This window comes from Carcharhinus amblyrhynchos, chromosome 13 (genome assembly GCF_965287045.1).
Source record: "Carcharhinus amblyrhynchos chromosome 13, sCarAmb.v2.hapA, whole genome shotgun sequence".
Classification (NCBI taxonomy): Eukaryota; Metazoa; Chordata; class Chondrichthyes; order Carcharhiniformes; family Carcharhinidae; genus Carcharhinus; species Carcharhinus amblyrhynchos.
The window spans coordinates 51,023,084-51,167,262 of NC_137336.1; the positions used below are offsets into that span (position 1 = coordinate 51,023,084).

Sequence of the window (144,179 nt, forward strand, 5' to 3'; positions counted from 1 at the left end):
TTTTGATATTTCCTGTCTTGTAGCTTTTGGCCAACATCATCATTGCAGTATAAAGCATACACACATCTACAAGCCATGCTAGACTCACCATAACCAATTCAAGTGAGATCAAACTCACTGTGAAATCCTTGAACTTTCACTGCTACTCAAAAGAAATTGTCCACATATGTAGGGTAAATGTTCTAGGGTGGGTATTTAGCCCATTTCATTCAAGGACAATTTAGTAGGGTCTGAAACTGGTACATTTGAATGAAAATATCAACATTAAAGCACAATCTATTGCAAGCCTCAATGGGCAGAATATCCCCAGCCCTTGTGGGAGAGTGGGGAAGGAAAATTGCATTAAAAGCATCATCAGCTTTCCGACATCCTCCTTCCTCGTTCTTCTCAGAAGCGGACTACATAGCAATGATGACAATCCGCCCAGTGGGAATGCAATCGAGTTAATTAAGGAGCCACTTCATGGCAATTATTGCAGCAACACAGCAATTTTGCTGGTATTCATGCCTTCTTCTGTCCCCCAACTCCTGCTCAGTCCACACCCTGGCGAATGAAAGGTGTTCGTTGTGCAGCAGGAGGTTAAGGCGGCATTACATATTGGCTTCCTAATTCCTAAAAATGAGTCTGGAATTCCTGAAGACGGATAACTCTGGTTGTCATGCCCTAATAAGGTCTCAGATGCTCCTCTGACAGTGATGGCAACTACCAATGCTCCTTCAGTTCCTGCATTCTTCTTGATTAGAGACTCGGGGCTGCTGATCTCCTTGCAATGGATCACGCTATTTGAAGCTCTTACCTCCAAAACCCAAACATCAGCACTAATTGTGCAGTAAATGTGAACCTACAGATTGGCTGCCTCCTGTAAAGTTCAGCTGCAAGGCACACTGTCACCTCATGAAAGTTCATAACTGAGAGATTACCCTGCTGTTAGGCCTCTGATGTTTGTGGCAAAATTCAGTCCAATATCACTGATTAGATACTTAAAAAGGGGGATCCACTTTCCCACTAAAGCAAACTTTCTTCTTCACATTTCATATAAAAAGCGTTTAATATTTATTTCCTTTCACTAATTTTGCTTCGATCCATTTTCTGTGATGGTATTGATCTTTTGGTTTGTTATATTCCTACAGCACCTTATCTGACTGGTAATTATTTATGTGCGAATCATGTAGTGTCAGCAGATCTTTCAGCATTCTACCCATTCACTGGAACCAAGTCCACTCCAGTTGTCACACACATGCAATTTCACTAGACTTGGGCTGGATATTGAACAGGAGTGAGGACCCTAACCCAGTAGTGCTGAATCAAATTGTACTGTTCTTACCACACCCGGCTGTACTGCTGAGTTTAGAACTGCACTTTACTATCAGATGAACTTGTAATTGAACTAGTATTGTACATTTATGTACCACCTTAAGTAATTGTTTCTCAGTCAGAGGGCAGAATCTTGTTGTGACATTGGGGGATTCTCCTGCCAGCTGGAGAGCTGACAAAAGACCTGCGGTGCTTCTTTTTGGGAAGGCCTACCAAGCCACATGCCAATTAAACAGTGATGAGATCATTGGCTGGCCTTCCCCTGAAACCAAAACTCTTGGCATGGAAGTCACTCCTAGTGAGAGTTGCTGACCAATCAGAAGCAGGCAGTCCTTGTGCTCTGCAGCCCTGCTGAAGGGCAGTGGATCTGCCAGGATACCCCGGAATGCTAGGATTGTGAAGGCTGCAGGCGACATATAAGTAATGGGTAGCAGTTGCAAAGGGTTTTCATGGTGGGGGGGGGGGGGGGGGGGGGTGGTGTCAAGGGAGAGGGAAAGAAAGGGAGGGGTGGCACTCGAAGGTACCCCTCCCTCCCCACACACCTTTCCCATGTCCAGCCTCTTGATCAGGCACTGATGACAAGTGACCTGCTAAGGTTCACTTGTCGTGCTTGTCATGTGGAGACAGACCTGCTTGCCAATGCCAACGGTAACCAGATGATGCCTTTATGTGAAATGTGAAATCACAGTTTAAAAGTAAGCTGTTCAGCCTAACTAGTGTACGTTCGTGTTATGCTCCACATAAGCAGTAATCCTAATCCTACATGTCATTCCTATTCTTTAATCATTTTCACTCCCTTTATTTTCAATTTGACTAACTAAAATGTTGATAAGTTATCTACTTCAGTTTATAACTCCGTTTGTGCATTTCACAGCCGCATAATGCTGTGTAATAAAAGCAAAATTTTCATACTCGCTCTCTTAAATCCCTTACATTTAATCATATCTATGTCAGTTCATTCTAGTCCCATTAATCAGTGGAAACCTTATGTTTCTATCTAGTCTATCCCTTTCCTTGTAATAATTTTAACACCTCTATCAAATTGCTCCTTAATCCCTTCTGATCTAACAAAAACAATATCAGGTTTTTCCTCAAGTCTCACTTCATATTTGTATTTCCACATATCAGGCAGCATCCTATAGCAATGCCATTGTACTCTAGTTAGTCATCACTTTTTCGATGATACTCCAGCTCTTACTACTATTTTAAATGGATTTGTTATTTCATTACTTTCAGTCTACAAAGCTTCTTGGTTAAAAAAGAATCCCAGTTTTATTGCAAACCTTTTCTGATTTAAACAAAATCATGACAGCTGACATATTTCAGATTTGATACCAACCATGGTTGTTGCATTCCAGAAATGGAGCTTGTCACTTCTTTGAATACACATTGTTACCAGCGATGTTTCATTTGCAAAGGTTGTGTTAAAAATCTTCTGTTATGCAAATCCAAGACTGTTGCAACCTACTCTGTAGTGAACCTTTGGCATAGTGGTAATATTCCGACTCCCAAGCCAAAAGGTGCCATGAGTGGAGGCCTAGGCTATGTTGTACATTCTGAGTGGGTATCCATCAGCGTATTTGCATCTGATTCGTGGGAGTCCATAAAATTATCTGCTTTAAGGGACTAACCACCCCAATGGCTGTAATAAAGATGGTTATGGGTTTGGAGGAGGCATTCACATCACAGTCTATCAAATTATTTATTAACATGTGAATCTTTTCACTACAATATACTCTTAGATTCCAGACATGGGTGGCATGGTGGCACTGTGGTTAGCACTGCTCCTTCATAGTACCAGGGACCCAGGTTCAATTCTGGCTTCAGGTGACTGTCTATGTGGAGTTTGCACATTCTCCTGCGTCTGCACGGGTTTCCTCCGGGTGCTCCGGTTTCCTTCACACTCCAAAAATATGTGGGTAAGGTTGACTGGCTATGCTAAATTGCCCCTTAGTATCAGGAGGATTAGCAGGGTAAATATGTGGAGATACAGGGATAGGGTCTGAATGAGATTGTTGTTGGTGCAGGCTCAGTGAGCCGAAAGGTCTCCTCCTGCACTGTAGAGATTCTATGATTGTCACAAAGTCCACCTACCAATCCCAGTATTAGAGTTGTAGTAAGTACAATTTCAGGCGACATGGGGAAGCCCTTTTTACAGGTGGATTGAAATGGCTGCCTAATAGGGTAGTAGAAAAATTCAATTGTTGCTTTCAAAAGAGAATGGGATAAATACTTGAAGGTGAAAAATAATTACAGGACTATTGGAAAAGTGCTGGTAAGTGAGACAAACTTCAAAACAGCTGGCACAGACTTAATGGAAAGAATGGCCCCATACCCTGCTGTACTATTCATGTGCTCAGCTATGTAGGCTGCAGATAATCTTTAGGTCAGGATGCCACATTTGCTTGCAAAATTGATCAACAGGAAAAGACTAGCTTCCAAAAATCCTACCCCAAAGGGAATGGAGCTTAAGTGCTAACATTTCCAATGGAAATTTTTTTATAAAATTGAATCCAGGATAAATGACTAAAAGAAATCTGGGACAAACTTTAAAAAGAAAGGAACATGTGCAACATAAAGTATCTTGAGAACCTGTATCTTGAGAACCTGCTATTGTTTGATCATAGAATGGCAGAGTTGGTTGCCTTTTGTTGGACAATGGTTTACAGGGTGGGAAATTTAAAAGGAGAATCAAAAATAAAGGCTGATCAGGGGCACTGTTTCTGACTACAAACTCCAATTCTGTGTTTATTACATTGGATTTCTTAATTTTAATCTGTGTTTTATGGACAAATTTCCATAATTCTATTTACATTTAGGATCATTGGTTTATTGAGACTGAATAAATCACATTATATTTTATTATATAAAATTCAGAGAATTATTACTGGCAGCTAGGGATCAAATTTCACAATTCCTTTCATTTTTCCATGAAACCATCAACCTTAAGTATAATATACTGATGCAACTTCTATTTTTGAAAAGCTTCTATATAAATCATGCATCTTCGCTGCTTGCGACTGAAAAGCTATTCAAAAGCAAATCTTGAAAGAAAAGTCTTGCATTTGTATAGCACCTTTCACAACTTCAGGGCATTTCAAAGCCCTTTAGAGTCAATTTGAAATATGGTAAATGTTCTAGAAAACCAATTTTGCATTACCAGGCTCCACAGAGGGATAAATATTGGTCAGAATTATGGGGAAAACTGCCAAGCTCTTCTTTGTAACAGTGTCACAGATTCATTCACATCCATCCTCTCTATACTGCATCCTTTAGTTTTCCATGTCTGTTATGAAAACAACGCAATAAGCACACTTAGGGCCTTTATTTACATTATGCTTTATTTAGTTAAAGTGAAACAGCATGGGCAAAGTCTTGTGATACTGAAATGTGTCACCAGGCACTAAAGTAGGTCCATGAAGGACACAGGATCACTGTGCAGAGCCTTCCAAGTAAATGCTTATGTTTCATGCAACATTTTACAGCTGCATGATTTCTGAGTATCAACCAAATCATTGTGTGACTGACAGGCAATAGTAGATTTTTGTTTTTTATTCACCTGACCTTGATTCAATTTTGCTATTTTCATAACTTTTGTTATCTTTGGTTTTAAATGAATTGGGCTGAACCACACTTACCTGAGCATTAATTTTTTTTAACATTCATTCATGGGATATGGGCATCACTGACTGGTCAACATTTATTGCCCATCCCTAGTTGCCCTTGAGAAGATGGTTGTGAATTGCCTTCATGAATTGCTGCATGTGGCATCGTTTTAACAGAGAGTGGAGACTGAACAGCAACTGTTAAACTTGGGTTGTACCAAAATTACGGCCCCAGTCAGTCACTTATCATATATTAATAGGATAATAGAATACAGAAGGAATTCATTAAGCCCACCCATCATAACTGTTTGGAAATATTCATTAGATGCTAAAGTTCAATTTGAACTTTGCACTCTGGAGCCACCTGATCATATAAGATTATGAATGAGTACAGATTTGCAGCAGTAATAATTGCTGTTCCCAACTTAATCCACCCTGATCAGCATCCAAACTGATCTCCAAAATTGGTTCTTAGATTAGTCAATGAAAATTAACTGTAACATGTATGAAAAGTAACCTAAAGGCAGAAGAATACTTAAAAGAAGGGTGCACAGTAGTCAAAAGGGGCAGTTCAGTGGTTAGCACTGCTATCTCACAGTGCCAGGTATTTGGGTTCAATTCCAGCCTCGGGTGACTGTGTGGAGTTTGCACATTCTCCCCGTGTCTGCGTGGGTTTCCTCTGGGTGCTCTGGTTTCCTCCCACAGTCCAAAGTTGTGTGGGTTAGGTGGATTAGCCACGTTAAATTGTCCTTTAGTGTCAGGGGAACTAGTGGGATAAATACATGGGGCTACAGGAATAAGACCTGGGTGGAATTGTTGTCAGTACTGACTCCATTGGCTTTATGGTCTGGTTCTGCACTGTAGGAATTCTATGATTCAATGAAAAAAGGACATCTTGCTTTGATCTTAATTTCAACTTTTCACATTGGGAAACTGGAAATATTTCTTGCCACATCGTCCGCTTGACATTTTCTTGATGGCTGTGGAAAGTACAAGACTTTGGATCATTTTGCATGTACAATGTCATTAGACTTTTTGCAACAGAGTGGGTAGTGCACTTTTCAACATAGATCATCAAGTCTCAGTCATGGGGAGACAGTGGGGGAACAGAAATGTCCAGGAAAGACTTAAGTCAATGGGCTACTGGAGGATGGTGGAGAGAATTGTGAACTTGCATTTTATGTTCATATAAGGGAACTGATATATATATATTACTTTTCCATTGTAATTTTACTGCAATATATGAAATTTGCAATCATTAGTGTGGAGTTTCCACACTGAATAAAACTATGACCAATATCAATGCTTTTTTTTATTTAAACACAAAGCCCTGTCAAGCTCTAAGTGCCCTTCCCGGGCGGGCGGGCGGTTAGAACCCTTGCGTTTAAAATCCGCGCGTGCCCCCACGTGCGGATTTCCCGTTTGTGACGTGAGATGAATATGCAAAGGAGTCTTGCCGGGGGTGGGCGAGAACGAGGGGAAGCCTTGAAACTGCCGAACCGGAAGAGAAAGCCGGCGCATTCTGGTCGGACCCAAGGGCGAATGGGGTGGCGTTGGGGGAGGGGCCTGAAAACCGTCGAACAGGAAGAAGCTCGCGACTCTGTCAGTGCGTTCAGTCTGTTGGTGTAGGCAGGCGGGCGGAGAGTGAAGAGTGAGAGAACCGCCGGGGGGGTGGGAGGGAAAGGGAGGGGGCAAAAAAAAGACAAGTTTTTAAATCCCCTTCCGTAATTTTTTTAACGGAAGAGGGGGGAGGAATTCCATAGAGAAACATAATTATATAATGTAATAGTCGACATGTGAGAGGGAAACCGGTCGGAGAGGACGGGAGATACAAAAAAAAGCTGCTGGTTTTGAAACAGTTAATTAGATTTTCTGAGGCAAAAAAGTGGTGCCGAAAGGGCGGTGATTCGACATTTCCCCCCTGTTTTGTACTATTATATATGTGTGTATATATAAGGGGGAAAGAAACTAAAGGAGGGTTTGGGGGGTGGGTGGGAGGGGGGTTGAATTGTGCGGCCGTCACTCTCTCGCTCGATGGGGGATTACGGGTTCGGTTTATTAGTTCAGACCAATAATACCAACAGTAAGGTGGCTTTTCCAGTCAGATATCACCACCAACAACAGAACGCTGCCACCGGCTCGGCTTGGCTCTTCCCTGCCTCGGCTCCGCAGACCATGCAGGATGAGCTGCTGCTGTCAGAGAAATCCAAGCAGCAGCAGCAGCAACATCAGCTTTCTCCCAGACTCGAGCAAGCTGCCCCCGAGCTCGTCCTCCTCTCCGACTCGCCCAAATCCGAGGAGGACAACCTGAGCAGCAGCAAGGAGAAGCTGAGGATGGAGTCGCCCATCCTGCCGGCTTTCGATTACCACGAACCGCCTCCTCCGCCGCCGCCGCCTTCCTCCTCCTCCTCTTCCTCCTCCTGCTCTTCTTCCTCCTCCTCCAACAACAACAACTCGGGGCTCGGCGGAGCCGGCCCGGCCGGCACAGCGTCTCTCGCCTCCTCCTCATCCTCCTCCTCCACTGCCGCCACCGCATCCTCCCTTACCGGTTTCAGCAACTGGTCAGCAGCGATGACTCCTCCTACCGTCGGCGAGGACAATTTCTTTCACCAGGGGCTCCCCTCCGCCAACGGTGCCATGCTCTTCCAGAATTTCCCTCACCACGTCAGCCCCGGCTTCGGGGGCAGCTTCTCGCCCCAGATGGCCCTCTCTCAACAGCAGCAGCAGCAGCACCACCATCCCCACCCTCACCACCACCCTCACCACCCTCCTCCTCCACCACCGCCGCCTCACCATCATCACCAGCAGCAGCCGCCACCACCGCCGCCGCAGCAGCAGCAGCAGCAGAGGAGATCCCCGGCCAGCCCGCATCCAGCCCCGTTTCCGCACCGAAACGCTTTCAACCAGCTGCCTCACTTGGCCAACAGCATCGGCAAGCCGCCCTCTCCGTGGAACAGCTACCAAAGCCCGTCGCCTTCGTCGTCCTCTTCGTCCTCCTGGAGCTCCGGCGGCGGCGGGGTCGGCGTCTGGGGTGGATCCCAAGGCAGAGATCACCGCCGAGGGATGACCGGCGGGATGGCAGGCCTCAACTCCATCTCCCCTATGAAGAAACCTTTCCCCGGCAGCCACATCCCGGCGCATAAGTACTCGAGATCCAGCTCTGCTTTCCCACCAAAGTCGTGGATGGAAGACAGTATGCTGAGGAATGACAACATTTTACCATTTCAGGTGAGCAATTATTGGAGCCTATCGCTTGTTTGGATTAAGCTGCACTTTTTTGAAAGCGTCGAGGTGGAGATGTCAAATATTCTCTCCAATTCGACAACTTGTCGACAATGGCCTGTACTGTACACGTAAATACAGAGGACTACCGTCATATATGTCACGAATTCCTAACGTCTTGCTTATTTTAATTTATAAACTAGTAAAAATGCTTTTCTCGACATTAATCAAGTGACCATACTTTGAATCTCCTGTATTCTTACCAATCTTTTATTTTCCCGAATCCAAATTGTAACTTTCAATGAGACTTGGAAATTGAAATCAAATCGAGAGCCCTGATTTGTCTTTATCAACTCAGTACGGAGCACGACCCTGTTCGAAGAGTTTAATTATTTTGAAATGTTTCCTTTTTACAAAAAGTCCAGTTCAATTTAACTTCTTGAAATCCTTAATTTTTCTATAGTAATGAACATAAGTTATGTCCAGAGAAATCAATTTCAAGCATTCGCAAAAGATGTGGATATCAGTGACGTAAGGGAAGTATTGATTCACTGTCCTCTGTAGCTGATTAGTTCAAAATATGAGGTACTTCAAATTTTCTGGAGGCTTTTTTGCAAAAATTCTTTTATTTGTCAATAGACAAAAAGGTTTAACACTTGCACAGTTTTTCACAATCTTGTATTATTTTAATTTGGGGAAAATACTTTGCATTAGCATTTGTAGTCATGTAGATTCTAATTGAGTGATGCAATTCAAAATCTAAAATAGTTCTACCCGAGACCAATAAATTCAGCAATGTGTGTGAAGGCATGATTGAACTAATCAGCTAACAGTGTGTACATTTGCACTTGAGCATGCAGGATGATTCTTTAAGTTTTACAAATATAATTTCAGTAACTACTTGCAATTTTGCTAAAATATATTCCACATAAGGTATAACAAGAAGTAGTCTTGTACTTGTAATGCCAGAAAATATCTTTTTTAAACTTTTTCAACTGGTTGTGAAATTTAGTTTTGAAGGCAAATGGAATATCCTGTAGCAATTTTTCTTTGGTGTAGCAAAATTGATGACACTTGTTTGCTTTCAGGAGATAATTAGTAGACCTTGCTGACTTTTTATTTTGGCTTGTAGGGAGCAAAATATAAAGAACACTTGAAGAGCAGCTCATTAAAACGATCATACACTGCTTGGCCTTTGCAGTTGCAGGGGAGTTTTAAACTTCCCAGCAATAATAAAAACACAGAGGATAGGAGCAGGAGGTGTCGGTCTTTCGGGTCGAACCAAGCAAACAAACTTAATTTACATTCGGACAAAGAAAAAGGGGGTGGCTCCCCAAAAGGAGGGGGAATGGCCCAAACAGAAACAAAAAGTACAAAGGAAACTTAAGACACGTCAAATCAAAATGTGATTGTCGGGGTCTATAAGGCACCTCAGCCCCTGCGGTGGCCAACGGGCACGGAAGGCCTCGACTGTGCCTGTGGACACCGTGTGCTCCCTCTCCAAGGACACCTGGCCGCGAACGTAGCCGCGGTAGAGGGGCAGACAGTCGGGATGGTTGGCCCTGTCGATCGCCCGCTGCCTGGACCTGTTGATGGTGCGTGTTGCCAGGCCCAGGAGGAGGCTATTTGGTCCTTCAAGCCTGCCCCACCATTCATCACAATCATGGCTGATCGATCAACTCAAAAGACTCAGTCCTGCTCTCTCTCCGCCCCCCCCCCAAATGAGTATGGTTGATCTATACCTTCAATACATAGTAACAATGTTCCCTGCCATCCATTGGTCAGAATTAACAGTGTAAGGACCTGATGACATGGTAAGCTACTATGAAATAATACACTCTTAACCAGAAATGGAGTTAGTTTTGGAACAGTAACTGCAGATTGATCTTTTGCCTGTTGCTTAATTTGCTTCAAAATTTTGTCTGAATTTTTAGTCTTTATCGGCAAAAGTAAAAAATATGCATTATTATAAATTCTTTACTCTTTTTCCCGAATGCACTTAACACTTGGGGTATTTTTGTTGCTTCCATTGCTGGCATGTTGGCATATTTGATGTAAAGAAATGGGGCCGTATGTATTTACTAGAAGCACTTCCAATGTAGATTTTTTTTTTCAAAAATGCTGACCCCTTCTAAGAGATGCTGGCTGACTTTCCTACTTTTACTTGTTATTTCGGAACTCCACTGCAGGAGTCATCTTTGTATGTTACTGTGAGCAATTTCATAGGCAATATTATTTCACTTTTGCCTTTGCATTCTGAAGGTTGATTGAGAATTTTCCACAATGGGAAACTTCAAGTATTGAGCTAGTATTCAACTTTCCTGGCTCAGGTGGCTTTCCCTGCTAGCGCTCACAATGAAAAAGGCTGCCTTTTTTGTTTCTTTGCATAGAAGCACCAACCTGTCTGGTTTAAATGTCAGAATACAAATGGTTGTACTGTGAATAACAGGAAGCTTCTTTTAAAACAGAATCAGAGTTTAGTTCCTCTCCTGAAGGCATTGGCTCTTGCAGAGATCCAGTATTTTGTCCAGTTGAGTCGTTGTGTTGAGTCACCAGGCTGTTCATGGAAGTTATCACAGATGGAAGCTCAATATTTAAAAATGATACTGATAATAATTAAAGTTTATTTAAAGAATATACTTAGATCATCCCCTGAGAGGAGAGCATTAATTCCAGGTGTTTTTTTTTGTTGGTCTAATTGAAATCTGTCACCTTAACACAGACCAGGAATTGAGTCCAGTATCTTCTAGTTTGTATGAATTGTGGTAAGATTTTCTTCTGATCCATATTTTGTGGCAGGAAGAAATTTACAGAGAGCACATTTCACTCTTTGCACACTCCTTTTTTAAGTGCCGAAGATGATGTTGGTAAACAGGAAAGCACTAGCATAACAGGGTTAAATGTGCTGCAGTAAACATATTGTACTTGCTTGCTTAAACCTTTTTTTTTGGCGTGATGGAATGGGAAGAGAAGAATAGAATCAACCTGTCCAGTTGGGCAAGTGATTTTCAGGGTCAGTTTGAATTAAGAGCCCATTTTCTGGTCATTTGCAGGAACAAAAACAAGCAACAAAATTGAATTGGGGATTGAGTCTTCTGACACTCTACTTAAACATTTGTCTTTCTCTTAAGTGACTTGGATATTGTGTTGAACACTGCCTAAAATTTGATCAGAGTCAAGCAATGAGTCATTTTCTATTGATGGTTTGCAACAGTTTTACTGTAACATTCAAGCTGAATGTAAGATTCTGGATAGATGGAGCATCAAATGCAGTATTTACACTGGTTATCTACTAACTTTGGGCAACAGAGAACCCTGAGGGGTATTCACTAATGGATCCAAGAAAATGGTTTAATTGCAAGAAGTGTGTGTTTTCAATGTATGTCAGCATAGCCTTGTTGCCTAATGAATCTGTAATATGTAGACATTAGTGAAGTATATTTTCAAGGCTACCCTAGGAAATAAATGTCCATCAGGCATTTAGAACCAATAAGGGACAGCTTGCAATCTTCAAGGATATGAATCGAACTTGTGGAAACACAATTGTATGTGAGTAGTAGAAAGCAAGTTTTTTTTTCAGATAATAAAAGATGTAACGTATGAACTTGGCAATAATAGGCCAGTTAACCCAGTTACTGTGGTAGTTTTACATGGGTGAAAATTTTACAAAATGTTGTTTCTGCTCAGAGACCACAAGGTTTTTCTATGATTCAGTTATTTTCCTTGATTCAATTGAACCTTAAATCACTGGAATTGTTTTTTTGAGATCAGAATTATTCAATGAATATCTCTGGCCTACATTTCAAAAGATGTGATAAAGTTCCATCTGTGTGCTTTAAGGAACATTGAAACACTCAATTCATGTTAAGTTTAACTTTGATTGAAAATTGGCTCAGAATAAAAGCAAGAAGTGATAATAAATTAAAAGTTTTGTCAAGTGCAGTAACTGAGTTCTATTCTAGCTTCCTTGATACCCTGCTATCCTTTTAGGATATGGAGGAGAATACTTGTGATATAATACTTGCTGATTACATGACCACAGAGCTTAGTGCAAAAAGTGAGAGCTTAATAGCACTTAAAGTAATATGGACTCAAACAGAATGGCAATGTATTCTAATGTACTTATAAATGTATATGGTAAATGGAAACAGTACATAAGGAATGGCTAATAGATTGGAGAAGTAGACTTGAATGAGTGGCATTGTGATCCTCTGAAGTAAAAGTGAAGATATTAATAAACCTATTCAAGATGAGGCTTCAGTTGCATGCAACATGATTCCACTAACTCAGTAAAAGTTTCTTTGTTATGTTAAAGCATATTGGGTATCCAGCCAAATAGTGGGTTCTGGTGTGAAAAGTCTTAATTCCATGTGCTGCATTCAGTATAGCCATGAAGCTTTCAATACTACGTTTTGCAGAAAGTTCTAACAATTACAGACTGACAGTGCCCCAAATGGATTTTTCTTAATGTAAGTTATAGGATAAAATTATCCTAATTTTCAGTTCTTCCTTCATCCTATTGCCTGTTTTTATGCTGTAAAAATTGAGTGCATAATTCTAAAAGTAATTCTGATTTGGTTTCTGGAAAGCTGTGGTCACTAAGACTGAAATATTTTAATGGGATTTTTCCCTCCCATACTAAAGTCTTGAGTATGAGGAAAAAGACCAGGGCGTTGCAGAGAGTGGTGACGGTTATCCAGGTAGAAGTTATGTACACGAAAGCATAAATTCACTTGAGGGCATGGTGAATTCATTGTTAGAGGAATTGCTACAACTTGAGCAGCTTGGAAGCTAATTATTCCTGTAGGATCCATAGAAAGAAGAGGGAGTTGCAATATTAAGTACAGAATGAAATTATTTTAGTAAGGTCAATCTGTTGTGCAGACTATGTGGGTAAAGTTAGGAACAGTAAAGAATGCAACACTCCTTTTAAAGGCTGTTTTACAGATTCTGTTGATTATAGAATTCCTGCAGTGCAGAAGGAGGCTATTCAGTTCGAGTCTGCACTAACAATAATCCCATCTAGGCCCTGTCCCATAACCCACATACTTATCCTGCTAAACCCTCTAACCATGAACACCTAGGGGCAATTTAGCATGGCCAATGCATCCAACCTGCACATCTTTGGACTATGGGAGAAAACCAGGGCACCTAGAGAAAGCCCAAGCAGACACAGGGAGAATGTGCAAACTCTACACAGTGACCTAAGCCAGGAATTGAACCCAGGTCCCTGGTGCTGTGAGGCAGCAGTGCTAACCATTGCTACCATGGCGCCCTGTAATGGAAGGTCTATAAATATGGAAATTGAGGAAATATAGCCAAAAAGTGTTGGCGGCAACGCGAGATTTTACTTTTCAAATAAACTGGAAAAAGCAGAACAGCTTGGGTAATGATATCAAGTTCTTCCACAGTCAGTTTTGTAACTGACAAGGGAACGTTTCCACACTGGATTTATGAGGAGAATAAACAGAATTAGTTAACTCTGGCAGTAAGCTAGCATCTTACAAATAGTAACCATAAATGATTGAATCTGATATTAAATTTGTGAGGGAAGATAGTCACAAACCAAGGTTTTGAATTTAGGCTTCAATAGGATGAAAATTAACTGTGTTAACCTCTGAATTATTTATCAACATTGAGAATTATTCAGATGTATTTGTGGTACAAAATCTGTTGTGGCTGTGTATTACAGTTCACAGGCAGAATTGCAGTGGCAACATGCACTTGCCTTCATGTTACAGTCTGGTGCTATGGATAATGATGGCTGAGGTTCTGACATTCTTTCCATCACATGGTGGGCCAGGGATCTTTTGCATTCTTAATGCTATTGATATGTGTTTGAAGGATTTGCAGGTTGATACTGAGTCTGTTTGCCCACACCTTCCTTGGCCATCACCTCCTGGAGTGGGATTTTTAAATATTTTTCAGTGCATGGACATTGTCAACTGGGCCAGCTTTTATTGCCCTTTTAGCAGGTGGTGGTGAGCCACAGCCTTGAACTACTTCAGGCCATGTGGTGTAGGTGCACAGAGTTCCTTTAGGAAGGGAGTTCCAGAATTTCGGTTCAGTGATACTGAAGGAATGATATAGTTTCAAATCTGGATGGTGTGTGGCTTAGAGGGAGGTTCGCAAGTGATGGTGTTCTCATGCTTCTGCTGAAGAAGTCTTGGTGAGTTGCTGCTGTGCATCTAATAGATGGTGCATACCACAAGCTGCTTTTTTCTGGATGGCATCAAGCTGTTTGACTGAGCTGCACTCATCCAAGCAAGTGCAGTGTGTTCCATCACACTCTTGATTTTATGCCTGTGGATGGTGGTAAGGAGTTGATGTGAATTACTGGACAATCTGAGCCATTCTTGAAATTGCAATATTTACATGGCTGCTCCACAGTTTCTGGACCATGGTAATCCCCTGGATGTTGATTGTGGTTGATCTAATAATGGCGATGCTCTTGAATCTCATGGAGAAATCTTGTTGGAGATGGTCAGTGTTTGCCAAAGCCTGGGTATAGTCCAAAATTTGCTGCATTTTGATATGTACTGCTTCTGTATCTGAAGTCATGAATGATGATTAACGTGCAATCAGCAGAGAACGTCCCCTGTTTTGATCTTGTCATGTACATTACCACTATCTTCTTATGGTAGAAGGCATCCTCAATATGAAGGTGGGGCTTGTCTCTACAAGGACTGCGTAGTGATCACTCAATAGCAGATACATCTGTTATGGGTCAACTGAGGAGGATGAGATCAATTAGGTTTGTTCCTCGTTATCCTCCCCACCTACCACAGACCCAATATAGCCACAATGTTGTTTGGGACCTGCCAAGCTTAATCAGTAGTAAGGCTATTGAGCCACTCTTGGTGATGGACTTTGTCCACCAACAGTGCATTCTGTGCCCTTGCTAACCCCTTTTTCTTGTAATGGTGCTCTGTATTGGAGTACTGATTCAGCATCTCATGGATGGTACGTTGTAATTAGTGGGAGATTTCCTTGCCTCTGACCTGATGCCATGAGATTTCATAACAGCTGGAGTTAATGTTGGGGACTCGTAGAGCAATTGGACAAGTCCTCACCACCACCACCACTAATGGGTCTGTCCTGCCAGTATGATAGCTCATAACCAAGAATGATATTGGAATCTGGATGTCTACTGTGATGCTGCTGTTTCCAGGTGGTCCATTTGGTATAATTTCTTTTTGGCTCTTCTGTAGCAGTTTGAAACAACTGTGTGGTTAGCTTGGCCATTTCAGAGGACAACTAAGAATCAGCTGCATAGCTGTGGGTTTGGAGTTTCAAATACACCAGACCAGGTAAGGACAGCAAATTTGCCTTTTGAAAGGAGATAATTGAACTAGATGGGTTTTTGACAAATGATCCTGTGGTCACCAGTACTGAGACCATTAATTCCAGAATTAATTGCATTTAATTTTCCCCAGTTTTCCACAGTTGCCATGATGTAATTTGAACTTGTGCCCCCAGGGCAATGAGCCGGGGCCTCTAGATTCATAATCCAGTGACATTACTATGCCATCGTCTATGCCATTATCTCTCTGGAGCTTCTGACTCAAGAAGCAGAATATCTACTGTGATTCGATACCTCCCAATAAAATCTGCATAAAACACAAATGTTTAGGGAAGGGAACATCTCCAACATTTTAGACAAGAGTACCAAGCTAAAAGAAAGGACTTAAATTTGGGCAAGGAGAAATGGATGGGGAACTATATAAAAAGCAAAAGAGGAGAAAGAATAGGAGCTTAAAGAGAATGAGGTAAACGTTCCTGCTCCTATTCCTTTTGTTCTTATGTTTGCAAGGGAACGTAAAGTTAACTGACATTTCTAAGAATGGTAAAGGAGAATGTGTGCCTATTAAGGATGGATGCAAGATAATGAGACACAACTGACTCTTTCATCTGTTTTCAGTGATGGTAGATAGTATATCAGTTGTATGAGGAACTCTATGAATAGGCCAACAGGAGGAACTTAGACATAATACAATTTTTAATATAGCAGTTGAGAAAATCATGGTACTAAAATAGCCAAATTTCCAGGACCTGATTCTTCACCATAGAGCAGTACTAGAAATGGGTGAGAAGCCCTTATCTTGCATATTTGCCTTTTGTATAGCACCTTTGTTGCCTTTGGGATTGGAAAATTGCAAATGTTCTTCATTATTTAGGAGGGGGGAGAGAAATCAGTCATTTACACACTTGTCATGTTCCTGTAACTTCTCATAACTTAAAAACCAGGAGGTGGCACAGTGCTAGGGACTCGGGTTCAATTCTCACCTTCAGACTGTTTAGTTTGCACGTTCTCCTCATTTCTGCATGGGTTTCCTCTGGGTGCTCTGATTTCCTCCCATAGTCCAAAGATGTGTGGGTTAGGTTGATTGGCCATTCTAAATTTCCCCTTAGTGTCAGGGGATTAGCAGGGTAAGTACGAGGAGTTTGTCTTTTTAGACTTTTGGATGGCGTTCAGTTAGATTCTGAATAAATATTCTTAGCAGCAATGAGTGCTGGGAATTGGAGGTAAACTATGACCTACTTTGGTATTGGTTGGGAGGAAGGAGGTAGAGAGTTGGGATAAAGGATTCATTCTGTGGCTGATGAAACATTGAATTCCCCAGCAATCTGTTTTGGGGCCACAGTTTGTCCTTGTGTAAACTAGCATTAATTATTTGAAGAAGTAGAGTTCTAAATCTAAATTGCAGGTGTATTAAGATTCCATTCTGCATTCAATTTTTTTCAATACCAAACCTTTGGAAATATTGGCCTTGAAGTGCAGATTGACTAGAATCTGACGAGGCATAATGGTTAATATATGCAGGCAGGTTGCAGAAACTTTCTTTGTATTTCCTTGAGTATGAGATTGATCGGAATGATCTAATCAAGGTATTTAAATTCAGTAAGCTATTTAAGGGTATCCTCAAACTATTTCCTCTTGTGGGAGAATTCATAACATGAAGGCATAATCTTAACATCAGCTGTAGGTTATTTAGAAGTAAAGTCAGGAAATTTTTTATTTTAAAATTTTTAGTGAACGTCTAAACTCCCCAAAAGGCTATGGATGTTGTTGAATTTTAAGGTCAAAAATCAGATTTTTTAGCTTAAGGATTATGGACCAAAGGCAAGTAAATAGAATTTGGATACAGATCAGTCTAATTCAGTGCCAAAGTAAGCACAAGGGCTGAATGACCTGTTTCTGTTCCTATGTCTCACTCCAAAATAAGACAGGCACGGTGGCAGAGTGGTTAGCACTGCTGCTTCTGAGCGCCAATTGGGTGGCGTTTACATGTTCGCCCCTTGTCTGTGTGGGGTTCCCCCAGGTGCTGTAGTTTCTCCCCTCAGTTGGATTAGCTATGGTAAATGCATGGAGATAGGGGTAGGACAGGGGAAAAGGCCTGGGAAAGATATTGCATCAGTCAGGGTGGAGTCAATGGGCTGAATGGCAGCCTCCTGTGCTTCAGGGATTCAATGAATATTTAATTTTGTTGCATCTGGGTTAGTTATTCACTTTACTCATTGAGACCAATAGTTTGTCAATGAGAAGCTGAAAATAGGCATCTCTTCAACCTTCAGTTCCGCATTTCATGAAGTTGGAAGCATTGGTGGTCCTGCATTGGTCATCTACAGTGAAATATTTATGATCAATCTATGAATCATAAAGCTGGATTTTAAGAGGAATGTGACAAATTAGTGTTGTCTGAAGTTGCAGTGATTTGTATTGAAGTAGGCAAGTAATCTTCACTAAACTGTGCAACGTGGATAATTTAACCATTGCTAAGCACAAATTCTATTGAATCCCTACAGTGCAGAAAAAGTACATTTGGCTCATGGAGTCTGCACTGACTCTCCAAAAGAGCATCGAATCCAGACATCCCCTCCACCCTAATCCCATAATCTGTGCATTTACCATGGCTAATCCACCTAACTTGCACATCTTTGGACACTAAATGGCAATTTAGCATAGCCAATCCACCAAACCTGTGCATCTTTGGACTGTGGGAGAAAACCAATGCACCTGGAGGACCACTTGGACATGGAGAATGTACTAACTGCACAAGGCTGGAATTGAATCTGGGTCCCTGATGTTGAGGCAGCTGTGCACACAGTAAAACACCGTGTTAAGCATATTTGGGCTTTTACATAATTTCTCAAGTTTATACAAAGAACAACCCAGCACGGGAAACAGGCCCTTTGGCCCAACGAGCCCACGCTGCCGCATCCTCCTACACCTACCCTGCCCTGCGTGTCTGCTCTGTTATGTCCTGTTCTGTTAAGTCCTCAACTTGTTGGACTGTTTATTGTCCATTGAAGTATTTAGTTGATGCATCAACCATCAAATCACATCAAATATGCATGAATCTGGTATGCAAGAACGGGATGAATAAGTAGTGTTGAGAGATTGCAGGAGCATGGCAGATTTGAGAGCAGTAAAGAGGGGTAGGGGTTGAGTGCAGGAAGTGTTCAAACTCCAGATTTTTTAAACACCACCTTTTCAGAGGCTTTTTTTTTTGCAGTAGAAACCTGGCTTTAAAGTCTGTCCATTAGGTCATTCCCACCAATAGAAAAAAAACAAGGCTTTAAAGGGATCTCAGCTTTTAGTATTCAGTTCAGGTTTCATGGCAGCCGTTACTGCTGCTCCAGAGCGTATGGCACCAAATTACCATCTCATTACCTCAGTAGGGATCACAACTCAGTTTGGGAAGCCCTAATGTAAAGTATGAAATTGATGTCTTAAAAATAGAACAAGAGGAAGCAGAATGTAGTCTGAAAATTAGCAAATCAGAATTAAAGTAGTGATGAAACATATGAACGTGAACAGAAGTATTCATTTTAGAATCAAAGATTCTAAAATTTCGCAGTGGAGGCATGGTAGGGGAGCCATCACCCATAATACTGTAGCACCTTTTATGACTTGTAGACATCTGATTCGGTCATTTGAAATATTTTCCAACTGTGGCCACTGTTGCAGAAAACAATTTGAGGTTATTTTTAAGCATGATAGTGAATGTTGGGTTTTTCCAATAATAGACGATCATATAGAGATGAAAGGCAGATACCTGCAATATTCTGTTCAGTACAAGAATTGATTTAAAATGAAGTTTCTTGAATAGAGATTTTATGATGTCCTGTTCCAAATTTGGGCCAATATGGATTGACTTTTAACTGAAACTTCTGGACAAAGTGAGAGCTACACCTGCAGGGGTGGTATGGGGTGGCACAGTGGGTTAGCACTATTGCCTCGCAGTGCCAGGGACCTGGGTTTGATTCCCAGCTTGGGTCATTGTGTGGAGTTTGCACATTCTCCCTATGTCTGCATGGGTTTCTTCCATAGTGTGAAAGACATGCTGGTTACGTACATTGACCTGAACAGGCACCGGAGTGTGGTGACTAGGGGAATTTCGCAGTAATTACATTGTGGTGTTAATGTAAGCTTACCTGTAACTAATGAATATAACTTTAAAAAAACTGCATATTTCAGTGCAACACACAGCATTGTAGATGCACCTGACCCTGCCCTTGCCTTGGTTGAGATTCTTTTAGAAAGCAGGAGTGGGAACTCTTGAGTGAGAAGCTTTTTCCTGGCTCATCCACGCATCCAAATCTAGGAATGCTGAACTTAATTGTAATAATCCACTGACCTTATCATGCATCATGGCTTGAGGCTCAAATTTCCCTGGCCTTGCATGGTCAAGCTCTGTAAACCAGCATATCATTCCATAAAATTATGATGAGAGAAATCTTGCACAGTTTAGTTGCATTTGAGTGTGGAATTTCCGAATGGAGCGACTGGCTGTTATATAAATTAAAAAATGGTTTTGATTTAATAGGGCTACAAGTGGGGGTGTTATTGGGACAGAATGATAGTTATCTCAGATGACTGAAGTTGGGACAAGACATCTGCTTGCATTCTCAAAAACTGAGCGAAATGTATTGTCAAAGGATTGAAAGTGATGCATCATCAACCTGTGCAATAAAGATTTAGGATAAATAAGGAAATTGTAAACTGGTAGTTTGACTTGCCTCAGTAATTGGCTTCCTGAGTCACGATGCACTAAATATTCGCTAATTTCATTTTGTATTAGATAATACGGTCAGTGAACAGTTAATTTTTAAAGAGCAGGTGCTTCCAAGCATCTGAATTTTTGAAATAAATTATTGCAATAGGAACCACATATGCTTTATTTATATATGTGGATTTCTGTAGGTCATAAAAGGTGACTTGTTTCATGCATTAAGATAAATGTATAGCCAGATGGTTGAGACTGACAGAAGAGTGGATAGTTTTCTGTTTGGCACATCGCTGGGGATATTTCTGTTCTCCATTTAATTGTAAATGGTTTGGATATAGACACAAAAGTAATAATGAATTTGCCCACACTGAAATTAGCAGTTCAAACTGAAGGAGAAAGGATTGTTGCAAGAAAGGATTAGTGCAGTGAGAAGATAGTAACAGATGCACTTCTGTACCTCAAAGTATGAAAGTTTTTCTTAATTGGGGGAGAACGGTGGAGGGATCAGTCAAAGGAAGTCTCCTAAATTTTAACTTTCTGGAAATAGTGATAGTTATTTGGATCTTTGAAGCTGGAAGTGCAGGTGGAAAATAATAAGTGACTGCATTTTGTACATGTGGGCATTGATTTTAATTGTGGTGGTGTTTTTGTTTAAGATTCAGCATCCACAGTATTTCATTCTTAAATGATAGCCTAAACAATGTTGGATAAACTCAGCAAGTCTGGCAGCATCTGTGGAGAGAAACTAATGTTTTGGATCTAAATGATCCTTCTACAAAACTGACAGAGTATTGCATGTAGGTCTGTGTACTTCAATATACAAATAATATCAAAACCATAGGAAAATTGCAACAAAGGTTCACGAGAGCTACGCCAGATATGAGGTTCTAATTATGAAGCTCAAATTGAGGCTCTTTCTTTGAACTTTGAGGACTTGAAAGGCTTTGGCGAATAGATTTTTTTTTCTGGTAGCTGAATTAATTATACGTGATTATAGATTCTCTGGAAGAAAAAAAGGGGAAAGTTAGAGTTTGTTTCCAGCAGATCCATTGATTATGGAGTGCTTTACCATGGTTGCCATTGAGACACTTTGATCTAATTTTGAAGGAACTTGGATAAGTATATTTGAAAAGAAAAATGTAGAGAACACTTGAAGAAAGGAATGAAAGTAGATTGGGCCAGTCACAAAAATGATGGCCTTAATGATGTCATAATATTTGTGATCCTCTGCTAATAGTGCAGCAAAAAAATGGTTGATCAGACTTTATGGGTCAGTTAGATCTGTCGATCAAAACAAATGCATTGAGAGCAACCTAATAATCTGTAGAGACCAGTGTTACAGTGGAAAAAACACTTCACAGACATAATATGATGAGTTTTGAAATATACCTTAATGTATTTGACTAATCATGTTTTTTTTCTTGCTCAGCAAGTTATCGTATGATTACTTTATAGGCTGAGTAATGAATTCTATAGCTGGACATGTTGTCATTTGCACCATCTAACGTCATTTCAACTTGAATTGTTCTCCAGTTTTTTTAATTGCATGTGTTAGCCTTAATTCAGTTGTAAAAGCACTCTTGCCACTGAGTCAGAAGGGCATGGGTTCAAGTGCCATTCTAGAGAGACTTGAGCACAAAATTTAGGCTGCCAATCTATTGCAGTTCTGAGGGACAGCTGCACTGAGTCAGGATCTTGGTTTCAGGTGGTGTTAAAAGATACTGCGGTGCTATGTTTTAGAACATAAAGTAAGAAATAAAACCAGTTGACCATTCAGCCGGTTTTACATGTACTCTGAAGAAAAGTAGGGAGTTCCGCCCAGTGTACTGGCCAACATTTATTCCTTAAGCAACATCTCAAAAAAACTTGCTGCTTGGGGATCTGCTATGCATACAACTGTGTGCAGATTTCTGTACAGTAGTCATTACATTTCGAGTGCATGTTTGCTGCAGTGTGCTATGGGACGTCCTAATATTGAGGCACTACAGAAATGCAAGTTCTTCAGAATTGATCGAAGTTCCATGAAATTTGAATATTCCAGTCCCTGTTAATTACTATACAGTTCTGTGCTGTTATCTCTGAACAATGGAATAAGGTCAACTCAGTATCTTTCTGTATAATAGCCTTATTACCAAAGGTTGAGCAGCTTGGGCTTAACTGTTGTAGTTCGGAGGAATAAAAGATTATCTTTTTGAAACGTGTAATATTATGAGGCAGTTTGACAGTAGATGCTGAAAGGATGTTTGCCACTCATGAGTGAATCTGGAACTAAGGAGAAGAGTTTCAAATTAAGGTGGAGATGAGAAGGAATTTTTTCTGTGGGTTGTTAATGTTTGGAATTCTCTACCCCAGAGTGCAGTGGAGGCTGGATCATTCATGGTTGAATTTGATCGTATTTGAATGGTGGAGCAGTGTTAAGGAACCAAATGGCCTAATCCTGTTCCTATTTCTTGCGTGACTATTACGATGATCCAGGGCAAGAGAGATTTGGTAGGATGGTTCCCCCTTTCTCCATCTCTCAATTACAGAAACCTTGTTTAACATCCCACCATGTTGTAATTGTTGAGAACAAATGATAGGTTTTGTCACAAGTTTAAAAAGACTGACGTTCTCGCATGCATGCAGGGAAGTTCAAAAATTCACACTCGTACTTCTCCTGCGATGAATTCTTGAGACATTGCACATGTAACTAATTTTGTGGTCCACTGAGGCGTGAGTTTGAAAATTTCGTTAGATATTCACTCTGCTTTTTGCTTGCAGGAGCAGGTCTCCTTTGTTCCAATTGAGGTCCCCTGTCCTGAAAATCTGGTTCACTTCAAACAATGAGGTGAAGGCCAGCAAGTTCTCTGCATGTTGAAGGGCCTGTTTCCATGCTGTAAACCTCTGACTCTGACTCTGACTCTGTTAATGTTTCTGAGGCAGGATCCTGATCTTTCACTGATCAGGAGCTCTCCTCTGACTGTTTGAAAAATGTGCCGTATTAAATATCCTTAATAAGAATCTTAGTTTCTGTCAGATGATCAGAGTATCCTTTTTTCCCGTTGGCTGAGTTGTCAACCATTGTGAGAACATTGGGCAAAATTTGATCTCCATTGTTTGACAATCATACAGCATTATGAAAGAATAGGCTTCTTCACAGGAATTCCACTTCAAACCTGAAAGTACAAGAAGTATTGTGAATAAGTATCTTTAATTATTTGGATGGGAGCAGTTAACGATATGAAAGGTTTGTTGCATTTTAATCATTTCTCAATCAGGTGTCCCAAAGTTTATATTTAGAAATTTGTATTTTAATGTCTCATCCACATATGAAGATTAGCCGAACCTAAACTGCATTGGTGAGCAATGTCACATGATACTTGCGTCCATAAACTGATTGAAAGCAGACTGAAGCGGTGACTAGATTGAAATTATCTACCTCTTTATGTAAATAGTAATTTTCCACTTTCAGGTAAATGCCAGTGTTTAACTATGGAAATTGTTCAACTGGAGCACAGCTGGCTCTGGAGTACAAGCCTTCGCTACTGCTGGGATGTTCTTGGGTCCTGGCGCCTTCAAGTGTATTCAGTATACTGTATCATTTCTTGATCATGTGGAATTAATTGAATTTGCTCAAAACTGGCTTCAGTAATGGGAGATTTCTGGATCAACCACTCAGCAACTGGTTCAAGATTGATTGTAACCATCTTGTCATGCGCTTATGCAGGGTTCTGGTGGGTTTAGGTGAGTTCAGGTGTTTCTCCTATGTTGGTGCAAACCTGATGGATCAAAGGGCCTATTCTGCACTGAATGACTCTATGATTCCACTAAGCATGGGTGTGTTAGCAGAGCATATTCCTGTTCAATTGCCTATCACTGATAATGACTGTGGCAGAACTCTAGAGCTTTGATTAGATTTATTGTGGAATTTCTTGCCTTGGTCAGGCGCATGTTAGTCTTGTTTAGTATCACATTTGCTGTGTTGTAACCTCAACTGGTTGAAACCATAGTTCTTTAGGTACATCCAGTACCCCTAAAACATTTTCTATAATCCTCATTGAATCGGGGTTGGCTGCCTGGCTTGGTGATGGTAGTTATCTGGGCCATGAGGTTAGATTGTGTTTGAATGTCATTCTTTTTCTGTTGATCGTTCACGTTCCCTCATAGGTACCCAATTTTGAGCTCCCAGGTCTGTAAATCTATCCTATTTTAACATGGTGATAGTATAACATGTTACAACAGATGGTGTCTCAGTTTGAAATCGGGACTTAGTCTCCATAAAGACTGGTGTGGAGATGATTCATACCAGCACCATCATGGACTGATCCATTTTGCTCAAGGATGAAGTTGCGGATGGAATCAAATTACTCTTTGGTTCCCCTCTTGGCTTACCACGAGCCCAAGCTAGCAGTTATGTCCTTTAGGACTTGATGTGGAGATGCTGGTGTTGGACTGGAGTAAACATAGCAAGAAGTCTGTCAGTACCAGGTTAACATCCAACAGGTTTAGTTGGTAATGAACACCACTAGCTTTCAGAGCGCTGCTCAAGAAGCACTGGAAGGAGCAGTGCTCTGAAAGCTAGTAGCATTTGTTACCAAATAAACCTGTTGGACTTTAACCTGGTGTTGTGTGACTTCTGTCTTTAGGACTTGACCAGCTCAGTCACTGGTGGTACCGCTTGAACATCTTTTTATAATGGATATGTAGCTGTCTCTCCCAGAATATTTTTACAAGCATATTTATGCACAGTGGTTGATTTCCTATAATGAATATTAATATTAATGGCATACATTTTACCAGAACATTGTGTACTGAGGTTTTATCTTTTCTTATGTTTTAAAGTAATAAACTCTAACCCAAGCCTGTGTTTATTTAGCAATTAATCAGTGGATTTAGAAAGTAGTTTGGCTTGGAGCCTGAAACTGACAATCGGTAGCTTTTTTAATACACAATCAAGTTTGTTTAATATGAGAGGCCTGAGCTTGGTTGATTCTTAACTGCCCTCTGAAGTAACCTAGTAAGCCATTATGTTCTATCAAACTTTTTGTGGGGAAACTGATAGGCTGTCAGTGTTGGCCTTGCCAGTAACCCACATCCTGGAAATCAATTTTCTTAAATGTGAATGATTCAGTTCTGTGGAGAAATTGGTTCTCAAAGCAGAGCCTTGATTCATTCTGTCAGAAGTGGTGTTTCTTTCAGCAAGATAAATAGCACATGGAATGCAAAAAGCCACAGTAGTTAAGTAGGTGCTTTTCTGGTGAAAGGGCAGTGTAAGAATACACGTGCAGAATCATGTGGAATTCAGAAGTTCCTGTTAGTGATTGTGTTTCTCAATAGTGTGAGCTGTTGAAACCCCCGCAGGCTGATCAAATAGAAATTGCAGAACCAGCAAGACTTTGCCCTTAAAACTGTTTAGTCTCGCTGTAAAACCCTTTAAAATGGTTGATTGTATTGAATGAGGTTTAACTTGGTTTTTAATGATGCAGTAACTTCATAAGCACAACTGAAAAACAAACTCCTCAGGCCTCAAGTGTTTATATTTATGACATGTCAAAGTTTGCTTGATATTTCACCTTGCCTTAATCCCTTGATTCCTAATCATTTAATTAAAATTTTCAATGCAATGAAAGTAAAGGATGATCAGTGCATTTTTTACTACTTGGTTTGGTATCTGCATCCTTGTGTGATTGGCTACTTATCCTGCTTGGTGATGACATTGATGCCTTCCCATGACTTGGCACCAGATTCAAACTCTTTTGGAAAGAGAAGTCATGCCACAGGTCACTAGATACTTGTGGACAGCTTGCTTCAAGATCATCACTTTGCTGTTAATTACAAAATCTGTACATGTATACATAGTAATTTTTGACAGTAATTGAGTTACCAACTTTGCTTGGTGGTTGGAGTATTGTTTTGCAAGCTTCTAAACTTATTTGAAATTGATTTTGTTTTGGAAATTGATTTGAGTTGTGAAACAGATTATGAATTGTTAAATGTGTAAAATAACTCTAGGGTTGTGTTTGCTAGTTATACTGTTGACCTCTTCACATTTGAGCCACTTGAATATTGTTTCATTAATAATCACATTTATTGGAACATTATTTCAAGTGTACAGAGCACATCTGAATTTTAGCCAGACCCTGGTTCTGGACTCCCTGCTATCGGGAACATTCTTCCTGTTGCGTTCTATCAGATCCTCCTTGTTCTTGAGGTCCAGTGAATATATAATCCCAACCAACTCAAGATCTCCTCATACATCAGTTCTGGCGTCCCAGGAATCAGTTTGGTAACTTTGCACTCCATTGCAAGAACATCCTTCCACAGATAAGGAGCCTAAACTGCCTATAGTATTCCAGGTGTTGTCTAACCAAGGCCTTGTATAACTGTAGCAAGTCGTGTAATATGAATGCTTTTTTTAACCTTCGGCTTAATGCTGGAGTCTGTCCCTTTTGTATCCAAGGTCATTGAAGAGCTCAGTAATGGAAATATGTAATATTTTTGGAAACTTTGAGGCTTGCATTGTCCACATTAAAACATTCATTATACTCCCCTCCACTTAACATCCTGTTCCTGTTCTTGATGGTTGTAGAGTTATCCATTAAGGCAACAATCCTTCCCTTTTCGCACAGAGGGTGGTGAGTGTCTGGAACAAGAAATTAGTAGAGGCGGGTACAATTTTGTCTTTTAAAAGCATTTCGATAGTTACATGGATAAGATGGGTATAGAGGGATATGGACCAAATGTGGACAATTAGGATTAGCTTAGGGGGTTTTAAAAAAAAAGCACTATGGACAAGTTGGGCCAAAGGACCTGTTTCTATGCTGTAAACCTCTGACTCTTTGATTAGTGAAAACTCTAGTGAAGAGGAGCCCATTAAACCACTGTTTCCATTCTGGTAATACTTTTTAATAAATGCAAGATATTTATATGCTTGTAGAACACTATAATGAATTAATATCTTGTGAAACCACATTAGTGCCTCTGTTCACCATTGAGACTGTTTATTATCAAACAGGTGCATAATGAAAGCAGTAGCACTAACTAGCTGGTCTCAAATTTGTCTCTGTATAAATGACTGCCTGAGTCTTTAATTGGTACTAACAACAAACTGGCCACATTCCTTTGCTTAAATAATCAATAATAATTGCAGCTGCTTGCTGAGAACAGTATTAAAAGTTAATACCATATGCACTTTGCAATTCTGCTGGTGATACTTGAAATTCTATTCGTACCATGAATATGTAGTTCATGGCAAAATAATACGAGTTCAGGAGTTCCCTGCAGTTGGCTTTAATGAATCATATTGTCGTGAACTTCCCTGAAACCTTTGACAGAGTCTGGTACTGCTTTCCTTTGTTGCATGGTCCCTGACCAAAGCTGTGTTCTCCAATTATGTATCATTGCAACTCTGTTTCGTCCTCTTGGCCTTTTTAGAGTATGGACTTTCCAAGGTTCTGTCTACTTGCACTATTGCAGTACTACTTTGTATCAATGTTCATGTATCACCAAACTTTAACCCTTCTCACTAATGAGTCATGATATTCATTTAGATTTTGCACATTGTACTTGCAATCTCAGTCCTACTGAACTGCAATGGCTGAATCATTGCGTCCATATCTCCTCCCTGTCCTTCAGTAGGACTATGTTTTTAAAAAAACCTCAATCTCAAATCTAATGTCTGCCTTTTCTTTAAGGGCCTTTGGAGTGCTGCTTCATCTATCTATGATCTTTGCCTTAGTATGTTCTCTAACTTTTTGAATAGAGTTCCTACATCTCCAAAGTTTTCTCCAGTAAATTTGATTTTTTTATATTCATCCCAACTTCCATGTTGTAGAGTTTAATTTCTCTCTGCTTAAAATAATACAAAGTTCACTGTCTCAATTTTCTTTTGATTCTTCTGGAGTTGTTGCCCCGAGGTACCTTGTCAGTGTCATACCTTTCTCCCTTTATTTGGCTCTGCATTGAAGTCAATATAATTTCAATATCTTTGCCTAATTCTTCCTTTGAATTACAGCTCTGGAGCTCCTTGCTGCCCTCCATCCATCCCACCATCTACACTCTTTACACTTGCCATTTACATTAAAATGGTGATGATTCAGTTATGTCAGTTATCAATCATTCCTGCCAGTAGAATATATCTTCTACATGGTGAGTGGTTGTTGCAGCAGATTGACTCCAAAATTATCTTGTCCATTTGTTTAATTCTTTCACAATGTCACTGGCTAGGCCAACATTTATTGACTTTTTTTAATTTTGCTTTTATTCTTTCATGGCGTGAGTGTTACTGGTAAGCCAGCACTTGTTGCACACCCCTAATTGCCCTTGAAATGAGTGGTTTGCTGGGCCATTTCAGAGGGCAGCTAAGAATCGACCATATTTGCATGCAGACCAGATAAGGAGGACAGACACCCTTCTCTAAAGCACCTTAGGATGGATTTTTGTAACGGTTGATAATTCCATGATCGCTATTACTGAGCTGAGCTTTAATTCTAAATTACACCAGCTATTATGGTGGGAATTGAACCCATGTCCCCTGGCATTAGCCTGGGCCTCTGAATTACCTGTCCAATGACATTACCACTATACCACTGTTTCTCCCACTGTATTACCCTTGAAGGTGCTGGTGAGCTGCTTCCCAGAAGTGCTGTAGTCCATGTGGTGTGGGTACACCTGCTGTGCTGTTAAGAGAATTCCAGATTTTGATCCAGCAACAAAATCAGGTTGTGTGGCCTGGAGGAGAATTTGCATGTGGTTTTAGCATGCATTTGCTGTCTATGTCCTCTTGGCTAATAGAGGTCGCTGATTTGGAAGCTGCTGTCGAAAAACCCTATATTACAGCACTGTCTTTTGTTAATGGTGCACACTGCTGCCACTGGTGGTGAAGGAGGGAGTAAATAAAAGTGGTGGAAAGGATGCCAAGCAAACATAATGCTTTGTCCTGGATGGTGTCACCCTCCTTGGGGGTTGTTGGAATGAAGTACTCTATAGCATTAATTTGTGAGAAGAACCTCTAGGTTTCAACTCAATGGCATTTTGCTGTATAAATTTGCTGATTTTATTTTCCTTAACACAGTTAACTCTACAAAGATGCTTTAGCACTTCAGTCTTCTGAATGTCTTTTAGGACTGTCCTTGCTTGTGATCTTTGATTTGGAATAGTTTTCCGTTCTATCTCATATCATCTGAAATCTGCAAATTGGTAAAGAATGGACGGTTTGCATTGTATAAATTTGTAATGTTCTACACAGTGTATGCTGTGTAGTGATTTGTAAGTGGATATCTAGTACATTTCCTCACTAAACATTTAGTAATATTGTAGTTTGGACTTTTAAGGCTGTAGTCAAGTTGATTTCAAAATACCATTTTCAATTTAGTTTGTTTTGTTGTAATGATGGTCAAGAAATAATTTTTAATTCTGTTTATACATAATACAGGATCCTCCCTTCAGCGGAATGACAATACTTGAAAATACTGCAACAAATGTCAATCTATCAAAATTATTTGTATCATAAATTTCATTGGATTCGTCATACAAATCCAAATGTAATAACAAATTATTGAAAAATAAACTTCAGTGTCATCCTTTCTTGAAAGTAACCACTGGTAACTTTTTTTATTGTTTGCCATAATTTAACTTCAGTAATGAAGTACTCAGCAAACAAAAGATAAATTCTGTTCCTTTTCCAGGATCGAACTAGATTATATGACACTTTAAACATGCATTCACTGGAGAGTTCACTGATCGACATCATGAGAGCTGAACAGGACCCACTAAAAGGTAAATGCAAGCCTCAAGAAGAATATTGTAAAGTTTTTACAGTAGGCATTCAATTAAGGTTCTGTGGTTACAGAATGGCTATCTTCCATAAACTATTAACCGAAACCAGAATAGTACAGTTTTAGGTTAAGCATAACGATTCTAAAGTTTAGGAAAAAAATTGAAGATTTGGTTAAATGTCCATCTGTGATGAAACTTAGTGTTTCTGCCTTTCCTTGGTTTTGCCATGCACTATTTCTAGCCGGAGAGCAGATGACTGATGGTTTAGGATTTCTACTGATGAAATTGACAATAGCAATCTGGAGTAACTTTTTTTTCTATTTTTCTTTTCCTGGTTGCCAGCCCCTGCCCCAATGATTTGGTGGACAGTACTTGTCACCTGCTTGTGGTGACACAGCTGAATAAATTCAATGTTTGTGTGACTGCAACAACACCACCTCAATGATCATCAGCAACACTGGTGCCCCACAAGGCTGTGTTCTCAGCCACCTACGCTTCTTAAGCACCAATGATTGAGAGGCCACATTCCCCTCCAACTCGATTTTCAAGTTTGCTGACACCACCACCACAGTGGATCTCCAAACAATGACAAGACAGTACAGGAATGAGGTAGAGACCAAAAGGGAAAATGCAGGAAAATATCAGCAGATCTGGCAGCATCTGTAAGAAGAGAAAAGAGCTGACATTTCGAGTCCAGATGACCCTATGTTAAAGCTAAAAGGCGTAGAAACTGGGAGGTATTTATACTGCAGGATGAGGGAATGAAAAATGAGTCGTAGCCACAAACCAGAGGAAAAGACTGCTAATGGCTGCCCACAGAGAATAAAGGGTGCGAATGGCCAAACGGCAGAGAAGCTAAAATGAGAGTGTAAGCTGTGACAGATCAAGATGTGTAGGGAGGAAGGAGAGATGGATGGGACAGAGGTAAAATTTAGAAAAGGGAGATAAAGTAGAGGAAAGTGTTTGGGGCGGGGGGTGGTGGAGAGAAAATAAAATGTCAAGAGCTGTAAAATTTATAAATAGAATGAAACCAAAGGAGTCAAGCTGGGGTAGAGCAAGTCATCTGAAGTTGTTAAATTCAATATTGGGGTATGAAGGCTGTAAAGTGTCTAGTTGGAAGATGAGATGCTGTACTCCAATTGGAGTTGAGCTTCACTGGAACGTTGCTGCAGGCCAAGGACAGACGTGGGCATGGGAGCAGAATTGTGGCAAGTAACCAGAAGGTCAGGGTCCTGATTGCGCACAGACCAAAGGTGCTTAGCAAAGTGAACAACCAGTCTATGCTTGGCCTCTCTGATATAGAGGAGACCACATTGGGAGCAGTGAATGCAATACACAAAATGAAAGAGATGCAAGTGTATCGCTGCTTACCCTGGAATGAATACTTCAGACCTTGTGATTGCATGAAGGTGCTGTGAGTGACAGGAGAGGTGTTGGGTATAATGGAGGAGTGGACTACGTTATCTGAGAGGGAACAGTCTCTGCAGAATGCTGACAGAGGGCGTGAGGGGAAGATGTGTTTGGTGATGGCATCACGCTGGAGTTGGCAAAAATGACAGAGGATTATGCTTTGCGTGCAGAGACTGATGGGATGAAATGTGAGAAGGGGCACTCTATCCTTGTTCTGAGAGGGAGGGGTGGGGCTGAGGGTCATGGTGCAGCAGATGGCCTGCATGCTGTTGAGGGCCCTGTCAACGACTAGTTGGGAATCTATGGTTGAGGAAAAATGAGCACATATTATAAGCACCACTTTGGAAGTAGCATCATTTGAAACAAATGACACAGAAGTGAACAAGCTGAGAGGTTTAGAGTCCTTACAGAATGTCAGGTGTGAAATGCTGTAGTCCAGATAGCTGTGGAAGTCAGTGGGCTAATCTGGTGAACTGCTGCAGTGACAATAATCTCTTCCTCAGTGTTAACGAAACAAAGGAGATTGTCATTGACTTCAGGAAAGGTAGAGGAGAACATGCCCCATTACATTGGGAATGAAGTAGAAAGGGTCAAGTTTTTAGGTGCCCAGTTCACTGACAACCTGTCCTGCCCCCGCCCCCCCATGCTGACACTATAGTTAAGAAACCCACCAATGCCTCTGCTTTCTCAGAAGACTAAGGAAATTTGGCATGTCAGCTCCAACTTTTACAGACGCACCATCAAACACTTTCTGGTTGTATCACAGTTTGATATGGCTCCTGCTCTGCCCAAGACCACAAGGAACTACAAAAGGTTGTGAATGTGGCCCAATCCATCATGCATGCATACCAGCCTCCCATCCATTGACTCTGTCCATACTTCCTGCTGCCTCGGCAAAGCAGCCAGCATAATTAAGGGCCCCACGCACCCAGGATATTCTCTCTTCCACCACCTTCTGACGAGAAAAAGATATGTAAGTCTGAGGTCACATACCAACTGACTCACGAACAGCTGCTTCCCTGCTGCCGTCAGACTTTTGAATGGACTTGCCTTGCATGAAGTTGATCTTTCTCTACACTCTAGTATAATTGTAACACCACATTCTTCACACTCCTTTCCTTCTCTGAATGGTATGCTTTGTCTGTATAGTGCAAGAAACAATTTTCACTCTGCTAATACATGTGGCAACAATAAATGAAATCAAAATCAAATAATTGTTTAATGAGATAATTGGCATGTTTTAATTTGAGTACAATGCTAATTCGGTTATGGTGTATAACAATGACTTGGATTTTTAGATGGGTTGAATGGTATATGTGCATCTTCAAAATATTGGGGATTGAGAGGAATTAAATATAGTCATGTCAGTATAGAAGCAGTGCAAGATTTGTGGAAATGGCATTCTAATTTGCTGCCTGGGAGCAAGACTAATGTGGTAGATCAACTGCTCGTTTACTTCTGTTGAAACGAATACAGGTTAAAAATACACTGTTTTATAACAAGTCGCTAATTTGCAAATTCAATTTTGTCTGACAAGCTGATAAAATAACTCTCAGTGCAGATTTGTATTGTGAACTTAAATATTCCTGATTATTATATTGCCTCCTAACCTACATATCATGAGGCACTAAGTTAGCATGGCCAATCCATCTGACCCTACATATCTTTTGGATTGTGCAAGGCAACAAGGGCACCCAGAGGAATTGCACGCAGACATAGTCACTCAAGGCTGGAATTGAGCCGGGGTTTGTGGTGCTGACTATTGTGCCACTGTGCCTGTTAGTACTTTGGCCATACCTTACATAACTTGCATAAAAAGCAAAAAAAAAGTAAAAAAGAGAATTATTTAATACCTCAGCCATGTCCTCTAATTTCCATGTATAAATTCCCTTTATTGGTCCTGTTCTTCCTTTGAGTATTTTTATATGCCAATAGAAGACTTTGTTCCTCCTTTGTCAGTTTTTTCTCATCCCTCTTCACATCTATCAAGTGCTTTTCACCTCCCATGTGAACCCTCTGTTTTCCCCTTGGTTCTCAACTGTATTTTCTACCTAACACCTATCAAAGGCACACCTTTTTTCTGCCTTGCCTTTATTTTCATCTCCTTTTTCATCCAGAGTTTTGGATTTGTTTGCCCTAATTTCCCCTTTTAGGAATATATGTTAACTGCGTCTGGATCATTTCCATTTCAAAGGTAGCCCACTGTTCAGCTATAGTTTTGCAGTGAAAACTTTCATTCCAGTCTAACTGGTACAGCTCTATGCTCACCCCATTTAAGTCGGCCCTCTTTCAGTTACTTCTACTCTGAATTACCGATTATTCTTTTCTATCATCATCTTAAACCTTGCAATACAATGATCACTGTCTGAAATGTTTCCCCACTGACATCCTTCTCACTAGTTGGCTGATATAGATTACACTGAGTAATGTAATTGCATCCTTTTTTGTTTCTTTGCTCAAGCCAAATTGATTCTGTCCTTGAGTTCTCTGAAACCTTTTCTTTCTCCAGCACTGTAATGCTCTCCTTAGCCACCTGTCCTCCTCTCTCCTTTTTTCTATCTTTACTGAACATCATGTATCCAGGAATATTAAGCACCAGCCATGCCTTTCCTTGAGTCAACTTTGTTACCACCACAACATATTTCAACAATGCAATCTGCATCTGTAACTTCTCAGACTTCCTATACTTTGTGCGTTCACATATTAGCCTAGACCTGAAGTTTTTGCATCTGATTTTGCGTTGGTGAGCATCAAGTAGTTTACTCCAGCTATAATTCAAGTGATCCACTATGAAGCTTTTATCAAACAAAGTTTATTTGAGGACACAGTTGGAATATGAGTTGGCATAATTTTTTACCAATTGCAAGACTTATTCATGATATAGTACAACTCTTAATAACTACCTATCTCTATTGTTCCAATTTAAAAGCAACCCCATAGGCATATACCTGTCTTCAGAATTAGTTAGCATTGAACAAGTATATTCATGTTACTAGATTTCCAGCTTTTAACACCTATAGACAGAAATCCAAACAGCCATTTTTCAAAGGATATATCCTTAAGGTTGCAAAACAGAAGTAAACCTAGTTTCTAACAGCTAGTCTTCAGACTTCAGAAAAAGGGATAACTCTCTGCAGCTTTCAAAACAGTATCTGAAAAACTAAGCTGGAATTCTGAAAATATAGCTGTCTCCAGTCATATAATCTGACCTGTCAATTATCTCAATCAAGCTCTACTCTGCAATCCCAAGGGAATTGTAGAACAACAAGAACACTGCATAAAACAAACGCGATGTCAGTCATGCTGTTTCAGCATCAATAGAGGATATTGGCTGCAGAGAAAATGGCTCCAATAAATGCCAGGGACTGCTAGAAATATTCTGCAGAGAAGCAGGATTAAAATACATTTGTTAAAGGCACAGTATCGTCACAATTAGTGCTTCTTCTACCTCCCAATATTTTATGTCCTGCTATTCTATTTCCTCTTGATTTCCCCGCCATTGCCGAGTTTAATGTAAAGCCCTCCCAACAGCACTAACAATGTCCCACAAGGAACTCCTTCCCAGTGTGCAACTCAAGTGCAACCCACCCACCTTGCAATGCCTTGAGATTCACAGTAAAACATATGGAAGAAAAATACATGATAGAGCAGTTTTACCAGGATTTAACTATTAATGGGATGAAAAAGACATCATTTTAAATGAACTAATAGCAAATTGTTTAGCTTGACATCTCCCTGGATTCCTAGCCTCCTCAATTCCAACTGGCTCAAATTGGCAGCTGTATAGATCTTGTTTTGCTTGCTTATCTCTGTTGTGGATTTTGTTTTTGAATTACTGTGAAACTATAGATATCCGTTCTCTTCAAATTTTATATTCCCTATGCTCTTCACTACAATTCTAGTCTTTTGTGCAAGGAATTTCGCAAACCTTTAAGATCCACCATGAGATTAAACAAAAGATTGAGCTCTGGTGCCAGCATTCTTTGGCATTTCCTTTTCTTTGCTGTCACATGCCTTCAGTTCATCTACAAAATGTACCTACATTATTTAGTGTAAAGCTGTTCAACCTTGCCCAACAAATCAAGATAAGTGTGCCAAGTCTTCATCAGAGTTGTCACACCCGCATTCGGTGCAGAGGAACATTCAGCAGTGAATGGATGGGCTCTATCACCCGTTAGATTTATTTCAAACTCAATAAGACTAATTTTATGCTCAGGATATTGCCAAATAGCCATCAATCAACATTGACAATGTGATGCTGAAGGTTTTTAATAGCATCACATACCTAGGCACCAATCTGTTACTTGATGCTGAAATCAACTTGCCTGTAGCAAAAACTGTAGCAACTAAAGTTTGTTTATTAGTCACAAGTAGGCTTACATTCATATTGCAATGAAGTTGCGGTGAAAATCCCCTAGTCGCCACAGTTTGGCGCCTGTTTGGATACATGATTTATCATGACCAATTCGCCTAACCTGCACATTTTTGGGTTGGGGAGGGGGGAAACCAGAGCATCCAGATTAAACCCATGCAGACAAGGGGAGAATGTGCAAACTCCACACAGACGTGATCCAAGCTGGGAATCGAGCCCAGGTCCCTGGCGCTGAGGCAGCAGTGCTAGCCACCGTGCTGCCCTGTTATGACAAAGCTGAGCAAGTGTGTATAGAACAACAGCAACCTGATCAACGTACCAGATTGCAAGCTTGCTGCAGTGAGGGTGACTTGATGTTCAACGTTGTTGCCATTCATGCGATTTGTAATATTCTGCACATGCAACTTATCAAGGTTTTTAGTGGCTATTGCTTTAATTTGCTTCATTATTTTACTTTAGTATGTGAGACAAGTCTGCAAGATGGCTGGTAAAGTTGCATTAAGAGATAAGGACTGCCCACCCTAAGAGAAATTAGAAGCGCTATGACACGAGTTCACTTGGGCTTCCACTTATGACAATGTACTCCATCAAAAAGATATAAATAGAAGGTAAAGGCTAATGGCCCAAAGTACTCTGGCTCTTAAGTGCTACAAAGATTACCTGCATGAGATACAGCATGTTAGGAAACATGGAATGATTGAGGGTGTGGATTGAGGACTAAACCAAAGGAACATGTGTTAACAGGTTGGGTTTAATTACCTGAAACAACAAGGTGAGAGTTCTACCATCGAAACTTGCACTGCAAACAATGGTTGGTTTAATAGATTCAAAGGATGCCATAGCCTACACAACATCAGAATAAATGGTTCAGCTACTAGTGCAGGCAATATATAGTGCCCAGTAATTTCCTTGCCAAGTTGAAAGCTGTCATTGAGTGAGGCTATTGTAGCTCAGCAAATCTTAAGTGAATCAGATGGACCTTTTCCCTCTTTCAAAGAGATGTCTCCTGCACCAGAATTCAAGTCAGTGCAAGATTGGTTGACTTTGTTATTGGGTGACAATGCAGACAGTGACTTCAGGATTCTTTGCTTGTGTTGGCCACCAAAGTCTAAAGTGCAATCAAGGATTAGAGCAAGGGACATCTTGCAATAATTTTGGAGGTCAAATAAGGAAGTTTGGATGCCAATAAATGTGGTTAGTTGCTTTCAGTGCATTTTTATCTATCTGTTCAGGAATATTGTGCTCAGCAAAACATTCCTTGTGAAGCTTTTAGTCCTTTTGGACAATGTTCCAAAACATCCTTTGATCCTCAACAGCTTTTCCAAAGAAGTCTAAAGATGTCACATCTTTGATCCAACCTATGGATCAAGGTGGTTTTGCCAGATTTGAGGCTTGCTATCTACTTAGCACTTACTTTGCATGGCTCACCAGGGAGGAAATCTGACCATGCGCAATCAACAGCATTGCAAATGCTTCAGAAGAGGTGAATTAGCTGGACGTGAATAGTGCAAGGTCTGCCCTGAAGTCATTCGTGACTTCAGGTTTCAGTGAGCCAATTGAAACTATTCAGCTAGTTATAATGATGGTGGCCAACAAGGTAGGATTTATTTTGAAGTGGACTGAGAACATTGAGATGATGCTAGAATCCTGAAGAACTGACCAACAGGGAGGTATTGCTTTAGGAGTGCATCTTTAACCAGAGTAAGCCAGGTGAAGAATTGTCATGGGCAACAGTTGTCAGAAGCTTTCAACCTCATTGAAAGAGAATTGAAAATTTTCAAAGATAATGATTTTTAGAGAAGTTTGAACACCAGCAGAGAAATAGGAGGTCAGTCTCTGCTTCAGGGAATTGTACCAAGAGAAGCAAAAACACAAGGCGTCACAATTCAATCGGCTGTTCAAGATGTGTAGGTGCCAAAAAGTCAGAACAAACCACCTTCCCCCCCCCCCCCCCCCCCACCTTCCCAATAACTTGTTGTCATCTTCACAGTGAGTAATTGTTTTTTTTAGTGCACTTTATAAGCCAATGTTTGGATTGAATATTAAGGCTGCAAACCTTGGGTTAGACATACAACTCCTGATGCATGTAAAGAGAAAAATCTGCTTTAAGTAGTGCTTTCCATGAATCTAACTAAAACTGTATATTCCTGTACTTGCCACATGTTGGAAGAGTGCAGCTCCAAAACACGAGGCATGGGGGGTAGTTTAGAACGGAGTTGAGGAGTAACTTCTTCACTCAAAGGGTGGTGAATCTCTGGAATTCTCTGCCCGTTGAAGTGGTGGAGGCTACCTCGCTAAATATATTTAAGTCACAGGTAGATGGGTTTTTGACAGACAAGGGAATTAAGGGTTATGGGGAGAGGGCGGGAAAATGGAACTGATCCACTTCAGATCAGCCATGATCTTATTGACTGGCAGGCAGGCTCGAAGGGCTAGATACTACTCCTGCTCCTATTTCTTATGTTCTTAACCTGCTTGGTATCTCATTCACAATGAAAAAACACTTACTCACTCCATCACCAGCACAGTGGCAGTGGTGTACCATCTACAAGATGCGCTGCAAAGATTTGCTATCTTCCAAGACCCCTACCACCAGAAGGCAAGGGCAGCAGAGGATGAGAACACCACGAGCAGCCTTTCAAAGCCATACACCATCCTGACTTAAAACTATATCACTGCTCCTTCACTGTTACTGGGCCAAAATCTTGAAACTCCCTTCCTAACAATACTGTAAGTGTACTTTCACAACATGAAGTAGTTGAAGAATGTGGCTCACCACCTTCTTGAGGGCAGTTAAAGGTGGGCAAGAAATGCTGGCTTCTCCAGTGATGACCATATCCCAAGAACAAAGAAAACAAGTAGTGAGCCTATAGCCTTGAGATTATCACAAGGAGGTGGTGAGAGGTTTTATGAAAATTTATACAAAAATGTTGATAGAACAGGAAGTGCTTTAGCACAAGTTGATATTGAAGCAGACCCTTATTGGGGTGGGATAGTATTGGAAAAATACAAATGCAGGGAATATGATTAGAATAAACTTGCAAAGCAAGGGCACCCATGAGTCAAGTGAACTCCTGATTGTGGAATTTCATGACATTGTATTTGTAATGAATAGGCTTATTATTGCATGTTCGTTCTTTAATGTGGTAGCATAAGCCATCACATTGAAGAAAAATTTACCCATCGTTCAACTCTAGCTGCTGTTTATTACATCTGCTACTGCCATGCTGGAAAATGCATGTATATGGATGCCAGGTGAAGCCAGAATCTGCTGTAATATTCCCAGTGGACAAATGCAGCTTCTTGGCTGGGTTCATGAATTGAGAATAGGCTCTTGGAATATGCACAAGGATTGGACTGTATACCAATATGAGCCAGCACCTTCAGAAAAGGCAGAAAAAAATCAGCAGGGCCAAGTACCAGGAGGAAGAATATTTTGAGTAGACAATACTTTACTGTTAAAAGGAAAGGAAAAGAAGAAATAGGCCACTCTACCATTGAAACGTTCACTGTCCTTTATATGAATAGATCATTGATTTGAGGCCAGTATTATGCCAGCATCCATTGTTGAATTAACCTGGATTGCTTTGAAACAACTAATGAATGTTCTATTCAGAGATTTGCTTCAGTGAGTTGAATCAGTTAGGTTTTTTACACTTGACTTGAAGTGGTCCCATGATATGATTTCAAATGTACAACTTCTGGAGGGAATAATTAACCATTTTTCTGCTGTCTTACTTGGTTTATTAAACTTGGTATGGATTGACCAAAATTGAACTGTATTTTTATTTGCTTTTCTTCTACAATTTTTGATTAACAGCATTTAATGCATCATGTGAACTAAGAACATGCATGTTGCTGAATACTCCATTAAGCATAATGGGTTATTTTCCTTGGGAGTTGATGTATAAATTTGAGGTGGAAAGAATGGACTGAGCCTAGAGAAGTAAATAGTGCTGAACAGCTTTGCACATACCTATTCTGAAAATTTTAGACTCAATTTACTTTCGTCCCCTTTTCCAAAATTGCTGATTCCATCAGTAGAATATGATGCCACAAACTGTAGTCATTTTCTGGTGTACTTTGCCCAAATGGCTATGGGGAAGTTGTGAACCATGTAGGCTAGTTGGGGTCATCACAACAAAGTTGTATTCTGTTACCATGTCACTACGCATATGCTGTTTCAGCAGGTGAGACTGGATAAGTCATCACAGATTCTGACTCCCAAAATGTGGCCAGTCATACCACCTTGATTGCTACCCTAAATTGTCAGCAATTACATCTGGAATCATTCTGCAGAGATTGTGCCTCTGAAATATTGACATGTCAACATTTTGACATATGATAATGCTTTTAGCCAGCTGTTTTTGGTAGGTGTTCTATATTGAGAATATTGTTTAGCATCCAAAATGTATGAGACATTGTATTTTAATATAGAGAGTTAAGTAGTGGGAATTTGTTCCTGTGTCAATTTGAAAACAGTGTATACGTTTTAAGTTTATTAAAGAATAAAACCACAAGGTTCTGTGGTTTAAATAAAATTTTGTTTTGCTATGAGTCAAGCAAAGCAAATATAATACTGCCTAGGATAATCTCAAGCACTCAAACTCAGTATCAATACCAGTTAAACATGAATTAACAGGCAAATTGTGGTTGATTATAAACTGTAAATTATACATTGCATAGCAGGTACAACTAAGACCAGTCTTATGAATTCACTCGGCAATCCACTGAGTGTTTCTATAGTAAGTTTGCATTGCAAAATCCTTCAAAGTTATGTCTTCCTCATGATGGATTTCAGCTCCTCCTCTTCCTGCTGTTGCCTGATTTCCCCAGGTGACAGCAGTGCACAACCAACTTGAATTTCATGGATACAGTCTTTGGAAGTGGCACATACCTGCAGAAGCTCCTTTAACTTGATCTGAGTAACATAGATTCAACAGTGTTATCTTCATGTAATAGAAAAAACTGCAGAAATGATCTTCGCTTATTCTCAGCTTCTGGATCTAGCCTCTGACTTCAGCTTACCTGTTCTGCACCAGTGGACTTTTCTACTTCTATTGAGCTTGGATGGCTGTGGTCTTTTATAGCTTTCATCCAGTCTTAATCTCCCCAGAAATTTTGGTTTTCAATCTGTTTCAGTCTTAGTTTTTTTGCTTTCCCTTTTCAGTTTTCCCTTTTCCATTAAGATCTGTCTCAAAACTACAAACCCTGACCACAGATTCCATCATAAAGACAAAAAGCACTGGAGCCTGAAAGGGTAACTTTTTTTTTGTTCTGTTCCTTTTGCAACTCCTTGTGTAATGTGCCTGCATGCAGCAAGATTTTATAACAACATTTTAGTCTTGGGCAGATATGTGAGAAGTATATTGTGCTAAGCAAAAGCCATCCCCCTGTCCTCTGCTTTCAATGACATTACCCCACCATCACCTAGGTCATCATTACCAGCCTCTCATACATAGCAACTAGACAGGACCAGAGGAAGGGCATCCTGTGACAGATGGCATACATCCTGATTCTGCAGAAACTTTATACTCTCTACAAGGCACAAGTCGTGAGTGTGATGGAAACATTCCACTTGCTTTGCAGCTCCAGCAATATTCAAGCTTCATACCATCTATGATTTTAAAACCTGCCATCTTAAAATTTATTTTTCCAACCTTAGCATATCATAGCTGCAGTGTATATCACCTAAATGACGTACTGCAACAAACTGCCATGCCTTCTTTGACAGCATCTTCCCAAACTAATCCTCCTACCACCTAGATGAAGGAGTGGACAGAAGATGTATTGGAGCACCAGCTCTAACCCTTCCCTGCCCAAACACACCATGCTGACCTGAATGCATATTGCTAGGTCAGAATCCTGGAACACTCTTCCAACATACCCTTTAATTGTCCTTTTTAAGCTTTTTTTTGCACAAGGCAACTCAAGAGGCTAACTTGGGCACAGTCTGCATGGGAACTTTTGGGTTGCTGTGTAGTTTCAAGTTAATAATAATGTAGCAGTATCTTCATTGCACCAAATTAAGCAGGGGGCTCACCATCACCACCTTGGGGGCTATAGCCAGCAGCATCCAGATCCTGTGAATGGAAAATAATACTATTTCTTACCTGAAAGAACATGACAGTTGCTTGTGCAAAGCATTCTTAGCCCAGTTTTTATAAAAAAAAAAGCTATAAAGCTAGACATCTAAATTCAGCACATTCAATACAAACATACTGTATAGCAACATGCTACATAACATGAATAGCAATATATGATCCAAATAGTTCTGTGGCATATCAAGTGCTTAATTCGAGGGTGAAACTGATCACAGCTTCCCAAAAAATGGTCCTTGCAGATTTTAAATGGCGAACAGTTGTGCTAGTAAAACTCCAAGGATTGCACTACCAGTTAAGAACAAAATCCCTATCCAAAATCTTAGATATTGGATTGGTGTGGTATTTTTGCTGGAAAGGGTGACCCAAAACTAGCTTGTCAGTTCATGGTTTCCTATAACTTTGTTTTATTTTTATATAGGTCGTTTAAACTACGCACATCCTGGATCGGACAATCCTCTTCCTATTAATGGTAAGTACTTGTCATAAATACCCAAAATTATTTCTTAATGCTGAAATTGGGAACTCTCCTATTGAAGAATTGCAGGTCCAATCAGCATTGTATCACTGTGGTGCTACACACTAGAATTTCTAATGGGGTCTTCTAAATAGTGAATATCACAATTTAGTAGACTTATTTTCTAAGAATTACTCTGAATGCAACCCTTCATTTTCTGTAGACATTAATTTAAGGTCTTTGCTGTTAAAACAACCAATGATTATTTTTACTTATGAAACATCTATCTTTATAGTGTAAAGTAAAATTTTGTAACCTTAAGGACTCTCTGCAGTGAGCATCTGAAAAATTAGAAGCAAACAGCGTCTTTATTATAAACAGTAAGTTTGACAGTCTTGTATCACTGCGAAACAACAGATATACTTCAGGTGTAGCTTATATAGTGTAGAAGCATCTATATACACGAAAGCTTGAATAAGTAAATTAGTATAAAATAATAGGTTTTTAAAAGTTGACTCATTGGTATTTGAACTCTAACTCATTTTAAACGTACTAAGAGCAGAATGATTAAATAACTATTTCTAGATTCTGGCCTATTTGACCCTTTCTCATTCTGCAATGGAATCATAACATATAGGACAGGAGCCATTTTAGTTCACCTTTTATAAGAGCCATCCAATTAGTCCCATTCCTTTGACTTGACTTTTCCTTGTATCTTCACAAATATTTCTCCAAGTATATATCCAATCCTAACATTTCAGATTGTACCATATAACCCTTAAGCCACTGGAAGCAATTTTTTCTTCATCATTCTATGAACCCTTCATGAGTTGAACAGCTATCAATGTTTTTCCCCTCCCTTGTAAGAGGGTTATGCCCAGCTTCTCTACCCTGTCCAGGTAACTGATTTTTTTTTCCTTTATTGGCTGCAAGAGGATATTAACTAAAACCATGAAATGCATGGTAGAGCAAATTAGTTTGAGCAAGGATATAAATCAATCCCTTGGTTCATAAGATTTTATAAAACATTCATGATGCATTCATTTTGTTTAACTAATCTCTTTAGTAGCTTGTTGTTTAATGCCAACTATCGTTACTATAAATATGTATAGTGTGTAATAGAATCCATGTTTTAAATTTCCTGCAGCAGGATAGCCAAATATTTCTAAAATTCAAAGTACCCTATTTGTAGCTGGTAAGATTTTCAGTGATATAAATTGACAAAACACCGTGTTCCTGACAGTTGAAGCTATTTTATAATGTTTGTTGTCACTGTCATAAATGGCTTTTTGAAGGCAAGGTGGTAAAATTCTCAGTAAACTGTGTAGGCAAAGTGCGGACTGAGGATCTGCGGAGGGAGTATGAGAAGCTGGGAATGGAATTAAAAAGTAGAACCGACAAGGTGGTCGTCTCTGGGCTACTGCCTGAACTGAGTGCAGACGGGCGTAGGGTTGACAGGATAAAGGAAGTGAATGGGTGGCTCAGGGATTGGTGTGGGAGGAATGGGTTCGAATTTATGGGGCATTGGCACCAGTATTGGGGTAGGTGGGACTTGTTCGGGCGGGATGGGGTTGGTCTGAATCGTGCTGGGACCAGAGTGTTGGCGAATCGAGTAAAGAGGACTGTAGACAGGGCTTTAAACTAATTAGGGGGGGGGAGGGTGCGAGGGTAGGTGACGCTACGAGGTCTAAAGTTAAGGATAGGGTACAGGTAAGGGAAGAGGCCGAGGATGTCCCAATTGGTGGCGTTACGGCAAATAGGGTCCAGGTGAAGGCTGGGATGAAAGCGCTTTATCTGAATGCACGAAGCATTCGGAATAAAGTGGATGAGCTGGTGGCGCAGATCGACACAAATGGATACGATCTGGTGGCCATTACAGAGACGTGGCTGCAAGGTGACAGGGACTGGGAGATGAATGTACAGGGCTATCAAGTGTTTAGGAAGGATAGGCAGGAGGAAAGAGGGGGTGGCGTAGCTCTGCTGATTAAGGATAGTATCAAGGTGGTAGCAAGGGATGATATCGGAGCCAAAGAGCAGAACGTGGAATCGTTGTGGGTGGTGATTAGGAACAGCAAAGGGAGGAAGACGCTGGTGGGTGTCGTCTATAGGCCCCCGAATAATGATCTGGAGGTGGGGCGGGCTATTAACACGCAAATAAGTGCGGTGTGCAGGAATGGGACGGCAGTAGTTATGGGAGATTTCAATCTGCATATTGATTGGTCGACCCATGTTGGACGAGGTGGGCTCGAGGAGGAGTTCTTGGAATGCTGCCGGGATAATTTCCTTGAACAGTGTGTGTTGGAGCCGACGAGGGAGCAAGCTGTCTTGGATCTGGTGCTATGTAATGAGGCGGGTAGAATTAGGGACCTTGCGGTGAAGGATCCTCTTGGAGAGAGTGATCATTGTATGGTGGAGTTTCTGGTGCAGATGGAGGAGGAGAAAGTGGGTTCCCGGACACGCGTCCTTTGTTTGAATAGAGGGGAGTATGGTAGGATGAGAGAAGAATTGGCGAATGTGGACTGGGGGAATGTGTTGGAAGGTAGGTCTGCTGAGGAGCAGTGGAGGATCTTTAAGGAGATCTTTCTTGGTGCTCAGCAGAAATTTATTCCGATGGTTAAAAAGGACAGTAGGAAGAGAGGTAATAAGCCGTGGATAACGAAGGAGGTGAAGGAAAGTGTTAAATTAAAAGCGGAGGAATTTAGAGTAGCTAAGAGCAGTGGGCGAGAAGAGGATTGGGAAAGGTTTAAATGTCAACAAAGATTGACAAAGAAGTTGATAAAGGAGGGTAGGAGAAGCTATGAGGCTGGGCTAGCACTTAATATAAAAAAGGATAGCAAGAGTTTTTATAAATATATAAAAAGGAAGAGGCTGGCTAGGGTGAACGTTGGTCCTTTAGAGGATGAGAAAGGGGAGCTAGTGGTAGGGGATGGGGATATGGCGAAGGTCTTGAATAACTTTTTTGTTTCTGTCTTCACGGAGGAGGACGTGAATAATTTGCCGGGTGTTAGCGATGGAAAGGTGGTAGGAATGGAGGGTCTTAATGACATTACTGTTACTAGAGAGGTGGTGCTCGACAGACTGGAGGGGCTGATTGTGGACAAGTCCCCAGGACCGGATGGAATGCATCCGAGGGTCCTGAAAGAAATGGCGGAGGTGATAGTGGATGCCTTGGTGGTTATTTTCCAGACGTCGCTGGATTCCGGGGAAGTGCCGGAAGATTGGAAAACGGCTAATGTTACGCCGTTGTTTAAGAAGGGTGCCAGGCAAAAGGCGGGGAATTATAGGCCGGTTAGTTTAACGTCTGTGGTAGGTAAAATGTTAGAATCCATCATTAAGCAGGAAATTGCGAGGCATCTTGAAGGGAATTGCTTGATAGGGCGGACGCAACACGGTTTCATTAAAGGGAAGTCGTGTCTGACAAATTTACTGGAGTTCTATGAGGATGTGTCTAGGGCAGTGGATAGAGGAGAGCCGGTGGATGTGGTCTTTCTGGATTTTCAGAAGGCGTTTGACAAGGTACCTCACAAGAGGTTATTGCAGAAGGTCAGGGGACATGGAGTTGGGGGTAGGGTGTTAGCGTGGATAGAGGATTGGTTGTCAAATAGGAGGCAGAGAGTGGGGGTCAATGGGTGCTATTCGGATTGGCGGATGGTGACTAGTGGGGTGCCCCAGGGGTCGGTGCTGGGGCCTCAGCTATTTACCATTTATATAGATGATCTGGAGGAGGGAACCGAGTGCAGGGTGTCGAAATTTGCTGATGACACCAAGATTGGGGGAACGGCAAATTGTGCGGAGGGTGTGGAGAGTCTGCAGAAGGATCTAGATAGGCTGGGCGAATGGGCCAGGAAATGGCAAATGGAATTTAATGTTGGCAAGTGTGAGGTGGTCCACTTTGGTAGGAAGAATGGTAGGAAGGACTATTACTTATGTGGCGAAAAACTGCAGCAGGCGACGGTGCAGAGGGACCTCGGGGTCCTTGTGCATGAATCGCAAAAACCCAGCTTGCAGGTGCAGCAGGTGGTCAGGAAGGCAAATGGGATGCTGGCCTTCATAGCGAGGGGGATTGAATATAAAAGTAGGGAGGTCTTGCTGCAGCTGTATAGGGCATTGGTGAGGCCGCAGCTGGAGTACTGTGTGCAGTTTTGGGCGCCGCACCTGCGCAAGGATATTTTGGCCCTGGAGGGAGTGCAGAGGAGGTTTACTAGGCTGATACCGGAGTTGAGGGGATTGAGCTATGAGGAGAGGCTGAATAAACTAGGCTTGTACTCGTTAGAGTTTAGAAGAATGAGGGGAGATCTCATTGAGACGTATAAGATGATGAATGGGATGGATAGGATAGAGGTGGAGAGACTCTTCCCGCTCAAAAAAGACAGTAGGACTAGGGGGCACAGCCTCAAGATAAAGGGGAGGCGGTTTAGAACGGAGTTGAGGAGGAACTTCTTCACTCAAAGGGTGGTGAATCTCTGGAATTCTCTGCCCGTTGAAGTGGTGGAGGCTGCCTCGCTAAATATTTTTAAGAAGCGGGTTGATGGGTTTTTGATAAGAGAAGGGATTAAGGGTTATGGGGAGAGGGCGGGAAAGTGGAACTGAGCCACGACAGATCAGCCATGATCTTATTGAATGGCGGGGCAGGCTCGAAGGGCTAGATGGCCTACTCCTGCTCCTATTTCTTATGTTCTTATGGTGCAGCAACCTGGAATGTACCATGCAAGCTTTATTCTGTGATAAATAGCAGCAAGAGTTGTAAAGAGCCCTGCGCTAAAACATTTTGAAAGGAAACATGGTGGTTGGGGTGATAGTGGGTATAGTATGCAGCATAGAACAGACAAAGCACCTATGTGAATAAACGCTAATAATTTCTATTACGTTGGACACAATGCATCATATAAGATTCTGTTTAAAAACACAACTGATGCAAGTTGATGACATTGTGTTCTGGCTCCAAATAAAATTAAAGCAGTATAGGCATGAATTATCTTGGCACATTGCACATCCACAGTTCCTATTTCTATCTTCATGTATTGCTAATATGGTCTGCATTTTTTTAATGCCTGTTGTATTGTGGAGGCTGCCAATTGGCTGGAAAGTAAATAAAGTGCTGGAAATACTCAATCTGGCAGTATCTGTGGAGAGAGAAACAGAATTAATATTTTACGCCACATTTTTAAAGTTTTTATTTATTAATGTCACAAGTAGTCTTATATTAACATTGTAATGAAGTTACTGTGAATATTCCCTAGTTGCCACAATCTGGTGCCGGTTTGGGTAACTTGAGAATTTAGCATGGCCAATGCACCTAACCAGCATGCCTTTCAGACTATGGGAGGAAACGCACGTAGACATGGGGGGAAAAGGTCTGTGCAAAGTCTGCACAGACCATGACCCAAGCTGGGAATCGACCCTGGGTCCCTGGCACTGAGAGGCAGGTGTGCTTGCCACTGTGCTGGCCCACATGTAACTCCTCTTCAGATCTCTAGAACTTGGAAAGTTAAAACATGTTAAAAATGGGAAACAGTGACAGAGGTTTGCTGAATACAAGAAATAGTATGCTTCTTTCTAAAATAAAAGGAAAGATAAGCTAGAATTGACTTGTGTATTCTAAGTGATAGTTGCTTGCAATGGAACTGTCCACAAATGATCTGAAGTAGGGTGAGCAATGGTGCTGCAGATTGATATTTAAGCATCAGTCATTTTAAGAAATGTTAATCAATTTACACACGTTACTAATTCTCCTGTTAGAGTTGATTTGCAATTGGATTTTCAGAACTCTGCTCACATCTTCAATTTGGATTACCATATGACCTCAGATACCCTATAATAATGTGGGTAATAAAATTATGACATTTCCATGATTTTTTTCATCAGAGATGAGACATTTACACAAAATCTTAGACACCTAGTTAATCAAAACTCAAGTTGCTCAATCATGCTCCAGCTCACTTTCTAATTTGCAGATTAAAGGTCATAATCCATATGAAATTGCTTTTGTGCATAATCTATTTCCACAGCAGAAGATGGCATCATTTTGCTTTTTTTGTCATGTAATGACTTGAATGGAAGCTTATTGAAGTTGGGTTGCCTGTTGAAAGGAGTTATTAATTTTGGGGTTTCATAATGAAGTGCTATCCAGCTTCATTTTATGATAAGTTATAATGTTAAATAGAAATCTTAATGTGTTCCACCTAATGGATTTAAATTTTCATCAGACCCATTGAGAGACTTTGGGGAATTTTAGTCTTGCAGTAGCCATATTAACTTTTTAAACACTTAACTATGCCATTGCGCCCTCGGTTTTCAACAAGGAAATAAAGCTCGATTTTGAAGTTACTTGAATGCATAGACGAGTGGACTTTCCAGTATCAATGCCTTGATATTGCAAGTGATGAAACACAAGGCCATTGTTGGACCACATTAGTCACTGGGTCCTAGATTCCCCAACCAGCTGGAATATTTTCTCTCCCTGTCAGTTCTCTTTTTAACATCTTGCACATTTCGATCCAATCAGTCCTTAATGTTCCAAATTTCAGGAATAAACCCCTAATTTGTGTATTTTCTCCTTGTAATTTAACCTGTGGAGTCTAGGCATTGTTCTACTAAACCTATGTTGCACTCCCTCAAAGCCAGTATTCCTTCCCCAAGGTGCTGGGCTTGAAACAGAAGGCCACTGTTATCATAGAATCCCTGCTGTGCAGGAGGAGGCCATTTGGCCCATTGAGTCTGCATGGACCACAATCCTATTCCTACATATTTACCCTGCTAATCCCCTGACGTGAGTCAATTTAGCATGGTCGATTAACCTAACCCACACATCTTTGGACTGTGGAAGGAAACTGGAACACCCAGAGGAAACCCACACAGTCATGGAGAATGTGCAAACTCCACACAGACAGTGACCCAAGCTGGGAATTGAACTTGTGGTGCTGTGAGGCAGCAATACTAACCACTGTATCACCATGCCACCCTGACTTGTCAGTCACCTATTTATCTTCCTTTTTAAGTCACTGGTCCCAGCTTGGTTCAGGTGGAGCCTGTTCCAGTGGTATAGTTTTCTCCCAGCACTAGTCCTGGTATCTTAGGAAATGGAACTCCCTTTTCTGCACACCAGTCCTTCAGCCACATTTTTCACTTCCCGATCTTCTTCTGTTTCATCCATTTAACAGATTTGCCTCTTTTTTTTCTGGACAGCGCCTGTTTCATCCTAAATCTTTAATCGTAGTGGCTATTCCAATTTCTTTTCATATAGAAGATAGAACTTGATCAATTTCTGGTTTCTAATGAATAAATTTTCGTACATGTTCAGCTGTTGACTAAACCTGGTTCCATTATTACATTTAATATGGCTTTCCCATTGTTTAATTCTAGGACATTTTTTAAAGTCAAAGCTTAATGCTTTGAAATTTCCTGTTTTACTGGCATGAACTTGATTGCTTATTCTAACCTATACGGAAGTTAAAATTTTCCATTCAAGACTACCACATTTCCATTCCTAATTTCTATATGAATGCATTCTGTCACTTCACAGCTGCTCTCAGGAGAGTCTACACATTCTGCTTCATTCTTAATCACATTCTTAATACTGCCTGCTTACTACTTGTTATATCACCTCTTTTCATAGAAGTAATTTCTAAATAACTGAATCAACTCCTATTCCTCCCAAGTTTCCACATCTTTCCTGTAGACCTTTTATAATCTGATTCTGTTATTAACTAACATTAGTTTCATGACGTCTTCCGGTTGATGGTCTGATGTAATTTATTTTGCTACTCTGCTTTTAAATTCTTGGGAGATTAATTGAGATCTCTTCTATGAACATAGAGATGGCTGAGATTAGATACAATACAACTGTACAGCTTCAAGGACATTAATGTGTTCAAGTTTGACTATATGATCAATTTAGTTGGCTGCTTTTGAGCTTTTCAGGTTAATCTATGAAATAGAATAATGCATAGCTTGAATCAGGTGTGTTGCGTGTTTTGGAAGAAACTGTGGCTAGTCAAGTAGATCAGATTATAGGTGTTTTGTGATGTCTCACCTACTGATTTTTCCTTTGGTACTTGCCTAAATGGGTGAAATTCCTAAACATTCACTCCATCTGCCACTAGCTTACTCTGCACCCTGAGTATGTTACCTACATGCACTGTAGCAACTAATCAGGACTACTACAGCAGCACTTCTCAAATCTGCAATTTCCAGTAGGTATGTGGGATTAACATAGCTTTCACATTTCCCTCAGTCATACACATCCTGGCTTGAAATTGTTGCTGTCCCATCATCACTGGGTTTAAATCCTGGAACTTCCTAAATAAAAACTAGCAACATTGTGAGAGCACCTCCATAAAAATGGTCCACCATATCCTTCTCAGAAACTAGCAATGCCTATATCTGAAAGAAATGATTTTAAAGTACTGTACCAACAAACACGTGACTAATTCATGTCCATTTCTTTTGATTTGCTAGCTGGGGCTGAGACTTTTGCACTAGTTTACTTTCGGTGATCAGTGTAGGAGTTGTAAATTTTTTATAGATATTCGACTAATTTACTGTTTCCACATCAATTTGGGGAAAAAACAAGAAATTTGCAAATTAGTCATCCCCATTTTAACAGCGGCACAATTTATCCCATCCTCCTTTGTTCCTCCCTCTTGAAAATGTGATTGTCTAGTAACTGGACGTGTGAAGAAGTTATTAGTAATTTGGTATTACATCCTTGTCAGCACAATGATAGTGGCTGATAGTTGGGGTTTTCAGTATTGACATTAAGTCCTTTTTAACTAAAGTGGCATCCACTTTAAGTGCATCTATTCCTTTGCCTTTTGAAGGCACAGAATAAAACTAATTTAAATTGTTTCTATGAAATAACACTTGGTTTCTGCACAGCTTTTTTTAACATGGGTATGATAAAGGAAGTAAATTTATCTATGATTGAAAAGTGTTTTCTTTCTGTTTACATGCAGCAAGGACATATGGGCGAAGGCGAGGTAAAACTATGAAAATAAATTACTATAATGCATTCATGGTATAGCACTTTAGCACAGACTGGACTGGTAACTTAATCATAACATTTTTTTGTACATCCATCACAATATTTCAAAACAAAAAGTAATTCCTTGCTAAAGGACTTAAATGGGAAATGTATGATGAAAATGCAAGTATATTCAGAATTTTATTTTCATATTTGAATTCAGTTGCATTGATGCTTTCATTGTACATAATATTGTATTCCCTACCTCTACATATCTGAGATGCGCAAAGCTGATCTCATTTTACTCCGTGGTCTGTTTATTACATGACAATATTTATTAAATGTTGGGTTAGAATTGGCATGTTCATACAGGAGAAGTATTGAAATACTTTCTGGTAAACCTTTTCTAATTGCACCATGGCTTGCTCAATAAACTTCTGAGCTACTTCTGTAAAAGCTTGTTTTTAGTTTGTGAGCTTTGGGTGGTGTGCTTTTAACAATTTTGGAACCCATTGGGGTTGTTTAACCATACAAGTATAAATAACCTTTACTTTGTTTAGTATTCCAACAAACTTATTTTTAATATTTCACAAAATCTCCATGCTACATGAGTCAAAAAAAACTTTTCAGTTTCTTATCTGCATGAAAGCATGCCTCTTAAAAAGCTTCAGTTGGGATTTCCCCCCACCCCCCAAAAAAAACTAAGTGCCCAATGGGTGGGAAAACGGAAGAACTTTCCCACCTGTTTTTGGGCATACTTATCTAAATGAATCTGTGACATTCTGTGCCTCGAGAGATTCACACTGGAAATGGGGGCATGGTTCCTCATCCCACTCGGCCAGAAACAGCGTACTGAGGCCACTGTTCCAATGTTTTTCCAGGTCCCCTTCTCCCTGACTTCTCTTGCGGAGCTGGCTATGCTAGAAAAAATGGCCTCAGACTTGATCGGTTGAGCACCAGCCACAAATTCCTCTAAAGGCCTCCCACTAATGTCTCCCAGCCTGCTGCGCTCCTTGAGCAGTACAGAAGGCTGAGAAAATCCTGGCCTTCATCTTGTGTGACTGGTTTTTCAAGTTGCTATTCCTTAAAATAGCTTTGCTTAGATGGTAACTTTATTCATGTTCTCTTCTGCTGGGGCTCATTTCTCAAAGCAAAAGTACCTTTGTTGCTTCTGTGTACAATTATAAGACCAAAGGAAAACCAAGTTCTCCTCCTCTCTGCATGATGAGCCAATATTAATGCTCTTCAAGTGTAGAATCTTTTAAACAGTCACATTTTACCACTTTTCTCAGACAATGGAAAGCTTTTTCAATATTTCAAGGAAAACGTAAACCAAATAGAGTTGCAGATTTCATTTTTCACTTAAGATGTGCCTGTATAGATATGTGTTGATGCTATGTGACTGTCTTCGAATTTGCTATTCTAGCTGGTTTGCTACATAAATGATATTATCTTTTTAAAGGAGCAACCACTCATTAACACCAGTATAATTGCCAATGAAAGCACTTTTTCTCTACCTGTGTGAAATCATTCAAGTGAAAAACAAAACCAAGAACAAATTTGCTACCAGCAATAATTTTATTAATTATCTCTCTATGCCATTACAAAAGCAGCAATAGCAAATTAATTTTAAATTCAATGTTCCAGTGCAATGTACTCCAGGCGAATTCAAGAAGTTAATCTTGAACTCCAGGGCAGACCTTGTGTTGGTCATTGTCAGAAAATAAGGAGCAAATATTTAATCAATTGTAATTTTCTTAATTAAAATTTAGTGATTGTCATTATCATCTTGTCCATTGTCATCCATGAAGAATGCCAAGTGACTGGCAGTGTGTCCACTGACAAAAACTCACCAAAAGGGATAAATATTATTCTATATATAGGCTTTGAAAAATAAACTGACATGAGGGTTTGGATTTTCATTCCTTAATTTTAATTACTAATTTGCACCAAACCATCACTCTTATTTTAACTTTCTTTGTAACATCACTTTAATATTTTCTTTTTTAAAAAAAGAGGAACACCTTAATTTAGAGATGGTGATCAATCCCTGGTATCCATTAACCTTTGTAATTCATTGACATATCCTTAATTTTTGGAATAGGGTCACACTACACTCTCACTGCTATTATTGCATGTAGGTGTATAAATATCCATTTCTTTGCCCATCCCAATGAAATAGCTCACTCGTTCCATGGCATCAGTCAGTACTCTGGGAAGAGTGAACTACTCCATTGTGATGGGCTGCACTTGAACTGAGCTGATTAACAGTACAACCATAGTTGTGGACAGGGATTTAAACTAGCTTGGAGCCAGGGTGCAGGATTTGGGTGAAGGGAGATTTAGAAATTCACAGTTCATAATGTAATCTATGAGCATGGTGAAAGAACTGATGCTCTGGGCTTACAAACTTTGCCAGTCTGCTTCCTCCAACTTAGTACTGAAATTGCCACTTCAATCACCACTACCGATTGAATTTTTTTTTGATATTGACATCCCATCCCTAACGACTGGTTCTACGAATGCATATCAAGTGTTCCTGTCTCAAGATGAAATACAATTGAAATATAAGATGAAAGGCAATTAAATCCAAAAAGTAACAGGGCACCAGGTCTTGATGGATTTCCAATAGAACTTTAGAATAAAATCCTTGGCACAACCATCTCCAATATCATTGTCTGGCTTTGAAATGATTTCCTTCCAAAGCGTTCCCTCCTATGCTGTGTGAAGCATCTTTTAAAGATGGATAAGGATCCCCTGCTTTGCAATTCATACTAGCCTATTTCTCTTTAAATATAGGTGTCAACATATTAACTGAAGCCCTTAGTCCACTATCCCAAACCTGTCCTTTCATCTGTTAGCTCTCCTGACCAGACAGGTATTATACAGGGCGAGCAATCCTCTTATCAGCTGTCTTTTTGATATCATGTGCATTTGACTACTTTTCTTCCTTATTTCGATTCTTATAACTGAATTCACAGGTTTTTGATGGAATGGGGCTAGCTTTTCATTCTTCAGACACTTGGATTGGATCCATTTTTATAAAATGGATAAAACTATTGTATTTCTGTTACATCAGCACGTGCAAATAATATCTATTCTAAAGGCTTTAGCCTCGTTTTTATTGAGTCCCTAACAATTTCACTTTGGACCTTTTTGGAGGTATACTGGGTAGTATTTGGGGTAGAGTCAAGTGGAAACTCTATGGTGATGATCTGTTTCTTTACATCTCTGATCTGGCCTCATCTCTCCCACATATTTTCTCTCCAACAATTTGGTCATATTTCAGGTTTTAACATTAATTTGCAAAGAAGTGAACTTTTTCCTTTTAACTCTACTCCCAAGAGTTACCACCTTTTCTATCGCCACCTTCAAGGTCTCTGTAAACAGTTTTAAATATTTAGGCATTTTAATTATTCCATTCCTTGGAGACCCTTTAAAGCTTCACCTTGATCGTTTGTTGGAACATACAAATTAGAACTTGGCAGGATGGTCTAATTTGCCCCTTTCTTGAGCAGATCTTAAGTTCTGTTTAAAAAAAAATGAATATTTTGCTAAAATGTCTATAGTTCAGTGCATTCCATTATTTATCCCAAGTTTTTGTTTTCAATATACCAATTAATTTATTCTGTTTAGAAGAAGTGAACACCCAGAATTTGTAAAATAGGATCACTATATGCCATGCTAAATTGCCCCTTAATGTCAGGGGGACTAGGTAGGGTAAATGCATGAGGTTGTGGCGTTGGTGCTGATTCAATGGTCTGAATGGCCTCCAGCACTGTGGATTTCTGTTTCCAGCATTTTGTCTGTGGACTTGTAAATATGACATTTCAAGTGCTCATCTAAATGCTTCTTAAATGTTGAGGGTTCCCGCCACTATCATCCTTTCAGACAGTGATTTCCAGGTTTCTATCACCGTCTGAAAATCCCTTTCCTCTTAATTCCAGTAAGTCTCTTGTCCACTACCTTAAACCTATGCCCCTTGGTTATTCTCTCCTTTACTAAGGGGAGAAGTGCCTCCCTATCTACTCCATGTCTCAAAATTTTGTGTACACTTTGATCAGTAACTCGCCTCTTTTCATTGCTAAAATGCTCCAGCCCAGGCAGTACCTTGGTGAATCTCCACTGCATCCTTTCTAGTGCAATCTCATCTTTCCTGTGGTGTGGTGACCAAAATGATCACAATACTCCAGTTGTGGTGTAATAATTTTATACAGTTCTATCATAACTTCACTGCTCTTATATTCCAAGCCTCCTTTAATAAAGGCAAGTATCCCCTATGCCTTCTCAGTCACCTAATCTAGCTATGCTGCTGCCTTCAGGGATCTTTGGAAATGCTCTCCAAGGCCCTCTAGTCCTCTACTACTTGGGATGTTCATTTCCAAATTATATCATCTGATATTTTCACTACAGTGTGCTTTTTACTTTCAAACACTTGGAAGCAAGATTTTGATTCTGACTTGTCAGAAGATAACATCTATTTTCTGTTGTGTACGTTGCTCATCTGTATGTGCTACAATTTAAAATTTTACATTAATGCATTTATCTAAAGTTAAATTAGCTAAGATTTTTCCAAATTTTGATCCAACCTGTAATAAATGCCACACTGCCCATGCCCCTCCAATGCCTGTCTCCTAAATTCTGTTGCCCCTGATGGCTGCAGTTCCCGAGAGACCAAGTTAGAGAGCTGGGTGCATTGAGGTCATCTGGCATGCTGAGCACATTATAGATCAGAGTTTTTGAGGTGGTCACACCTAAGGTGCAAGCAGAGAATGTAGGAATCACTGTGGCCATTCCCCTTGTAAAGAAGTACACTGGTGGGGAAACGACCATTCAAGTAAAAACAACAGTAGCCAGATCTGTGGCACAAAGACTGACTCTGGGGCATAGCAGTAAACAGAACGATAGTGATCGGAGATTTGATAGGCGGACAGACAGGAGATTCTGTGACGGCAAACGGGAGCGCAAGTTGGTCTGTTGCCTCCAAGCTGCCAGAGTCAAGAATATCTTGGAAAGGCTGCAGGATATTCTCAAGGGGGAAGGTCAGCAGCCAGAAGTCATTGTGCACATTGGCACAAATGGCGTAACTAGAAATGGGGATGAGGTCCTGAGGAGTGATTACAGAGAGCTAGGGAAAAGATTAAGAAGCAGGACCTCGAGGGTGATAATCTCTGAATTAGTTCCAGCGCCATGTGCTAGTGAGTAAAAGCAGGAGAATATGGCAGATGAATGAGTAGCTAAAGAATTGGTGCAGGGGACAGGGCTTCAGATCATTGGAATCTTTTCTGGAGCAGAGGTGACCTGTTTAAGAGGGGCAGTTATATCTGCACTGGAGAGAGACCAATATTCTGGGGGAAGATTTGCTACAAGGGAGGTTTAAATCAGATTGGTGGGGGGTGGGATCCTCAGCAGGGAAGCAAATGAGGGACTGAAAGGAAATGCAACATTTAGCAATGGTAAGCTGAATGGACATGAAAGGCAGGAGCAGGAAAAACCTGTTAAGTTAAATTGCATCTATTTCAGTGGAAGAGAGCTGATGAACCAGGGCATGGATAGGTACATGGGACTGGGATATTTATAGCCATAACTGAAACATGGCTAAGGGAGCAACAGGACTGGCAGCTTAATGTTCTAGAGTATAAGTGCTTTAGGCAGGACAAAGGTGGAGGAAAGAGGAGAGAGGGAGGGAGTTGCATTCTTTATTAAGGGGAGCCTCAAGGCAGTAATCAGATGAAATAACTGAGGGATCATGCAACAAGGCTTTGTGATATAACTAAGAAATAAGAAGGGGATGGTGACCTTATTGGGGGTTGTACCAAAGCCCCCAAATAGTCAATGGGAATTAGAAGAACAAATATGCAGGGAGATTGGGTAGGCTCGCCATAGTTTGGAATTTTAATTTCCTAATATAAGCTGGGACTGCCATAGTGTTAAGGGTTTAGATAGGGTGGAACTTGTTAAATATGTTCTGGAAAGTTTGCTCGGGCAGTATGTGGAGGGCCCTACTTGGAAAAGGGCAAAACTTGATCTCCTCTTGGGAAATAAGCAAGGCAAATGACTAAGGTGACAGTGGGGACCACTTTGGAATCAGTGACCGTAGTGCTATTAATTTTAGAATAGTTATGGAAAGGGACAAAACTGGTCCACTGGGGCAAGGTGAATCTTGATGGATTCAAGCAGGAGCAATGGTTGACTGGAGTAGCTTGTTTGAGGGCAAAGGGACCTCTGGCAAGTGGGAGGCCTTCAAAAGTGAAACAGCTAGAGCTAAGGGTCTATATGTTCTTGCTGTGGTGAAGGGTAAGACTGACAGGAGTCATGAATACTGGATGACAAAACATTTGAGATTTTGGCCTGGAGAAAGGAGACATGGCTCGGGTACAAGCAGCTGGAATCGAGGGATTCCCTGAAGGTATATCGAGGATACTGGAGTCTACTCGAGGAAAATTAGGAGGACAAAAAGGAGGCATGAGGTCCATTTTGGCTGTGAGAGGATTAAGGTGAATTCAAAGGGATTCTCTAAGTATATCAAAGGAAAAAGAATAACTAAAGAGAAAATAGGAACCCTTGAGGACCAAAGTGGACAGGGTGAAACTGCAGGAGATGGGCAAGGTTCTCGATGAATATTTCTGCTGTTTTCTGTGGAGAAAGACAAGATATGAAGACTTGAACCTGGGAAAGTTAGTGGTGACATATTGGAAGGTTTGCATTACAGTAGAGGAGGTAATGGATGTATTAAAATGTATGAAGGTGGATTAATCTCCTGTCCCTGACCAGGTACATCCAAGAACAGAGAAGAAATTGTGGGAGCCCTGGCTGAGATATTTGCATCATTGTTAGCCATGGTAAGGTACCATGAGACTGGAGGGTAGCAAATTTTGTACCCTTATTTAAGAAGGGCTGCAAAGAAAAATGTGGGAATTAGACTGGTAAGTCTAACTACTGTGGATAAGTTACTAGGGAGGATTCAGAGGGATAAAATGTACAGGCATTTGGAAAGATAGGGTTTGATTAGGAGTAGTCAGCACAGCTTTGTGCGTGGGATACCATGCCTTACAAGTTTGTTGGAGTTCTTTAAGTGACCAGGAAGGTTGATGAGGGTAGGGTGGTAGATGTAGTCTGTAGGGATTTCAGTAAGGCTTTTGGTAAAGTTCCAGGTGGTAGGTTGTTCTGAAAGGTAAGATCACATGGAATTGAGGGAGAGCTGGCAAATTGGATATATAATTCTCTTGATGGTAAGAAGCAGAAGGATGTTTGTCAGACTGGAGGCTTGTGACTAGTGGTCTGCCTCAGGTCAGTGCTGGACCTGTTGCTGTTTGGATTTGGATGAGAATGTCCACAGGATATCAGTAAGTTTGCAGATTACATTAAAATAGATGGTATTGTAGACAGTGAAGAAGGTTATCAAAAGCTGCAACGGGATCTTGATCAGCTGGGGAAGTAGGTAGAGAAATGGCAAATGGAGTTCAAAACTGACAAATGAGAGGTTCCATTTTGAAAGTCAAATCAAGATGTGGCATGTGGCACAGTGGTAACAGTACTGCCTCTCAGGTTCAGTTCCTAGCTTGGGTCACTGGGTGGAGTTTGCATGTTCTCCGTGTCTGAGTTTCCTCTGAGTGCTCCAGTTTCCTACCACAGTTCAAAGATGTGTGGGTTAGGTGGATTGGCCATGCTAAATTGCCCCTTAGTGTCAAGGGCACTAGTTAAGGTAAATGCATAGAGTTATGGGGATAGGGCCTGGGTGGGATTGTGGTCAGTATAGACTGGGCTAAATGATGGCCTCCTGCCATCTATAATTCTATAAGATAGAACTTTCATGATGAATGGTAGGACCTTGGTGTATTGTGGAACAGAGGGCCATTGGAGTTCAGATGCACAGTCCTCTAAAGGTGGAGTCACCAGTAGGTAGAGCAGTGAAGAAGGCTCTTGGCATCCTTCATCAGTCAAAGCATTTAGTATAGAAGTTAGGAAGTTATGTTGCAGTTGTATGAGATGTTGGTGAGGCTGCATCTGGAATATTTTGTTCAGTTTTGGTCACCTTGCCATAAAAAAGATGTTATTAAACTGGAGAGAGTGCAGAAGAGATGTGCAAGGATGTTGCCAGGACTGAAGGGACTGAGATATAGGGAGAGAGTGGGCAGATAAGACTTTTCTCCTTTTGGATTGTAGGATGCTGAGGGATAGCAGCATTGGTTTAAGTTAAGAGGGGAAAGAATTAATGAGGAGGTGGTATATATGTGGAATGAACTGCCAGAGGAAGTGGTTGAAACAGGAACATTTGACTATTGAAAAGACATTTGGACAGATAAATGGATAGAAAAGGTTTAGAGGGATCTGGGCCTAAATGTAGGCACATTGGGTTAGTTTAGATGGGCTTTTTGATGAGTATGGAACAGTTTGGGTCAAAGGGCCTGTACGCATGCTGTACATTCTATGATTCGATTGAATGATGAGACAGTCCAGGAAGGGGGTAGAGAATCTGCTGAACTGGTGTGACGGCAATAATTTCTCCCCCATTGTCAGTAAAATGAAGGAGATGGTCATCAACTTCAAGAAGTGTAATGGAGGACAGTCCTCTGTCTGCATCAATGGAATTGAAGTGGAAATGGTCAAGGAGCTTCAAGGTTCTAAGTGGCCAGATTGCCAACAACCTGGCCTGGTCCCTCCACACCAGTGCTATCATTAAAGCCCACCATTGCCTCTTAATTTCTCATGCGCCTAAGGGAATTTGGCATATCTACTGTCACTGACCAACTTTTACAGATGCACCATAGAAAGCATTCTTGCTGTGTCACAGTTTGATATGGCTCCTGCTGTGTTCAAGATCACAAACTACAAAGGGTGGTGAACAAAGCCCAATTCATCATGCAAACCATCCTCTATCTATCTGTGTTTCCTACTGCCTTGGAAAAGCAATCAGCATAATCAAGGACCCTATGCACCCTGGACGTGCTCTCTTCCACCTTCTGTCGGAAAAAAGATACAAAAGTCTAAGATCACGGACCAACCAATTCGAACAGCTTCTTCCCTGCTGCCATCAGACTTTTGAATGGACCCATCTTATGTTTAAGTTGATCTTTCTCTGTGTACTAGCTATGTCTGTAATGCTACATTCTGCACCCTCTCCTCCTCTATGTACAATATGCTTTGCCTGTTACTGTGCAAGAAACAATACTTGTTACATGTGTTAGTATGCAGTGAAAATAATAAAGCAAAGCAAAAGGCTTTTGATTCAAATGCACTTGCAATAAGAGATAAAATGCTGCCATGGGTAGAGGTAAATGGTTTAGATATAATCACTGAGACATGGCTGCAATGTAATCAATGTTGGGAAATAAATATTCCAGAGCACATGATATTTTGGAAAGACAGGAGGAATTGTAGCTCTGCTAGTAAAGGATGACTTAAGGACTTGAAAGAAGGGATCTGGTCAAAATGTTTTAACAAAATTACATTCCAAGAAAAAAGCTATCCTATAAATATTTTTCAGTAGGTTAGGGAATTATCAGAGGCTTACTACTTTTTGCAATATTGCAACATCTGAGGATTGGGAATATTTTAGAAATCAGCAAAGGATAACAAAGAAGATGATGAGGGGGTAAAAGGAGTAAACTAGCCACTAATACAAAGAGGTTGCAAGAGTTTTTATAAATTCATAAAAGTGAAGAGATAGCTAAAGTTAATATTGGTCTGTTTAAATCAAGGACAGAAATTATCATGGCGAATGAGGAAATGGCAGAGTCAATAACAACATTTTCTCTCTAGTCAATTGAAGACACACCAAGTTTCATTCTGGAAATAAATGAAAAACTGGGGCTAAAATCAATGAGGAAATTGAGAAATTAATGTCAAAGAAAGGGACTAAAATGCCACACATTCCCAGAACCCCCAATAGCTTGCATGCTCATGATCTAAAGGAGATGACTGCAGATGCACTGGCTGTGATTTTTCCAGAATTCTTTGGATTGGGAATGGCTCCATCCGAATGGAAGTTGGCAAACGTTGCTGTACTTTCCAAGAAAGGAGGGAAGAATGAAAACAGAAAACTAGACCAGTCAGCTTAAAATCAGTTGTTTGAAAAATGCTGGAATTAATTACTAAAAAAAGTGTTAATGCAATGTTAGAAAAGCATAGTATAATCAGAACTATTAACATGGGTTTACCAAAGGAAAACTTGTTTAACAAATGTATTGGAGTTTTTGCAAATGTAACTAAGGCAGATGAAGGAGGACGAGTAAACGTTGAATTCCAGTATTTGATAAAAGCTTTTGATTAGGTGTTGCATAAAAGATTAACAGGAAAGTAAGTGCACAGGACTGGTGGCAAACTATTAGCATGGATAGAGAATTGGTGAATGTGGAATCTTTTCAAGTTGGCAGGTTGAGAGTAGTGGAATATCATGAGTAACTGTTGAGGTCTCAGCTATTCACAATCTATGTTAATAACTTGGATGAAGAGACAGACTAATGTATCTAAGCTTACTGATGATACAAAGCTAGGTGGAAAGGCAAGCAGTGCATTTGAGACAGGCTGTAAAGACAGATTAAGTGAATGGACAACAAGATAGTAGATGGATTATAGAGTTGAAGTATGAAGTTAATCACCTTAAAAGAATAGGAGAGCTGATTTTTGTTTTTAAAAAAAGGTGAGGGACTTTTAAGTGTGGATGTTCAAAGAAACTTCTATGCTCAATGAATGCAAAGATTTAACATACAGAAACTTTAAACAATTAGGAAGGCAAATGGCATATTGGCCTTTCTGTGAGGGAATTGGATTACACAAATGACTAAATCTTGCTTGCGTTGTATAGTGTTTTGGTGAGACCACATCTGGAGTACAGTGCAGTTCTGGTGTCCACATTTAAGAAAAGATTTGTACTGGAGGTGGTATGACAAAGGTTCACTAAATTGGTCTTTGGCCTTGAAGAGTTTGCTCTAGGTTGAGAAGCTGAACAAATTGGATCTATTTTCTCCGGAGTTTAGAAGAACGAGAGGTGACCTTATTGAAAAATGAAATGTTCTACTGATGGTGTAGGTGTTGAGAGATTTTCTGCTGGTTGGGCAATCAAACATGGGTGCACTGTCACAGGGTAAGGGACCAGTCATTTGGGACTGAACTAAAAGTTGTGGACCTTTTGGAATTCTCTGCCCCAGAGGATTGTGAATGCTGTATCATTGAATACATTGAAGGCATTGATAGACAGATGTTTGGTCCCAGGGACTTGAGAGACATGGGGAATGGGCAGGAAGTTGAAGACCAAAAGGTCAGCATGATCATATTGAATGACAGAGCAGGCTTGAAAGGTCTTATCATCTACTGCTTCTGTTCCTTGTATTTTTGAGCCTGTAGCACAAAGGGAATAAATAACTTTTGTGTCTTTTACATTTCTTTATCTTTATTATATAAGAATAATACATTTGTACATATAATTCTCAAGTTTCCAACAAAAGTTGTGTTTGTAAAAAGATCTCAAAGATGGCAAGACTTAAAAGGTTGTTTTGTCATCTCACACTGCCATGTTGGCTATGATTTACTTCTCAACAGAATCCATTGGATCTTTTTATTTTAAGCTGAGACTTGAATCTTTTCTCCCCACGGATAAAGTAGTTTCTAAGCCTCCCCACTTAATTTTAAGGTGCATAAATTTATAGGCTCAGATCCATGTCACATTTTAGAAATTTACAAAGCATGTGATCAGGTATGTTTTATTATAACGTTTCAGTTTGATTAAGTGAAAATTAAACAGATAAACAGAAGATGATCCACAAACAGTTGGTTAGGGTGGTATTATCTAAGTAAAAGCTGTAACACTACAACTCTAGCAAGATTTGTAGAGTGGTAAGTAGAAAAATTAACTGACGAGGCCAGATACGTAAGGAAACAATAGATATGTCTAGAAGGTGTATGAAAGGCAAAATGGTGAACATCTGTTGTGTGAAAATGAAGGGGAGAAAATGAGAAATGGAACAACAGCCAAAACCATCAAAGAGGAAAAGGAAATAAAATGGTGAAAGGAAGTGTGGGGTCACCCTTGCAGACTGAATGGAAGTATTCTCATCATCTCAGCATAGCACTTTATCTTTTATTTCCTTGCTCCTTACCATCAGTGTGCTGGAAATACTCAACAGGTCTGGCAGCATTTGCGGAAAGAGAACAAGTTGATATTTCATGTCCAGTATGATTCTTCAAAGCATGTAATGTTAAATATGTTTCTTTTTCCACAGATACTGTCAAACCTGCTGACTGTTTCCATTGGCCATAGTATTTTGCTTTTTTTTTGACTGACTAACCTTCCTAACCATGTTAATTCCTTTAATTCTGTTGTAGCAGAGAGACAAATTCTATGAAGATTATGAAATACCAAGCAGTTTACGTTAGTTAAATATTAATAAGCAGACTAAATATTAATGATGATAGCATGGTTCAATGCTTTTGTCCCTTTTTTAGTAAGGAGCACCATCAGGCATCGCTAAATTAGGTGCTAACTTGGTGATGTTACATCATGTGGCTTTGTGCATGTTAAATAACTGAGGCAGGATGCAATTGATGAAGCAAAGCAATCCCACACAACCAACAAATCCGATCAAAACTCTGCTGTTCTACTATACCCATTTCTGAATAATTGGGGAAAGTAAAACCGTTAAACAGAAGATGATCACAAACAGCTGTTTAGGTGGTGTTGCCTAAGTAAAAGCTGAAGGGAGACCTGATTGACGTATACAAAATTATGGGGGGCATAGGGTAGATAAACTTTTCCCTTTAGTAAATAAGTCAATAACCAGCAGGCAAAGATTTAAAGAGAATTTGAGGAAAGGGGAAAAGTGGGAGACTTCACAACATTTATGTATTATATGAGCTATGGACCCTGATAATCCAGTTCACCTGTTTTATTTACTCCATATGATATCAGGAAACAGCTGAAAGGACAGGCTACAGCAAAATCTGTTGATTCTAACAATTTCTGGCTTAATACTTCAAACCTGTGGTCTAGATCTATCCTATTTTCCCAGCTAGGCTGTCCCTATACAGTTAGAACATGAACATCTATCCAACACTGAAAAATTGCCCAGTGGTGTCTTGTCCACAAAAAAAACAAGTTGATCAAGTGTCTTTGCCAGGCTACACTCTTAATAACCATACGTGGCATCAAGGAATTCTAGCAAAATTGAAGTCAATGGGAATTGGGAAGAAAGCTGTCCACCAGTTGGAACACTAAGCACAAAGGAAGATGATGGCTGTTATTGAAGATTAGATCATCTCACCCTCAGAACATTGCTGCAAAAGCTTCTAAGGGCAGTGTTCTAGGCCCAACCATCTTTTGATGTTTCAACAATTACCTTCCCTTAAATTAGAAGTGGGGATCATTACCTCTGTGTGGTATTCTGTACCAAGATATGGTCCCTGATTTTGGCACACGGTCCACCTCAACATCACGTGATGCCAGCTATACTTTTATGAATCCTTAGGATTATTTTCCTCCAATAATGAAGCAGTTTGTAAGTTCGTACTTCCGCGACATTCAGACTTGGGCTGATTAGTGGTGATCTTATGGAGTAACATCTGCACCACATATGCCAGGCAGTGAGCATTTCTACCAAGAGAGTCTAACTACCACAACCCCACTGGCCTCTTGATATTAAATGCTTAATTCCACAATGTCAATGTGTTGAGAGTCACCATTTACCTGAAACTCAACTGGAGCACCATGCAAATTCTGCAGCAGTGACTAACTCCTCTCCTGACTTCCAAACGTAGGTTCATCCCCTGCGAGACACAAGTCAGGACTGTGATGGAATACTCTGTACTTGGTTGGATGAGTGTAGCTTCAATTAAAGTCAATAAGTCTATCCAGGACAAATAGTCTATTTGAAAGGTTTCCTCTCTACCACATTAAATGTTCCCTACCAGTGCAAAGGAACAGCAATAAAAGGCCTACAAATTGCAGTGAAGTAACTCACAATACCTCTTTGGCAGCACCTAAACCTATGACCACCACCATCTAGAAGCACAAGGGCAGCAGACAAGTGGGAACGCCACTTGCAAGTTTCTCCTCCAAGCCACACATCATCCTGACTTGGAATTATACCTTTGTTCTTTCACTATTGCTGGGTCTCTAGAACAGCAACTAAACCTGGAACTCCCTTTTCTAACAGCACTGTAGGTGGACCATGGAATTCAGCAGTTCAAGAAAATGACTCATCACTTTGAGGGCAATTTGGGATGGTTAGGACAGCAGTACTCATATCCCATGAACCAATATATTTTTTAAAGATCCCAGCAAATTTTAGTGGAGGACAGTGATGCACATTAAGCAAATATAGATATATACAAACCAGTTCTATGCATCCCACAAGGAATTGATGGGGGGGAATGGATCTTTTTTTTGGTTGGCAAGATATAACTAGTGGGCTGCCATATGATTTGGTCCTTGGGGCCCCAGCTATGTACAGTCTATATTCATGACTTGGATGCAAGGATAGAAGGTATTGTAGCCGAATTTGCTACAATTTGATGGTACTAAAACAGATAGGATAGCAAGTTGCGAAGAGGAAGAAAGAAATTTTACAAATGGATATGGGTAGGTTGGGTGAAGGGGCAAAAATTGGCAGATGGAGTTTTAATGAAAAGTGTGAGGTTATCCATTGTGGTCAGAAAAATAGAAAGGCAATGTATCTAAATGGAAAGAAACTTGGTATTTCGGTGCAGAGGGATCTGGGTGTACTCTTGCATGATTCACAGAAAACCATCATGAAGGTACAATAATAGAATTTTGGCATTTATTGCCAAAGGAATAGTTTGTAAAATTAAGGAACTGCAACTGTAGAAGGCATTAGTGAGACCTGTGCACAGTTTTGTGTTTTGTGCACAGTTTTGGTCCCCTCACCTGAGAAAGAATGTAGTTGCAATGGAGGCAGTTCAGAGAAGATTCACTAGATTGATTTGCAGAGATGACGGGTTTGTTTTATGAAGAGAAACTACTCTTTAGAGTTTAGAAGAATGAGAGGAGATCCAATTGAGATATTCAAAACGATAAAGGGGATTGACAAGATAAATTTAGGATATTTCCACTTGTGAAGCAATCTAGATTGAGGGGTCATAGTTTTAGGATAAAGGATAAAGATGAGCTTCCAGGAAAATGGAAGGCATGAGGGGAATACTTTGAGGTGCATTCAAGAATTCTTGGATTAATTTTTTGGAGAAGACTGACTTTTGATTTAGTTGATGTATATAAATTGATACATAGCCTTACTACCCCTAAGCCTGAAACAGCAATTACAGTAGCTTGCATGTTCATCAGTACAAACTACAGAAATTTGGTTCACATCTTGATATTCATTGATATTCATCTTGATTTCTTTTTCACAGAATTGTTGATACTTCGAATGCTTTGCCAGATTTTGTTGCAAATTCTGAAAATGTAGAGACTCTTAGAAGTGTTGTCAAAAACAGTGTGATTTTTACAGATGTATTATTTGATGCTGTTGCTGTTCTTGTTTTTAATGTACCTTTGTGCTATGCATTGTATGGCAAAATAGATAAACATTAAGCTTTGAATTATCCATTGTAAATTTAGGCTATCTGGTTATTAATCAAGTACTGTAGCAGTTATTTTATCAGAACAACTTAATGCATGCAATAATGTTGAGATATAAAAGATGGTGCTGCAAATATTACCCAAATTTGACCAAACTTCAAGAAATCTTTTGACAGGGCTCAATAGTTTGTGTGCAAATTACTAAAAGTATATTTGCTTTAGTTTATTTATTTTGGAGTTTGAAATTATGCTTGGGACACTGTCTGTGTGGAGTTTGCACATTCTCCTCACGTCTGCGTGGGTTTCCTCCTCCAGTCCAAAGATGTACAAATTAGGTTGATTGGCCATGCTAAAAATTGCCCTCAGTGTCCTGAGATGTGTAGGTTAGAGAGATTAGGTAAATGTGTAGGGATATGGAGGTTGGGACTGGGTGGGATCATGGTCAGTGCAGACCCGATGGGCCAAATGGCCTCTTCCCCTACTGTAGGGTTTCTATATTTCTATGAGTCAATCAGTCGGGGCGTAGAGTTTAAAAATTGGTAGGTCATGTTGCAGCAATATGGAACTTCAGTTAGACCACATTTGAAATATTATGTACAGTTCTGGTCGCCACACTACCAGAAGGATATGGAGACTTTGGAAAAGGTATAGAAAAAATTTACCAGCATATTGCCTGGTTTAGAGGGTATTATCGATGAGGAGAGATTGGATAAACTTGGTTTGTTTTTACTTGAGGGGTGACCTAATAGAAGTTTACAAACTGAGATGCTTGGATAGAATGGATAGTCAAAAGTTCTTCTCCCAGGGTAAAAATGTCAATTACCAGGGGATGCAGGTCAAGATAAAAGAGATAAAGTTTAAAGGAGATGTGAGAGGCAAGTTTGTTTACACAGAGGACGTATGTTCCTGGAATGCGCTACCAGAAAAAGTAGTAGAAGCAGATCCAATAACAATGTTTAAGAGGCATCTTGACAGATACATAAATAGACAGGGAATAGAGGGATACATACCTCGTAGAGCAAAAAGGTCTTTGGTTTAGAAAGGTGTCATGTGTCAGTGCAGGCTTGGTGGACCAAAAGGTTTGTTTTTGTGCTGTACTGTTCATTACATTTCCAAGTTTCATACCATCTACAAACATTGAATTATGCTGTGATTAATGTCAAAAAGATCAGTGGGCCTAATACAAACCTTTGGGCACCACTACTGTATATTTCCTTTCAGTCTGAAAAACAACGAGGCTTTGCTACCCTCTGTTTTCTGTCTCTTAGTCAATTTGCTGCCCCTGCTGTTACTGCCCCGTTAATCCCATGGACTTTAATTTTGTTAATGAGTATTATAAGTAAAACACCATTTGAAAATCCATCTATATAACAGCAACCTTTCTACCTTCATCAACTTGTCTGTTATTTCATTAAAACTGCTCTATCAAGCACCATTACCATTTAAAAGATCAGTGCTGCCTTTCATTTATTAGTCTGTACTCTTCCAGATATCAAATACTTTATCTAAAAATTCCTCCAACACTGACATTGGAATGACTGGTCTGTAGTTGTCATTTGGATCTGTGTCCTTTTTAAACAGATGTATAACATTTGCAGTCGTTAGTTTTCTAGCCTCACCCTCCTATCCAAGGAGAGGGTTGAAAGATTGTGGCTAGAACCTCTAGTGTTTCCATTCTCACTTTTAGTAATCCAGAAAGCACCCTGTGGAGTTTGTGTGATGTTTTTATTTCTCTTTTACAGCCACACTGGCAGTATCTTCTTCAATACAAAGTATTTATTTCATACCTCAGCCATATCCTCTGCCTTTACATGAAAAATTCCTTCTTTGTCCCTTTTTGTGTTTATAAAAGACTTTTGGATGCCCTGTTATATAAGATGCAAGTCTATTCTGCTTACTCCCACTGTACTTTTTATATTCAACTTGTGTTTTGTATTATTTTATGAACCTAACAGTTGTCAAAAGCTTCCTTTTTCTGTCTCATTTTAATACTTTCAGTCATGCAGAGAGTCTTGGCTTTGGGTGCCTTTCCCTTGCCTTTGGTGAAATGTGTCTACTCTCTACTGAACTTTATCTGTTTTGAAGATTTCCCATCGTTGAATTATTGTTTTACTGTTGAAATTGAACATAGCTCACCTGGATCAAATTTTTTTTCATGCTTGAAGTTAGCCCTCCTTTCGTTTAGTACCATATGCTTGATTGTACCGTGTACCTTATTCTTTGTCAACTATTCTGAGTATATTCTAAATAAACTTATTTAAAAAGTATTAAAATATTGAATTAACCTGCATAATTAAGATATACACCAAGTGATCAATAAATTACCCATTTGACTTGACAAAAAATGGGGTCTGGCAGATCTTTACTAGAAACAACCTATTTTATTTTTAATATAGATGCAAAAAGACCTGCGATAGCAGTCAACATTTTCTATTTTTATTCTATAATTCTTCTGTTTGCTTAGCTTATGTACTTGCAAATCTATGAAAGTTTGTCTGAACAAAGTACAGAAAATTGTAAATTTTGATATGCTATGCACAAAAGGTGTGATATTGAAAATTTGCATCCATTTTAGAAGGGTAACTGAATGGTAAGACAAATATTCTGGGAAATAGTTTAATATTTGTGTTTCTTCTAGGGCATTCATCACTTTTTCCCGTTGAAGATGGTTTCCTTGATGATGGACGTGGTGATCAAAGTCTTCATGGTGGCTTAAGTTCTCCTCATTGTTTTCCTCATCAAAATGGCGAACGAGTGGAACGATATTCCCGTAAAGTATTTGTTGGTGGCCTACCACCTGATATTGATGAAGGTACTGGTGCTTTTTTTGAAATTAGTTTGTTCCAAAAATATTTTTAAAATTATATAAAAATATAAGTTAATGTTTGGGCAAACCAGCTTCATTCAAAACAATAAATCTGGTAACATTCATCTGATCATCTACAAAGTCCATAATTCCTCAGGATATTTACATTGCCAAATGAAAAGTAAGGGGCATTATACATGTCAACATCAAATAGTGGTCAATAGGTCAACAAATCTAAATCTGTCTTTGTTGCATTTTATTCCCCTCCATGGTCAGAGGTGTAGAACATATTTTACATGTGCCTTGTAGAAAAGTGACCCACGTAGCTAGGAGGGACTAAGCATATTTTTGTACAAACAGATGAAATCACAGCAAGCTTCCGTCGTTTTGGTTCTCTGGTTGTTGACTGGCCTCATAAAGCAGAAAGCAAGTCATATTTTCCACCAAAAGGTAAGCCAAATTAGATCCAGAACCTGACGTTACTTTTGATGTGATGCCAGAGGAGGGAATTGTCACATTTAAACAGTACTATCTTGAGCTTCATTGGCTTTAAAAATGCACAGTACATTTTTGATTGAATCTTTATTGTGTATAATGGAAAGGAGTTGATGATTACCAAATTAAGGCTTTTACCTTAAACGTCAGGGGTACTTGAGTCAATTTTGAAGTTTAAATCTTGCTAAAATTACAAAATTAATTAAGGTAACAGCAAAAACTATGTTAATATTCTTCTTTCGGTCAGTGGTTTCAACTTAAAAGAATATTTATGTGAAATATTGAGGTTGTGGCAGGCTGTATGTTGGGGCTGTCTTCAAGTTAAAAGTGAGATTGGGCATTGATTGAGGCATAGGATGTGTGGATAATGGGGTTAAATATTGGTGATGTAGGTTGATTCGGAAATGAAATGTCAAATACAGTCATAGTTAAGCTGATGAGAGAGAAGCATTGCCCGTGCACAGTAGCACAGGCAACTTTACATCAGTTCAATGCAATGGAGTTTTAAGTTTGTATAATTTTATTCCTAGAAGTATTAAATAATCCACTTTTTCTGTATTTATAAGAGTTTTTAAAATGCTCTTGTCAAAAGCTTTCCTTTGAGACTAAGCCTAGGTGGGATGTGCCATGTATAGTAGTTACCTTGGGTAAATCCAAAAACATGGGGGTTGAAATTGATGTCAGTTATCTGTTATTTGGGGCATAAACTGGTGCAATCATCTGATAATGTTTGATGTTCACATGAAGCTGGGTTTTAGCAAAATTCCTGTGACTTTTTTTTTAGATATAACATAACACTTAAACAGACATTAGGCCCCTTGAAAATGATAATGAGTTGCCTTGCACCTGTTTTTGGATCCTTGTTCCCCTCTGTTTTTCTTTGTGGAGACGCAGCCAACAGAAGGAAACTTGCATTTTTTTCAACTTCAATTTTGATGCTCATTTGATGTTAGTATTCCTCCCAGCTTCACAGTGCTTCTGAAGACTATTGCCAACCTGCGACCAGCTCTTTGAAGACTTTACTGAATGCCACTTCCAGCGAGGCATACAACCTAAAATTCATGCTGTTGAAATGGGCTAGATGTCTCTGGAGATGTGACAATAGGCTATAAATAATTTCACATGTGCAACGACAACACATGTACGACCTTCCAACATCAGCATTCTGGGGTCTCCATTGTTCAGAAATCGATAAGTTCCACATGGTAGGTTGCTTTGGAAGGTTAGATCACATAGAATCCAGGAACAGCTGGCAAATTAGATATACAATTGTCTTGATGGTAGGTAGGTAGGAAGCAGAGTTATTGGTGGAAGGATGCCTGTCGGACTGGAGGCCTGTGACTGTGTCCCTCAGGGGTCGTTGCTAGGTCCATTGCTGTTTGTTATCTATATTGATTTGGATGAGAATGTCCAAGGCAGGATCAGTAAGTTTGCAGATGATCCTAAAATAGTGGTATTGTAGACAGTGAGGAATATTATCAAAAATTGCATCAGGATCTTGATCAGCTGGGGAAGTGGGCTGAGAAATGGTGAATGGAGTTCAATGTAGACAAGTGTGAGGTGTTCCATTATAGAAAATCAAATTGAGATAGAACTTTCATGGAGAATGGTAGGACGTTAAGGAATATTGTGGAACAGAGGGACCTGTGGAACAGAGGATTAAGGAAGTGAATGGGTGGCTCAGGGATTGGTGTGGGAGGAATGGGTTTGAATTTATGGGGCATTGGCACCAGTATTGGGGTAGGTGGGACCTGTTCGGGCGGGATGTGGTTGGTCTGAACCGTGCTGGGACCAGAGTGCTGGCGAATCGTGTAAAGAGGGCTATAGACAGGGCTTTAAACTAATTAGGGGGGGGGAGGGTGTGAGGGTAGGTGATATTACGGGGTCTAAAGTTAAGGAGACGGTACAGGTAAGGGTAGAGGCCGAGGATGTCCCAATAATAGAGGGAGTAAGGGGCGTGAGTATGGTTGGTGGCGTTCCGGCAAATAAGGTCCAGGTGAAGGCTGGGATGAAGGCGGTTTATCTGAATGCGCGAAGCATTAGGAATAAAGTGGATGAGTTGGTGGCGCAGATCGACACAAATGGATATGATCTGGTGGCCATTACAGAGACGTGGCTGCAAGGTGACAGGGACTGGGAGCTGAATATCCAGGGGTATCAAGTGTTTAGGAAGGATAGGCGGGAGAGAAAGGGGGGGGCGTAGCTCTGCTGATTAAGGATAGCATCAGGGTGGTAGCAAGGGATGATATTGGAGCCAAGGAACAGAACGTGGAATCGTTGTGGGTAGAAATTAGGAACAGCAAAGGGAGGAAGACGCTCGTGGGTGTCGTCTATAGGCCCCCGAATAATGATCTGGAGGTGGGGCGGGCTGTTAACGCGCAAATAAGTGCGGCGTGCAGGAATGGGACGGCCGTAGTTATGGGGGATTTCAATCTGCATATTGATTGGTCGACCCATGTTGGACGTGGTGGGCTCGAGGAGGAGTTCTTGGAATGCTGCCAGGATAGTTTCCTGGAACAGTGTGTGTTGGAGCCGACGAGGGAGCGAGCTATCTTGGATCTGGTGCTATGTAATGAGGCGGGTAGAATTAGGGAACTTGTGGTGAAGGATCCTCTTGGGGAGAGTGATCATTGTATGGTGGAGTTTCTGGTGCAGATGGAGGAGGACAAAGTGGGTTCCCGGACGTGCGTCCTTTGTTTGAACAGAGGGGAGTACGGTAGGATGAGAGAAGAATTGGCGAATGTGGACTGGGGGAGCGCGTTGGAAGGTAGGTCTGCTGAGGAGCAGTGGAGGATCTTTAAGGAGATCTTTCTTGGTGCTCAGCAGAAATTTAATCCGATGGTCAAAAAGGACCGTAGGAGGAGAGGTAATAAGCCGTGGATAACGAAGGAGGTGAAGGAAAGTGTTAAATTAAAAGCGGAGGCGTTTAGAGTAGCTAAGCGTAGTGGGCGAGAAGAGGATTGGGAGAGGTTTAAATGTCAGCAAAGATTGACAAAGAAGTTGATAAAGAAGGGTAGGAGAAACTATGAAGCTGGGCTAGCGCTTAATATAAAAAAGGATAGCAAGAGTTTTTATAAATATATAAAAAGGAAGAGGCTGGCTAGGGTGAACGTTGGTCCCATAGAGGATGAGAAGGGGGACTTAGTGGTAGGGGATGGGGAAATGGCTGAGGTCTTGAATAACTTTTTTGTTTCGGTCTTCACGGAGGAGGACGTGAATAATTTGCCGGATGTTAGAGATGGAAAGGTGGTAGGACTGGAGGGTCTCGATGACATTACTGTTACTAGAGAGGTGGTGCTCGACAGACTGGAGGGGCTGATTGTGGACAAGTCCCCAGGACCGGATGGAATGCATCCGAGGGTCCTGAAAGAAATGGCGGAGGTGATAGTGGATGCCTTGGTGGTTATTTTCCAGACGTCGCTGGATTCCGGGGAAGTGCCAGAAGATTGGAAAACGGCTAATGTTACGCCGTTGTTTAAGAAGGGTGCCAGGCAAAAGGCGGGGAATTATAGGCCTGTTAGTTTAACGTCTGTTGTAGGTAAAATGTTAGAATCCGTCATCAAGGAGGAAATAGCGAGGCATCTTGAGGGGAACTGCTTGATAGAGCAGACGCAGCGTGGTTTCGTTAAAGGGAAGTCATGCCTGACAAATTTACTGGAGTTCTATGAGGATGTGTCTAGGGCGGTGGATAGAGGAGAGCCGGTGGATGTGGTCTTTCTTGATTTTCAGAAGGTGTTTGACAAGGTACCTCACAAGAGGTTATTGCAGAAGGTAAGGGGGCATGGAGTTGGGGGTAGGGTGTTAGCGTGGATAGAGGACTGGTTGTCAAATAGGAGGCAAAGAGTGGGGGTCAATGGGTGCTATTCGGATTGGTGGATGGTGACTAGTGGAGTGCCCCAGGGGTCGGTGGTAAGGCCTCAGCTATTTACCATTTATATAGATGATCTGGAGGAGGGAACTGAGTGTAGGGTGTCGAAATTTGCTGATGACACCAAAATTGGTGGAAAGGCAAATTGTGCGGAGGGTGGTGAGAGTCTACAGAAGGATCTAGATAGGCTGGGCGAATGGGCCAGGAAATGGCAAATGGAATTTAATGTTGGCAAGTGCAAGGTGGTCCACTTTGGTAGGAATAATGGTAGGAAGGATTATTACTTACGTGGAGAAAAACTGCAGGAGGCGACGGTGCAGAGGGACCTCGGGGTCCTTGTGCATGAGTCGCAAAAACCCAGCTTGCAGGTGCAGCAGGTGGTCAGGAAGGCAAATGGGATGCTGGCCTTCATCGCGAGGGGGATTGAATATAAAAGTAGGGAGGTCTTGCTGTGGCCGTATAGGGCATTGGTGAGGCCGCAGCTGGAGTACTGTGTGCAGTTTTGGGCGCCGTACTTTCGCAAGGATATTTTGGCCTTGGAGGGAGTGCAGAGGAGGTTTACTAGGCTGATGCCGGAGTTGAGGGGGTTGAGGAGAGGCTGAATAAATTAGGCTTGTACTCGTTAGAGTTTAGAAGAATGAGGGGAGATCTCATTGAGACGTATAAGATGATGAATGGGATGGATAGGATAGAGGTGGAGAGACTCTTCCCGCTCAGAAAGGATAGTAGGACTAGGGGGCACAGCCTCAAGGTAAAGGGGGGGGGGGGGGCGGTTTAGAACGGAGTTGAGGAGGAACTTCTTCACTCAAAGGGTGGTGAATCTCTGGAATTCTCTGCCCGTTGAAGTGGTGGAGGCTACCTCGCTAAATATTTTTAAGATGCGGGTTGATGGGTTTTTGATAATAGAGGGGATTAAGAGTTATGGGGAGAGGGCGGGAATGTGGAACTGAGCCAAGACAGATCAGCCATGATCTTATTGAATGGCGGGGCAGGCTCGAAGGGCTAGTTGGCCTACTCCTGCTCCTATTTCTTATGTTCTTATGACCTTGGAGTTTAGGTGCACGGTTCCGTAAAGGTGGAGTCACAAGTAGATAGGACAGTGAAAAAGGCTTTTGGCATGCTGGCCTTCATCCGTCAGGGCATTGAGTATTGAAGTTGTGAAAAAATGTTACAGTTGTACAAGACATTGGTGAAGCCACAGCTGGAGTATCTTGTTCAGTTTTGGTCACCTTGCTATAGGAAAGATGTTATTAAACTGGAGAGAGTGTAGAAGAGATTTACAAGAGATATTTTCTTTGGAGCGTAGGAGACATGAGGGGCGGTCTTGTAGAGGTGTATAAGATCATGAGAGGCATGGATTGGGTGAATGCACTCAGTCTTTTTCCCAGGGTTGGGGAATCGAGAACTAGAGGGCATTTTTTTGAGGTGAAAGAATTAATGGGAACCTGAGGAGCAACTTTTTTACACAGAGGGTAGTACGTATGAGTTGCTGGAGGAAATGGTTGAGGCAGAGACATGGACAACATTTAAAAGGCATTTGGATAGATACATGATAGGAAAGGTTTAGAGGGATATGGGCCAAATGAAGGCAAATGGGGTCAGCTTAGATGGACATTTTAGTCAGCATGGACCAGTTTGGACCAAAGGACCTGTCTCCATGCCAGAGATTCTATGAAAAGCTTAATTGAACCGGACGTATGCTATCGCTACAAGAGCAGGTTAGAGGCTTAGTATTCTGCAGTGTGTAACTTGCCTTCTGACTCCTAAAAGCCTTCCACCATCAGGAAGGTACAAATCACAAATAGAACACTCCACGAACCTGGATGAGTGCAACTCCTGTAATGTTTAAGAAGTTCAACACCATCCAGGACAAAGCAACCCACTTAATAAGGACCCTATTCACCACCTTAAACTTTACTTCATACCTTTCATCTTGGTACACCATGGCTTTCTTGTGTATCATCAACAAAATGCAGCAAATTGCCAAAACTTCTTTGACAGTAGCTCCCAAACCTGTAACCTCTGCCACATATGAAAGACAAAAGCAGCCTGTGTGAGAACACCACCACTTCCAAATTCTCCTCCAAATCACGTACCATCCTGACTTGGAAATACACCACAATTGTAGTTGACATAATTGTTCCAAGATTTTATTTCTTAAATAACATTTTAGTTTAACTATTATTTGTCATAATATTTGGAAGATATACTTTGAAAATGGTATCAAAACATTGTTCTTTCATAATTTCTGTTTTCATATATTAATAGTACCAGGTCCTCTTGCTAGTCTTTCTTCAAGTTTGCCTCAATTCCAGTTTACAGTAGTGACATTAAGGAGGCACGAGGAACAAGATAAATTCAAAATTTTAAACAAAGCGAAAGAAATGGATAGGATTATACATTGGTAAAAAGCTAAAGTAAAATTAAAGCTGAAGTAATAAAAAGATAGAATACGGAAGAGAGAACAGCAGAGGAAAAGGGATTTAGCAAGCTTGGTTAAATTCACATTTCAGTATATTTTATTACTTTAAGGTTAATGCAACAGTGCTCCAAAGCAATTCTCAATATAGCTTTATTGTTCCAATAACTTGTCCCAATAATCATAAAGATAAGACACTAGATGGATGGACAGCAAAACTAATTGACTTGGATGAATTAACCTTTTTGTCTTATTTTGTAGGCTATGCATTTCTGCTGTTTCAGGAGGAAGGTTCTGTGCAAGCTTTAATTGATGCTTGTATTGAAGAGGATGGAAAGCTATACCTTTGTGTGTCAAGTCCAACCATCAAGGATAAACCGGTGAGTAGATATACATTTCATAATAAGTTAAAGTATAATATTGTTGATAGCAATCAGGCAGAGACTAAGATAACATTTTTTTGGTGGCTCTGGTATGTCAAGAACTGTGGCATTAATGCTAGATCTATTTGTTTGACTTCTTTAATAGCATTGCATTAAAATTGTTAGGTACGGAGGAAGGAAAACAAAGCAAAAATTACAAGACGTAGTTTATGTAATTTCATTAAAAATATGAAAAAGGCTAAACTCCAGCGAAAGTATTGGACAGCCATTTGGGGACTTAGCTCAAACTCCAGCACTTCAGTGGATTAATAGAATTTTTTAAGTGAGCAACATTCATGGTCACAACATGAAATGCAAAGCAATGAAAACCACATCAATGAGAACAGAAGTAGATTAGTGTCATCTAAAATTAATGAATAAACCATTAAATCTACCTTATAACTTTTCAAGATTGAGGAATTCTAAATTTATGCATTTTTAAACACAGGTTCAAATACGGCCATGGAATCTCAATGATAGTGATTTTGTAATGGATGGTTCTCAGCCACTTGATCCACGGAAGACTATTTTTGTAGGCGGTGTTCCCAGGCCTCTGAGAGCCGGTAAGTCAATGATCAACAAAATACTCACATTATGTAAAATGTGTTCTGTATTATTATTTAGAATTTGTCAATTTCCCATGGATGTGGAGTTGAATTAAAGAATAGGAATAATTGGACAATGGTGCACAGATCTATTTCATTCTGATTTTAAAGAGGATATGATTACAGTGTGGCATGGACAGTTTCTGTTACTAATGTGGGCAGAATTTATAATGAAAATAGAGAAAGTGCAAATAAATATTGGACTTTAATATATTACAGGATGTACGAAAATGGCTACATATAAAATGTAAAATAATTTTGTTCAAACTCACTTGTATAGTTTGGTCCTGAAGACCAAAATGGGATTATGCTATTCCCTCATTCCTGCAACTGTCATACTTGGCTCCAAAGATATATTTTCAGAATTTGTCACGGTGCTACTTTGAAAGATAAGGTTGGCTTGACGAACATGAATGCAATATGCAAAAACCGAGGTGCGAATTTTATAAAATAACACTTTCTTTGTACTTCAATTACAAAATGGATATTTCCTGAGAATTAATTTCAATCATCAAATAACAGCCAGTGGCTCTCTTGGCACATCTTTAATAATGTTTTGATATTTCCAAGGAACAAATGAGACATTTAGTTGCTATGCATGTAGAATTGTTTGTTAATTTAACTGTTGAATGTGCAATTTCAAACTAAAATTGCTCAATGGATTTTAGAAAAAGCCCAGTATAACAGCTAAAAACCTTAGTATTAAACTTTGTTCTAGATAAACCTAAGCCCGTTTTGATGAGAGAGAACACTCCTCAGGTATGTAAGTGATGCAATATGCATATCAGTTTGTGACCGAATTTTGATGTTGTGTCAACAACTCTGAATACCTGATGGAATGTCCTCAAGAAATTGTGAAAAGCACAAACATACAGCCTAAATATGAATGAAAATGAACTATACTGATCATAAAGGAAAGTGTTAATTGTTAAATTTGTATACAAAAATCAATACCGCACTAACTGAGAAATTAGAGCAAGGATATACTGGCTAAGGAAGCACAAGTGGGAAATTAAAATTGTACAATTTTGAAGCGGCATGGTGACACTGCTGCCTCACAGCGCCAGGGACTTAGATTTGATTCCAGCCTTGGATGGCAGTATTTGTAGAGTTTGCTTGTTCTGTGTGTTTGCGTGTTTTTCTTCCAGGTGCCCCAGTTTCCTCCCACAGTCCAAAGATGTGCAGCCAAGTTAAATTGTCATAAGAACATAAGAAATAGGAGCAGGAGTAGGCCATCTAGCCCTTCGAGCCTGCCCCGCCATTCAATAAGATCATGGCTGATCTGTCGTGGCTCAGTTCCACTTTCCCGCCCTCTCCCCATAACCCTTAATCCCCTTGCCTATCAAAAACCTATCAACCCGCGTCATAAATATATTTAGCGAGGCAGCCTCCACCACTTCAACGGGCAGAGAATTCCAGAGATTCACCACCCTTTGAGTGAAGAAGTTCCTCCTCAACTCCGTTCTAAACTGCCCCCCCCTTTATCTTGAGGCTGTGCCCTCTAGTCCTACTGTCTTTTCTGAACGGGAAGAGCCTCTCCACCTCTATCCTATCCATCCCATTCATCATCTTATATGTCTCAATGAGATCTCCCTTGATTCTTCTAAACTCTAACGAGTACAAGCCTAGTTTATTCAGCCTCTCCTCATAGTTCAACCCCCTCAACTCCGGTATCAGCCTAGTAAACCTCCTCTGCACTCCCTCCAAGGCCAAAATATCCTTGCGTAAGTGCGGCGACCAACACTGCACACAGTAGTCCAGCTGCGGCCTCACCAGTGCCGTGTACAGTTGCAGCAAGACCTCCCTACTTTTATATTCAATCCCCCTCGCTATGAAGGCCAGCATCCCATTTGCTTTCCTGACCACCTGCTGCACCTGCAAGCTGGGTTTTTGCGACTCATGCACAATGACCCCGAGGTCCCTCTGCACCGTCGCCTCCTGCAGTTTTTCTCCACGTAAGTAATAATCCTTCCTACCATTATTCCTACCAAAGTGGACAAATTCACACTTGCCAACATTAAATTCCATTTGCCATTTCCTGGCCCATTCGCCCAGCCTATCTAGATCCTTCTGCAGACTTTCCACACCCTCCGCACAATTTGCCGTTCCACCAATCTTGGTGTCATCAGCAAATTTCGACACCATACACTCAGTTCCCTCCTCCAGATCATCTATATAAATAGTAAATAGCTGAGGCCCCAGCACCGATCCCTGGGGCACTCCACTAGTCACCAAACGCCAATCCGAATAGCACCCATTGACCCCCACTCTCTGCCTCCTATTTGACAGCCAATCCCCTATCTACGCTAACATCCTACCCCCAACTCCATGCCCCCTAACCTTCTGTAATAACCTCTTGTGCGGCACCTTATCAAACGCTTTCTGAAAATCAAGAAACACCACATCCACCGGCTCTCCTCTATCCACCGCCCTAGACACATCCTCATAGAACTCCAATAAATTCGTCAGACACGACTTCCCCTTAACGAAACCGTGTTGTGTCTGCTCTATCAAACAATTCTCCTCAAGATGCCTCGCTATTTTCTCCTTGATCACGGATTCTAACATTTTACCTACAACAAACGTTAAACTAACCGGCCTATAATTCCCTGCCTTTGCCTGCCACCCTTCTTAAACAACGGCGTAACATTAGCCGTTTTCCAATCTTCCGGCACTTCCCCGGAATCCAGCGAGGTTTGGAAAATAATCATCAAGGCATCCACTATCACCTCTGCCATTTCTTTCAGAACCCTTGGATGCATTCCATCCGGTCCTGGGGACTTGTCCACAATCGGTCCCTCCAGTCTGTCGAACACTGCCTCTGTAGTAACAATAATGTCCCTTATGTCCAAGGATGTGTAGGTTAGGTGGATTAGCTACAGGTAAATGCATGGGGTTACGCAGACAGGAAGGGCGATGAGCCTGGGTAAGATGCTCTTCGGAGAGTCAGTGCAGACTCAATGGGCTGAATGGCCTCATTCTTTGCTATATGAATTCTATGAAATTATAATATACTATATACTATGATTGGAGCGTGAATGCATGATAGGAAGAAATTTCAACAGACCCAGTCACATGGTTGCAATCCCAACTGCTCCCTTATGTTTGAACACTTGCAAATAAACTGAGCTGGCAACCTAGAATAACGGATGGATTTCATCCAGATATTGTACAGCTCCTCTCTTATGCAGAAATTACTTTAGGAAAAAATTCCATTGTTTTTCTCTAAGTGCTCACCAGCTGCACAACCAGCTTTTCTCTTTATTTTCCAGCATTTAATTAAAAGAAATCCTGTGGCGTGTCTCATCCCGGCAGGACGAGACCTGATAGAGCTGACAACATCAGCTCTCTAGAGATCAGAGCGCACTCTTAGAAAAAAATCTCTCCCCCACCCAGTGCCAGGCCTTGTCCCTCTCCCCTTGCGGACTGTACTTATCTGGCCTCACTCCTCTGAGAGGAACTGCCTAGAGCTACCTCTACCTCTACCTCTAGCACTTCCTGCTGCACTCTAAAGTTGTGCCTCTCACCCGGTACTACTCCATTTAAATGTGTATAAAGACCTGCTGAGATGAATGTATCTGTACTAGTGGACAGTACACATGTACATGTTCAGAGATTTCAGACAGTTTAGTGAGACTTAGCTGAATTGTTACTAAGAAACGTTAGACTGAAAAATCCTATTCTAACTCCTGATTATGTACAGAACTGACCTCCACTTACTCATGTTAACCTCACATCTTCTGATCCAACTACCACCTCATCTGACCACCTGACTACCCCTCACCATCCAACTACCTGCCCAACATGATCTGACTAGCCTTCAACCTCATTTCCCTCCTGATCCAACCAGGCTATTCCCAACCCACCCTTGCATATCCACAACATTCATTTGTTTGCATGCTCCCCCATTTACTAGCATTCACACTGGACATTTAAACTTACCATGCAGATGCTAGTATCATTTCTGCCTCACACCCATCCCCAGATGACAAATGCCACTTTGTGAAAGTTCCAAGCCAACAAATTGAATGGTGCAGGAGTATTTTAATAATCCATTCCCAAGTGTGTCCCTGACACGTCCAGCAATTATTTATTCGCAGGTGCCCTTAAAAAGGGAGTGCAGAGCCTTCTTATTGAACCACTGCAGTCCAGCGGGTGAGGCTATTTCTGTAATGTTGTCTAAGGAGTTCTAAGACTTGTCCGAGTGACAATGAAGGAATGGCAGTATGTATCCATGCCTGGAGAAGAATCTGAAGCAGTCGTTTTCCCATGGGCTTACCCTCTTGTTCTTCATGGTGATTGTAGAGGTTTTAGTTGGGGACAATTATCAAGCAAACTTTGGCTAGTTGCTGCATTGCACAGTATGTAACCACAATGTGGCAGTGGTGGAAGAAGTAGATATTTGATGTCCTGTTGGGCCACTGATTACGTGGACTGCTTTGTCCTGAGTGTTAATTATTGGTGTCAAGGTTCTGGAGTGATGTTACATCTGCACACTTCCAGGCAAGTGGAAAGTATTTCATCACACTCTTGATTTGTGCCTCGTATGTGGCAGAGGGATTTTGATGAGATCAGGACGTAAGTCATTTCCCACAGAATGCCCTGTCTCTATTAAATGTGGCTGACCTGATTGAATTTCAGGTCAAGTTATTAATAAATGAGCTTTTAACAATGGTGATGCCATTGAATGTCTTGGGGAGGCGATTGAGACTCTCTTCTTGGAGATGATGGTCCTGACTTACCTAGATGAATATCACAGGTATTTGCTTATTATACTACTATCTACAACAGCAGTGACAATTGTAGTGAAGTCATCCACATAGCCCAAAAGGCATCTAATATGAATGTTCCCACTATGGTCTAAACTCCACATTGCATTTATTTCAGTTCACTTCAATAATAGATACAGGCAACCACAAGGAGTGGACTTCAATACCTGAAAGACCCACTGTTCTGTGTGTTATTGGAAATCGGCCATCAGCTGTGCACTTCCTTGAGTAGTACAGAAGAATCTGGGTTGGCACTAACTATTAACAGTTGTATGCCATAGTCTCGGAGATGACTAACACCATTAATGACAACATCTCCATAGTCTCGGAGATGACTAACTCACCATTAATGACAACTTGAAATAGAAGACTGCTTTGTAAGGCAGTTGCGCAAACAGCACAGAGATGCTTGTGAAACAATCAAGGCAAATGCACCCACAAAACACATGATATAATTGAATAAAACATATTCATTGGTGCTATACTTTGCAGTCTGTGGTTACTTCATTGTGCAGAAAATAAAACCTTATTTTTCAAATGAAAAACGAAATGTTTGATGCATGAGCGATGTCCATTGTGAATTCCTAGGTGGGCTCAGTGGTAGAAAACCTATGAGCAGTACTCCTGGTAATGTATTACTGATGCTGAGTGCCTTTTATTCCTGTAGACCAAATTATACACCTTAGTCACAGCCTCCATGAGCCTGAGCCGTCTCCTGTAGTATCCTGTCCCCCAAACAATACCCAGTAACTAACCTTATTGTCGCCTCCTTCCACTTCTTGTTTTCCTTTGGCAGCTACCTAGCAGTGTCTTATCAGAAGAAAACCATGCATGCTGTTCGTTTAAATTAACTGATACCAGACTTCAGTAAAATAACAATGTTTTGGTGTGACTGTGACTATAGAATGTTGCTTGAGTTTATAATTGATAACAAGCAAGATCTTAACCATTGAAAAGCTGTCCCTGTCACATTCTGTTAACTTGATCTAATTGATTTTTAAGGGAATAGGACTATTGAATGCCGCTGAAAATGTTTTGTCATGACATCTTTTACTCTTGTTAAAATTATCAAATGGAAAAACATGGTTGTTAAATGCTGATTTCTGTGGAACTTTGCCTGCCAAAGCACACATTTAACAATTGTTGGATGCTCTCCCTACATCTTCGGTTCATTAATTTAAATAAATGGAAAATTGTGAGGTTAAATGGAAATTGCTGTTATGTGCTCCTGACACACACAGCTTGGTGGGAGCAGGTGGCAAGTAAATCGACCCTTATCTCCAAAGTTTTAAAATCATTTTCTGCTACATAATTGTTGCAATAGTAGTGTATGTAATATGTATCATAAAAGTGGTGATCACAAATTACATGTTTGAAAAACAACTTAAGAGTAAACACTTATATACAATATTTGAAATAGAAAAACATATCAAAGTGCTTCACAGCTGGTGATTAGCCAAAAAAAGTCAAGCCAGGAAGAAGATATTAGAAGAGGTGAATAAAGGCTTTATCAAAGATTAATTTTAAGGAGGGTTTTAAGTGAGAAAAGTGGAGATGTTTAGGGAGAGAATTCTAGAGCAGAGGTGTTGGAAGATCAAAGGCATAGCCATCCAAGTTAAGGGGAAATGAGCAGGGAAAGTGAGAGGCCAAAGTCTGAAGAAGAAACCCAAGAGGCTTGAAGGATGTGACCATAACTAGATTTAAACACAAAAATGAAAATATTCAATTTGATGCCAGTGTTGATCAGTAAAGATGTAGATTGTATTGTGTGATAGTGTATGGACTGCACTTTCTTGATAAACTGCTGTTTACAGAGAAAATGGAGGATTGACTAATAAAACATTTGCATGTTCAAATTTATGGTTAACAAAGGTTGGATGAGGGTCTTAGCAGCAAAGGATTGCCTCTACCCACCATTGGCAGGCAGGTACTAAACCTAAACTCTACAATTCTCGCTCAACCACTCCCACCTGTCTTCCTTTCCATCTTCCTCTTTTCCATATAGATGCTACTTAACGCCAGGGGAAAAAAATTAAATATTCAATATTTCCTTTGGTCAGCATCCATTTTTGCTTGATTTCTTGGTCAAGTATCTTGGCTCAGCTTTTTTGTGTTGAAGATTCTATATAAATCCCCCAAATTGTTCCCTGCACGCTATAGTTTATTTCTCCTCATTCAGTTTCCTGAACTCAGAAGTAACCAGAAACAAACAAAATGATAACCAAGGTGATCACCAGAATACTTAGTAATCTACTGCTACAGTTGACATCAAAATGGCATCCGTAACTCTTCTATCCTCAATCAAATAATTATGCAGCTGTCTTATGATTCTTGTCTTAACTAAGAGTGAGGTAGTGACAACCCGGCTGGAGAATCCTTTATGTACTTGTTAGTGATTAGCTTTCTTGTGCATTGTTATTTGCTATTACAATATTATGTGTTTGGCCACTAAATACGCAGAGGTGGTTCCAATATCACTTTGTTTTTATTGATGCATAAATGTCAAGTGGGGCTTTACTTTTTCAGGATGTCGTACTCTCAAGACAATGGCATTCCCACTGGAAAACAAAGCATGAGTGTAGTTTCATAGATAACAACTTATGGATAAATAGAGAAACCGAAGTATTCAAATACATAGCTCCTTGAAAAGTGCAATTATAGTGAAGACATTAGAAAACTTACAGGCTGGGCAGTTAAGTGGCAACTGAAGCTTAGCATAGTCTAATGTGACGTGAGGGACTTGGTTAAAACAAAAAGACAAATATCACCTACACCTTAAAAAAAATCATAGGGTCAAAGGCACCGAGGGATTTGGGTGAACAAATAATTAAAAACCAATCACAGGTCAACAAAGCAATCAAAAATGCAAACAAAACATTGAGTTATTTCTAGGGGTGAAGTATTTACAAGTTTTTTTTTTAAGACATTGGCCAGGCCACACTTAAGAGTACTGTGCACAATTACAAGAAAAAAGGGGCATTTGAGGAAGTGTGAAAAAGATTTGCAAAAATGGTATCAGAACAGAGAGACTACAGCTACTGGAGAGCATTGGACAGGTTGGAGCTTTTTTCTAAGCAACCTTGAAGAAGGCCCAATAGATTTTTGACAGCATACGTATATGTATACTTTTTAAATCAGATGAGACATTTAGTCAGATAATCAAAACTTAGTCAAAGAAGTAGATTTTAAGGAATATCTTAAAAGGAAGAAAGTGAGATGCAGAGGTATAGGGAAAGTATTCTGGAACTTGGGCCAGGGCAACTGAAAGTGTGGCTAGCAGTAGTGGAGCAGGTAACTTGATGGCCATGTATACAAGGTAGTTTTTCTAGTAAATCTAACACAAAAATGAAAAGAAGCTTCTTTACTCAGTGGTTAAAATGTGGCACTTGTAATGATAGAAATTAGTTGAGATTAATAGTTCAGCTGCTTTCAAAGGAAGCTTTATGCATATATAAGGGAAATAGGAATAGAAAGATTTGTTGAAAGGCAGAATGAAACGGATGGAATGGGAAGAAGCTCATAAGATATAATAAACAAGTTGCGCCAAATGACCTATTTCTATTCTGTACATTTTATGTAATCATATAAATAGCATTTTGGATTTTATAAATAGGGCATAGAAAACAGGAGTAAAGTAGTAATAAATTTGTGCAAGTCAAAGGTTAGGCCATATATGGGGCTGGATTTAATGCTTTCCCACTAGCAGAATTCAAGGTGATGCAAAGGATTCCTTCATCCAGCAGGAGACTGACCTGCTGCCTTCCCACCCAATTCTGTCCCACCACAGTTATACCAGCGGTGAGGGTGGTGTTGGTTACCTACCCTCTCTCCAGTGGCATAATTGAAATTCTTAAGACAGTAATTAATGCCCATTTAAGGCTGCCTCCTGCCAATTATGAAAATTAAACAGTAGCAGGAAAGGCCCATACCAAGAGCGAGATTTTTCCCAAGAAATCAGTCCGGCAGAGGAAAACAGGATGTTTTCCCATCCATTTTTTGGGCAAGCTGAATTTCATGAATTTATGACATTCTGTGCAATACAGAGGCCTTTAGGTGATTCACGCCAGCAAGGAGAGGGAGCGGCGAGGGGCGGGGGGTAGAGCCTACACCAGCTGGAGAGACGAGCAGCAGTGTGCCAATCTCCCAGTATGGTCTCCTCACATGGCCGGCCCTGGCTCCCAATCACCAGCCCCAACACTACCCCCCACTCCCTGATGCTGAGTTACGCTTCTACCCCACACGCACACGCACACACACACATGGAGCCTCAATGGTCTCCGGTCCCATTGCTGGGAACCAGTTGTGACAGCTGCTGGTATGAACCTCCGTTGGTGAGGTCGAAAACCTAACTGAGCTTGGACAATAGAATCCCAGGCTCGCTAAACAGATTTAAATCAACCACTGAATATTAAAATCACCCTAGGTGCTAGGTTGATTACGTCAATAAAAGTGGCCAAGGAAGATCATGACCGGTGATTCCCACTTTTTGTTGCTTGACCAGCATAGCAGGGTGGGAAGATCATGCCCAAGAGTCCAGCCAAGTAGATTATCCTGAGTGGGCAGTTGCCTCAGAATATGATAAGTAAATAAATACTTGAAGGAGAGGAAGATATGGGGAGGAAAAAAAAACAGGTTGCCAATTATTTTGGGGGAAAAACAGCATCGTTAAGATGGGTTAGGTGTTTCCTTCAGTGTTACAAATGCTAAGTTTCTGTAGAATCTCACTTTACAGAATTCAAAGTCTGTATCATTTAACTGTAAAATCAGGTCTGTATTGGACAACTATAGATGCAATAGGTGCTTCCACTGCAATATTGGTAAATTGTAATTTATAGATCTAGTTTTATGTTAGCTGACTGGGATAGGATCTCCTTATATTGCTGTCAGAATGACTGTTATGTTGATGTGTCAGGCAAGATGCTAGGATTAACCTGAGTGACCTGAGGCTGGGGGAAAATATGCCAGAATTCTTGTGTCTGTTTGGTATTAGATGACTTCTACATAAATTCATGCCTGTGTGGATGTCCAAGGAGGATACAAATCATAATATGTTATGATAAATGTTCAGAGTTAAATACATTAAATACATTTATCATCCAGGATCTTTTATGAAGAATACTATTCCCCTGACAAGATTTCACTAAATTGATCCACAGCTGGTATTAGGTTTAGGTGGTAACTATAGTGAAAATTTCAAGTCACATAAATTAACAAAATAAAATCAGTATAATAATTTTAATTCTTTCATAAAATTCAATTCATTCATTTGTATAAGTACACTGATGCACTAATATTTGTAACTGTTTAGCTTACTTTATTGTCACAATTTTTGCATGCAGTGGAACTGGCGATGATCATGGATCGGCTCTATGGTGGAGTATGCTATGCTGGCATTGACACTGACCCTGAGCTGAAGTACCCAAAAGGTGCAGGGCGTGTGGCTTTTTCAAACCAACAAAGCTATATTGCTGCTATCAGTGCTCGCTTTGTCCAGTTACAGCATGGAGACATTGATAAACGGGTAAGTGTTGATTGGTGCACAGTTTATGTAGATACGTTCAAAGAACACTCGTTCTCAATGGAAATGGATCAGGAGAAACATAAAGTGGGCTGCTGACTTGCTTTTGCAATGTTTATACTAACCTACAAGATTTAGGATTTACCCCAACTTTTGCTCCTCAAAAAAAATTATTTATTGTTTTAATCATTTTTACATTTAAATGAAAATCTAAAGTTTGATTGTTTTTTTGCTGGAAAATTTTAGCTAGCTTTGGCTATGGAAAAATCGTTGGTGTAGCTGTCTATATTTGGTTCTATTTGTCTTTGAAAATATTTTGAAATTGTTTCACTTTTCACACAATTTAAGACCACAGTGAATGTTGAAAGCTAATAGTGGTGCTTGAATAATTGCTGAAATTTAATCTGTTTCAACTTCTACCTTCTATTCCAAGTACTGATTAGTGTTGTTTGTTTTTCTCTAATTTAAGACAGCACTTCTTCTGTTTCTGGGATTTTGCTCTTTAAGCATTGATTGTCATATTTGTCTACATAAATAAAATGATGTGCATGCTGGAAATCAGAAATTAAAATATAAAGTGATGTAAATACTCAGCAGGTCAGGCAGCATCAGGACAGAGGGAAGCAGAGTTAACATTTTCAGGTCAATGACTTGCATCAATACTACTCCTGATTAAACACCTACAACCTGAATCAGTAGGCTGGATTTTCTCTGTGGGAGCAGAAAATGGAAGTTGGGACTCTTTCCAAATCCTGAGGCCGCACTCGGGATGAAACAGTCACTCATTAGTGTTAGCATGGAGACAATTAAAAGCAATGAGTAGGATGGCAAAGCTGGAGAGACAATCAGAGGCCTTACATCTTGAGAGGAATAGCAAGCTGTGATGGTGGCTGAATAACAGAGGTTGGAATCATAGAACATAGAACACTACAGCACAAACGGGCCCTTCGGCCCACAAGTTGCGCCGATCACATCAACACCTACCAACCTACAGACCTATCTATAACCCTCAATCTCATTAAACCCCATATACTCATCCAGAAGTCTTTTAAAAGACCCCAGCGAGTTTGCCTCCACCACCACTGACGGCAGCCGATTCCATTCACTCACCACCCTCTGAGTGAAAAACTTACCCCTAACATCACTTCTGAACTTCCCTCCCTGCACCTTAAATCTGTGTCCTCTCGTAGCAACCATTTCAACCCGGGGAAATAGCCTCTGAGAGTCCACCCTATCTATTCCTCTCAACATTTTGTAAACTTCTATCAGGTCGCCTCTCAACTTTCGTCTCTCCAGGGAAAAGAGTCCCAGCTCCCTCAACCTAACTTCATAAGGCATGCCTCCCAGTCCAGGCAACATCCTTGTAAATCTCCTCTGTACCCTCTCAATAGCTTCTACATCTTTCCTATAGTGAGGCGACCAGAACTGCGCACAATACTCTAAATGAGGCCTGACAAGGGTCTTATAAAGTTGCAGCATTACCTCCCGACTCCTAAACTCAATCCCTCAATTAATGAAGGCCAGTACACCATACGCCTTCTTGACCACCTCCTCCACCTGCGAGGCCGATTTAAGAGTCCTGTGGACCCGGACCCCAAGATCCTTCTGCTCTTCAACACTACTCAGACTTCTGCCCTTGATAGTGTACTCGTTCATCCCGTTGGTTCTGCCAAAATGGACGACTACACATTTATCCGCATTGAAGTCCATCTGCCACTTCTCCGCCCAGTCCTGCATCCTATCTATGTCTTGCTGCAACTTTTGCCATCCTTCCAGACCATCCACAACACCACCGACCTTAGTGTCATCAGTGAACTTACTTACCCATCCCTCCACTTCCTCATCCAGGTCATTTATGAAAATGACAAACAACAAGGGTCCCAGAACAGATCCTTGAGGCACTCCGCTGGTGACTGACCTCCATTCAGAAAAAGCCCCATCCACAACCACTCTCTGCCTTCTGCAGGCAAGCCAGTTCTGAATCCACAAGGCCAAAGGCCCTTGGATCCCATGCCCTCTCACCTTCTCAAGAAGTCTTGCATGGGGGACCTTATCAAACGCCTTGCTGAATCATCTTTTTTTTAAACTCTTATTTTAAAAATGGTTCTTACTGCAAGATAGTGATATATGGGAAGGAGCCCTCTATGGGGAATCCATGTGACTGCTCTCACACACAGGTAGGCATGGAGGCCTACTAGACCTGATCTGCTGGTAGGACCACCTCCAAGCAGTTGAAGTGCCTTCACCAGTGCAGAAGTCTGAAGACTGACTGGAAAATTCCAGTTAGCCTTTTATTGGATAAAAGACTCTTAAGGAGTCTAATCAGCTATCTGCTACACAAAGGTGGATAGCAGTGCTGACCCCACCACTTCTAAGATGGCACAAACAGCATTGGGAAACCAACTCGTGGCTAGTGACTTTAGTTTCAGCCCCATCCATCTTTATGCCTGTGCCTAGGCTGAGCCTGAAAATTCAGTCCATTAACTCTGTTTATCTCTCCAAAGATGGCTGTCTGACCGACAGTATTTTCTGTATTTACTTCAAAAAAAATGTTGTTTATAAGTACTTTTGGAGACCTTTAGTTTGTGATTATGTAAATCTAAAATCTTCTAATTATTTTCTTCCTTATTTTAATTGATAAAAAGAACAGGATGAAAAGGATACAATCTTTTAGTTCTCATGAGCAGAATGTTGTGCAGATCTGGAAGTAGTTTCAAAGAATGCATGTAACAGCCCGAAAGTTTGTTGTGCTTTTGCTTGTGTACCATTTATCTCTTCAAAAAATAATGGGAGTCTTCTGTTAATTTTTTAGGTGGAAGTGAAGCCATATGTCCTTGATGATCAGTTGTGTGATGAATGCCAGGGTACCCGTTGTGGTGGGAAATTTGCACCATTCTTCTGTGCCAATGTCACATGTCTGCAGTATTACTGTGAATACTGCTGGGCTGCCATACATTCTCGTGCTGGGAGAGAGTTCCACAAGCCACTTGTGAAAGAAGGAGGAGACCGTCCACGCCAGGTTCCCTTTCGCTGGAATTAAAAGAGATAATTAAATATGATTTTAGTGGCATGATAAGAGTGTTCTAGGGCTGCAGACACCAGACGAGCTAGGAAAAATAAATAAGTGCATTCTTCTACTGCCTCATCCCAGATTTCAAAATGTATGTTTCAAAACTTCACTTCAAAACAATTTGGTTAAGCTAAACTCTAGTTTCAATGTTTTCTGTACACATCGACTGACTTGTGATAACACTGGATATTTGATCCTTATCTTAATGGAATAATACAGATTCAGTCAGTGTACAGGGTTGATATTTCTGGGTCATGTACTTGCACAGCTTGGTGCTGTACTTGATGGGAAATGTCATATTGAGGAAATTGTGTGCTAGGGAGCCACTTTAAGCACCATTATTAGCTGTATGGACAGAATCTAAAATTAACGTGAAGTTATACTGCAAGCCCTTCTGTGTTTGGGTTTTCAATTAAATTGTATCTAAAGTAGGGGAATAGCACTGTGTAGGAAGTAAGAAAACTTGGATTTGCCCTCAAACAATATGAAACCCAAATGTTTTTTTTTCAAAATTGGGTCAGTGTGGTTTTAAAAAGTTGTTTCTAACACACTACAGGCTTTACTAACAAGTATATGGGGTAAATGCTTTTGGTGCTTCCCCATCTCTTCGCCACCACCCCAAAATAAACAATATAAGACAAAGGGGTTTAGATTGCTGCTATGGTTGAAGTGTGCACTTATTTCAGAAATGGAGAAACCACAATTTGAAGATCTACCGCCCCTAAAAGTTTACCAAAGTTGTTGAGATTGACACAAATCTAATTGTAGAGAGGCATTTTCCTTGCTGGAAGAGATTTTATACCTTTATTTTTTTGATGTTGCTATTTACAAAGTCGACTTGATCTACTAATATATTGTCATGTGTCAGCTTTTGCTCTCCATTTTGACACACAAAAAGTAATACCTCAATTGTAGCCTTGATTTATATTTTTTTATTTTTAGTGATGCTATTTAATTGCAAGAGACAATAGGAGCCTTGCTGCTGTTTAGATGGTATGATAAGATGCCATTTCTTTTCCAGTAAAATGGGAATTAAAAATAACAAAGAAAAAGGCTACAATGCAACACAACTAGATGTAGCACAGGCTATGGCTTCAGCTGCCTAAGATTTTTTTATTTTATTTTTTATGTGGAATAGTATGAATGATTGAATGTTTACTTGTACACCTGTTTTGCATGCACTATATATTCATACATTTTCCCATTATCTACAGTACTTATATTCTGCCTATAGATTTTTTGTTTAAAAAGTTACATTTTGAAAATGTAAATGGCATAGAACAAATGAAACACCGAAATTTGTTTGACAGTGCCAAGGTGCATGTTTCTGTGTTACTGTAGGTTAGCATGTGGTGTCACAACACTATAAGTGTGTACTATGCAGGTTGGCTTTAAGTGGTACTGCCCTTGCAATGGCGATGTAGGCGCTGGACTGCATTGAAGGAGTTATCTCCTTGTGATTTATTGCGTGATTCAGCCAAAGGTGGTTATGCATTCGTGTGTGATTTTTAAAAAATTATATATGTGAAAGGTTATTGCTCCTTACTCTTGCTATTTTTTTCTGATACAGTGCATAGCATCTTCAAACTCCTGCAAACCAAAGACTGGATTATTCACTGCTAACTGCTGACTTGTGACCCACAAGTAACACCCTGATAATAGCAGTGTGACTATTCCTTTGAAGTAAGAGGGTTAAAAGAATTAACCCTAGTCAAAATGGAGACATTTGCTGTTAAATGATCAAATTTAAAAAGTTTGAATTTGATCTATGTTTTGACCATAGTGGTGACAAACTAACAGCAGCAGAGAGTTGTGAGGGTGCTTACCTTTTAGCTCGTCAGGGATTTACTGTTAAGTAAAGAATATGTAATTCTTAGTGGCAATCTTTAAGCTATAGAAAGTGTTGATTATCATCCTTTCTTGCTGTACTGGTTGTGCTGTTGTGCCATTCCTGCCCAATTCTGATGTTTGTAGGTGTAGTGAATTAACATTTTTGAAATTTGACACTGAAAGATAACTTTTCTACTAGTTAACTCCCTTTTTACGTAGCATAATCTGCCTTTAAACTTTTTGGTATGTTGTTTCTCTAGCTGGCTCTTTGTTCCCCTTTTCTTTTTATATACATATATCAACATTTGTTATGCACTACTTTTGTATATCTTGTTTTTTCCAACAGTTAATATTTTTAAGATCACTTTTTCACTGATCGCATCTCTTTTGCAATACCTCGATTTTTCATAATCTAAAGAGAGATGAATAGTTTTTCTATGTTTATTCAAAGATTTGCACATATAGTTAACTTAATTGTGCAAAGAAATGAGTTGAAGCAATCAGTTTTGTTTTCATTTTCTTTTCTTTTTTTCCTTTAACATTTGAAGGCAAAGAGAACTTTGAATATCATGAATGTTAGGGATCAGCAATGCTGTTTAAACTGCAGAGTCAGAAAAAACCTATAGTCATAGAAAGTCTAACCCTTCCAGCTCCAGGTGTTGATGTTGTTCATAAGTCTGAAGTAATGATACAGTAGATATTAGAACCTGATTGCAATCTCAGCCCAATCCCCATTGTTTAAATGTGGATTCTAGTTTCTTCCAATCGTACACTGTATTTTCAACTAATATTCTTTGAAAATATTCAGATAAGACTCTTTCTCGCAGTTCCTGTATCTATGGTACAGTAGCTGACCTGGCACAATTACAACACAAAATGCACACAGAACAATTAGCAGTAAACTTTGACATACAGATTCTTAGGTGTTTGATGGTTTTAAAAAAATATATACCTGTTTTTAATGGATAAAACCAGGTTGAACTGCCATCGAGTTACCTCAATTCTAGATAGTGTGCAAGGCTGAAATGATTAAGAAAATAAAAGCATGCATGTAAACAAAAAGAAACAAAATATGTAAACTTCGAAACTTACTTGTTTATTGTGTGTTGTAAAGTTGTTTACAAAGGTTAAATTTCATTTCTCACTTGCCCATAGCATGGCAAATATATCCTCATACACAGACCTCTGCAGAATGCATGATTTTAAATCTGATCTTGTGGTTCAAGAAGGAAAGGATTTTATGAATGCCATTGGAAGGACTTGATAATTTATTCTTTGTGTCTGGATTTTAAGAATTTCTTACAAAGTTACAGAAGACTTGAATGTGGTGAATTGTGGAAAGTTAATGTCATATTGTTATGTGCAATACTTTTTTTCTAACTTCTGAAAAAACTTTACAGTGTAAACCTTTAATGCGATTTTTTTTAATTGCAAACATTCAGATTAATATGTTGTCCACAATGTCATTTTCTACTGTTATTATATTCCCTTTTATCTTACTGATATTTGTAAATTCAGAATATGATCTTTGTACTAATATAAATAATTGAAGTTATTTTTAGATATGGACTAAAGAAAAAATGTGCTTGTTTGCTTATTTTTGTTACCTTACTTTAAAAAGTAGCAAAGACTACTTTTCTCAGCAGCATTATAATAATTGGGTCAATATCCTGTCCAGCATTTTATTTTTTGGTATTTTAAATTGAAATGTATAATTAGTTTTTTATCATTTTGACCATTCAGATTTTTTATGTTGTAATATTTTTTGAATGTGCAGCTTTTTTAATATTTTAAAATGTCTAGTTTTTATTGAAAGCTTATGTATTCAACACTGTATGGCAAATATTCATAAAGAAAGAATAGTTATTTGTGGAAGTCAGCCATCAGTGGTATGTCCCTGTGGCTGAATTCCTTGTGCTTTTCACTGTGTTTGGGGAGGTTGTAGTGATGATTAACAATTTTAAATAAAGGAAACTCATTTTTATTAATATTTGTTCACTTTTTTGAGTTGATACTTTATGTACCCCTCTATTAAATTATTTGATACAAAAATGCCCCTTTCTACAGCTTGTTTGTTGAAGTGGTAGTAAAACATAATGTTGTTAAAGTTTTATGCCAACTATTTATAACGCTCAATAATTTTAAAATATTTGTAATGTGAAATGTTGAATGATTAAAGTGTTTCAATGTACTGTAAATGTCTGAGCTTTATACTAACACTGGTCTGCAACTTATTTTTCATTTCTTTATTTGCTTTGAATAGATAGCTAACCATTGCCTATACTGCTTCTATGTACTGCATCTTGAAATGTACCCAATACAGTATTCTTGTTTTTATTGAAGGTCGTCTTAGTGTTCCTGCCTGTCTCTCTTGTAATCTTTAAAGTGGTTTTAGAGCCAAGTCTAAGATGAATTATTGCAGTAAAAGGAACCTGTTTACATGAGACCATAGCCCATGTTTCTTTGCACTTCAAAAATAATTCGGTTTCAGCCTAAGTATGAATCCTGAAATAGAAGTAGAGAACTGCCAAATGGAAATGTATGTAGTATGTTAACACCAAATGGCCTGGATCTTCCAAGGAACAGCAACCACCCTTAGATTGCTGCTCTGTTTGAAAGTTCCCCCGACTCAATGCTGCTCCACATTTTTTCTGGGACCTCCCGAGCCTGACTTCTCCAGAAATACAAAGCACAGTGTCTCCCTTGAGTGCTCCAACAGAGTAGAATCATGGGGTGGTGGGGGAAGGAGAGAGAAGAGTATGCCCTCTTTTTACAGCACTAACTGCCATACGGCAAATTTTAAGTGTCCAGTTTGAATGTGAATGGATGAATGAATGAATAGGTGGTTGAGATAAGTGGTTAGGGTGATAGGATAAATGAGGAGGTGGGTTAGGTTGGGCAGGTAGCAGATGTGGTCAGTGGGAGGGGTGATCTGGTAAGGGATTAGTTGGGTCAGGCAGATGGTTGAAGATGTAGTCAGGGGTGGGTGGATTGTCAAGTTAGTAATGACTTTGATGTTAGAGTAGGTTTTAATCTGTCTAACTCTTGCTGGTTAACTATTCAGGTAAGCACATCGCAACTGTCTGAAGTCTCCGACTCCTAACTCTGAGTCAGATGTTTGCAGAGATCTGGCAACTGGAAGATTTGGGCCATTACTTTCCATGGCATTCAGTATCATACAAAGCTCAGTTGTAAATCAACTGATTTTTGTGGTACTAAAGCGATTTTGAAAATAAAATGATATATATTGTGAACCAATTTCAAGAGCTAAAACTGTCAAAGTGCATTAGATCAATTTTACAAAATTATATTTGGAATCTATTGGCACTATTCAGGTTATATGAATCCATGTTACAGAAATAAAACATTTGGCACATCAACACCTAGTATTTTTTTCCATGTGACAACATAGTCCTGTCCACTCCTCTGCTTTTGCCATATTCTTTGATTTATCCTTTATCCATTCCCTTATAAAATATGCTAAAAAAAATTCTTGGTGGTAGGCTTTCTCTTTTAAACCATGCCTTGCATTAATGGATTTATTTTTCTCACCTCATTAATTCTTTTTGGCATTTTAAGTAAAAGAAATTGTATACAGTTAAACTTGATCCAAATAGATTTCTGTATTAGAAAAGTTTATAATTTAAATGACCGCAATTCTCTGTAAATGAGAACATTGTCATTTTATTTGTAAACTCGGTATGCACACATTACCTTATGGTTAAATAAAATTCTTTAATTGCTATTCAACTCTTTCTCCTAAATTCTTCATAAATCCGTAACTTCATATTCATCTAGATTCTCGTCTGTTGAGTTCTTGGCGGTTTTAATATTATTAATGAATCGCTTTTGCAGGGTGGTAGATAATCATGTAGGCCATGAGCCTTTATTTATTTCTTGTCATTGCTAAATGTTCAAATTTGCAGCACATCGGAAAAAACAAAGCGAAACATTAATTTAAATACATGGGAATTGCACAGAGCTATTTCCCAAGCTATTTGACTTTTAAATGAGTCACCTTGTTCTTGCGTATCTAAGATAATTAAATTGAATAGTATTTGAAGACAGTACTCTGCAAAAGCAGTCAATACAGATGTCACTAGGGTAGTAGGTACTGTCAGTTCAAATATTGACAAAAATGCTTCCAGTCTTTCACAGTAACTGAATATGCTGTGTAAATTGGTTATTTACAGAAGTAATTGATCTCATTTAAGTTAATTTATCTTAAAATGATGAGTGAAGTACTCTGTGTTGGTTCAGGCTCTGAAAGAGACATTAGCGGCAAACATATGTTGGTTCGTTGAAAGAAAATGGTGAAATGTAATGACCCCGTTTTCAGAAGTGATTGTTTTCAGGCAATCTGTAGACCCTAAAATTACTAATTTTTTATACTTGATTATAAAACGAGGAATGGCCCAACTGGTAAGAGAATTATTAATAGTCAATTGTAAATTGATCTTTATTCATAAACTACAAAATATACCTTCATGTAGATTAGCAATGTAGCCTTTATATGGAAATGATTATTGATTTACTATGGTTATTTTTCAAATGGATGAGATGGGAAAAAATATTTTTGAGATGATAGATGATGCATATTAATTATTTTTGTCCTGATTCCCGTTATGAGCCTGCAGCAGGAAGACGCCACGCTGCCAGGTTTTAGTAACTGCAACCAACAGATTAGAAATACAAGGATGTAAGGAAAACCCACTGTATTTTTTGCTTTGGGGATTTATTTTGCCTTGGTCAACATTGCTCAAATCCAACTGAAACCTGGAATTCAAGCATGATGGTAAATCCAAACCTTTCCTTGCCATAATACCATACCTTGGTACTCTTTCATTTGTTTCTCCTTTCCATGTATAACTCCTGACTTAACTTTTTAATTTCAATAAAATATTTAATCAGAATTTAAACTTTAGAAATTACTTTGTTCTAACTGTTCAGTTGCAGGTTGGAAACCAGGCATATTTCTTGCTTGTGAGTAAACATGGAGCAGCCTTATTAGCAAAACAACTTAAGGTTGTCAACATGCTTATTAAGAGGTGTTGAGTTGGTACAGGATGTTATTGGGAGGAGACAATACAGCTACATAACTACGTAAACTGTTTTCTACCAATAAAATCAATAATAAATTATTGGAACTAATACTTTAATTTCACTTTCTAAGTTTTTGACTTTGAATGGCTAATGTCAACAGTGAATAGCAAAATTATTCTGCTTCATGTATTTTGCATTAATCAACTTGCATCGAAAGTGCAATCTTAACCTTGTTGACCAAAAAAGCGGATTGGATCAGAGCACTGGCACTTTCAATAAATTGGAAGATCAGCATTAGACCTTCTGCCAAAGGTGAGTGGGATAGGTTTGCTGGGCCCAGGCAGGGAGACTACCAAGAGGGTTTTGGGGGGGTGGGAGGGGCTGCTTCATGTCACTGGCTGATACCTCAGTTGAATACAGGATGCCTGAGAGAGGGGGTGGGGAGAGGGGGGAAGAACCATCTTGCCCTGACTGGGCAGCAGGCATAACCTTTTACATTTACCTGGCAGTTAGCCCACATGGGCTAGCCCCCATTTGCAACTGGTTGAACACTAGCTGTGGCAAGATGAGGCCCCAGTGGCCAGCTAAGAGCCTCAATTGGCCTGAATGCCATTCTCAGCTCTTCCTTGGAAGTCAGGTAGGCAAAAGATTTCTGCATTGCAGCATTCTTATGCATATTCCTTGTGATTTCCCTCATGAGAAATTCTTAAGTTCACTCATGCCATTGGGGGAAAAGTCTGTGACAATGACACTGATATATTGTCAACTTGTTACACAGACATAAAATGGAAATGAAGATTGGAAGAGTTCCAAAATGTATGCTGATCTGCCAATGCCAGTTTTATGTCTGATATCTCCTTATGCTGCGATAATGTAAGCAGCAGCCTGTTTTAGTACAATATGGGCTCTTGGCAGAAGACTGGGAATAAAATTTGAACGAAGGATTTGCTTTGAAGGAAACTAAATGGTTTGTTAAATTATAAAACTGATTCATAATTTTTGAGAAAGATTTGATTAAGTTTGTTACGTTATGATCCTGAAGGACCTGTAACTTTTGAGAAGAAAATCTGACTTCCCAGTTAACTGAAAGAATTGTGCTACAAAGTTTCAGATTTTAAAATGCCTGTCCTAACACTACACTTAAAAACACATTTCTTGGGCCCAAAAATCTCAACAGGACATTCCCTGTTCTACTTATATTTCCACACAAGAGTTCCATTATACTTTACAGGATCTTGAAGATTCCTTCACTTCTAAAACCAAATCAAGTTATCAGGAATTCATTTGGATTCTTTGTCATTTCACCCAGTTAGGTGACTCTCCAATTCTCATTAAACAAAAAATATATTTGGACACCCCAGCTCAAAAGGTGGGCCTCGCTGCTTTCTCAGTGACTTATATCAGAAAACACCCTTAAAGCCCAATTGCTGAATGATAATATAGTTCTTGGCAGATTTTTTCACTGCTCAGCTTGAAGATGCTGCCAGCCTCCAGCTTTCAGCTTCTGTGAAAGTACACAACCAAAGCCCAAAATCAAGATAATCACCTTCCTGTGAACTATCCCTATGGCAAAGTGATGTTTCAGATAGTGATTCAAATTAATCATTTACAATTCCCTAATGTGTCCTTTGATCAGAAAAATCCATGTGTACTTTAAAACCTTCCCTTGTTTACCTATTGCTTTCTAAACTTCCTTTGATCTGGGAAATTATATAAATAATTAATAGTGCTAATGGGGGCAACTGCAATGTTATCAAACTCCCTGGTTGCATTACAAAGTTGAGAGAACCACATGCAGTTTATTGTTTCATAACTCTTAACTCCCTTTAATTACACATGAGCCATCATTTGAATGGTACCTACTGGTTTATAAAATGCAGTGCTGGTCTTGCCTGACCTTCCCACCTGAGGCTGGGTAAAATTCAGGCAGTAACTGGCTCAAAAGAAATGAAAGGAAAGGGGACATGCACGCTTTTGTATGACACTTGCCACCATAAAGCAAATGAGATTAACTGTCTCATTGAAAAAAAAAGTATTTGTGTCAAAGGTAAGTCGATGAGATTTGCCAGGACGGGTTGGCCAGACATTGGGAGTTCAGGTGTTGGGTTGTTGGGATGGTGTCACATCAGGAGGCTGGACAATGTTTGGGGGTGGGGGGGGGAGGTGTGCTTAGGACAAGTAGGGTTTGGGGAATCCATGGGATGAGAGTGTCCCCTGGAATTTTGGGGGTCTTGTCCTTTTGTGAGGGTATCTCATGTGGTGGTCTAGATCTTTGAAATAGATGAACTGAAATTCAAAGTGCCTTTATTTACTTTCTCAGAGTAACTGTTAACATATCACTGGCAGAACAATCTGAAGTTAGTGATTTATATTGCTTTGTGGGATGGTTTACAGCACAGCAGGGGAAGTTAGCACTTCTGGACAATTGCCATGTAAACCCTTATCTAGGAACTTTAGAGAGGGATTCCCCAGCATATCTTTGCTGTACCCCGCTCCCCCCCCCCCCCCCAATCCAACACTGGGGAGCCAGGAGTTATGGACTGTTATATTGTTGCCTCTGTAACCAAGAACTGTAATCCACTTAAAGTTTACAATCTCTTTTTTGCACTATTTTATTTTCTTCCTTTTATGTGTTTGAAGATCCACTGCTAGTTAGAGGAAACTCATTATTGTTACTCACATGAAGTTTCAAGCACAGCTTTTTAAAAATTCTTTCATGTAATATGGGTGTTCCTGGCAAGTCATTGGCCATCCCTAATTGCCCTTGAGAAGGTGATGATGAGCCATCTTCTTGAAGCCCTGCAGGAGATGTACTGTAGGTACACCCTCAGTGCTGCCTGGAAGAGAGTTTCAATATGACCCAGTGACTGAAGGAATGATAATATAGTTCCAACACAGGATGTTGCGCAGCTTTGGGGGGTGGGGGGGAACTTGCATGTGGTGGTGTTCCGATGAATCTACTATCCTTGTCCTAGGTGGTAGCGCTCACAAGTTTGGAGGTTGCTTTTGAAGACTTAGTGAGCAGCTGTAGTTTAAGGTGGTGTATTTATTGCCAATTAAGCCAGATGCTTTGTCCTGGAATGTGAGAAACCTCTTCAATGAGGTTGGATCTACACTTGTCTGGACAAATGGAGAGTATTCCATCACACTCCTGGCTCATATCTTTCAATGCTGGCAAGATTTTAGGTAGTGGGGCTGGTCTAGTTCATTTTCTGGTCAATGGTAGGGATTCAGCAGTGGTAAATCTACTGAATGTCAGTGGGAGATGGTTAGATTCTTTCATCATGAAGATGGTCGTTGCCTGGCATTTTTATGACGCAAATGTTATTTGCCCAAGCCTGAATGTTATCCAGGTTTACTGCATATGGACTGCTTTCGTATCTGAGGAATTGAAAATGATACTGAACATGACAATCGTCAGCAAACATCATCACTTTGGTTATGATGAAAGAAGGCTGTTGATGAAGAACCTTCTTTAATTACCTTGTACTTCACATCAGTAATTTTCCACAGCACTTGGTACAGGCAATAAGGCCAGTAAAGATCCCAATGAAGCAATAAACTATCATTAGTTTTCAAGTATCCGAAAGCTGATTTTGTTCGTTCTTTCTCCAAGAGTAGCTGATTCTCACTATAATGAATATCAGGGCTCTCATACTTTGAGGCAAGGAGATTTTCATTATATGGAATTTCTTTGGGAACATAAGGAAATGGATTGACATCCTGCAGTATTTTCATCTAGAGTCTCCATACCCTACCTTTCTGCAACAATATCTTGGGACTGAGATAATTGACCTCCAACAACCACACCTAACTTTCTTTGTTCTAGGTCTAACACTTGTGGAAAAACTTCCTCTGATTCACAGTGACATCAGCTTTGCTCTAGTTCCTTGACTGCATACTTGGTCAAATGCTGCCACATTCAGCCCTTTGAGCCTGCACTGCCATTCAACATGATCATGACTAATCCTCTACTGCAATGCCATACTTCTGTGCTCTCCCTATTCTCCTTGACATCTTTCAATCTAGAAAGCTATCTGTTTCCTTAAATATATTTAGTAATTTGGTCATCACAGCCTTCTGTGGTAGACAATTCCATAAGTTCACCAACCACTGAGTAAAGAAGTTTCTCCTCATCTCAGCCCTAAATGGCCTACCCAACACCCTGTGACTATGGCCCCTTGTTATCAACCCCCCAGCCAGAGGAAACAACATTCCTGCATCCAATCCATCTAGCCTTGTCGGAATTTTATGCTTTAATTTGATTTCCTCTCATTCTTCTAATTTCCAGTAAATACAGGCCAGTTGACTCAATCTCTCATACAATAATCCTCCCATCCTAGAATTCAGTTTGGTGAAGCTTCCCTTAACTCCCTCCATGGCAAACATATCTTTTCTTTGATAGCAGACCAAAACTGCACACAATACTCCAGGCATGGTCTCACCAAGGCCTTGTACAGCTGCTGAAGGACTTATTTGCTCGTACTCAAATCCACTTGCAATGAAGACCAACATACCATTTGCGTTCCTAACTGCTTGTTGTACACTTTCACCTCACCTCTTGAGTTCAGCCCTTTTGTCCATGTTTTGACCACGGCTGTAATGTGGTCAGAAACTGAATCACCCTGGTAGAACTCAAAACTGAGTGAGTAAGTTGTTATTGCTGAATAAGTGTCATTTCAAACCACTGTTAATTACTACTTCCATAAATTTTATGAAGATCGAGAGTAGACTGATAGGTCATGTAATTGGCCTGTTTAGATTTGTCCTGTTTTTTGTGGAGAGAACATACCTGGGCAATTTTCCACATTGCTGAGTTCATGCCAGTGTGATATTAATGTATCTTAAAGAGATTTTTTTCTCTAAATCATGTTTTCTCCAGCTGTAAGCAGGCCTTTTTGACTTCAGTTGTTTTCTCATTATGGTACCAGTTTGTCTGGAGGAGTCTTTTTATTGCTGCTTAAACAGGGGTTTGTTTATTTTTACTGGGTTGTTTATGCTACATTGGTAGGAGAAAAACTGGTTGGCAGGTCAGGTAATAGGAGCTGTTTTGTTTTCAGTTTGAGCTGCTGTTTAGTTGAGTTTTAGAAGGCACAGCAAGCTGAAAAGAAATTTTTCCCCCTTCCTGGTTTTGGAAATTCTGCTGGTTAGCTGAAAGCCAGGTCTTGCCTTTCTGAAGGGAGTTAATCTGCTGTTCGTGGCTTGCTAGAATCCCTGGAGTTTTGGGAAGCTGTTCTTACTTCAAACTGTTCTGAGTCTCTCCAGAGAACTTCAGGCTTCATCCAAAGAACTCAATTCCAATATCATATGAGCATTAGTCTTTGCTGTGTTGAACTTGTTTAAAGCGTCTTTTGTCTATGGGATTGGTTTGATTGGAACACATTAGCTATATTTGTTGGGTTATACATTATCGTGGTTGTTTTGTTTTTGTTTGTAACTTAAGAAAGTTATTGCTCATTTTGATTCCACACATGTTAACTATATTCTTAAATAAAGTTTATTTGAGAAAAGCTTCCTAGTGGGTCATTTAAATCATACCTGAAGTGAAACATATCATGCTTATCCTAGCCAAATTCAAAGTGCAAAACTTATGATCCAGGCAGGCTCCAAAACACATTTTGGAGTTTCTGACTTGAACCATAACAAGTGTCATAGCTGTTCTGACAGAAGTATTCAGCACTGATGTTGAGACATTGTCAGGGCCTATAGTCTTTGTAGCGTCCAGTTTCTCAGTCATTCCTTCACATTACTTGCAGTGAATCAAATTGGATGAAGACTGGCATTTATGATCCTGGGGACCTCAGGAGGCAGCTAATTTGGTTCATCCATTTGGCACTTCTGGATGTACTGGGCTCCCACTTCATTCAGAATGGGTACCTGTGGAGCCTCCCCTGCCAGTCAGTTGCTTAATTGTCCACCACCATTCACAACTGGATCGGCAGGACTGCAAAGCTTAGATTTGATGTGTTTATTGAGGCATCACTTAGCTCTACCTAAGTTTTTTTTTTCTCTAATTCTAGTTTTTGCTTTCTTCTTTGCTCCTGTTCCTTGTTCAAGCTCTTTCACTTCACCTTCTTTTTCTTTTTCCAACTTGAGTTGCTCCACATGCAACTGAATTCTATCTATGTGGGTTACCTTTCCTCCATGAATTTCACACATTGAGCCAACATCTTGATTCTTTTTGCTTTTATAACAGCTATTTTAACTTGATCTGTAGCATTTCTGCTATTGTTTTTAAATTAACTTTGTTAATTGCTGTAACACATTCAGTGATAAATCTTCCCTCTTAAGAAAAGTTTCAACAATTGATTAAGACATTTGAACTTGTCAACAAATACAAGTGTGCTAGAGTGTCCCCTTTAAGAAGACCAAAGAACAAAAACAGCCCAGGAAACAGGCCCTTCGACCCAACAAGCCCGTGCTGCCATTTTAACATTACCAGTCCCCCCCTCCACCCATGACCTTTACCTATTGTTTATGGGATTCCACATTGAGGGAAACTAATTTAGGGACAATTTATTACCTCCAGTCAGCTTAATAGCACATCTTTGGGGTGTAGGAGGAAACTGGAGTACCCGGAGAAAACCCACGAGAACACGGGGAGAATGCGCAAACTCCCACAGACACCGGCCCAAATCCATGTGTCTGCACAGCAAACAGTGATAGTCACTGAGCTGTCGTGTTGCCCAGCATCTGGTCCAGTTTAAGCACACGCTAACGACATGAAGCACTAGGCTACTCTCGAACATTCAAGAGCAGCCCAAGTACGACCCATCGTGTGTATGCCCCTCGTTGGACAACAAGGCGGACCGACTTAAAACCTGTGAATTAAAAGAGAAAAACATTATTATCATACCACATCCTTTTACATTACCAGGGGCGTCCCAATGCTAATGAACCTTATTTAAAACAATCTCCTATATCCTCCCATCTCTAACCCACTCATGTGCCTGTCTAAGTTACTCTTAAACAACTCCAGCGTGCCTGCCTCCACCACCTTACTTGGCAGAGCATTCCATACACCCACTACCCTCTGTGTGAAAAACCTCCCTCTAATATCTGTGTTGTACCTCTCCCCCCTCACCTTAAGCCCGTGGCCCCTCGTACTGTGTGTCTCTAACATAGGAAATAGCTTACCTCTGTTTATCTATACCCTTCATAATCTTATATACCTCTATTAGATCCCTCCTCAGCCGCTATCTTTCAAGGGAAAACAGCCCCAATTTGCTCAATCTTTCCTCATAACCCACTCCTTCCATACCAGGCAACATCCTGGTAAACCTCCTCTGCACTCTATCCAGAGTCTCCGCGTCTTTCCGGTAGTAAAGCGACCAGAACTGGATGCAGTACTCTAAATGCGGCCTAACCAACGTTCTATACAACTGCAACATTAGACTCCAGCTCTTATATTCTATACCCCTTCCTATAAAGGCTAACATACCATAGGCTTTCTTCACAACCTTCTCCACTTGTACTGCCACCTTCAAAGACTTGTGCACTTGCACCCCCAGGTCCTGCTGCGTTTCTATACTCTTCATAGGCCTACCCTTTATCATATAACTCCCCCCTACATTATTCCAGCCAAAAATGCATCACCTTACATTTATCCAGATTAAACTCCATTTGCCATATATCTACCCAACGTACCAGCCTATCAATATCCCATTGTATTGCCAGACACTGCTCCTCACTGCACGCCAATCCAGCCATCTTAGTGTTATCTGCAAATTTGCTGATCACACCACTTACTCCCTCTTCCAAGTCATTTATATATACTACAAAGAGAAGAGGTCCCAGTGCTGAGCCCTGCAGCACACCAGTAGTGACAGACCTCCAGCTAGAAAAGGACCCCTCCACTACTACTCTCTGTCTCCTCTTAGCAAGCCAGTTCTCAACTCATCTAGATACCTGGCCTTGTATCCCAGGGATCAAGGAGCAGGCATTTGTAGGTCACTGGACCCTCCTGGCTGTATCAGGAGGAAGCGCGCAAACTATCATCTGTTGAGTGTTAGATCACGAGTCCTGGTAGAAGGGAACCTTTAGTGAACCCGGGAGTTAATGAAACTAGACTCATACCTACATTGATCTTGTTGTATATAGTTTATCTTTCCTTGAATAAATCACTGCTGTGATTGAAGGCCTTCTCATCTTGATACCTCGTGCTACAACAAGTAGCCATGAAACCTTGTTCTCTGAAACTTTAGCAGATCCCAGCATAACCATTTCAGTCTGTGGATTCGAATCCCACAAAGATCCCTTAATTTGTTACAAACTTGAAGGACACCAGTAACTTTCAAAAAGAAAATTGATTTCCCAAATATTCATTGAAAGGATTACATCACAAGATTTGAAACACAAATATTTGCCATACCTTGTTTTATGTGTTTACAAACATGCAACATGATAATATGCATTGTCTTTGAAACTTTGTGTATGATTCTTCACTAATTGAAATGATGTTGGGCTCTTCTGACTCCTTAATTTGAAACAAAAGCTTTGCCAACTGCTTTTTCATGTAGTTAAGGCCCTTGAAAGTCTCCCACACACTATAGTGTGTCTCTTTGGTAATGAAAGACCACTCAGACTAGTTTTCAGGGGCCTCCCACACCATAGGAAATGAAAGGCAAATAACAGCATCTAGCAGAAAAGAGGCAAAAAAAAGCTTGTCACGTCATTGCTGTCTCCATTTCTGATTACAAAAGTTCAGCTGTGCATATCTAATTATGTGGATGGAATATTAATGAAATTAAGAGTAAAGAATTCCACAAATATATCATTAAAAAGATTAATGTCAAAGGTGAGGTGAGACCTCTGGGAGGAGAGGATACCAATGGTTTGATAAAGGACAATGATAATTGACAAGGACACTTAATAAGCACTTTTCTTTAATATTTTTTGAAAGAGAATATCAGAAAATAGGTGAATCCTCAGTTGGTTAGAAGCAAAAGCATGATAAATTAATGTGTTAGAGAAGTTAGGTCAACCAAAGAATACAAGGCTAGAACCTAACAAGATGCCAAGCATCCTCAGAAATGTACTAGAAGAACCAGAGAAGACCCTGCAAATTATGCTTTAGGGAACTGTAAGATGTGGGCAAAGTGGGTTGGAGAACTAAACGAACAAATTATAGGCCATTTAGTTCAACATCTATAATATCAGCATCTTCAACTAAAGATACTATTACCAGATATCTGGAGGAAGAGGAAATAATTAGAAGTGGTCACTTTCAGGAAAGAAGGCTATACTTGACAAATCTAGTAAAATTCTTTGAGGAGTTGGCAGATCCAGTGGGTATAATGTACATGTCTTCAGAAAGTTTTTAACAGAGTGCAACATGGGAAACTATTGGAGACGTTCAAGAGGTATGTAGTTAGGCAGAGGATAGCAAACTGTATTAAAATCAAGATGGAATGAGATGAGACAGAAAGTAGGTGGTAAGGGCAGTTTCTTGCAGTGGTTGGAGGTGAGTAGCAGTGTCTTACAGGATTCTGATCTGGGACTATTTCTATTCATTATTATGTACCAGTCATTTGATATGGTGGGGGGGGGGGAGGTGTAATTTTCTGAGCTTGCCATACCTAGTGCAGATCTCACCATTCCTGGGAAATAGCGTCTAAGCCTAAAAACCTGTTTTGCGCCCGATGTCAAACAGTTTGCAATCATCCCAGCCTCTTTCTACTGGAGCAAACCAGATCATGATCAGAAAGGGTGCAAAGCTGATTAGCATGAAATTGACTGGATATTCCCTCCCAGAATGGACCCATTTTTCTGGCAGGACATCATACGGATGCTAATCACTACTGACACTAGTGGAAAGCAGGCATGATGGCCACACTAGGAGACTCGGAGGCCATTGAAGCACCCAGGTGGTTGGAGGCATCAGACACTCAAGCAGTGCCAGTTAAGCACTGCCAGTCTGTCAGGGCAATGCCAAGAGGGTGAGGTCTGAGTGGGGGCTTTGACATAGGGGCTTAAGTGGAGATATACAGGAGGGGCCTGAGTGAGGGCTATGTCATGTAGACTGAAAAATTACTTAAAGATGTGGCCCTGGAAATTGGTTGTCATTTTTCAAAATTATTTGGACTCAGGGCTGGGTCCTATAGATTGGAGGACAGCTAATGTAAGCCTGCTTTTCAAACAGGGAGGTAGAGAGAAAACAGTAAACTGTAAATCAATAAACCTAACGTCAGTGCTGGGAAAGTTGTTACAGCCTATTGTTGAGGATTTCATAACACAGTATTTGGAAAGCAGTGGTACAATAAAAAAAAGTTAGCATGGATTTACAAAAGGGGAAATCATGTTTGATGAATCTATTGGAATTCTTTGAGGATGAACTAGTAGAGTTGACAAAGGCGAACTGGTGGATGTAGTTTATTTAGACTTTCAAAAGGCTTTTGACAATGTCTCATCAAGCAGACTACTGTGTATAGTTAAAGCACATGGGATTATGGGTATTGTCTTGAGATGGATAGTAAGCTATCAGCAGATAGGAAGTAAGGAGTTGGAATTAATGGGTCTTTTTTCCAATTGGCAGGCATAGTGGGGTACAGCAGGGATCTGTGCTATGACCCCAACTGTCCACATTATTTACTAATGATTTGGAAGAGGGAACTAAACATATTATTACCAAATTTGCAGATGTACAAAGTTATGTAGGAGGATGAACTGTGAAGAGAATGCTGAGATGTTTCAGAGAGGCTAAGTGGGCAAAAGCATGGCAGATACAGTATAATGTGGATAAATGTGAAGTTATCCATTTCGGTAGCAATAATAGGAAGCAGGTTATTATTTGGATGGGTGTAAATTGAGAGAGGTGGATGTTCAGCATCAGGTGTCCTTGTGCATCAGTTGATGAAAGTAAGCATGCAGGTACAGCAGGCAGTAAAGAAAGCAGATGGTATGTTTGTTTTAACAGTGAGAGGATTTGAGTATAGGAATAGGGATGTTATACTGCAAATGTACAGGTCACTAGTGAGGCCCCACCTAGAGTATTGTGTGCAGTGTTGATGTCCTTACTGAGGACGAATGTCCTTGCTAGACAGAGAATGCAGCAAATGTTTACCAGCTGATTCCTGGTGTTATGACATGTTATTCTCCTTTACCTAATCTACTACAATTATTGGGAAAGGTGTTATCTGTTCTTAATTAATGTTAAGAGATTTGTTAACATAAAAGCCTGACACTTGCTTTAAGTGAAGAATTAACAAGACATTTTATTTAAATAATCAGGAAATGTAACTAAACAATTACACATTAACTCAGGTACAGTTCAACTGAAATGCTGTTTGGCTAACACAAGGAATATTCATAACATTGTTTGAAGCTGGAGACACTGCAATGTTTCTAGTGGGGGTGGGGGGCAGTGTTGGTGCTAGAGGGTTAGATTTTGACATTTAGCTTTGAAATGATCAGACAATGGTCAGTCCAGCAGTCAGCTGCTTTTTGTTACACACACATCCTGCCTGTCCCTCTGATGCTGATGGTCCTGTGTGCGGCTGATGGAAGCACTCCCAATGAATGCATTGCTGCTGCTACATTGCTTGCCCACTACCACAGAACATGTGATAGATAGATAACTGATGGCACATACATAAAGATGAACGTGACTTGCACGCGAATTGGATTATGGTGAGGGAGAGTTGCACTGCGTCAGCCTTACTCTCTTCTGACCTCTTTTGGTCCATACAGATGGAAATAGATCTGGGTGCAGTGGATGACCTGGACATCTTCTGTGTCTTATCAAGTTCTATACACTCCACACACAGTGCTGAGCTACATTGAAGACGATTGGACATTAAATTGGTTTCATCTGCTCAATCGAGTCTTTGCATGCCAAGGCAGGCAAGGGTAGAAGACATGACAGTTATCCTCATTTGGCTTGACCAACTGTCAAAGTGGTTTGTCAGTGTGTGGCCGCTGTTGTTTACTAACATCTATTTGGAGTTAAGGTGAGAGCTGAGACCTGACAGAATGCCATTGTTCTGACTAATGAACACATAGGTAATTCTCTTCCAAACTACAGTAGTTCCAATCAGGTGTGCCCTCTCCCCACTTCCATATCCCTTTCCTACATTTTCCATCAACTTCCTATTTCATATTTTTCAATAAGCTGGAACTTTCAACTTTGGCAGGGATGTAAAAGGGGCAATATCTACTTGGCCATACATTCTCCACTCTGCCCAGTTTAACCCTCAGCATAAAAATTAATTTGCTCTCTTTCCTAACTCTCTCACAATTAATCTTCTATCTATGTCTCCTCACTCTAGAATCCTCTATTACTGCAACAGACTAGTTCTACTTATTCTTGTTTTCTCAAAATTTCAAATGCTTCTGCCAAATCATTTTGTAGATTCTTATTGTTCTTTCAGAAACAGCCCTGGTGTTTCAAGTTTTTCTTCACATTCGTATTTCTTCAAATTAGATAGCATATTAAGGAATTTGCACCATAACTCTCTTTTGGCTCACCATCCTTCTCATAGTGGGAAACCTGACACTGAACACAGAACTACACCTGTGGCCTGCCTAAGGTTTCATATAGATCCACCCTTACATTTTGGCTTATAAATTTGATACTTCTTGCTATTAAAAAACCTGTACTTATTAGTTTGGTTAAATGTCTCCTTCACAATGTCTTGTAAACCAGAACCTCCATAATCACTTTGCTCTGTCATTTCACCAAGTTCCTTCTACCCTCTGCCCATCCACACCCTCCCACTCTAACCCACATACACACCTTTTTCGACCTTAGCAAGGCCACAGTTGCAGTTGTGTGAGCAGTATTGGGCTCCCCACTATGAGAAGGATATTGAGTCAAGAGAGAGAGTTATGGTGCAAACTTAAGAGCTGTTTCTGGAAGAACATAGAAGGTTACAGAGTGATTTGGTGAAGGTATAGTTATTAAAATTTGGTTAAAAAAAGTATAGCCTCATATTTACTAACATTAAATTCCATCACCACTTTTTTACTCATTTCACCATTTTAGTAGTATCCTTTTGCAGCTTATTTTGGATAACCCTGGGCAAAATTTTCTCCAAAAAAAACCTAAGTGTCATAACAGTAAAAATAGGAAAAGACTGGTGTTTGATTTGACTTGACTTGATTTATTATTGTCACATATATTAACATACAATGAAATGTATTGTTTCTTGCGCGCTATATAGACAAAGCATACCGTTCATAGAGAAGGAAACGAGAGAGTGCAGAACATAGTGTTGTAGTCATAGCTAGGGTGTAGAGAAAGATCAACTTAATGTGAAGTAGATCATTTCAAACGTCTGATGGTAGCAGGGAAGAAGTTGTTCTTGAGTCCGTTGGTATGCGTCCTTAGACTTCTGTATCTTTTCCCCGAAGGAAGAAGGTAGAAGAGAGAATGTCCGGGGTACGTGGGTCCTTAATTATGCTGGCTGCTTTGCCGAGGCAGCGGGAAGTGTAGACAGAGTCAATGGATGGGAGGTTGGTTTGTGTGATGTATTGGGCTACATTCATGACCTTTCGTAGTTCCTTGCGGTCTTGGGCAGAGCAGATAGTGTGACATGAACTCAAGATCCTAGTTGAGGTTGTCCTCATGTGTGTTCTGCACATGATCTTGGGTTCATGTCACACTATCTGTAACCCACATAACGACTTGCCTCGGCTTACAAAATCTCACTAATTGTCCAGTCTGGAGACTATACACATCTCTTTAATCTGTGCTTGATGCACTCTCCACTTACATTGTCTGTACCTTTAAGACTTGATTACCTGTAAAGACTCACATTCCAGTCATTATTTTGTAAATTGAGCTCGTGTCTTTATATGCCCTGTTTGTGAATAGAACTCTCACTCACCTGATGAAGGGGCAGTGCTCTGAAAGCTAGTGGATTTTGCTACCAAATACACCTGTTGGACTTTAACCTGGTGTTGTGAGACTTCTTACTGCATTTATTAGCTGCCAGTTCAGAGCCTGACATACAGTTTAGCATGGACTTGTTCCCCAATGCATGCCACAATGTTGGCTTTATGATCACCATGAGGAAAATTGAAGTAATGTACCAGCATGCTCCCAGAACTTCTTGTCTCATTCATAAGGTTTCAGTCCATGACCAGAAACTGTCAGCAGTAGATAAATCATTTATCTCATCAATAAACTTTCTCTAGCTGTCCATATTGATGGTATGACATGCAAGAATTGCCAGTGTAGTTACAGCCTTCGGTAAATTCTGAACATCAGTTTGGAAACAGAGTAAGTCCATCTACCTAACTGAAAGTCTGTACTGCGATAGTCCTGCCTCCTCTGATCTAAGCAGATTGTCTACCACTGTCATGCCAAGAAGCTCAACCACTTTCACTTGAGCTGCCTTTGAAAGTTCCTGAAGATCAAATGGCTGGAGAAAATACCACACGCAGGTGCTCACTTGAGCTGGTATGCCAAGTATCCACACCAAATTGAAACAATCACAACTGAGGTGGACTGGTAATGTAGTCAGAATGCCTGACACTTGCTTACCAAAGCAAATCTTCTCTGGACAGTTTGGGTCTGTGGGTTGCATTCTCATGGAGATCAAAGTGAGAACTACAAGGACATTTTTGAGGCTTTACTTAGGAATTTTGATATTAACTTCAAGTCCTGGGAGAAACTCACCCAGGATTAGTGTACGTGGTGCAACCAAATAAAAAACAGTATGGCCTCCTTTGAAAACAAAGAATTTCAGAAACAGGGAGAACACAGAAGGAAAGGAAACCCCAAGCCAGTGACTCATCCAAAACCTACCCATCTGTGGTGTTGTGTCCCATTTGCAGCAGAACCTTCGAGGTGCAGATCAGCTTGAGCTCACCTATGCACTGACCAACCCTACCAATGTTCCTAGATAGTGAACATTGTCATCTTCAACTCAAAGAATGAACAAGAAGAGACAATTTCCTTCTTCCCTTTTGCCTCTTCCTTTTCTATTATTCTCGGAAATTATGTCTGTGTCTCGTACTATGAAGATAGATAGAAAATACTTGTTCAAAGACTCTGCCATTTCCTTGTTTCATAGAAAGTTTCCCATTATTAATTTCCCATTCTCACTCTCTAAGGGAACAAACCAAACTTTAGCTTTTCTTTTCTCTTTTTATATACTTGCTGAAACTTTTCCAGTCTGTTTCTGGTTTTCTCTCATTCTCCAACTTCTCTTTGTTGTTTGAGTCATTGTTTGTTGCCTTCTAAAAATGTTCTCAATCCTCTGGGCTATCACTAATTTTCTCACAAAATTCCTATTAACTCTGAATTATTTTTCTCTGAAAATCTGCAATATCAGTGTTACAAATGTTCGTACAATCCCATGACAATCCATAGCACTATTCACTCTCCCACCCAAGGCTGCTACTGTATATGTATTTCAAAAAATTATAGCATTGAAGCTTCCATAAAAAAAACCTCTTTTGTGTCTTATAAATCCTTTATTTTTCTAATACCAATATAATTTTTAAGCAGGAATCCAAGAGTGACAATAAAAAATGCAAAAAGAATTATTGTTAACACACATTACATTTTTAATCTCTTTTTCTGTTTCTTCATGTTGCATCTTCGATGTCTGAGGGTTGTCAGTCATGGCTTATGCCATGATGGTTCAATGGGGCAAGGAAATTAGACAGGACCCAAGAGTTACCTTAGCCAATACAGGGATTAAACCCCTCAGCATCAGCACCTCTGCATTATTAAGCTCCACACGCTAGACATCTAGCCAGTTGAGTTAACTAGCCCAATTAATATTTTCTATTGGAGTTAAGAAGAAAGGTATGAAATACTGCAAATTAAAACAAAGGAATGCTGAAAATTCACACAGAATTAGCATAACAGGTTGGACTGTCCACCAAAATTGGAAGATGCCCCACCCCAAAGCTCAAACCCCAACAACAAAAAACATTCACCTCCTTTTCATTCAGACTCTGTGTATTTTTAGCATTTTTTGCTTTTTCTAATTTAAAGGAAATCCCTTGATTGGAGATAAATGCTGTCTGCTCAGAAAAGATAAAAGTTGCTTTCAGAGTATACTATATACATGTTTTCAAGTGCACGTAAACAGGGAATGGCAAAGACTGAGTCTTACGTTGTGGATTGCATAGGACCCAAGATAATTGTACTAATGCTTAGATGTGCTGCTATGCCCACTTGTTGGCACAGGATATTTTGAACTTATTGTTCTGTGGTGTGTGAGCTTTAAAGAAATGTTATATATGTGCCTACGAGCCAGTGACAGTAAAAGAAAGAAATACCTAGCTCCTTTCATTATCTCAGGGCATCCACACTTTGCAACCAGTGAAGAATATCATCACTTGTAATACAGGGAAATTAAACAGCCAATTTGCAGACAGTTTCCATAAACATCATGAGATAATCTGTTTGGTGATGTTGGTTCAAGGATAAATATTGATAGGATACTGGAGGACAAATCCCCAACTCTTCTTCAAAGTAGTGCCATGAGATCATTTACATTCACCCGAGAGATTCTTGGTTAAACACCTCAACACAAAGATGGTACATCTTACAATGATGAAATTTCTCAGTACTGTACCGGAGTTTTACCCGAGATATTGTGCTCAGATCTTCAGAGGGGGTATTTTTAAACACACAACTTTCTGACTTGGAAATGATAGTGTTACCACTGAACCGCAATTAACACAGTGGGTCAAGAATATGGACCAGAATTTTGCTGATTTTTTTTAACTGTGAGCATTTCTCTCATTTTCTTCACACTGTCATGTATGGATTAAAATGGTGTGGAGAATGATTGAACGACTAATTTTATTTTGGTGGCTGTGTTATAACCTGAAAATACTTCGGCTTTGCTCTCGTGATTTATGAGCTCATTTTTACAATTGCACATGAAACATTTACCTCTCCAGAGGCATCTTCTTCCATAATGAAACTGCAAAGTGTAACACAAAGGGAGTCAAAATAAAGCTGTCTTGAAATAAATACCTCTTAGTATCATTAAATAGTTTTTATAAACTGGTCAAGAAGGTAGGGAGGTGCCATGGGAACTGGATATTTTCTGGTGAAAGGCCAAACACCCTACATCTTATTGGACTGAGTACTCCTGATTATTGAGGGGCACAGTCACAATTTCTAATTTCGACAATAGCCATTTTACTTTCTTACATGTATGTGCTGTATAATTTGCCATTGGTGTGACTCCCCAGATGGAGGAGTTTCAGATCAGTTCCCAGGCTAGTTTAAAGCTTTCGCCCTCATTAATATAAATGGAAACACTACTATATTCCTGGTTTATCCCTGCTGGAGCTGTTACCTACCAGACTGATTGGGAAAGCAGGAGAGCTGAAATAGAGAGGCTCTGGGTAAGATAGAAAACTTGAGAGTTGATTGTCTTCAAGTGAGAGGAATTATATATAGCTGTTTTGTTTTAGCAAATCCCCCAGGATTAATAAAATCCAGATTGCTATGAAGAATTTAAACACTGATGGATCAGGCACAGCTGCGATCCTTCGCCATGCTCACTATCAAATAGCCTGCCAATGTTCACTGTCTAGGTGCTCAATGAGAAATGGTCCCTTGGGTGAGGTATTGGATGATGTGTGGTGCCTGTGGAACTGTAGCTCAGCAAGTGGTCAAGGAGGGAGAAAATTGGAGGAGAAATCAATTGTTTAAAGGGTTTTATTTCAGTCATGTGCATCTATGAAGATTAATAAATGTTCACTCCTGAAGATTACAGCAGTCACTGATGAAAAATAAGAATCAAATTTGATTCTTTCATTGCTGCCACAAAGGGATGAACAATATCCTTTTACCTCCAGGATAAAACTTTTAAAGGCATGATCCAAATTACAGCACAGTTCATTTGCACAAAAGTTGAGACCAATGCTCCAGACTTATTTTATACCTTAACAGTTAATTCCACTTTTCAATTATTCATTCATGTGATGCGAACATTGCAGATTAAGGCACCTTTATTATGCACCCTAATTGCACTTAACTGGGTGGCTTGTTAGGCTGTTTCAGTTAATAGTCAACCACTTTGCTGTTGCTCTGGAGTCACATGTAAATCAATCCAGATAAGGACAGCAGACTTCCTACCCTGAAGGATATTAGTGAATCAGATGTGTTTTATGACAATCCAGTAGTTAGATCATCACCATTAATGAGCTGAAATTTTTATTCCAAATTTATTAGTAATTGACTTTAAATTCCTCATCTGCAATGGTGGGAGTTGAACTTATATCTCCAGCTCAATATTCCAGGCCTCTTCCACAGCCTGGCAGCAAAGAAAGGCGAAGAATATGAGTGTATTATGGTAGAGGTTTCAAAAAGCTAAGGAGCTGACGGGATCCAGAACACGAGTATGTAGTTGCAACATTGGCAAAGCATTACAAATAAGCTAAGTGAACACTACAAATCCGTAAGTAAAGAAAACAACATTCACAAGGTGAATTAGTCTGAAGCAGCGGCAAGTAGCACAGCCCTCCATATCAAACAACACCAGGTTAAAATCCAACAGATTTATTTGGTAGCACGAGCTTTTGGAGCGTTGCCTCATCACCGAAAGCACGTGCAATAAAACTACTTAATGTGCCTACCCCAGTCCAACGCCGGAAACTCCACATCATGGCTCCATATCAAATAACTAGGCTCTGGAAAGCTGGTAAATAAGTGTAAAAAGTTATCCAAAGGCCCCCTGTGAAAAAGGCCTCATTCTTTATTAAATAAATTGTTAAATAAATAATTCATTATTATTTGAAGGTAATATTCAACTGATCCTTTTTTCTTGTTTTTTTTTGTCCGGTTTAAACTACTGGATCTAAAGGACATTGTTCTGTTGGCTAGGTGTACCAACAGAAGTGCGGCACGGCGGCGCAGTGGTTAGCACTGCTGCCTTACAGCACCAGGGATTCGGGTTTAATTCCGGCCTCAGGTCACTGCCTGTGTGGATTTTGCACATTCTCTCCATGTCTGCATGGATTTCCTCCGGGTGCTCCAGTTTCCTCCCACAGTCCAAAGATGTGCAGATTAGGCTAAACCTAACACTAGGCTAAATTGCCCTAGTGTCAGCAGGATTAGCAGGGTAAATAAATGGGGTTACAGGAGTAGGCCTGGGTGGGATTGTGGTTGGTGCAGACTCAATGGGCAGAATGGCTTCCTTCTGCACTGTAAGGTTCTATGATTCTATGATGATTCTATGATTCTATGAAATGTGCAGGAAACAATGGAAGCATGAAAATAGAGTGATGTGGAGATACAATTGGACATTTGAGGAACTTGTGCGAGCGTTCAGATGGAGAATTCAAATTAGGAAGGAAAGAATAAATAATATCAGGAGGAATATTGGATTCAATTGGAAAGATTAGCAGTGTGAAGAAAGTAAGCAGTAAGACATACCAAAGGGCATAAGGGAAATGATTAAAATAATGAGAGAACGGGCAAGATGGGTTAGGGAAAGATTTGTTGAGGGCATTTTTGTGGGAACTGCTCAGTGTTAGAGCTTTTATTGATGCAGTTACAATACCCAGTTCTGATGATTAACTTGCAATTTTCTAGTTGTTTGCCAACCTGAGCAGGTTCTACTGTTCTAGATGCTGCCAGTCATCATCCTGCACTCGTAAACAATACTGACAGGATGATATGCATTCCAAAGAAAATCCTTAATGGGCTGTGTGGTGGCATAGTGGTTAACACTGCTGCCTCATTGCGCCAGGGACCTGGGTTCGATTCCGGCCTGGGGTAACTATCGATGTGGAGTTTGCATGTTCTCTCTGTGTCTGCACACCTTTTCTCTGGATCCTCTGGTTTCCTCCCACAGATTTAAAAAAAATGTTGATTGGTTAGGCCATGCCAAATTGCCCCTTAGTGTCCGAAGATGTGTAGACCGGGAGAATTGGCATGGTAAGTGCATTTGGTTATAGGGATAGAGCGAGAGGTAGGTTGCTCTGTTGAGAAGTTGGTGCAGACCCTTTGGGCCAAATGGCCTCCTTCTGCATTGTAGGGATTCTATGATTCTTATGCTATTTAAACAATGACATCATTAATTTAATTTTGCCATAGCTTTTTGCCACAAAGGTTTGATGGAAAAATTTTTGTGCAAGAATCCTTCTGAAGATTTTTTTCCAATATCTATACTTTAGTTTGCACAATAATTTTAACATCTCTACTTTTCAAACAAACTTGGAACTATTCGCTTGTAATAAAATCTCACATTGGTCCTTGGCTGTAGCATTGTGTTTGTCAAGAGTCCTTAAATAAACAACACCCCTCACAGGCAGCTGAACTTGTTCCAGATGACCTGTGCCCACAGATAGTCATTTTCTCTTCAGGAACTACAGTCAAGGGAGAGGTTGGGGAACTGTAACCCCTACCTAAACATATTATCATTGCGCTGTGAGGGAGTATGTGACAGTGGTGCCCAGTTGCTCTTACAAGAGTTGATTACAGATTATGGCAATACTTGCATCCCTGATGACTGCCTAATCTTCCTCTGACACACCTCCATCGTTCGTTTTAATTGTTGCTCTGCGGCAGGTCAACAATAATGTCACACAATTATGTTATTTTGCACAGGATGCACATTGGGATCAGCTCCTGTGAAACCTAAACAGCTAAATCTCAGTTTAAAAATGTCAACCGCACATTCTGTAACTGCTAGTCAGGTATCTTTACTCTCTGTTTGTGCTTTGGTTGAGGTATGTGGGCTGGAACCACAAACTGGAGCTTCAGACACCCGTAAAAGGGTGGCTGTCATTAAGTAAAAAGACAAATTAACACAGGCTGTTAAAGGTCAGCTTCATGACCTTCTATGAACATTTCTAGAACCAGTGAGGATAAATGAGTTCCTAGTGTTGCTCAGCAACTTAAAGCATATGTAAATGTTGATATTCCTGGTGGTCCATACATATCAGCTGGTCATCAATGTGACACATTCTTTCAAGTATTTCTCCCCCCACCCCACAACACACACACACACACACATACACACACACACGTGATCATAACTGTGTGTACTTGCAGACAACTATATGATCAGTGCTGTAATCGGACTGAACTGCAGTCTGTGCCTCCAGAATTTCAATTAAAACTTTATGCAAAGATATAAATGCCTGAAAGAAAAATTCAGCAATGAACAGTGAGCAATATTGATTGTGGAGCCAGAACAAGATGAATGCCAAAGAGTTACACAGTATGTGTGCTAATATGGCATTATTGGATTCTCAGAAGTCACAGATGTAAAGTTGTTTGAATGATCCAAATGTTATTGAAGAATTGGTCTAGGATTTGAAAAAAAAAAGTCATTTTGCAATTTTCCTATTCAGCTGTTAAAAAGGGCTGATATAACTGCCCAGTGTTGGACAGTTGGGATAGAAACTGTGGATTCAGCTTAACTTTCTTAGTAAGAAAGGCCTGCATTTACATCACTTTTTTCACAGCCACCAGATTTGTTTATTGGCTTTACAGCCATTGAAGTACTTTTGAGTTGTTGTCTGTGTTGTAATGTAGGAAATGCAGCAGCTAATTTGCGCATGGCAAGCTCCCATAAACAGCAATGTGATAAGGAACAGATAACCTGCTTTTGTGATGTTTATTAAGGGACAAATATTGGCCAGGAATAAACTCTCCTTCAAAATAATGCCTTGGGACCTTTCACACCCACCCAAGCAGGTGGATTCAACATCCTATTCAAAAGATTGTACTTCCAATAGCACTGAAGTCTCAGCCTTTAGTTTTGAGCTCAGTCCCTGCGCCTTGGACCCAGAGCTTGGTAATGCAGAGGCAAAGATTGCTACCAGCTAAACCACAGCTGCTTCGTATTGATTTCCACACGGAATTTTTCTCCCACTCTTGATTCTGTTTAAAAGTCAGATCAGGCTCAGTTATGATGTCTCTTCTGGTTTAATAGTTTGGGGACACCCACTATCTATGTTCATACCTGGAGAATGGAATCTTGGGTGAGATACTGGAAGGTTCCCAGCGTTGGGAACTGTGCTCCATCAAGACTCAATGCTTTCAGAAAAAAGAGGTGACGAAAATTGACAATGGTGTAAGGAGCAAATCCAGAGCATGAAAAAGATGTGGAAATTCAACTGGAATTTCAATTTTCAGTTAGAATCCCATTTGGCTCGTTATCTCTGCACCAACTCTCCGAAAAAGCATCTTAGCCCAGGTTCCACCCCTCCCCATCCCCATAACCCCACTCATGTATCATGTCTAATCCACCTTAACTACACATATTTGGACATTAAAGCCAGAAATCTATCACCTCATCTGTCATGGAATTAGCGGGCGCGAGGGTCCAACAACGGAAATCTCCGTTGACCGCAGATAGAAACTTCTGCTCTCACCTAAGCAAGGCCGTAAACTCCCGCCCTAAGGTTCAATTTAGCATGGCCAATCTACCCAATCTGCACATCTTTTGACTGCAGGAGGAAACCAGAGCATCCGGAGGAAACCCGCACAGACAAGGAGAGAAAATGTAAGCTCCACACAGTCACCCAAGGCTGGATTCAAAGCTGGGTCCCTGGCACTGTGAAGCAGCAATACTAACCACTGTGCCACGATGCTGCCCAATTCTATAAATATCAGATAATCACCTTATGCTACAAAAGCTTAACAAAGCCAAAACAGATTGCTTTCAGAATATTACCCAGCCACACCCGCCTGCCCCCAGCCCAATTTCAAAAGCAAAACTGGAAACTAATTTCACATATGTTCAATCTATCATACTGATTTTATCTCATACTAGGTAACTGGACAGATAATTTTATTCCCCCCTCAAAGTGCTGCTTATAAATCTCAAAGAAAAATCTGCATTTGCCAACATGCCCTTGCCTTGATGGATGATACTTCATTCTAAAGGTCAAAGTATATATTGACCTTCTATGAAGCAATCTTCAGAAACAATTCAAGTTTTTCTTTGCATTAGCAGCACCCAATTACATGGTTTCAATGAGAAGAATACAAGGTATATGGCACAGCATTCCATTAATCTTCTGAGTGCTGAAGGATGATTTTAAGATGCAAATAAGAAAGAAAAGTCTGAAGTTTAGATTCTTTAAAGAAGAGCCAATTTCTTCCTGTCATTTTTAGGCAAGTACAACTGGGACATGAAGTGCTATGAATCTGGCGTTTTCAGTTACTTGGCGAGAGATTTTGCAATGATTATAATATAGCCAAAATTTTGACACCATAGATTCAGTGAAGGTAATTACTTTGCCTGGGAGAGTAAAGCAGATGATATCAATGCAGCTGCCCATTATATTGAAATCAATGGACATGAAAACAAGGAGAGATGTATAACTTGCCACTGAATCAATATTGACTATTTTACAACATCTGCCAAAGTCAAAATTACCCTCACTATAGCCAGTCACCCTATAATTGCTGCTGGAAAGCATGTGGACATTTGGTGATAATAGATTGGACTTGGCTGGTTTCACTGCATGATGCATGTTCAATCCAAGATGTTCTGTGCTATCTGTTACAACACGGAGGTTGTTCCCCTTCAAGACGTAACACCAAATCCCCCAAATAAGAATACCTCACGTCGTAATCTGTTAAAAGTGTGTGGGAAGGTGCACTGTCCTTCAGTAATGTTTAGTGTTTCACTAACAGAAATAACCGGCATTCAGTTTAAAATGAACATTTAACAATTTGTTTATTTAACAGGGAATTTTAACTAAACAAGTTACATACCAAATAAAATAAGATTCTACTGGACTGGAACTATTCAAATAATTACAATACTCATTAATCAAAAATATAATAACAGAATTCCATCACTCTCAAAAAATACAACCAGGTTTTGTGGCTTTCAGAAATTTTTGGTGTCCTTCTGTGGATTCACTCTGCCTGTGAGTTATTTTGAATTTAATATCTTTTGATGGTTGAATGGTGTGTTTTCTTAAGAGAAATATACAGCTGGTAGGGTGGAGAGCTGCTCTCTCCTTCTCGACTTGAGAGGTGGCAGTTGTTAATACTGTTTTTCTCTTGCACTTTTTTTAATATCTGTGATGACCTATCAGTTTTCCTACAACAGGGTTTGTCTGATTTTTTCAACATCAAATTCAAATCTTATAGGTTCCTGGTAGCTGAGTGCCTGCTTTAAATTGATTGAGCAAAATTCAAACATTCAAATGTCTGAAGCCTGTTACCAAGGTAACTCTGTTGTCTGGTCTAGGATTTGGATGTAAATGTTTTAGTCTGGGACTTTGGATGTACTTTGTATTTTAAACCACCAAGTACTGAAACAAAACCAATTTCTAAACGGACCACACAATGTTCTATCCTTCTAGCTTTTTTTTACATTCTTTACATCTTTATAAACTCAACTTTGCAACACATGGCTGCTGTAATATGCTTTTAAGGGATATCAGCATGATATCACCAGAAGGAAAATGTGTCATGATATCCAGTCTTAGATTCACTTTAGCCTTGAGCAGTCCACACAAGCATAGCTCTGCTGTCTTTAAGCTTTAAATTTTATACAGCTTTGCACATGTTTAATCTTAATAAACCTATTTGTGAGCTGCAAAGATACATAGAAACATAAAAAATAGAAGCAGGGATAGACCATTTGGCCCTTCGAGTCTGATCTGCCATTCATTTTGATAATGACTGATCATGAAATTCAATATCCTGATCCTGCCTTCCCCATTATCCCTTTATCTGTTTAGTCCTAAGAGTTATATTTAATTTCTTCTATGAGATTCCATAGTTAAGAAACACTAAGTTAATGAGTGGGATTTTCTGACCATCCTCACTCCAAGACTAGAAAATCACACCCGAGGTCACCTTTGCATTTTCCACCCCCACTCACTACAATTCCTGTGGCAGGCGGGACGGGAAAAATCCACCCAATATCTTTGTTTCTTTCTCATCGATTCTTTGAATGCTCAAACTCCCCACTGCCTCTGCATTCGATTGAGGACATCTGGACAAACTAACCAAATATATAAAACAGTGCATTCCTGCAAAAAGTTATGAAATAGCTCATTACCAAACTTAGAACTGTTGTCTGACGCCACAACATCCAGAATGCCATAGATTCTTTTCAGCAATGCAATCTCTGCCTCTGCCGTGAAACTGTGCAGTCCGCTCACTCCAAACCATCTGGAGTAGTCATCAATGACAATGATTACTTTGCCTCGGAACTCAAATAAACCCATTCCCAGATGATGCAATGGCTTTGAAGGAAAAGTGGCCAATGCCAGTGATTCACTCCGCTGTTGGCTATTCACTGCATAAGTAAAGCAATTCATGATTAATTTTCCAGTGGAATGCCTAATGCCTGGCCACCAGACTGACTGCTGGGCTCCCGCTCAACATTTCACTAATCTCAATTAACATTTAAAGTTTATTTATTAATGTCACAAGTAGGCTTACATTAACACTGAAATGAAGTTACTGTGAAAATCCCCTAGTCACAACACGCCGGCACCTGTTTGGATACGCTGAGGGAGAACTTAGCATGGCCAATTCACCTAACCAGCATGTCTTTCTTATTGTGGGAGGAAACCAGAGTTCTCGGAGGAAACCCATGCAGACACAGGGAGAGCATGCAGACTCCGCACAGTGACCTGAGCTGGCAGTTGAACCCACACCCTTGGCTCTGTGAGGCAGCAGTGCTAACCACTGTGCCACCATGCTGCCCCAGTGATGTGTATATTTTTGGGAGAATGTTGAACAGAAGTGTTTGCATGGGTTTCCTCTGGGTGCGCTGGTTTCTTCCCACAGTCCAAAGATGTGCAGGTTAGTTTGATTGGCCATATTAATTGCCTCACAGTGTAAGGGGGATTAGCACCTGGTGGGATTGTTGTCAATGTGGACTCAATGGACCAAATGGCTTCCTTCTGCACTGTAGAGATTCTATAATTCGAATCAAAATTAGGACCCTTTGGTCTGTATGACAGCTCCACATACCATGTGGAATATTTAGCCACTAAACCATTGTGGAATTTTGGAGTGTAGAACTCCTCATGCTCTTGAATGGTCCTTTGTTTAAGAAAATACTATCAATCTACAGTCAAGCTTCACAGGTTGCAAGACTTCTATCAATCACTTTTATTTCAATGGCTGAGACAGGGCTTAAGAGAGCTTCATGGTCAGATAGTGAGGGAAGATGGATTGGGGAGAAAATCGGGGGCAAAGTAGACTGATATTTTCCTTGTGGGATGCAGAAGAGGACTACAACTACACAGGGAAAGTTGAGCTGGTTCAATTGCTTCTGGCCCAAACTATGCTTCTGATTGGTTTGCCTGACAGTTATACCAGAATGGCTTCTGCTTCAATAAACAATCAAACCTCGCCACCATCATCAGAGCCAAATTTGCATATGTATAGAGGGCTCCGAGGGTTCCCAGTGGGCGTCCCAGATGTTGCTCATCCGCCCAAATGAGCAGAGTTCAAACCTTCCGTTCCCACTGGGGGAGAGGAATGGCAAAAAGCAATCAGTTCACATAAACATAACTCTTTTTCAAAATAATACCATTAGTACAAACCGTGCAGTATCAACAATGGATCAACTGAGATATCTACTGCCTGCTGAAGTCCAGGTCTGAGGTGATCCTGACTTATATAAGAAAGCCAGGTGTGATCTACAGAGTTCCATCAAAGATGTCAAAAGACAGTATTGGACCAAGCTACAATCCCAGGCTAACCACACAGACTGCTGCCGACTATGGTAAGGTCTGCAGGACGTAGCAGGCTACTAGATGAATGCATGTAAAATTGCCAGTTCCAATGCACCCCTCCCCAGCGAGCTCAGCACATTCTATGCTCTCCATCCAGAAGCCTTAGACGAAACTGTATCCGAGGTCACTACTGCTGATGTCAGAGCAGACTTCTCAAAAGTCAACCCACAGAAAGCAACAGGCCCAGATGGGGTACCCAGATGAGTGGACCAGCTGGTGGGAGTATTCTTAGACACCTTCAACCTTTCTTTACACCAATCTGAGGTTCCTACCTGCTTCAAGAAGATGACCATCATCCTGGTACCAAAGAAAAGCCAGTAGTGTGCCTTAATGACTGTCGCCTGGTGGCTCTGACATCTATCATTGTGAAGTACTTCGAAAGGTTAGCTATGACACAAATAAATTCCTGCCTCCCAGACTGCCTGGATCCACTTCAGCTCGCCTATCACTCCAACAGGTCCATAGCAGATGCCATCTCCTTGGCCCTACACTCAACCCTGGAGCACATAGATAACAAAGACACCTATGTCAGACTCCTATTTATTGACTACAGCTCAGCCTTCAACACCCTAATTCCTACGAAACTCATCTTCAAACTTCGTGGCCTGGGGCCCATCTCCTCGCTCTGCAATTGGATCTTAGACTTCCTAACCCACAGACCGCAGTCAGTAAGGATAGGCAACAACACCTCCTCCACGATCATCCTCAGCACTTGTGCTCTGCAGGGCTTGTGTCCTCACCCCCTGACTATACTCCTTATACACTTCTGACTGTGTGGCCAAATTCCCCTCCAACTCAAGTTTGCTGATGACACCACCCTTGTTGGTTGGGTCTCAAATAATGACGAGACACAATACAGGAAAGAGATAGAGAATCTGGTGAACTGGTGCAACGACAATAATCTCTCCCTCAATATCAACATAAGAAAGAAGGTAGTCATTGACTTCAGGAAGCATAGTGGAGTGCATGTCCCTGTCTACATCAATGGGGAAGAAGTAGAAATAGTCAAGAGCTTCAAGTTTTAAGATGTCCGGCTCACCAACAACCTATCCTGGTCCCTTGATGTAGTGCTATAGTTAAGAAAGTCCATCAGGTCTCTGCTTTTTCTGGAGACTAAGGGAATTTGCAATGTCCATTACAACTCTCACTGGCTTTTACAGATGCATTATAGAAAGCATTCTTTCTCTTGTATCACAGCTTGGTATGGCTCCTGCTCTGTCCAAGTCCACAAGAAACTACAAAGGGTTGTGAACAAAGCCCAGTCCATCACTCAAACCAGCCTCACATCCATTGTTACTGTCCACACTTCCTAGTGTACTGGAAAAGCAGCCAGCATAATTAAAGACCCCACACACCCCGGACATACTCTCTTCCACCTTCTTCCATTGGAAAAAAGATACAAAAGTCTGAGGATATGTACCAACAGACTCAAAAAGAGCTTCTTCCCTGCTGCCATCAGACATTTGAATGGACCGATCTCACAGTAAGTTGATCTTTCTCAACACCTTAGCAATGACTGTAACATTACATTCTGCACTCTATCCTTTCCTTCCCCATGTGTGGTTATTTTGTCTGTTTAGCATGCAAGAAACAATACTCAATTGAACATGGACTAATGTACAGCTTAGTAAATATGTCACATGCCCAGCTGTTCAATTGAAGATATCTCATGGTAAAAGACAGGCTAATATATCAATGCAAAACATTGACAGAATCTCAAAACCACCTATAATAAGAGCAGTTTTGTTGTATAGTAGTATGTCAGTGAACAAATCTATGGTTTCAAAGTGGCTGCATTCATTTTGGTTACTAAGTGCATTTTAAACTGAATAATCATTCTAAATGGTGTTAATGTTAGTGATCCCCAAAAAGGTTTAATTAGTTCAAAAATGAAAAATTCAGTACATAGCTTAAGGTCAGTATGTTTTGAACATTTTGTTCGGTTATTGTTTTAAATATTGAGAGATATCTGCATTTTTAGCACTTACTGGCTTAAAATTGCAAAAACTAATTTTGTTTAATTTCTCACTCCATTTTCTCTTGTGTAACATTACTGAAATATGCATTACTGAGAAATATTTGAGTTTTGAAATCCATTAGTTTATTTTCACTAGTAAGAATTGTGTCCTGTAATATTGTAATATGTAATTGTGTAATATGTAATTGTGTAATATGTATTGTGTCCTGTAATATTGTAATATTGTGTCCTGTAATGTTGAACAATGTGATTGAACAAGTTCCAGGCTTTTGACCCAGTGATAGTGAAGGAACAATGATGTTATTTCCAAGAGGGGATGCTGAGTGACTTTGAGAGGAACTTCCAGGTGGTGGTGTTCCCATTTATCTGCTGATCTTGTCATTCTAGATGGTAGCAATCGTGGGTTTGGAAGGTGCCACCTAAAGGTTTGATTGTATGAATGTGCTGAGACTATTAGTCCTCTAAATTCCACTCACATGCATTGCATTCAAATACCAAAACAACAGTAAAATAGAAAGAGCATCTTTCACACTATCAGGGGACTCAGAGAACCTTACAGTCAGTGAACTAACTTGATTCAGCTTTTACATGAGGCTTAATGAGGGTTACTTGTTTGACGTAGTATACATGGACTTCAAATTGGCACTGCCCAATGAGCAGTGCCAAAGTCAATTTCAACAAAGGGGCAGAAAAACTTATGCGAGTGGTTCCAGGGATAAGGAACATCAGTTATGTGGATAAGGTGGAGAAGCTGGAACTGAGAAAGAGGAGAATCGATACAGATGTTCAAATCCATGAGGGGTGTGGAAAGACTGGGTAGCAAAAAATTGTTCCCATTGGTGGAAGGGTTGAGAACCAGAGGGCCCTCCTTTTTACCGAGCGACCAGTTACTATTCTGGAATGCACAGCCTGGTGGGGGCAGGTTTGGTTGTTGCTTTCACATAGGAATTAGATAAAATGCCTGGAGAGAAAAGAATCTTCCAGGTGAAAGAGCAGGGGAGTGGCAGTAGCTCTGGGAGTTCAGAAAGCAACACGGACAGGGGAGGCCTCCCTCTCTGCTTTAAATATCCAACGATTCCAAGACTGTATTCTAGGAATTGCTTTTGAAGTGTAGTTACCCCTTGTAATGCACAAAACATTGCAATTTTCATGGAGCAAGTTCCCACAAACAACATTGTGCAAATCAGTGTTTCAGTGATGATGATTAAGGGTTAAGTATTGGCCATTTTTCCCCTGGGTGGAACTCACCTGCTTCTCTTCAGGCTATGCTGTGGATTCATCCGTGTAAGAGAGCAGTAGGACTTTGATTATCTCATTTTAAACAAAGCACCTCTGAGTGTGCAGTTCTCCCTCAGTGCTCTATTGGAATATTAGGTCTATGTTGGGTGTAGCTTACTGATGGCAGGGGTGCATGTTCTCTATATTTATCTCATTGGGCCTGCTTTCAACTTTTAGTGTACAATGGGCAGTTAACAGGTAGAGCACGTCTTGTGCACACCTCTTGTAACTCCCATGAGGCCTAAACCATTTTGAGACATGACTCTAACTTGCATGTCAAAGAGACAGCACAGGTCAAGCTATCACTCCTGAAACAGGCAGGTGCTACCTGCATCTGCTCCTTCTCAGCGCCATACCCAAAATAGCAATGCTCAGAATCCCAGCAACAAATGGGAGTCATACGTGACCAGATTCCTCTTGTAGAATTCTACTGCCCAATTCTAATGTAAAATTGGCCCCATCAAAATGCACTTTTCATTTTCTGACTGCTTAGTGTCACAAGTAGGCTTACATTAACACCGCAATGAAAATCCCCAAGTCACCACATTCCAGTGCCTATTTGGGTACACTGAGGGAGAATTTAGCACGGCCAATGTATCTAACCAGCACATCTTTCAGACTGTGGGAGGAAACCAAAGCATCCGGAAACTCATACAAACATGGGAGAATGTGCAGACTCCACGCAGACAGTGATGCAAGCCAGGAATCGAACCTGAGTCCCTGGCGCTGTAAGGCAGCAGCTTTCAGTTTATAACTGTGTGATATCTAAAACACCTTAGCTTACAGCATGGCTGTCAAAATAAGAGATGCGTCTGGTTTCAGTGCTATGATAAAAAGCCTACTTACATTTGGTGCTATGTCAGTTTGGATGATGGGAGATTATAGACTATGATTTGTCTATCAGTACAAAGTGATGTTAGTAATGTTAGCAGTGTTAATGTAGGCACCTGGTACATGAACATTACCTTTTCCAATCTGAACTGAATATGTAGCAAATGTAAAGTTATGTAGAATTACAGCAGTCATCTACAATGAGGCAATAAACTTGTTGCTGATGTTAATATACATCAACAACATCAATAACTATTTTTTATAAACTTCAGGCCTGTGATAGGGTGAAGGGGTTGATGTATGATAGCAGATTAAACAGTTTGGGCTGATACTCGCTGGAGTTTAGAAGGATGAGGAGGATCTGGTTGACGTATACAAAATTTTAAAAGGGATTGCTAAAGTAAATGTAAACCAAATGTTCCCCCTTAAGGGGCAATCTGGAATAAGCGGTCACAGGTAGAGGTTGAGAGGTGGTAGATTTAAAACTGAGAAGAGGAGGAACTACTTCTCAAAGTGGGCAGTGAATTTATGGAACTCACTGCCGCATAGCACGGTGCTATCTGAAACGTTGAATGGTTTCAAGAAGGAGATAGATATACATTGTTGCGAAGTTGAACAGAGTAATTGTAGAATGGTGTTTGTGGAATTGTAGAGTGCTGGGGAAAAAGCAGTACATGGTCCCTTTAAGAGGGTGGTGCTTTTCTGTTCTGAGAAAGTTAGAAAAATGCATGTACAGAGAGAGAGAGAACTTCTAGCTCTCACAGCTTCATTTCTGTCTTAAGAGAAAGCACCATTTTGATAAAAAGGTACCAAAGAAGAAAGAAGTTCCATATAGAAGAGTCAACAGAAAAGGCCCAAAATATTCCAGAAGACACCAAACCTGGTTGTAATTTAAAGAGTGGCTAAAATGCTATTTTTTGTTAACAAGTGGGAATTGTGTTAAAAATCCTATTTTTTGTTAATAAGTGGGAATTCTGTTGATCTGAACAGCATTCCATTAGAGTCGTGAATTCGATCTGTTAATAGTTCAGTTAACTTGTTCAGTTAGTTAGATCAATAAATTGTGACTAGTTGACTTTAGAGGAAGTGTTAGGGAGTTATTTTGATTTAACCACTAAAAGTTGCTGAAGAGCAGATCGTACCATTTCACACTCACTTTTACAGATTATGAGGTAATGTACTCCTCTTTGAGTAGTTAGGTATTAGTTCTAGGAGAGGGAATCCACCTCCACTTCATAACAATATCTAATAAAAAATGGGACAAGGGAAAATGGGGAACAGGTGGGGAGGTGGATTTGAGACCAGGGAGAGATCAGCCATGATCTGACTGAATGATGGAGCAGGCTCGAAGGGCTGAATTTCCCTACTTCTGCTCCTAATTCCTATGTTCCTATGATAGAGAGGTCCAGTCATAGCAATCTTGAAATGTAACTGTTTTTTTGAAACCTTTTGCCATTTGGTGGTACCAGCTGTTAATGTGAGCTCAAATAATGAACTACCAAAGGTTCTGAATTCCCCAAGCAGGCCTGTTACCACAAGCTTGGGTTAACAACAGTACATGGTCCAGTGTACTGAAACTAATGTGAAAGCAGTCGCAAGCTTGTAATTTAATCAACGAGTTCTGATGACATTATAAATCATAAATGCAACATTTATACAATTTATGGACAATGACAAAACTGTTTGATTAGATTAAGGAGTGTAACTTCCTCCATTATTTTATATAGTTACGATTACAAAGTTTTGTTTTAAGAATCAGATTAATGAAACAAATACAAAAACAGAATGCTGTGTGGTGTATTTTTATTTTTTGGAAATGTCAATAACCCCTGAATGAATAGAAAGTATAATGCCTTTAGTAGTTATTACAGTCCCCGCCACTTATTTCCCACGCACCACAATCCTCCCCCAACTACTGCGGAAAACCATTTACACTGGATAATTAACGTGAGCCATTCGTCATTCCCACTGATGTCAATAACAAAGGCTTTGGCTATTTCGGGTAGACTCAGCTCTGCAATCAGCAGTGCACATCTCATTAACGTGCAATTACTTAATGGCTACTTCATCTCCCATCACCGATATCTGGCCAGTTTGTTTAAAATGATAACACCAGCAATGAGTGCAACCCAGACTGATGTGATGTACAATAGAGAGAAGGGAGAACATAGTTCTCCTTGGATGAAAACAGTGAAGAGATCAGAGTTACACTGGCTGACATTTGCTCTGTGATTTGACATTGTGATACGTTATAGAGCAGCATCCTGACGGATAGCCAGATTGGGACATGATAACGAAAGCAGAGACGGTTTGGTATCATACTACCGGAAAAGGGCAGGACAGACAGAGATTACTGAATTCTCTACTAGATAAAAGTAGAACTGTGAAGCTATATACTGCAAGTCTCAGTATAATGACATTCTCTGCAATGTGTATTTATTTTTTAATTTTTATGTAAAAGCTCCACAAGAAATGGCTGAAGTATTAAATTAACACTTTGCACCCACCTTTACCAATGAATTAGATGCTAATCAGGGCATGGTGAGAGAAGATAAAACTTTAGCGGGATTTTACCAGCTCACCACGCCTGGCAGTCAGAGCAATGAGCTGTGAAAATAGTGTGCAAAGCTAAAAGTCCAATTTGCGCCCGGCACCAAACATCTTCTCAAACCTTTTTAATGGCATGAAACACTTGGTGCCCAGAAAGGATGAGAGGCTTATTAGCATGCGATTAACTGGATTTCAATGTCATTAGTGAGCTTGGCACACATGCTTCCCCCCCTCCCAGATACTTCCCAGCTCTCTGGCATGACATCATGCCGGCACTAATTAAAAGTGTGGCTCAGGCACAGCAATAGAGAAGGAGAACTAAGTTCAAGAGCGACATTTTAAAATAAATTAAAATAAAGTTGTTTATTTATTATTCACAAGTCGGTTTACATTCACAACTGCAATAAAGTTACTGTGAAAATCTCCTAGTCACCACACTCCAGCGTCAGTTCAGGTACACTGAGAGAGAATTCAGCATAGCCAATCCACCTAACCTGCACATCTTTGGACTGTGGGAGAAAATCAGAGCATTCAAAGGAAACCCACACAAACACAGGGAGAACATGCAGACTCCTCACAGACAGTGACCCAAGCCGGGAATCGAACCCAGGCGGCTAGTGCTGAGAGGCAGCAGTGCTAACCACTGTGCCACCCACACAAATTGTTATTTCATTTAAAACATCACATGAAGTGATAGGTGAAAAATTTGATTAAAATCTTCCACTTACCTATGAGCACCAACCTCTGGGATGCAGGGGGTTGGCAGGGAGTGATCAACCACTGCCATGGTGCAGGATGGTGCGGAGGGGCATGCATGGGTGCAGGGAAGGGCTTGCGCTGGTTTGGGGTGTTCTCAGGTCAGGGGTCGCCACTGGCTTGGGGCTCATGTTGCATGCATTTCTCCTAATAACTGAATGATCCCCGAGGGATTTCATATGTGGTCAAGTCTCAACCCCACAATTACCCTGCCATCTGTCTGCTAGACAGGCTCTGTGGCTGACCGCTGACATTACATCCAAATCAACACAGTAACAAGCATCAGATCTGGCAGCTCTTCCCTATATGGTTCTGCCCACCGCCTGGACTGCTCTGGCCATGCCCTCCAATGAGGGTCTCCTGCATCATCATGGCCTGCTGTGCCCCCCACAACTTGGCACAGCAGTGGGGAGACTTATTAGACGATAAGGAGGGGGACCAGGCGGACACCCCTGAGGAGAAGGTGGACCAGGAGGATGTGGAGGACAAGGCCAAGGAGGAGCCAGAGGATGGAGGATCAGAGGCAGGAAGGGTCCACAGGACAGAAAGATGAGGGAGACTCTATTTGTCACAAGGTTCTCCCACTCGGAGTTGTGGGGACCAACCCCCACCACCCCACCCCCCCACTCCCCTCACCCCTTGTCCACACCTCTGCCATGGATCCCAGGGTGATGGGCCTGGGTGTGCTGTGTTCGCAAGTTACTGGTCCAGGCAGGAGGGTGATGACAACTCACTGGGTGGGATTTTTCAGCCATGCTCACTCCAAGGTCAAAAAATCCTGCCTGAGGTTAACAGATCTTTGCACAGTCGGGACTGCTGGGGTAAGCCTGGTGGGAAATCGCGGTGGGTTGGGTTGGCCTAGACATGTCCGGAAGGCCAGGGGTTGTGGAGTTGGCCAGTGATCAAGCTGGCCCGTCATCCAGAGACTGATAGCCAAGTTCCGCACACATGAGGACGGCCTCAACCGGGATTTTGGGTTCATGTTCTGTAACCCCCACAACTTGCCTGGACTTGTAAAATCTCACTGACTGTTTTGTCCAGAGGCAATACACATCTCTTTAACTTGTGCTTAACCCTCTCTCCACTCACATTGTCTGTACCTTTAAGACTTGATTACCTGTAAAGACTCACACTCCAACCATTATTTTGTAAATTGAATTTGTGTCGTTATATGCCCTGTTTGTGAATAGAACTCCCACTCACCTGACGAAAGGGCAGAAAGCGCTCCGAAAACTAGTGGCTTTTGCCACAAAATAAACAAGTTTATTTGGTAGCAAAAGCTGTGGCGTTGTGAGACTTCTTACTGAATAATAAGAAGCAGAGAGTAATGGTCAATGGACATATTTTAGGGTTGTCTGTAGTGGAGTTTGCCAAGGGTTGGTATTGGAACTCTTGTTTTTCCTGATATATATTAATGATCTAAATCTTGGTGCGCAGAGGACAATTTCAAAGTTTGCGGGTGAAACAAAATTTGGAAGTGTTGTAAACTGAAGATGCGCAAAATTCCAAAAGGACATAGACAAGTTGGCAGAGTGGGTAGATAGATATTAGATAAAGTTCAATGCAGAGATGTATGAGGTGATACATTTTGGTAGGAAGAACATGGATTGAAATTGTAAAATAAGGGATAAAATTTTAAAGGGATGCAGGAGCACAGGGACCTTGGTGTATATGTGCAAAGATCATTGAAAGTGACAGGACAGGTGGAAAGAACAATTACTAAAGTTTAGAGTATCCTGGGCTTTATTAATAGGGGTATAGAGCACAAGAGCAAGGAGGTATGGCAGAACTTACACAAAACAATAGTTAGTCCTGAGCTGGAATGGCAGGTAAACTACATTGAGTGCCAAACTACAGGAAGGATTTGAACATTGTTGTGTATGCAGAAGAGGTTTACAAGAATGGTTCCAGGGATGAGAAAATTGTTAAGAGAATAGATTGGAGAGATTGGAACTGGAGAGAAGGCTCAGAGGAGATTTGATACAGATAAGTTCAAAACAAGAGGGAGCTGGACAGATAGATAGGGAGAAACTGTTCACACTTATAAAATGGTCAAGAACGAGAGGGCACTGATTAAATGTGATTTGCAAAAGAAACAAACGTGATGTAAGAGAAATCTTTTTCACAGAATGTGTGGTTGGAGTCTGGAATGCACTGTTTGGAAGTGTGTTGAAGGCAAGTTCAATTGAGGCATTCAAGAGAGCATTAGATGATTACTTGAACAGAAACAATGTGCAGGGATATGGAGAAAAGGCAGAGGAATGGCATTTCAAGCATGATGCTCATTTAGAGGGCTCGTCCAGGCACGATGGGCCAAATGGCCTCCTTCTGCACCATGTCAATTCTGTGATTCTGTGTCTGAAATAATGTGGTGAAATTACATACACGCTTGGGTAGTTTGTTAAGAGGTGATTTGGGTCCATTTGAAATGTTTGAGAACAACTAGTCATTTCAGTAAGCACCACATATAGTGAGAAAACTGCATTATTACAAATGCTAATGAACAGTGGGAAATGTTTTATAAAATGTACCTCTGTGACAACTTCTATGACCTGCAAAGCTAGATGTTCAATTCTTGCCGCGTAATGATAATGGCTGCTGCTTATTAAGTTCAGCTCATTTTCTTTAGTAACTATCCAAAATAATATTTGTGTTCTCCAGTAATTAGACTCTGAAAATAAATACTCTAGATTATCCAAATACTATCATTTGTAAGCTCAGTAAAAAAGAATGGAGCAGTCCTTTTCCACTGGCTCAAATTGGATCTCATCCAAAAAGGGTGCGAGGCTGATTATCATATTTACAGTAGCATATAAATATGGTTAACCCGTTCGACACCAGATTCTCTCAGCTCCCAGGATCTGCCAACACTTGGGTGCAGTGCAAACCCTGCAAAAATCACTACTGGTCTACACTAGTGGAGACTAGTAATGGTCACGCTGGGGTAGTTGGAAGCCATTGAAGCCCCCAGATGATCAGGGACATGGCTGAGCAGTGTCCATCTGGCACACCCGCAGTACCCACCAAGTACTGGCAGTGCCCACCAGGTGGAGCTGAGTAGCGGTGGCCTGAGTGGGTCATGAAGGGGGAGAATATGAAGTGGGTTTATGACGGGAGGCTATGACGGGAAAGTTATGTTGGGGGGTTATGACTGAAGGCTATTTAGGCCAATCTTTAAAGGGGTGGGGCATGAAGGGGGTCATGATGGAGGAGCATGTCGGGGGTCATGAAGAGTGACCAATTAGGAAGGTCCCAATGCCCTGACGTCACAATCTGTGCCAGGGAGACCGAGAGGGATCATGCCGCCAATAGTGGGGGATGTAGATCCTGATGTCTGCGGGGGGGAGGGGTGTTATAATGTGACCAATGATAACATTGGAATTTGTTATAATGTAACCAATGGTAACATGCTGTGAGGGCCAGTTGACCCAGCAGACATTGTAACCAATGGCAAAATAATATAGTGGTCAGCTGACCTGCTGACCTAGTATAAATAGAAAACAGATGGGGAGTGTGAGGAGCTTGAGCAGCCCAGGGCCTGGCCTGAGTGTTGTGTAATGATTTTTTTTAATTAAAGCTTATTCTTTGATTTACTTTGTGTAGTTAGTTCTTTTATTGCTTGCAACATACTGTCAGATGAACAGGAGGCAGGGTTGGGGTCTTCCATTGAGAGATCAGGGTTGCCCTTTCAAAATGGTGTTCAATCACTTTGCAGATGGGCTCACCAGCTTATTTAGGCCCCATCCCTCCCAGAAACGGCATGCAACTCACCACTGTCCCAAAAATATGGCTAAATGTGGAGGATTGATGTCCGGAGAGCTCTGCTTTCTCGCTGTTATAACTAGTCATTTTTGGGGAAGATTCCACCCTACATTTTAATTTTACACTATAAAAACTATTAATGGAAATATCAATTTTTGCTTTAAACTACAATTATCAGTGAATGGGCAAAGGTTGCTGGCTTCCTTATTGGTAGTGTTATTAATAAACCAATTGCTGTCAATAAATAAAATTAAAGTTCCAAAACAGAAAATATGTCTTTTAAAAGTAGACTTTGCACAAATGTACTAGTTATATTGTCTTTTTTTTAAAAAAAAACCTGTTTCCAAATGTTCTTTTACACTGAAGTTTACTGGTGATTAAGTAACTAGTCTCTTCGGATACCAGGTTGGATGCCATGTGTTCTATTTTGAATAGCTCAAAAATTAGTGCATGTTCTATGAAGCAGTAAACATCAATGCCAGGCTGTAGCGAAGCTGTGCCACATGCTGCTGGGATTTTAAAACTCATATACTGGCTGCACAGAAAGCTCTAGGACTATAACATTTGCATGTTTGATATCACATCTGGTGTGGGTACTGCCACTGCCAACAATTAATGTGACAGCTGATCCATCTTCAGTAATTTCTACTGCTTATATTAATGATTTCTGTTTATAACCTCGCTAAGCACAATAGTAGCCTTTTCCCATAACACCAGGATTAATGTTTGTCCATAAATATCCATTTAGATACACTGAGTTAAGAGTGTTTGTCTATTTGCATACTGTAATTGCTATAGAATTATGAAACTGTTAGCATCAGCTTCCACATTTGCGCTGCCATATTCGTGCATTGGTAGGGTAAAGTTCTGCATTTTAATCTTTTGTAATTCAGGACTTTTCTTTGTGCCACAACACAGAGAGAGGGAAGTCCCTACTAATTCTCCAGATCTTCAGACTTTAAGGGTTTTATGGCAGTGCATTATCACTTAGAAGGTAACAGCAAAAGGGTGATAATTTGATCCTGATGCCTATGGTGGATATTCAGGCTTTCAATGCTTCTGTTGTGTAGAGGAGCTGACTTAAAGGTGAGGTCAGTTCGTTTGTGTGATGTTGCCACACTCCTGTCAGACTGTGCATGACAGAATGGGATTACCCCAGTTTCAAAGGGGTGCCAGCCATCTGCCCTTAACACTTTCTTAAAGTTTAAAGTTTTAGAGGTTATTTATTCGTGTCACAAGTAGGCTTACATTAACACTGTAATTCAGTTATTGTGAAAATCCCCTAATCTTACTTCTAATCAAGGGGAATAAATGTTGTAGCAATTGCAGATGGAAAAATATTTCAACTTAATTAAGTAGCTTTGGAAAGATTGAAGGTAGGCCTGCATTTGCAATAGGAACCATAGAACAAGAATAGGCCACTTAATCCCTCAGTCATGTTCCACCATTCAATAAGATTATGGCTGATCTGTATTTGCCCTCTATCCCTTAAAAGCTTTCACTAACAAAACAAATCTGTTAATCTTGATTTTAAAATGAACAATTAATCTAGAATCAATTGTAATTTTCAGAAGATGAGCAGTGTTAAGTATCCTGAATGAAGAGATCCAAAAAATTGACCACTATTTCTCTGTGCTCCAAATCTGAGGGAAAATGTGATGATTTCAAAAACATTAGCAAAAAATAATTTGTCTCACATTGAGTTTAATATCATAATACTGACTTACAAGATGCTGTAATAGCTCTTCAGCAGCCAAATGCCAACGTGCCAGATTTTTCACCCTCCCATTCTGAGAGCTGCCTATCATGTTGGCAGCTTGTTGATTTAATTTAAATCTGGCCGGGTCCATGAAAGTAGCACAGGCCCCATGCATATTCCTTTGGGCTGGCGAAGCAGATGTCCTGCCCACAGCTTGCCTGGTTTACACTTCAAATGGAAATCACCCCCACTCTCTCTCCATCACATCATCAAACTATATGTTGAATGGATCTGAAGTATTTACCTTTACTATCCCTACATGAGACCAGTTCAAATGTTGACCACTTCCTGCATGAAGAAATTTTGGTCTTTCATCACTTGGAGCCAAAGAAACCATTTCTAACAGTAAGTACAAATGAAGTGGCCGTTCATACCATTCAGCTCATCCTTCCATAGACACCTTTAGTCAGACATCCAAAGTGCACTTCATCCATCGGACATCCATTTCCCATTCTATTTTCGAATACATTTTACCTTGCATTTATTAGCATTGAATTTCATTTGCCATGGATAGAACGCCTTATAAATGTTGTTAGATCCTTTTGTAACTTCTTGGCTACCTTGTTAGAATTGCCTAACCTCCTTCATGAAGCTTAGCTTCATCTTTGAATTTGACCAATTTGCATTTCATTTCTGAATCCTTGTCAGTTTTGAAGATTGGAAACAGAGTAAATCCTGTAATGAATTACCTTTAAAATAATGCTTCGGACATACCATTGATAGCAGCCAAAATGATCTAAAGACATTGCCACGCCAGTTTATAGCCAATTAAGTGCAATATAGCATTGTTGCCACCATTGTAATGTAGGGTTGTAACATTGCATAAAGCAAAGGTTCAGAAACAGCAGTGTGATAATCACCAGATAATCTGTTTTAGTGATGTTGGCTAAGGGATAATTGCTAGTCTCACATCACCAGGTTAAAGTCCAACAAGTTTATTTGGGAGCAAAATCCACTAGCTTTCGGAGCGCTGCTGCTTCATCGGGCAGGTGGGAGTTCTGTTCACAAACAGGACATATAAACGCATAAACTCAATTTACAAAACACACAAGTTCTGCACACATGAGGACGGCCTCAACTGAGAACTTGGGTTCATGTCACATTATCTGTAACCCCCATGACTTGCCTGGGCTTTCAAAATCTCACTAACTGTCCTGTCTGGAGACAATACACATCTCTTTAACCTGTGCTTAACACTGTCTCCACTCACATTTTCTGTACCTTTAAGACTTGATTATCTGTGAAGATTTGCATTCCAACCATTATTTTGTAAATTGAGTTTGTTCTTTTATATGCCCTGTTTGTGAACAGAACTCCCACTTACCTGATGAAGGAGCAGCACTCTGAAAGCTAGTGGATTTTGCTACCAAATAAACCTGTTGGATTTTAACCTGTTGTTGTGAGACTTCTTACTGTGTTTACTCCAGTCCAACGCCGGCATCCCTACATCAGGATAATTGTTATGCAGGGGAGAACGCAACTGGTCTTGTTTGAAATATCTCCACGTCCATCTGAGAGGGCAGAAGGGGCCTCAGCTTAATGCATATTCTGACAGCGTAGCACTCCTTCAGCACTGCACTGTCTTTTTATCCATTTCTCAGTAATCTCCTCTTAAAACAAAGTTTTTTCAACTGTTCATCACGTAAACCTCTGACATTGGAGATCAGTCTTCCTTTTAGCAGCTCCAGAAGTTGAATATTTCCCAATATTTTGGAGAACAAGACTGGATACTGTATTCAAAATATGATTTGACCAGCGCATCTTGCAGTTTTAATGACAATTTCACAGTATTTAGATCAGAAACATTACAGGAGTTGCATGACCTCTGCAGCATCTTTCAGTTCCAAAATGTTTTGTAAGGATTCTGCACCATTTGTTATGTTAATTAATGTTTTAAAATCCAAACAACGCAAATTCTTTGACATTGTTTATACCTGGATTAGCTCGAGTGCAAGCAGCCCCAAGGTATATTAGGGAACATTTTCCGGTGCTGGTGTTAAAATAATGGAACCTTGCAGCAGTAAGCATAAAATCATACTAGGATAATCTCACAGGATTTCCTGAAGTCAATTGCATTAGATATTTATAGTTGAGCTGTCAGTTCGGATTGGGCCTGCCTGTGGGAACTCACCAGTGTTGAAAAGTAATGCAGCATTAGCAGCTCTCAAAGGCTGCAGTTGCTATTTAAAGATTTTTTTCTCTATTGATGGGCAAATTATGAGAAATCACTGCAAAAGGTTTCAATGATGTTTGTAGATCTAATCTGTGAAAGTCAAGTTACGGAGGGTTCTCCTTCCTGGCAAACCAGGGCAACCTTTACATAGAACATCCCTGTTAACTTGCAGAACATGCTGACTTCTATTGAATCACCCTTTCAGTTAGTGCATCCAGATCATTACAGCTCAATGTGAAATTGAGATTGAATTGAACTGAGATTCATCACCTTCCCAGTTCTTTTGCCAACTCTCTTGAATTGGTGTCTTCCTGAACCTCTTCCAGTGGAAAATTTCTCATTATTTACTCTATCAAAACCCCTCATAATGTTGAGACCTCGAACAAATCTCCCCTTAATCTAACTCAAAATACTGCAGACGCTGGAATCTGAAACAAAAATAGAAAAATGCTGGAAAATCTCAGTAGGTCTGACAACATCTGTGGAGAGAGAATAGAGCCAACATTTCAAGTCTAGATGACCCTTCATCAGAGTTCTGAACTAGACTTGAAATGTTGGCTGTATTCTCTTTCCACAGATGCTGTCAGATCTGCTGAGATTTTCCAGCATTTTTCTGTTTTTGTCTCCCCTTGATTTTCTTTGACTTAATGACTCCTGCTCCAGTCTCTCCAAATAACTGGAGTCCCTTATCCCCAGTTCCATTCTAGTGCATTCCCCCTACTGTCTCCAAGGTCTTGACATTCTTCCTGAGGTGGGGTATCCAGAAGTGAATGCAATTCTCCACTGAGCAGTGATTTATGAAAGGCTTGTGTTAATTTCCTGGCTTTGCTACTGTATCCCTTTCTCTATAAAGCCTAAGATGTTCTTCACTTCCTTTCAAATTGTACCATTTATATTGCCCCTCCCAACTCTTCCTTCAAAAGGAAGGAACAGTAGTACTGGGTGGCACGGTAGCTGCTTCACAGCTCCAGGGTCCTGGGTTCGATTCCCGGCTCGGGTCACTGTCTGTGTGGAGTTTGCATGTTCAACTCGTGTCTGTATGGGTTTCCTCCCACAGTCCAAAGATGTGCAAGTTAGGTTGATTAGCCATGCTAAGAAATTGCCTCTTAGTGTCCAGGGATTAGTGGGCATGATATGGGGGTAGGACCTGGGTGGGATTGTGTTTGGTACAGACTCGAAGGGCCTCTTTCTGCACTGTAGGGTTCTATGATTCTAAAATATATTACTTCATGCTACTGTCTGGTAATTTAAATTGTTATATGGCTAAATAAATAAAATGCCAATCTGGGACTTACCAGAAAATTCACCTTTACTGAAAGGGGTAATTTCAATAGACTTTCACTGGTTGACAAAAGGTGATAGCATTTTTACACCCTGCCTGTTTTTTGTTTGCATTGAAGTCAGCTAAAATGATTCACGAGCATCCATTTTTAGTTAAGATTATCCTGAAGGAGTGTAATCAATATATAAAATGGACTCCTAGTTGGAGCAATGAAAACATAGGCCCTGGTATCCTTTAACATCCAGTTGGATGTGGTAATGCATGGATTTTGGATGGAGGAGCTGTGAAGGCACTGTGCCACAACACCAAGACCTGCTATAGCATTTGATTGACACATTCATTGAATAATAAATGAATTAAATAAATAGTAAGTATACATTTGCATTATATAGCATGTAAACTCCACACAGACATCACCCAAGGCCAGAATTAAACCCAGGCCCCTATTGCTGTGAGGCAGCTAACCACTGTGTCACCATGCCATCCTTTGGACTGCTTGTGAGCTGTAATTAAGAGAAAGAAAGATGCCATCTGAGCTCCATTTTCTGCAATCATAGACAGAATATCAAAGTACCTGCAAAGATCTGAAAGCAAAGAGGATCCTACTATTCAACTGTGGAGTAGTGGATGATGACTGAACGAACATGCAGTCCAGCATGAAGCAGCTTTCAGCAGGATCTGTAACAGAATAAATAAATGAGTGGAAAGGAATCCATGATGGTGTAGTTAATGCAGATGCCAATGTTGGGGAAAGTGCATTCATCCACTGCAGTATATATCGAGATGACAGCTCCACCAGAACAAATTAGGAGTTGGAAAAAAATTGAACAGCTTTGTGATTGCTCTGACCAGGAACCAGTGCCTGTTGCAGCCATAGCAACCCACCTAATAACTGAAGCTGAATCTCCTGTGTTGTCAGCATCACAAACAAAACGGTCTGGCATCAAATACGTGAAACTGTCTTGTGCAGAAAATCACACGAGAATCTACCTGAAGAAATCCAACTAAAGAAAAATGCTGATAAATAAATAATTAAATTTTAACTAAGTAAGAACATAAAAACAATGTTGTAATAAAATTAATAAATCAGTGAAAGAAATTTAGAGCTCCAAGCATGTCTGTCAGTGTTTTATTCATCTGAATTGACCATCCCTATGTTGCAAAAAATAGCAATTTTCCTCATTGCAACATAACAATGAGTTGAATGACCAGTTAATCTGTATTTTCTAATGTTGGCATTGGTTGAGAAATTAGCATTGGCCAGGAAACAAGGATGGCTGCTTGCTGCAATTTAAATTGTGCTATGGAATCTTTACTATCCAGATGGAAAAATTCAGACAAGACCTCATTTAACACCTTATCTAACAGATAAGAATATTGAAGTCAAAGATAATGGCCACAATTCTCTGGAATAAAATCGAAGTACTGATGCCAGTGGGAAAATCGAAGAGATTCCCACTGGCACTGGCAGCGCTAACCTCATCCTATTCAGTTGATTTAAATGAGCTACTCCCCTCCCCACCCCCGCATCATGGGAATCCCACCATACTGTATGGCCCAGGCATGTGCCTCATTGGAATCAGCAATCAGTAACAAGCACTTCCTGCTTTGGTTTTTTCTTGTTGGCTTGTTTTGTGTGCGTGTCTCCATCTCTTTCTCACTCACTTTTTTAAACATCACATTTGCATGGGCAATTCTCAGGCTCAGCACGTTCCACCAAACTTACATTACTGATGTTTTTTGTTTTTTTTAGCATATAAGCCGGAACATTTAATGGAGTAAAAGACATTTCACCATTCAGGATCATAGTGAATCACGTGTGGGAATAACAAATGTCCATGTTGGATTAAAACACAGAAGAAATCAAGGCAGGGGAGGGTGGTAAGGAAGAAGAATGAAGGCAATAAAGGTAGAAAGATGAAACAGAGAAAGCCTTTCTGCTTTCTTCGAAGGCTCAGGCATTTGACAAAAAGTGCAGTGTTAAAAAAAATTGGGACAGACTGATCAGCTGTGGAGAAAGAGGAAGTACTTCTGGATTAATGAGGTGTGAAATGATTATATCAACAATACAGTGTTTGATCTTTCTGGGCTGTCAGTCAAAAAAATCTTTCTGCTGCTCTTGGACCACCTGCTGCTTCTGTATATAAACACAGGTTAACGTTCTGATGGATCTGCTGTGGAGCTGTCAATCAAACAACCTCCTAAAACCCAATGGAGTGAAAGGTGATTTTGTAAACAAACCGTAATGAGCAAGTGAAACTGACAGTCTCCTGTGAATCAATGCAGTTCAAAGATGTTTCAGAGTAGCTGGGGATTATGACAGAAAGAAAGGGGATCTCCCTATTCAGACTGACAGGTTCTTTCAATCAGAGCAGTTTAAAGAGATCAGTTAACACTGGGGGCTTATGAAATTAACCAAGGGAGTGGTGCTGTGATCCTGAAAGTGTCCTGCTGTGTCGCGGGGACAGCGGGGTGGGGGTGGTGGGGGATTTTAATGCGATCAGGTTTGACTTGAAAGGTTTGAATGAACACGACAATAATGAGGGTCTGTATCAGAATGTCATCACCTGAGAGTGATTACTACGTTTTCCAGGGCAACAAGGAACAGTCCAGCCTTGAGACCATCACAGGATCTGTGGCAGAGGGGAACAGGAGAACATGGGGAGGCCGTTGAATTGGGCTACTCGCCCACTAATTTTGTTGAAATGAATTCAGATTAGTTATATTAAGATTCTCACCCGCTCTGGCTGGAATTTTTACAGTCATGGGGGTGGGGGGTGGTGGGGCAGGGCAGGAAGGGAAATGGCAAATGGAATTTAATGTTGGCAAGTGCGAGGTGGTCCACTTTGGTAGGAAGAATGGTAGGAAGGACTATTACTTACGGGGCGAAAAACTGCAGCAGGCGACGGTGCAGAGGGACCTCGGGGTCCTTGTGCATGAGTCGCAAAAACCCAGCTTGCAGGTGCAGCAGGTGGTCAGGAAGGCGAATGGGATGCTGGCCTTCATAGCGAGGGGGATTGAATATAAAAGTAGGGAGGTCTTGCTGCAGCTGTATAGGGCATTGGTGAGGCTGCAGCTGGAGTACTGTGTGCAGTTTTGGGCGCCGCACCTGCGCAAAGATATTTTGGCCTTGGAGGGAGTGCAGAGGAGGTTTACTAGGCTGATACCGGAGTTGAGGGGGTTGAGCTATGAGGAGAGGCTGAATAAACTGGGCTTGTACTCGTTAGAGTTTAGAAGAATGAGGGGAGATCTCATTGAGACGTATAAGATGATGAATGGGATGGATAGGATAGAGGTGGAAAGACTCTTCCCGCTCAAAAGACAGTAGGACTAGGGGGCACAGCCTCAAGATAAAAGGGGGGCGGTTTAGAACGGAGTTGAGGAGGAACTTCTTCACTCAAAGGGTGGTGAATCTCTGGAATTCTCTGCCCGTTGAAGTGGTGGAGGCTGCCTCGCTAAATATTTTTAAGACGCGGGTTGATGGGTTTTTGATAGGAGAGGGGATTAAGGGTTATGGGGAGAGGGCGGGAAAGTGGAACTGAGCAGCGACAGATCAGCCATGATCTTA

General features: G+C 40.4%; 1 protein-coding gene across 2 annotated transcripts; it reads left to right on the forward strand.

Annotated features, from left to right (window-relative positions):
- The first annotated feature begins 6,594 nt into the window (after positions 1 to 6,594).
- Positions 6,595 to 94,531, forward strand: cpeb4b (cytoplasmic polyadenylation element binding protein 4b). 2 transcript variants are annotated; one of them, XM_080201681.1, is made up of 10 exons: positions 6,595 to 8,147; positions 29,821 to 29,911; positions 42,216 to 42,266; positions 51,206 to 51,229; positions 69,384 to 69,557; positions 69,912 to 70,001; positions 76,595 to 76,713; positions 77,204 to 77,318; positions 87,469 to 87,650; positions 90,460 to 94,531. In XM_080201681.1, the coding sequence occupies exons 1-10, from the start codon at positions 6,954 to 6,956 to the stop codon at positions 90,685 to 90,687; spliced, it is 2,268 nt and encodes a 755-aa protein (XP_080057807.1). In that variant the 5' UTR covers positions 6,595 to 6,953; the 3' UTR covers positions 90,688 to 94,531. The 2 variants fall into 2 exon arrangements, with proteins under 2 accessions (XP_080057807.1, XP_080057808.1); XM_080201682.1 differs by lacking the exon at positions 51,206 to 51,229.
- Positions 94,532 to 144,179: the final 49,648 nt, after the last annotated feature.

Coding starts and splice junctions, on each gene's coding strand:
- cpeb4b (XM_080201681.1), top strand. CDS start 6,954: ATGGGGGATTACGGGTTCGGTTTATTAGTTCAGACCAATAATACCAAC. Junction 70,002..76,594: donor GTCATATTTTCCACCAAAAG/GTAAGCCAAATT, acceptor CTTATTTTGTAG/GCTATGCATTTCTGCTGTTT. Junction 77,319..87,468: donor TCCCAGGCCTCTGAGAGCCG/GTAAGTCAATGA, acceptor TTTTGCATGCAG/TGGAACTGGCGATGATCATG.